This window comes from Enoplosus armatus, chromosome 6 (genome assembly GCF_043641665.1).
Source record: "Enoplosus armatus isolate fEnoArm2 chromosome 6, fEnoArm2.hap1, whole genome shotgun sequence".
Classification (NCBI taxonomy): domain Eukaryota; kingdom Metazoa; phylum Chordata; class Actinopteri; order Centrarchiformes; family Enoplosidae; genus Enoplosus; species Enoplosus armatus.
The window spans coordinates 17,973,185-18,101,237 of NC_092185.1; the positions used below are offsets into that span (position 1 = coordinate 17,973,185).

Below are 128,053 nucleotides of genomic sequence, written 5' to 3' on the forward strand. Positions count from 1 at the left end.
CAGACACACACAATAACAGCTGCTTTCCAGTCTGTCTTGAAAACATTGCACCAAAAAAGGACAGAGAGAAGGAGAACAAAAATAACTCTCTTCTCTCTGTACAGTAGTTCAGTCAGTGAGGCAAAGTGATGACTCAGGTCTATCTACCTAAACGGCTCGCTTGTAATGTTCAGATTTGGACTCCTCCGTTTCCTCGAACAGACAAGCGTACAAGAGGGGCCGGCGGTGAAACAGAGGCGTCCCTGAAAGGAGCCTGTTTCAAAAAAGGCAGAGTTCAGGCAGTGAGCGAGCTCCTACAGGTCTCTCTCACACACAGTGGATCTGCAGGTCGGTTCAGAATCCTAAAACCAGCAGGGGGCGCTATCCCTTAGGAGTTTTCTTGTTTTGGGCGTTCCACATGCCTCGTTTGGAGTGGTAGTAGTGAAAGAAGTTCCTTAAGCGTAGTCTCTCTACCTCCAAACCATTCTGCAGTACCCTAGAGGGGCAGGGAGAAACACTCAGTTAAAACTGGGTTATTTTCATAATGCTGGGTTATAGGGGAAGCAACATGTTTTTTTTTAATCTCTGAGAAAATATTGGGTTAACAACCATAGCAACTATTCTTGGGTCATGTTCAAAATACTGAAGAACAGTAACTGTGACTGCCTTCAATTGTCGGATAAAACTTATTTTTCTTCTTTTAAGTGTCAGCTCACCAAACACCTGGGTGGTATCTGAACACACATAGTTTTGGTTTTATTTGCTCAGGTTTTGAATTATCCATATTTCTGCCTCTACTCCAATACAATTGAGATGAATGACATTTTGTTGTCTTAAAGTATTGAAAAATTACATTAAAAAAATCACTTTCAATGTTATGAGTACCAGAAATGACATTATATACACCCACAGAAGAGGTGGATGTCTTAAAAACTGGACAAACTGAACCAAGACTATGTGCATGGCTTAATAGCTCAAGAGGTAAATGAGAAAATATGACTTTTTGTATATCAAGCCTTTAACAGCTTTGATAGCAGCAGCCTTTCTTGATGTTAGTAACAGAAGACATTTGAGAAGGACGGGAAGGCAACACACATTTATCATTCACTGTGCCGACTACCTCTGTTTTCCCTTCGTATGCTGTTTTTGTCCTGAGCACACTATCCACCTTCACAGGACATTTACCATACATGCTTGAGGTACAACAGTTACAACCCATGAAACAAATGTAACTATTGTATAATAACAGTAATGAATTGTAATATATAGGAGATGGCAATCACAATCTTATGAACTTCCGTTCAACATACTGCAATTTGGTAGAACACAACTACCATTACAAAGCATCTAACTTCAAAAGTTACCATAGAGTTGAGTTGACCTCTCCCTGACACAATCTCATCAAACATAGTATTCACCACAGATTTACTGTGTTGGCTTGTTGCTGGGTTACCTGTCCAGCAGTTCCCAGTCTTCTCCACCCCAGCGGTCTTTGAATTCCTCTGTGTTCATCCCTCCGATCTTATCAAAATCAGACTTATAGATTCCAAACAGGCCGAAGCCGTTTACCTCCCAGTAACCTGTGGAAAGAACAAAAAGGAAGTTAAGAGGAACTATTGGTCCCATTGCACGTCATTGAGTAAACAATGATTATGATGAAAGGAAAGTCTGCAGCCTTTATAGTACAAGTATGTGCTTCTGATGCACGTGTGTTTATTATGCATGTAAATTGAAAACATGAATTCAAAGTAGCTGTCTGCAACTGGGGAATGAGTTTGAGTGACATGTCAAACCGAAAACATGAAAACTATGTTAATACGTGAGTGTGATTATTCCTGTATGAGCATAGATGTGTGCCTGCATGTGTGTAATGTGTGTGTGTTTTTTTGTGTGTTACCGTCAGGCTCTTGTGGCGAACTGCCGCAGCTGAGTCTCATGACAATGGGAGCAAAAGCAAGGCGTCCCTCCACACAGTGCTTCCTGATGTTTTCCAAGATGTTGAGGGGGAAGTGGATGTGCAGATCACACAGGAAAACAATGCTGTGACTATCCTGCAAGAGGAAACACAAACAAACACACATGTACACATTTGTTACATCTAAACAATCTCTAAATCTTTCCCATGTCTGAGAAAAAGAAAAGTGTGTGTGTGAATGAGTATGTTTGATGATTCCGTGTATTGAGCTAGCGCAAATTTGTGTATATGTGAGTGGATGTTCACATACGCTTAATGCGGGATTTTACGATTAAAGAAAGTGGAGAAGACTGGGCTCAGCATCAGAGGCTTGTCTACGTTTCCAGAGCCCGCAGGTCATTCAGGCATGAGTGACGGCCCTGTCATCCCACCGTGACAGCACTGACACTCAACTGACGGATCGACGTCTGTCCAAATTTTCAGCCGCTTTGCAACGCCCCCCCCCCTTGGGTGGGTGTGCACGCGTGTGTGATAGAGAGACAGCCAGCTAAGGGCACATGCACACAAATAACCTGTGAAAGGCAATGGATGTGACAGCCATGGCATACACATGACAGAGGAAATGCAGCTAACTGTCTAAGCAATTCCCTGTCACCCACAGCTGGGCTCTGTGGGAGAGGACGAAGGGAAGCAGGAGGAGGCTCGGAGATAAGGGCGAGATCCACAGCCCGTGACAGACTGGCCTAGCAGTGATGTATTCATTATGCATGAGTGTTCTTTCTGTCTGTCCATCAGCCAGTAAAGGTCATGTGGTCAGCGTGAGTGGCTGACCTTCAGTGAGTGGCTTTTTCCTGCCAGCTCGCACATATTGCTGTCTTGCCTCTGTGTGTGTTTGTTTCTCTAACCTCAATAGTGTCCACTCCGATCTGCAGTCCTGCTGAGCGCTCAAAGTTCCCTTCTCTCCTCAGATACTCGTATCTGTCAAAACAAAAATATGCACACACATCAGTCAAATACTCTAAAACATTTCAAAATATATTCTAAGTCATATTACATGGCTGATTGTGTTACACACCTTGGCACACTGCTCTCTCTAAGCGCCTGCTCCACGTCCATGTCTTCACTCTCAAAGTCGACAATGATGATGCTGAAATTGTCGTCCTTTGTCTGGTGGTGAAGATTCTCCATGTCAGAGATAAACTGCTGTACCCAGCGAGCCTGGTTTTTCACTGAGGGACAGTAAGAACAAAGGGAAAAGCAGACAGCAAGTTAGGAAAACAAAACAAAAAAATCAAAGAAATGATTCTTCTAAACTTTTCCTTCCATGATGTATATTCGTTGCATGTGCTGAATTTTCTCTGGATGTCTGAATAATCTTTGTTTAACAATTGTTTCCGGGCAGATTATTCCATTTTGAAAGTTAACCGAAGTCCCTGACTGACCTGGCACCACAAAGTGCACCATGACATCTCTCCTCCACTGCAGCATAACCGGCTGGCAGAGCAGAGGCTTAGCATAGGCGGTGCTCCAGGGGGTCGCTCCGGGCCGGGCCAGGGACCTGGTGGAGGGAGGGGGCGGTGGGGTGGTGAGGCTGGACGTGGCAGCAGATGGGGCCGAAGCCGGTGCAGAGGCCGGCGCAGAGTCTGTGTTCTCGAGACTCTCTTCTCCTTGCCTGCTGCGGTGGAGCAGCAGGTAAATGTATTCCGACAGACGCACCACGCTGCGGCCTCGCTCCATCAGCTCCAGCTCCACCAGGTAGCGGTTCCCTCTCGCAGAGTCGCGCCGCTTCTCAACGTTGATGATTCGCAGCAGGGTGTAGATCCTGGTGCACAGACAGGAAAAAAAGCTTAAGAAACACGGGCAGGTTGGAACATGCTCTGAAATATAATATGAAAGAAAGGGAAAGGATGCAACTATAAAACACTTTTTCTTATATTATTCTGACAACTGGATTCATTGTTTGACTGCAGGCAGACCACTTCAGAAATGTGGCTACTCATTATCTCTGGCGCCAAGAAGTCTGCATGGTGTGATTTGCGAGGAAAATGAAAACAGAGAAAAAGTTAATGGCCAAGCTACTTTACACAAATAACATCAAGTAAGCACTGCTGAAGAAAATGGTAATCAGCACATAGAGGACTGCTAACATGGAGTCAAAGCACCAGGGCATGACCAATATGCTCTCAGTGAAATTACTTCTTGCTTTACATAATGGTTAGCACAAGAAACCACGTTTGAACTTACAAGGTTGCAGGGAAACATAAGCCCTCTTTTAGCCTCACATTATTCTCACTCCCTCCCCTTTATCCTTACCCTCCGTTCCGTTCGTTGAGTTTCTCCATGTATTGCGCCAGCACGTCCACCACCTCACTCTCTGCCAGCTGGAGGTTGCCAGACACGTTGCAGCGTAGGTCATTCCAGTCAGAGCGCAGCAGCTCAAAGTCCATCGGATTGACCGAGAAGGTCCTCTGCCAGTTGATGCTCTCCTCTGCCCAACCGGGCCGGGCCTCGACCTCCTCATAGCTGTAGTCCGACATCTCGCCCTCCTCTGGTTCTGGCTCGGGATCAGGGTCGGGGTCAGGATTAGAGCGGTTTGTATTCTGGTCCGGGTCAGGGTGCTGCTGGGACTCTGTGATCTCTGAGGTCCTGAGGTAAGAGGTGACCCGCGATTGACCTTGGAGCGTGTTTTCTGTGGAGTTTAACTTCAGCGGGGTAACTGAAGGGGGAGGGGGATCCTTATGATGGGACAGTGCGGTTAGCGGGTCCCCTTTGCTGGCTAGATCAGCAGTGACAGTAGTCTTTAAATCCCGATGCTCCCCTTTCCTCTTGCCTTTTGCCCCTGCTGCCCTGTTGGCAGACTTCTGCACACTTTCATTCTGTATGTTGATGCTTCCATTGAGAGGAGATGTCTTACCTTCTTTTGTGGGGGGATTGGGCCAGAGCTGAGGTGCACTAACAAGACTTCTACCTCCTGTTGTGCCTCCCCCAGCACGTCCTTTGGCACCCAGGTTGACCAGCCTTGTGGTCTTCCCAGTCTGGTATAGAAAGACCCCCGGGAACACCTCTCTAGGGTGGCGAGATGCCCTCTCCTCCCTCCTCTCTCGACGCTGCTCCCTCTCCCTCTCCCTGTCCTTCTCCCGCTCCTTGGCAGGTCGAGGCCTGGTGATATAGATCTTGTTCTCCTCCCTCTTCTCCTTCTTGTTTCCAGCAAGCTTGTTGTTGTCATGGAGGTTGTTGTTATGGGCAGAGTTGCTGAGGATCTGCTTGGCACGGCTGGCAAGGGCAGAGAGGGAGGACTTTTGGGGGAAAAGGAGTGAAGACTTGCTCAGTTTAGGCGGAGTCTCGGCTCCCTTCTCTCCTCCACCTACATCATCTGTACCTCCTCCTTTCCTGCCAGGGCCCAACTCTGCACGACCCGTGCGGATCCAAGACAGGGAGCGACCCCGGACCACATTGTCCATGTCAGGCTGAAGCACCCGGTGTTGGGTCTCTGTAAGCCCCTTCCTGGTGTCCTGTCTCATGTTTCCTCTTGTATGATCTCTTCCCCAGTCTCTGTCCAGATCCCTACCTACCTGCGCATCTCTGTGAGGAAAGTGTCTCCTTTCTCTGCGGTGTATGATACTGTTGACTGCTCCCTCCTCTTCATCAGGGTCCTCCTCCTCCTCTTCCCCTTCTCTGCCAGCTGGTGTGGGCCCAGGCTTTGAGTGCTGGTGGGGGGTGTGGCTTGTCTGGCTGGGATGAGAGGGCCTCTTGGGCGGCTGTGTGCCAACTATCTCTGCCTCGTCCTCTGTATCTATCACCTCCTCTTCCTCTAGGAAATCTGGAGACACGAAGGAGACCCAAAGTCGAAAGAGTGTGTGTACATGTGTGTATATATGTGTGACTGTGCATGCAGGCATGAGTGTGTGTTTAATCATCATTAGTTACCATCTGGGTTGGGGAAGAAGAACGGTCTGTCGTCTTCCTCTTCGTCCATCTTCATATATTTGTAGAAACCAAACCTGGCAGACACAACAAGAGGCAACGCACACACATAAACACACACAACCGCGTACATTAGCAGACTTTCAATGTGCCTTACAGCATAATAAACTTAATCGCTTGGTGAGAGGTTGCATCAATCACTGCCATCAAATTCACAGACACTTGAACAGTTACTCTGCATAATCAATGTACTCGCTCATATATACAAGACAGAGACAAATGTTCCCTTGGCTCTCTAAGAGATAAAAGCAATAATGTCCTTACTTCTCCAAGTAGATAGGGGACTCTCTGTAGAAACACTTGTTTTCTCGCTCCATGTGGGTGAGACGTGTGAAGTCATTGGGGTAAACGAAGGATAGATAGACCTGTAGAAAAGTTAAATGTCAATCAAGAAAACACTGATGAAGGAGTTTATTCTTATTTAGTAGTATTCTAATCAGGATTAGACTAACACCAGCATTTAATTAAAATCAGCCATTTATTATACTGCTGCGTTTTCTTGCGGTGCTGTTAAATCTAAAATGGATTTGTTTGAAATTTGTTTTCGTGGCTCATTTCCAGCTCATCGCTCGTCTCTGCAGCTGCTGCAGTAACTTGCATTGTCCTAAAGGGGGGAGCAGCGCTCAACACTACCTGTCACCTGCTTCCTTTATGTGCTTTGATACAAAGGGAGAGATGCAGTGGTAATTTTCAAACCAGCATGGACTTTTGTTCTCTGTACAGTTGATCTGAATATCACACTGACTCTGCAAGGGGCTACTTTTAAGCAAGTTGAAAGGCTACTGCAGTAATTGGATGCACTTCTGATGACCCCACAGGTTTAATTTTAGTAAGAACTCACACACATACTGACACACAAAAACATCATCACACATACTGAGCGGCAGGTCTTGTGATCCAGAGGGAAGATGACTTACAAATTGCAGGCCCTGGTATCTGGCGATGGGAAAATCTTTGACCACATAGGTTGGAGAGTAGAGACAGGCCGGAAGAATGTTTTCCAGTCGGGAGGGGTCGATCATAGGAGCTGAGGAGAGAGGAGAAAGAGAGATGGGGAGGTAAGTATTCGAGGTAAGGCACAAACAAATATGTATATAGGATTCTGGTTTCAACAAACATAAGAGTCAGAAAGCTGGGAGATGATCAGGTCAAAGGAAAACACACAAAAATGGAACACAGCCAGACAGCCAAAATGAATACAGCTAAACTGACAGCCAGAGAAACTGTGAGCCAGACAGCCAATCAGTCAAAAATGACAGGCCAGAACAGCAGTATGAGGACAGAAAAAGGGCTGAAATCATGACTGGCAGATTTACTGTTGTAGAAGGTGTCCCTGGGGTCCGGCTTCAGCATATCTGCTCCGTGCTGCATGATGCTGCCTCCCTCCAGACCCTGCAGCTGAGACTCCCCTTGGAGACGGATGTGACTGGCCAAGGTCTGGGGGACGTGGTCCACACTGTTCATCTTCAGATTGGACTCGTCTGAAAAATATAGAGAGGGAGGAAGAGATGATGTAGAAGAGGGAAAGAGGAAGATCTATTATTGCATTCAGTGGTTTGATTATCTTAATGATGTTCAAATTGATGTTAGCTGCTGGAAGGAAAACATAATTCACTTTGTTTGTGAAAAATGGGGAGAAGAAAAACAAAAAGAGAGGCAGAGAGGAAGGAAACAAAGGAGGAAGAAGAGGGGGAGAGCAGAAACAAAAGCTGAAGTGAGGGGGATCAGAAAAAAAGTTGAAAGAAAACAAAAACAGGGCAGAGCAGAGTCATAATTATACCAATCGATAGCAGGGACGGAGGAGAGAGCATGTGTGATTAATGACATGTCAGGAGCAAGGCCTGATGGGAGAAATGCTTCATAATTAACAGGGTGGTCAGCATCCTTCTTATCCTCCAGAGGGTGGAGTGTGCACATTCGGTGCGTGTGTGTGTGTGTTTGTGTGCACACGCTACACAGAGAAAGAGAAAGACAATAAGACATCTGTTGATCACATACCTGGTTAGCACAACAAACAAGCCTCGCCAAGATAAACTAATTATCCCTGTTACTGAAATCCTCAAAACAAGCAAAGAAAGAAAGAAAACAATGGAACTCTCCTTCTCTTTCTTTTGATTAATTTGTATCATATGGCTACCACTCATTGTTTTGTGCCAACTTTAATTTCCTGGTCTTTGCAGTAAATGTCAGTGCACTTTCATGTGTATTTTGACTGATTCTTAACTGTTTTAAAAAGTATTATCACACTAATAAAGAGACATATTTGGCCTGAACCCATGATCAATCCGCTGTAGTGAACTGCCCTGCAAACCGTTATATAATGCACCATGAACTATTATCCCAACACAAATGATCATTTCATTTGTAAAAATTCAATAATACACCGTCAAACTGTTTTTGGTCGGCAGGATTCCTGACCACTAAGATGGATGTTGAGAAAATCCGTTCAGATGAGATACTGCACTCTGGAAATACTTAATAACCACTTAAAAATCTGCAAGATAAGTCATTAATTATGAAGTGCTTACACAGATAGGAGAACAAATGCACACCAGTTTGGCTCAATTATTCCTGGTTTTCCAGAGAGTGTGAGCTAAAAAAGTTAGTTCAGGATCACTTATTGGGCTCTCTCATGTCAAAATATGTATGGATGTACAGCATTTGAACTATTTGACACTGCTTGATGAGCCACCCATCTCTTAGTGTCTGGCTACAACACAAGTTGAAAACAAGTTGTTGAGATCATGACATAAAGGGTGGAGTAGGGATGGATGGGTGGAGGGAGAAAGATGAGGAGATGGCAATGCTTGAATCCAGCAGGTGACCTCATACACCATACAAGGCCTCCTTCTTCTCTGTCATGGCTGGTCATAAACAAGAAGGCACACATACATCCCAAGCAACCGGCAGCTTTGCCAGAAATGACAACTCCACAAATCATTTTCTGTGCAGCTGGCATTTTCCCTTGTTAACGATACTGAATCCCTGTGACACGCTGCTATTCTTGGAGCTATAGAGGTTAGACATCTACTCAGGAGCTAACGCTCTCATCTCTGCTGCGAATGACACCTATTATTATGGCAGCTATTATATTCTGTATCTGCTCTTTGGCCCCACATAGAGAAGATATGGCATGCTCTTAAAGTGACAATCTACAGCTGCTCTAATAGAAAAAACATAAATATGAAATGAGGGAAAATGTTGATATTAAGCACTCATCAAGACCTAGAGAACAGATGCGAGTTTGTTTGAGGGACAAGAGAGAAGCACATCTTGGTACAAAAAAGGCTGATTCTGTGGCATTAAAGTACTGATCAATACCAGACTAGACTAATGAATTTGTTTTTTATAACATCATTTCCTCTTTCTGTTGGGCAAGCTTTCTGCTAAACAAAAAGACCAGAAACGGAAATAGAAATATGTTTCTATCATTAAAGAGTGTATCTTTGCCACAAACATCAGAAAATGTTAAAGTCTATTTTGAAATTCATCATGAAATGGGTTTTTTTCTCCAAGACAAGATGACAGAAAAACTTTCCATGCAATGTATCAGCAGGACAGAGTATCTCTTACCTGCATACAGGGAGATGTAGGCTGAGTCTATCACTTCATATTTCAGACCAGGGAGGAATGGACGCCACTGTGGGTGAAAGCAGAGAGGGAGAGAAAAGGGACTGAGTGAGAAAAGAAAACTAAATGCCAACACTTGGAAAGAAGAAGGTGGGCAGAAATCATCCATCACTGTTTGCAGGCTAAACTGTGACACTCCCTGTGTTATTGATCTCTGCGACATCACAGGATCGATCTGATGCTGGGTTTTTGTATAAACACTGTTAACCAGAGAGAATCAGGAGGAAACCGGAAAAAAAAGTGGTGAAGATGATCAGAGAACCATAAATGTGAGGCTGTAAGGGGTGAGGAAGGAAGGAGGGGTGAAAATCAGCAAACAAGAGGGAAAAAACCTAAGAAAATAGGCTGTGAGCAGAGCAAGAACAAAGCCGTAGGAAAAAGACGGTGACGAGAAGGTGTAAAAAGGAAGATCTAGCAATGACCTAAAAACAGAGAGAAGCATGGGGAGAGAAATAAAGAGAGATAGTGAGAATAAGAGAGAGAGAGAGAAGCTACAATTCTTTTAAATAGATTTCACAATTACCATGTCACTTCTGGTTACCCAGGATATAATCACAGGAGACAGGTCATTTTCCAACCCTCAGGTTGAGAATACAAATATAAACACCCTCCTCAGGCTCATGCAAATGCCTCCACATGTGTATGCACAACAAATATACACACACACATTTACTGTTTCATATTTAGTTGCGATCCGCATTTTGTCATTCATGTAGCGCTGACTGTAGCACCAATTGCTGATATGTAAGACCCCAATCCAGCATTTGTATATTATATCTACATTGTATGCTCCTCCCTCACATCCACGCTGACACATTAACACAGAAGCAAGTACACATATATAAGAAGAACAACAAACAAGGACACAGCGCGACATCATGCTGAGCAGCAGCAGGGAACAGCTCAGCAGGCCACCCAATGCTTCAGCATTGTGCCATTATTTCTGGGTGATTGTCGTCAAGGTCAAGACAGCAGACAGTCACTGCCGACTCAAGGAAGGACAAAACTAAAAAAAGTGGAGACCACATATGAGTTGTAACTTAAGAGGTTTAGTTTTACCCAACTAAAACAACACCAAAAACATATACTGAGGAAAAGTTAAACAAATGCAGCAATGTCACAACATCAGTGAAGATGTGCACAATTGATGTCGCAACTAAATATAACCAAACAAAAAGATAAAGGAAGCGACGGGAGACACAGAAACACTGGCTGATTGGCAGCAGGCTGTCGGGCCAGGTGAGCAGCATCTGCCTTTTTTCACAGCAGACATTTTGACTTGTCATAGTAGGAAAAGCTGGCTACGATACCAGGACCCTTATACTGGAGCAGCAAAACGGCATTCAGCCTTCAATAATTGTATTAGTTACACCTGTGCTTTCACACTGCATCAAAATGATGTCTGACGACCTTTGACTCCAGCCTCCAGCCTCCAGGCTCTCACAGAACGATGACACAAGTAGGGAAGCATTTCCACTGATCCTATGAGTCGTTACTCACAGCCGAAACACACTTCAAACCGCAAGTCAAAGTCTTCAACCATCACGAATTTTAACAACATTGTGCTTTGTGTGAAAGTTCACTCACTAGCTTTTTCTGGAGCTTTTATGCACTCGTCGCGTTCTTCTGGAACTTTTTATCACAACACACATTGGCATGGCTCTACGGCTGGTAGGTCAAAGCTGCGAGCGAGGCACGCTTTGACTTGTGGTTTGCATTGTGTTTCAGCTGTGTGTGTGCATGTAGTTAGAGGGTTAGCACAGGGCCCGTTCTTTTCAAGGCTCAATGGAGCTCAACACTCGGCTGCTATCACATTAGCTTTAACACACTAACACTTGAAATGCTGCACGCGCACCTGTGTGGCCTATTTTACAGCTTTGGGAGAATTTCTCCTGTTCATTGTCTGGCCCCATAGATCCTCTGATTAATTGCTCCAAGGGAGATGTTGACCTGGTGTGTATCTTGGTGTGTGTTTGCATGTGTACCTTATATGTACAAGTACACACACTATTTGTTGTGTGTGTCAATGTGGGTGTGTACGGGTGCGTCCTGTGTGAAATAATGTTGACAGGGAGCAGCAGGAAGAAGCGGAGGCCTGCTCGCTGGCCCCCCAAGCTCAACAGAGAGGAAAAGAAAATCAATATCTAAGAGGAAATAATAAAAAGTACCAATCAGTGAGCAAAATGGCAATGGGCAGCCAGAAGAGTTGTTTCATCCTGTTTCATCATGCCTGGACCATCCAGTGATATGTGAGGTTTTGATATTTGATTTTTTTTGTAATCCCCCAATGATTACGAGTTTATTGCTTCTGAAAGAGCTGACTGGTGGCTGCTGCTGTGTTCGTTTCCTTCAATTCAACTGGCTGCTCCAAAGCCTAAGGCACTATGGATATGAAGTTGTTTTGTTAGTGTGACACATAAGAGGTAGCGACATAATGAAACCATCTGACCTTTCCCAGTTTACGTAAAAATCAATTCAGATTTGAGGTCCAATAAGATTTACAGAAAGTAAACACTTCCATTTCGTGGTCTCACCTCGGGTCCTGAATTTTCTAGGGAATAAATAGAATCAGAAATACTTTATATTTAAAGTTTCCTTGAAGTTGTTGCCCATGCCCATTTGTTCAGTCAAGGACAGAGGTGTTCACTGCGTGCTTTCTATCTGTTTTCTCTCTCTTTCTCTGTGTCTTACTAATGCACACCTGACCTTAGGCCCAAATGGGTAGAGTGTTAAACAGAGAAAAGTCAGTGGCAGAGTGGACAGCAGAACAAGACAGATATTAACAAGCCTGACGACACCTGCCTGAGGGAAAAAGGCAAGAAAAGACCGGGACTACACCGTTGTTATTTACTTATTTCCACTTTATTTATACAGGGTAGCTTGGATGACATCTACAGTCACAATGATTTTTGGGAGCAGGAAAACCTTGACATGATATGATAGTCATTGAGGTCACTGCAATTACCACATTAGCCACTATCCAAATGTTGGGGACGATGCAAGATTGAAGGATATGGCAGGTGATTCAATATTTTTCTTACTGTAAAGAAATCTAGTGAAAAGACCAAAGCGTACAATTTATTTTTTGTGTCTTTTGTCAACTACTCAGAGTTATGATTCAGTCATGAAGAGAGAATAAAGAAGACAAAGACTGCAGCAAGTGGACTCTGCGGCGAGTGTACCCCAGTGTACCAAAGAGATCAAAATCTCCCAAATCCTGAAAAGGCTCTGGGGCTTCGAGTTGAGAGCCTTGTGGAGCTTGACACATGTGGCAATATTGTTGTAATCCTTCTCAAATACACAATATGACTGATCTCCTTGGATACAGTAGTTAGAAAGTTAATATTAAGTCCACTTAATACTGAGACAACTATTTCACAGCCAAGATACAAAACAATCACAAGACACAAATAGAGTGGAGGTCGTTACTGAGGTGAGGAAAAGTTAATAAGCCTTCTAAACTTTCCTTCACTCACCATTCAGTCTGTGATCACTCATGTTGAGTTTGAATGAAAGGTAGAACACAGGAGTGTGCTCTCGCCGATCTGTCTATGTGTGTCTGTTGCCAGAGAACTGTTGGGCCATAGAGATGGTGACTTCATTGAGAATGACATGCTGCTAACAAGCAAAGAATTATGTCCTGTAGCTGTGGTGCAAAAAAGGCAAAGTGACAGCTAACAAGCTAATGAGAGCACATATTAATAACCTCTGAGTGTTTGTCTCTTTGTATCCTGGCTTGGTTCGCTTTAAGGGAAAGTGGCACTTTTTATTCTATTGTCATTTACAGAGGAGTCCTTATACGTCTGCAGCAACAATTGTTATGACCAGTAGAGTATTTACATACGTGTTAAATATAGTCTGTGTAATCTGACTCAGAGCTTTTATTTCTGCTGTTTTGGTAACTAACTAACTCTGAATAACTAAAGGAATAGTTCGACATTATGGAAGATACGCTTATTTGCATCTTGCCGAAAGTTAGGTGAGAAGATTGATACCACTCTCATGTTTGTAAGGTACCTCCAGCAGCTGGTCAGCTTAGCTTAGCTTAGTATAAAGACTGGAAACAAGGGAAATGTTTTTTCTGGACAATCGAGGGAAAGCATTTTACTAGACATGCTTTTGTTTGATATAGCTGGGCATTAAAATCAGTGTTTGAGACCTGACTTTAAATAATGGTACATTTGTTTCTCAAGAATAGTGATAAAATATGTTAGATGACAAGTGAAGACAAGAAAAAGTTCCATTAACTGATGGGATGCAAGAAAAGTTATGACAGCTTTGGTGGGAACAGAAACAGAAAGAGTGAATTTTAACATTGAAATGGAAAGTCTGTTGCATGGACCCACTGACAGGCGCCTGGCAGCAGAGCATCAAGGAGAGACTCCTGACAGCCTCTGAACAGATACCTCCCCAACAGAGTGCAGAAGACACAAAAGCCTGCTGGTCTTTTGATGCGTTGCTGATTCTATTGTAGAATCTTCATACAATGAAAGTTGACAAGGATGCAAACAGCAAAGAAGAGTGGAAAAAGCACCTAGCCACAAAAGGCTAACCAAAAACTGCATTGTGGAAACAAGGGCATAAAGCTCCTGACTGATTATGCTCTTATTTCAATTGACAACTAAACAGAACTAAACACTTACATACAAGAGGATTAATGCCACTCTCCATTTCCTGTCACACTGACATGAAAACAGAGGCTTGTTTTTCACGTCATATCATGTCTTGCCTGGGGACTAAGGAATAATATTCAAAGAGAGATGAGGAGGTGGATACAGAGACGGGGTGTTTGATTTTCTATGTTGAATTATACATTAGCTAAAGTCTCTCAGACCAGACATTTCAAAAAGACAAATGAGCCCAATATCCATAGCAATTACTGCTGCGTCGTAGTCTGTGCGTCTACAGCAATGCCCTGCGTGCGCTGAGGGAAAACCGGTTAGTCACACTAACACTCTCACTAGATTCAAATCAAGTCAAACTTACATGACAGAATCTCCAAGCACAGCACACCTCTTAAAATCCCACGTGTTTGCTCTGCAGCCACATGAATAAAACTTACTTGCAGAGGTACTTTGGTCAACATGATGCTTAGTAGAAAAAGGATAACACAGTAATAACTAGCCAGACTGAATACAAATGGAGACAAAATAAAGACAAAATTTTTTTGGATGGTTTTGGATTAAATGAGCATGACAGCGCAGACCTCACTGAACATGTAAAATTGCTTTAATGTGATAGCACTAATGCAGCCAGTGGCAGATTAAGAAACATCCAATAATAAAATACATTAGCAGAAAGTAATCTGACATGTGCAACATGACCTGAATGTGCTAACACCAGTGTGCCGGCATGTTCTACCATTTGAAATCAAGTTGCTTGAAAACTTAAATAATGAAATCCAAAAGTGCCATGAACATGAAAACTGTACTAAACTGCAGTCTCTGTGACCCTACGGTCATTTCACACCAGAAATACGACAAATTGCTACATGCTCAAGGCTATTAAAATTGAATTAACCACTTAAGTCACAATTTCCAAATATTATACTTTCCCATACATAACAAGCAGTGTCTCTGCAAGATTCAGAGTCACAGAGAGGCACTTGGTAAGACAGGATTATACAGATAATGTAAGCATATGAAAGTTAACATGACAAGGACACAATGAGTGTGGGTGACGGGACACTGCATAGCTTTCTTTTTAATGTTAAAATGGTATGTCATGTGTTGGACGGTGCTCATTGGGAAGTGTCTGATCAAATCTGCATGTTGACAAGAGAAAACGCTGGCATGAAAGACAGAAAAATAGATAGGAACATCGGCTCTACGAAAGGCTTTAAATCCCTGTAGGCTCAAAATGCGAATGAGAATAACATGAATGAGAATATTTAGCTATATGATTAGAGCTTCTCGATTATGAGAAGCAATTCCCATTGAGAATTTATGTCCATGTCTTGCACTTTTCATCTTCCTCATAAAGAGAGAGCCTGGATGATCACCCTGCAATCATCACAGTCATACTGAGTGGCATTGATGTTGCCCTCTAGAGGATAAGAGGACAAAGAACGTGGCACTGAAAGCATCCCATGCCAATAAAGAGCGCTTGTGGGTGAGGTAAAGGTTAATGCTGGTGTTTTTGTTGTGTTTTTTTCCCCCCATACACTCATATATATGACCTCATCTAACAAAAAAATAACTGTGGTGGCCTGAGCTAGAAAAGACACAAAACTGAGTTCATCTGAATCTGGGATCTTAAAATTTCATCAAAATGAAAATATAAGTAATTTAAGGGAGGAGAAAAGCAGGTGTATGCATGCTAATGATAAAGGCTGAGGTAAATTAGACCAAAAAAAGACCATAAAAAGAAGTTCAAAGTTCAAAGAGTATTTGAAAAGGTCAAGCCACTGAAGGCCGAAAAGTGAATTGAGGCAAAAAATACGACTCCATATGTCTGAGAGCTGCTGAACTACAGTCAACCCTAAAAGGTTCTGAAGTGGTAAAGAAACTGAGAGAGGGCTGAATTATTTCCTAAGTAAAACGACACACACAATATACTTTAACAGCTGGCTCCAGGGCACACGGACCACTACTGATTTATATTGAGGAGGGACAGTGTGAGGCAGATGTAGAGAGGCCTCTGTGCGTATGGTTGTGTGAATACACCCCATGAGTCTGTGGGGTTGGGGTAGTTGGGTGTATGTGAGAGTGCGAGTGTGTGCATACATGGGTGTGTGTGTTAATTGGTGGGCAGTTTGAGGTTTGGCCTGGCAGGAGTGATAAAACAGGGCCATTAAAATCCCGCATTTAAAATCCCACACCCCTGGCTCTCCATAAACTTGCCATTACTAATTAAGGCGTGACTTTCTTCTCTTCTTTCTCTCACTCCCTCTTCCTCTCAATCACACCGTTTAATGGCCAGCACTTTCCTTCCCTCTGTCACATGGCTAGCAAGAGACATTTTCCATTAGGCCAGTGGAAAGGTCCTGTGTTTCACTGACAATGACATTTAAAAAACTTAATGAAACTACTGCTCACTAAGTCTTCTTTCATCTGATGCAATCCATTAAAAAAAAAAAGAGTCATCAGTCTAAAGAGAGTTTATTTGAAGTTAATTGAAGAAAAACACTGAGGTAGAGTGTAGTAATGGAAAGGCTCAGTCAGAATGCACGTTTAGTAGCTCGCATACTAATCCTAACGACTCAACAATCTCCTCATTCATTGGCCTGCTGTTCATACATACAAATACAGCTGTTTCCATCCCCTTGGGAAAGGCACAGTGTATTCCTAACCTGTCTCTTCCTGTCTCTAATGCTGATTATGTTCCACCTTCCTGCAGCCTAATTCCTTCACACGATGGAAAGGAAAGGGGCCAACACGGAGAGAACAAGGGATCTCTTTCTTATTTTCTTGCCAAAAGGTAACTCTCAGACTGCGCTTGTGTACGTATCTGATATTTACTCGCTCTCGTTTCTTTATAACAAGCGCTGCTAAACAAATACATTCCCAGAGGAACAGCCCACCTTTGACCATGCAATCACAGCTTGGCACAGAACACAGAAGAAAGAGCTGTGAATCCACGCTATCTGCTCTTTAACAAATGAGTGCCTGGGTTTCTGCGGATTTATGTGAGCCCTGGGCTTATGCTGTTGTGGGCCGGTCACGGTAAATCTGCTATTTTTGTCAAGGTGTGAAATGTATTCCGCTGTTAAATCACACACAGGGGCCTTACTAAGACAGCATAGCGTACACACACACACACACACACATTCCTGCACACAGTGTTGATTTGCTGCATGACTTTTATACGCTTCATTAAATTGTTTCTACTAGTACAAACCCACTTTGATGAGGATTGGCTGAGGGTTGGAGACAGAGAGAGAGACATGGATTTTCACATGACCTTGATTCACTGGTAGTCATAATCACATGAACAGTTTTCTGGATGACTCGCAAAGTCTGCTAGGAAGTTGATGATGAGGTAGAGAGAACAGAGATACTTCATATCAAGGCCTCCAGTGCACACCCTGTATATATCCTTCTTCACACTTCTGCCCCATTTCTTTCTCCCTTCTTACTCTGTCTCCTCTCCTTCTTTTCGGCAGCTGTGTCCATTCAGTCTTTGTCCTTAGATCAAGCCATTAAGCTCTGATTACCAATGCCATTTTAGTTTGAGGGCCATACATTTTAATTGCCAGTGCAATTTTTTTCTTCCATTTTGGAAAGGCCAATTCCCCGTGTGATGGTCAACACTAGCTTTCACTGTCCACTTGGAGGAGATGTAGACAGCTATGTGTGTAATACATATGGAGTCAAAACGAAGATAACCATGAGTTATAACACTGCAAGTGTCTGTATTCTTGTGGGTATGTTGCTACAGGTGCCAGATAGAAGATTAAATGATCCAGGAAGTCAGGTTTCAATAATGTATCCATTTTGCATCAGTTTTAAAGCTGTTCTAATTCATCTTTATCATTTTTAACATCATTTTTATATTAACAGTGGAACAAATTATTATGTACAATATGATAAGGGTCACTCGTAGTGTCAAATCCATCGAGTTCAACAGGGCACTTTATTATCTTTGTGGCCTGCAACTTGCAACTTGCTACTTACAGCTCACTTTCTCCACTCTCAACCCAGATTTCAGTCATAGCAGGCAGCCATTTTTAGTAAGAAAGCTCTGATTTAGCAGAGCCAGATCATTGGTGGAACCCAAAACAAAATTAAAAGGGGGATGATTTCGCCAGATATATGACTCAAAATGAATGCTGATGTTGCTTCTGTGTGTGTGTGTGTAAATAGGTTGTTTGTTAACACCTTCGCCATATGAATATAATATGGTTAATTAATATGTCAATGCTGTGTTTAAAGGTTGCTGGGCTGCCCCCAAGTGGCCACAAAATCAATCAATGCAGGTTTAAGGCTTCTCTAATGAACGTGTGTGCATGTGTGCAACTATTTTTCCAGGCTATCTTGTATGTTTCTCTGCAATGCGGTCGTCTCATTTAAATGAACGACGAGGGTGCGTTTTTGGTCAGCCACCAAACTGGCACCAGATTAAGCAGTAGGAGCCACCAGTCCAGCAAGGACATGATAACAGTGCATCCTCTCTGTTCTTATTGCATTATAGCTCATCCACTCAGTCTGTTTGTGCTATCCAGAGGCTCTCCAAATAACAACGAAGGTATTTGTTTGCCATCGAGATGTGGCTGTCACGGGCTGTAATTTATTAGTCACACTTGCACATCATCAGCAGAATATTCATAACACACCCACATCAACGACCCACAACATCCCACAGCAACAGTATAGTACTGGGGAGACCTGCCACGAACAGGACATTTCATAAAGCCTGTGTGAAAATACACACCAGTTGATTGTGCCAATCACACACACACCCACACACACACATAGGGGTCATGTGTGATCCTCCTGGCACCACAGAGTTCAGCATGGTGCTCCTCACATCACCCTGTCAACTCCTCTCTTAAAACTGGCATCTTTAAGCAGCTGATCTGAGCTGAACAACACTGGCTCGAGACACTCGAGACACTCGAGACACAGAGGAGAGTACAGCAGTGCTGGAAACTGTGGGCTAAGGTTAAGGAGTGGTGATGTGATGAATGGCTTTGTGGAAACAGGTTGGAAAAAAAGAAAACAAAAATATGACAGGACAGTTAAGTATATAAAGACCCAGGCAGAAGCTAACAAGAACGGATAGAAAGACAGAAATATAGGTAGAAGACAGTAGCCAGAGGCACTCAGGCAGAGCTTGCAGGGGATAAAGATAGACTGAGAAAGAAGTAAAAAATCATTAACCTTCAGGGTGCAAAAATGACACTGAAGTTTTGTGAAACTCCAGCAGTACTGCTGCTGCTCTGCTGATGATGATGGTCACCACGATGACGATAACCTGGGGCTTGTTAAGAGATTCATCCCATACACACAACAGTGATCTCTTTTTATCATCTGCCCTCCCACTCAACGTACAGGCTCACACGAGGCATGTGGGCTCTCCTTTGAAACTTCATCTCGAAATTACGCCCCACTCATCTCTGAGCTTTGCCTGAGGTGCAGAACACCACTACTGAGAGAGAAATGGTGCAGAGGAGAGTCGAAGCGAACGGGAGAGAAAAAAAAGAAACTTAGAGAAGAAGAAGAAGAAGAGTAAGTGTGGGAGAGAAAGCTGGAGGAGGAGAGTGATGACAGACGGAGGAATGGAAAGAGGATAGAAGAAAAATAGTTGAGAGACTTGAAATGAGTTGATGCTCTAAACCCTCTGGTAGGGAAAGCCAGTGCGACAACAAGGAGGGCCTTTATTGCATACAGTTGTGATCGGATGAGTCCATGGAAAAACGAGGAAAAATGCAAAGTCATGCACAGCAAAGGAGGGAAAGGAGATCTTTTCCACTTCAAACGCTTCCTTTCATTTCTTACCTCTTCAGCCACCACTCTGACACTGCTAATCACAGGGTACAAGTGAAGACTAAATGCTAAATGTCCTGCCAAAGGTGAAAGCTTTCTCAAGACACATGAAAGCATTGTCATATGCTAAGAGTCAGCGAGGTGAAGATAAATTAAATGACTGGGGGTGTAGACAGAGAAGCAGAATATTGGAAGTGAGCTCCCATGATTGCTAGGGTCCACTTACCCCAACCTCCACGTGGTCCGAGCCCTTGTCATCCTGCTTGTGGAGGATCTCAAAGTAGTATTGTCTGGATGAGATTAGGCTGAGGGGAGATGAAGGGAGAGAGAAAGACAGAGCTATTGTTAGATATTTGACACTGATGAAAAAAAGAATAAGCCACTGCAGCTCCTTTCACCTTAGGATCTTTCTCAGCGACCCAGCGCTTATGAACACATAATGACTGTTGATTGTGTGGAGGCCTACCAGAAATACAACTATAACGGGATTTACTGATACTGCAGTGGAGTAAGGTAAACAGCTTGACTTTAAAAAAAACATATGTCAATTGGACCAGAGCATAAACAGGTTAATCAGTCTTGAATATAACTCTGTGCTGCAGGCAAGATGGGAAAAGAGACGGCAGTGAGCCAGGATATCATCAGCCTTGGGTCCTGAATAAAACACTACTTCAGAGACATTGAGGAGGAAAATCGATGCTCCACATAAATCAACATTTTACATTTATAGGGCTCCAGTATTTCTCTGGAACTCCTGCTTAGACTGAGTAAAGGTCTGTATGTTATTCGCAGCACTGATGAAACACGCACACCAAGCGTCAATGCTTTATTCTTATCAAAAACACATCTCGGGTAATAGGCCAGCATCTGCTGCTGAATAAGAGACACCCGAGCACTGCTCCACACATCATTAGCTCTCAAAACACACACATACAGCCAAAGTTGAATACACACACGCATAGTGTTGAACAACGAATAAGATCACGTTTTTGCAAGGATACATGTACCGTGCACATCTACAGTGTACAAATGCACCATTTGTTAAAGCATGTGTCTTAAATGCATAGAAGAGCTATGCTTCTAAGGATAAAATGGTACTGTATGTTGGAAAACCTAATTCCTATATACATGATCATGTTCATTTTATTTGCCGCAGCCTGGTAATTTGTAAAACATTTGCTACTCTGAACTTTTGGAGTCACTTGGCTCCTCCATATTCATGTGCTCTGGTTCACTAAGATTTGTGATGGCTTGCTCTTTTTTGTGATCATCATTTTCTCTCTCTGTGATGGTCCCCTTTCTCTCCTCTCTCCTGTTTGTCCCCTGAAAAAAACACAAGTTCATCTTATTTTTGAGTCTGAGTTTGGAATTGAAAATAGCCCCACAAAAACAGGAGATAACAAGGATGAACTTGCATCCTTGTTCTAGCGAGCATGTTTGAGTTTAAAACAATTTCATCTTTTTGTCTATATAATGACAAAAAGTGACAGATGCCTATTATACAAGTTCCCAGAACTCAAGGTGACATCTTAAAGTTGTTTGTTTTGTCCAACGAACACAGCGGAACCTAAAGAGAAAAGCAGAGAAATTGTCACACTTGAGAGGACAGAGCTAGCAAAGGCTTTTAACATTTTTGCTCCATAAATGACCTGAACGGTTTTTAAAATTGTGACTGATTCATGTTTGTCAATCAACTAATTGCTTAATGGACTCATTATTTCAGCACTACCAGACATAAATGCCTGGTCTTCCATGATAAAGATTGCAGAGTTACAGACGTAGTGTAGACTTGCTTTGCAGTGTGTGTGTGTGTGTGTGTGTGTGTGTGTGTGTGTGTTTGTTCCTGATGTGGTTGTCCAATTTGAAAGGGAAGGACAAAGCCTGAAGGGGGACGGTCACGTGTTGCCCTGTGCACAAACGCCGCCGCATCATCCGGCTGCCCAGCGTTCTGTAACCAATAAATCATTGCAGGTGCAGGAGAGCAGTGACAGTGAGCTAAGGTCACTCTCTCATGAATAGGGAACATCTCTCTGCGCAGCTGCTGAAACGGCACTCGGCTAACTTAAGTGCCGCTTTCAGCTCCTGGCACCCTGCTTGCCCTTTCCCATGTGATTCAAGCGCAATCCATGAGCGAAAAGACTGAAAATATTATTTTGCATTCACATCAGACAAAACACAGTCGAAAGAGTTATTAGATTAGATCAGATGAAACTTTAATTAATATAATGAATATGCGGGGAAATGGAGTGATCAGAATCATCTCGACCCGAGAACTGAGGGCAAAAGTTTATCTACAGTGAAATATACTGTATGTATCCCCTGAAAATATTACTACCAGACAAAGTATAACTGGTTTGCAAAATTATTAGAGAACTGAATCTCACTTTCCAATTTCAAACAAATTAAATTTTAGGTTGACATGTCACATCTTTCTTTTAATCCTGACCTCAAAGTGATATTTTTAGGCGGCCTTAGTTTATTGAGTTCCTGTCCCTCAGCAGATGACGATAGATGGTTTTAAGGATACATTTCCTGACCCTTCATTAGATTGTCTATTTCAGCCCATAATCTGACTCCATCTAAGGGATAATCTAATGTCAGAGCTGAGAGGATGCAGTCTGCCGCCACAGTGTTTCAGAGTAAGGCAGATACACAACCGCAGACAAGGAGGACTACACACATCGCACAGATGTACACAGAAAACATTATGCATTTTCAACATACTATGGTCCATCAACTTTTGAGGATCTCTTTGTTCCAGACCCTGGCCACTCAATTCAAAAACACACTCAACACACTCAAAGAGCCTGAACTTCAGCAGTGACAGATTGGTAGCTCAGCCAATACAAACCTGTTTACCTGTTATAAGATGCCAGATAAGACAATGCACCCATGCACGCACACACACACACACACACACACACACACAGACACACCGCAGATAGCAGGCCTATCAACAGTAGCTGAGCAAGATGGAGACAAACAAAAGGATCATATGACACTGAGAAACAGAGATGGATAAACAGATGAAGAGAGCAGAACGTCAAGTCCTATTAACATACTTACATCCTTAGTTTGACTATTTCCTTTATATTTTCTCTTTGTATTTGAAGTCATTTTGTATGCCAATTCAGTAGTAATTTCAGCTTTGGTTCACGTAATTTCCAGAGGAGGTGAGACATTTATTGAGTCCTGTGGGTTTCAACGTCTACAGGAGTCTGCTGATACATATTTCTGTTTTAAAGATCTGCATCATTTCTTTGTGCCTGCATCTTTTTGTTTTCAATTTGGTGGGAACGAAGACAGATATTCTTTGAGAAAATAAAAGACTTCATTAATCATGATGGGTGCACATACAGATATGGTCGGAGACAATATAAGAAAGCTGTGAAGTGAATTTGACAAACAAAATGAGACTTTTATGGACTCTACTATGTCCAAAAGCATTATATTAAATGTAAAGACTGGATAAGGAGAGAGACAAACGAAGTAGAACAAAGTAGGAACAATAAAGGTGTTTTATACTTGCATGAGTCTATGTGTGTGTGTGTGTGCTCACTGGTCACACCAGTCTTTCTGTGATGGATGGCAAGGCGAGCTCCGGTTGAAAAAGATGAAGAGACAGAGAGACAGGCGGAAAGAAAGATGAAGGAGGAGCGATAAATAGCAAATGAACAGCAGAAACAGAGAGGGAATTATAAATGCTTTCTGTATCTTGAAAGGAAAAATACATTACAGCGAATATCACTCAGACGTGATTTCATACAGAACGCCAGAAGAAGAAAAAAAAACTCATGAAAGAGCAAGTGAAGGGCAAATGAGAGATGGAAAAGGAAAGAATAGCTATTAGCGCATGACTCAGAGGATGAGTAGAGGACACAAAACAAGAGTCTAATTGCCTGACTAATTGGAGTCTTTGTTTCCAGTTTCCCTTCATTGGGCTGAATGGATAGAGACAGACAAAGGAGCTTGACTGGGCTGGATGACACAAGACAGGAGCTAAACAATATTCAGGCAGTATCATCGCTGCCCAAAGTCTGCTGGATTTGAAGTATGAAATATTTATTTGGCATGAACATATAGCAAGGTTTTTTGTTTGTTTGTTTTTTCCCCCTGCTGAGAGACAAATTCCTTTCACAAAGCGTCTCAAAGAAAACGGCTGGACTGTGGGTTTGTCAAAAGAAATATACAAAAGTCTGGATGCACAACACCCTGAGGACCGGCAGACAGATTGACACACTCAGAATTCCTCAGAATTACCAACCTGGGTCGCGGCAAGCAGAGCTGAAGTGAAAAAGAGACAGTATACGTTCTGCCCTTGGTAAATACCAGCCCTCTTTCTCTCATTCTCCCTTCATCTCACCTATCTGCCCGCCGGCTACAGCAATTTCCTGATTCTACTTTTCCAGTATCTCCTCTCTTTTTCCAACTCAATTTCTCATTAATGCTATCTGACTGTCACCCCCTGTCCCTGTCTCTCTCTCTCTCTCTTTCTTGCCTGATTTCTCCCTCTCTAATACCCACAGGTGGCCTTTAAATAAAAGACAGTGCTCAGTGAGTGCTCTCCTCTCAACTACATTAATGATACCAGTGTTTAGAGCTGCCCCAAGGAGACGCACAAACTTCACTTTTCTCCCCCCTCTTCACTCCATTTCTCATGCATTCCTCTAATCCATCAGAGAGCTATCATGCTGCTCTTCCCTGCAGCCTCAATAAATCCTCTTTCTTCCATCCCCTCCCTTCACTTCGTCCCCCCTCCGCTCTCCTTCATCCCCTGCTCTTTCCCCGTCTCTTTCTCCCCCTCTTCTCCTGTATCTTGTCTGTTTCTTCTCTCCAACGCTTCTCTGGCCGCCTCTTCTCCCTCTATCTACCGCATCCAATTCCCCCATATGTAATTATCTAATATAGCATTATAGCATTACTATCGTCACTACTTTTTCTTCTCTACGCCTTCACTTCAGCCCTTTCTCACTTTGATTTTGTATTAACACTCCTTCTCCTCTCCTACTGGCCTGAATGCACGGACATGTGAAGAAAAGAAAAACTGAGATGCAGAGAAGCAGATGCTCTTTTCATTACAGAGAAGTGCAACTACAATTACTACACTACGTCAAGGTCAAACGATACTACATGTGCAAGCTGTACAAATACATTAGCAAGGAGGGAGAACATTTTCCTGTTGTCAACAAATCCCATTAAAAGACCAAAATCAACAATTCATTCATCCAGCTAACAAGCATCCAAAGCCTGATATAGCTTATTCTTCTGTGCCATAGAGCTCCAGTGTTGTCCAAAAACTATTAAAACGCATCAATGAGCCACAGACACTCGGTCCAAAGCCTATTCATTACTATGTTGAAGGACCAGAGTGTTTGAAGCTGTTTCGAACCGCCATACTACAAGGCAGGATGAACATGTGCGATAATCTTTTAAATACGGGGATAACGGCGCACACTCTCTTTCCTGGAAGGCATTTATGGTGTTGCACTCGGTTGCACACACCAAAAGCTTATTCTACGCACACCTGGCCAATCATAACGTGGGTGTGAATGTGGGATTGAAAGTTACAGAAATTGTCCGCCTTTCTTCTCTGCTCCATCTCTGCTCAGATCGAGTGCTTTGCACATAACGTGTCTGCATCTGTGCCCAACTATTTATCTCTTCTCACGATATCGCGATACATCCTGGATACTAACAAAGTCACTTTCCAAACAGCTTACATACCCGTCCCCCAGCTGCACAGAATATAATTTCTGTGTTTCCTCAGACGGGGCCGACCCTCCGTCATCATTACTGTCTCTAGTCACGTTTGGCCAGAAGCAGCCCTGTGTTACCGTTTGGTCGCACTCATGCATTACTGCCATTCAGATGTCCGCTACCACATTCTTTCACAGCTCGAGAGATGTGCATGAACACCCCAAAGACATTCTGATTAAACATAAGCCACTACACACATGAACACACACACACACACACACACACACTCAAACGTAGATTTGTGTCTCAGCAGGCTCCCATCACTCATAGAAACAGATGGTGGAGTGAAGGCCTGAGGGAGGAAAGTGGGACAGAGAAGTCATTGCAGCTCGCTGGCAAACAGCTTCATTCTAATTCAACTGCTACAGCGTATCAACCAATTACCTTGAGTGGAGAAAGGTTAGCATTAAGGTTGGTGTTCACACACAAACACAATCGGGGATATGTGTGCACACAAAGACAGAGAAGTACAGATTATTCGCTCACATGTATGTGAATATAGTATTCCTATGACACCATGAGCACTATATATAGCACTCGGAGTACTATACTTTCTTCTCTTGAGTCTCCGTGGCAGCTAATAGCCAGCAGTGCTTAAATGATTCAATTATAGATACTGAGAGATCCCATAGTGAAATAACTGGTCATTCTCCACTAAGTTTCCCTCATTGTTGCCGGGAAAAAGGCACAATTAACTCTCTCCTTCCAACTATTATCGGTCTTTGGGGGTTTTCTGTTAAGTCATGTGTGCAGAAAACGAATGGGAGCTTTCGCAGTGTGTTAAAGTCACAAGAGTGAAAGGGAATGAAAGATGATGAGAAAGAAGGAGACAGTTAATAGAAGAAATAAAGGCCTAAGAAGGCACGCACAAACACAAGCGCACTCACACAGAAAAACGAGGAACACACATCAACGCCCACGTGTCTGAGGAGGATTGGGCGTAAATGTCATTTCCAGCAGTTTGTGAACTGAGAGCTGCTCCTTCAAAATGCCAGCTGTGGTATCCCAGATAACCTTGAAATCCTCTTCTGCCTTTCGTCCTTGCACCACGCCACTTTCGAAGGTCAGCAGCAGCCATTTTTAATTTCAATCATTACACCGGAAGGTGAAAACCTGGACAGACCATAATATCATGTTTGGAAACTCATCTACAGAAGCAAATGCAGGTGAATGCTAGCAGAGACGTCGTTTAATTGACTTTCGCTGTTTGCCTCAGATTCAGTCAGCGCTCATTAGTGTCCAATATCTTTCAAATATTCCTTCTAATCTTCAAACTTACTGTCAATCACATCCCATGCTGAGCTGCTCAAAGAGTTTTGGAATACTTGACGTCAAGCAAGACGTCAGACCAGCTACAGTTCAGTTTATAGAATTTTAACAAATGTCAATCTCCCTGGTGTTGTCTATACAGCCCGAGGCTCCTGTAGCTGTGTCAGAAAGCAGAGATAGTGTTGACGGGGTTATCTGGGTTCCTCATCTGACTACTTCACTGTCACTCATCAAGCTGTTGTGACAGCACCTAGCAGGCACTGCCAAACTATCACTTCACAGGTGTGAGCCGTGGTGGAGACAAAGAGTTAGACAGACAAAAAGGGACACTTTCAAATTGACACAGGTATTATTCTAAAAGTTGATTGAATGTTTTAAGGCTTTATTTTGAATGTACAGAATTTCAAATCAATCAAAAGTGGCGATTCATTTTCGGTCAGTGATCTAATCAGTTATCACTAATCCCTGATTGTTTCTGCCCTTCTGTTTATTTTTACATACATGTATACAAGGAAGTCACTGGGGCTATGACATGTTGTTTTGATGGCTGTTACTACATTTAATCTGATGACATGTTTGTATAAATCCTCACAAGAGCAGAAAGAAAGAAGCTGATGGTTTGGGAGAGATAGACTGAGACAGCAAGAGGGAGAAAGAGTCTCCATCTTCAAATGTTATTCAGCAAACTTCAGAATTGGAATGCAGGCAAAACTGTTTCTTCCTCACACACTCACTAAATACTGTGAGTCATTTCCTCCAGGTGGTCATAGCCAGGTGTTGTGGATGGCTACCAGATCTCCCTAACAGGTGTACTGATCCAACTTTCCTGTCCATCCCATCTATTTAAATTGCCACCTAGGATGGACACCCACTGGTACTGATGAACGGACATTTGAATAAATGCATCATTTCTTTGAACAGCATGTGTCTCAGCGGCATGCTGTCTGCACTGCAGCATATGCACATTACATGAAGCCCTTACCCTCTCCTACCTCTTACCCTTTTACAGCTTCAAATTCCCTCCCCAAATGAAATAGCCATTATGGCAATAGACAGAGTGACATAGAGGGAGAAGGCCTTAAAAAGTGAGTGAGAGATAGAGAGAGGGGCTGATGGGAAAATTGTGGCATTGTGGCACCTGAAAGCTCTAGTTGCAGTCATCCATGATGCAGCGTAACCACAGAGGGACTGCCAACTGGAGGTCGTTTAGATTTTATATATATATATATATATATATATATTTGATATGTGTGTACAGTGGTTAAATTGGGCTAGGGGGCACATTTCTATGACATCAGGGAACGCACATTTTCAACAATGTATATATTTTTACACTTTTCTCTGTTTTAATAATTCAGACAATGACTAAAACATGTTTTCTTCGTAGCTGTAGAGAACAGAGGCCTAAATGAGGCGATATAAGCAATTGCGAACATCAGAACTTCTGTACTGAGTGTTTTGTCAGAGTGATTGATATCAGCTGATTGGTTCTGTGATTGATCTATGCTCTGGGCCTCACTGGTTCCTTAAATAGCTGAAGAAAAAGCTGTTTTTGGGTAGAGATTGTCTGGTCTCTAACCCTTTATACACAAGGTGATGCCACACAACAGGTGGGTGTGGACTAAAGTTTTCTCAGTGCTATACTATTCATATCTGTACGACCAATGTGTTTATGATTCAATTACAAGAGCACATAGATCTAGCCTCTTAATTTTACTAGATGGACACATTTAACTTTAAAATGATCCCAGACCCCCCTAGAGGGTCCAAGGTCCACAGTCTCACAAAATCAATGCGATTTATTATGTGGGGGAAACAATGCCCCCCACATAATAAATCCAAATTTAACTGTGTGTGTGTGTGTGTGTGTGTGTGTGTGTGTGTGTGTGTGAGAGAGAGAGAAGGTGTGATGGTGTGTGTGTGTGAGTGAGAGAGAGAGAGAGAGAAGGTGTGATGGTGTGTGTATGTATGTTTGCTGGTTTCAGTAGCCTTTGATTGCATCGTGTGGAGACCTGCAACGGTGTTTCAAGCGAACCCCTCAACAACAATATGTTTTATTCCCTGACAATATGATTCAACCCTGCAGCAGCCATTAGTTACTGTTCACTAACTTCGACTACAGTCGGCTGTACAGCTCCAATGAACCGAGACGTATAAATAACCGCAGTCCAAAGCGCGAAACACCCCCGCCCCCCCAAAAAACACAACAAAAAACAACCTTGCTGAAGTGGGAGTGTCTGTTGTGTTTCATTCTGCTCTTCTATGTTCAATTACATTTCTGAAGGGTGCTCTCTGTTTGGTTGTGTTCTTCTCTGCACCATTCAACTCACTTCTTTTATGCTGCATTTTATTTCAGCTCTGTCCCATTTCATCCTGTTTCAGGCCCAATATGATAATAACTAGGAACAGTAGCACATAAACTGTGAAAGCTGTTTTCAATTGCAGCTTTGTGGCAGAATGGAGTCTGCAAATAGGCTCAAATGGCCCTGAACTTACTCGCCAATAACAAATTGCACAAGAGGAGCTGTAGCCTCATGTGTAATGACTAATAATTCATACAGTGGCTTTCCATCTACAAAATTGAGTGTAATATTCCAGAAACACCTAATTAATTTTGTTCAATTATTTCTTTATTTTATCTGGCTTACAAATGTTTCAAATTACCAGGTGATAAAATCTGTCTAATGACTGATTATTATTGCTGTACACACACTCTGATGCATTTTTTTTTTCTAGAAAATGATAACTTGTTCTGTTCTGCACTACTAATTTACTCATTTCAATTCCATCCCATCTAATTTGAAGAATACCTTTTTATGAATGCATGGCGATTAATCCTGCCGCATATGCAATTTGCCACGCTCAGGAGCACATCAGCTTTGCTATAAACAGGTTGAGTGTAATGGTGTGTGAGGGAATGCGTGTCACACAGGGAAGGCAGAGGAAACATGTGGAAGATGACAAACAAACAGCCTTTGCTTTGGGTTGTTTCAATAAAGTCATCAGACGCAGAGAGGAATTTCGAATGTCACGGTATTTAACAAACACGTGCACGTTAATGCACAGAGGCATGTTATTTGCGTGTATGCAAAAACATGAATATGTCGTCTTACACATGCCCACGCACAGAAACATCAAACTAGATTTTACCTAATTATCTTAAGCTAGACTTTCACGCTGTCTTTGACACACTTCCCTAAAGCATGTGATAGGGTGTAGCTATAAAATAACAGATTTGACTTTAGTCATTAGCCCCTTCCACCCGTAAAAACCCTGCAATTCTTCCAACCGTTTCATCTCTGGCACATCGCATTTCATGACCTGACAGAGGAATCATGAATCACTTTACACATCAGGGTAGAAGATATTAAAAGACTCGGAGAGAAGGTACTGTGCAACAATTGGTGTGTGTGTATGTGTGTGTAAGGTGATAGATATCATTGTTGTGTCAGATCTCAGTGGGGTAGAGAGCACACAGCAAAGGCATGTTCTCTGCAACAGCTCTCATTGAGTGGGCAACGTTATTACTGACAGCAACTGTAGAAATCTATACTGTTTCTATGCAGACGCAAAATAAATGAATATACATAAAGCCACGGACAGACCCATTTACACAAACATACACACACACACACACACACACACACACACACACACACACACTCACACACACACACACACACACACACACACACAGTAACAGGTCACAAAACATGAAATGTCACACCCAAATTTCTTTGCCAAACAACCTTTTTAATGTTCTTGCTATAGTCTACCTCCATGCTTGGTTACTCTGTTGTTGTCTTGTTATTGTCAGAGAACGCAAGACGCTTGTCAGACAGGATGAGAAAATAGAAAAACTTTCCACCGCCTCCTCCTCCTCCTCCTCCTCCTCCTCTCTATCTTCTTCTTCTGCATCTTTTGTCATCTCTCTCTCTGCTCCCTTGTAGTGTGGTGTGCCTGCTGTGCTTACGAGGCCCAGTTAATCCTACGCACAGACAAACACAAACACTCGCCAACAGGTCCTGGCCTGCATTCAGCCCCTTATGGTATTAATGAATTTTCATTCATTATATAATGTGTGTGTGTGTGTGTGTGTGTGTGTGTGTGTGTGTGTGTGCCTATGTGTAAAGGAAGACAGATGCATGGCATTTAATGAGCACTGAAGATTGTCTTGTGGTTGTATGCGTCTTAATAATCCTCGTCACAATGATAAACAATGACACATAAACAGAAATGATGAGACCTTGACACATGATGAGTGAGGCAGTGAGTCAGACTGAATTTACAGCGATGTCAAATGAATGCTGTAATGTATGATATGCCATGAGACACATCCACTGCATGTGCTCCATCTCGTTTGTTTTTCATAGTTTGGACTTGCGGTCTGTCGTGCACGATGTGTGGCACCGCCATACTGACTTAACATGACCACATGACTGTCTTGCATGTGACATGACTGTGGATCATGTCACAGGAAATGCTTGCTGTACTTAATTCAAAATACTTCTGTAACGTTTCTGAGGTTAGAAACCCTTTGCTATTTTGTTGTTTAAATCTTGACCACTGTGTACTAAATGAGTATAGTTTGATAATAAAATTTTCATTTTAAAATATGCCTAATAAAGCAGTGAGTAAAACTCCACAATGAACATGTTCTGATGTTAGGATTTAATGCCTCATTTGAAGCAGTTATTTCTATTTAGCCTGATACCATGGAGTTGTGAGCACACATTCAAGGGTATTTTATTTAGTTTATTTTAGTTTAAACTCAAGGCTTGTGTAAAAAACCTGTCTGTGGGGTGCAAAGGATCAGGGCCTCTGATCTGTATGTGTGTCAGTACTTAAATCACTCTAATATTCCACAAATTGAGCACATATCGAAAGTTCACTCAGGACTATGAAGTCATTAGTGCCACAATCTGATCATCAGCTGATTTTTCAGAGGGTCAACTGCACACCTTCACTCACTGTCACCAAACAGAGAGGCCCATTCACACGCCTGCTCCACACATCTATTAATACTGCTGCTATCTGCTAATGCTGCTGTCACCACCGCATTGCAACCTCATTCATGAACAATTAAACCAGTAAACCATATCACTACTTCTATGATATATCATGCATTTGAATGCATATTTCATCATCTAGTATTTCATCCTGTGTACAAAGATAACACTGAACAGCGGTAGTATGCCTTGAGGGTTTTGCGTTTTCCCTGCCATGAGATGGCTTTTTGATTGGGTTGGGCAGTTGCTCAAAAGTATTGTTTATCGACTTGTATCATGATGATATGATCACATTTAGTTATCGTTCGACAAATGAATGATTTTGAAGAAGTTGCAGTTCAAACAGAATCAGTTTTTGAGGTTTTTCTTATATACATAGGAACAGTATGGTGTCATGTAATGCTTGGCAGTGGACAGTTCATGGTCTGCATGTGATTTTGTATTCATTTGTCATGTTATGATACACATCAATACTATATTTTAATCCTTATTAATATTAGCGTATTGATTCAAACCATATCACCAAGCCATACAAAGCTGCTTCGACTAGTTGTACTTGTCCTTTGAGTAAACCGTGATGAGAATGATCCACAGCTTTCAGCTTTTGAAAGAGGCATAACTGTAAAAACTCATTCAACATGAACAAAATACAGTTTTTCTTTTTCTTTATCGTGTGTGTTCATCATCCAACTTGCACCGCTTAGAAGCGCTAAAATATTCTGAACCTTCGCTACAAACATCATTGGCAGTGTGTGTGTGAATAATTTAAGGCAGCACTCTACAGCTTCATCCAATCAGGCAAATGCAGGAACCCAAAGGAATAGGGGCACTGTTCTCAGGATCTCTTCTCTTGCTGCACAATCATATCAACTTAACAATGGCTTTAGAAGCAAACTGGCTGCAGATCAGTGCTCATATTAAACGGTACTTTTATGCAAGCAGCTCGCAGCAATTAGAGAGAGAGAGATGTGTTGAATCTGAGAGGAGACGATAGGTTAATACTTTCTCATTTTACATTTAGAGAGAGAGGCCTTTCAACTGTTATGATCCTCCACACTCTGACACCCGATGAGAGCACTCTATATATGTTAATTCATATGCACATGAAAGTACACACATGCATGCATACACACCCTGCTTCCCAGTGTCCAGTGATTCCCTCTTGCATGTGAGCAGTAAAAGCTCTCTAAAGCTATTATGTTACAAAGAGCCTGTAGACCGACATGAATGGTCTCTGCGCAGAGCATGATGGGAACAGACCGCTACTTAGCAGGTAGAGACATTTCATCGATAACAGCCACAAGACCAGTCCTCAGAGAAGCTCCAGTGGTGGTGTATGTTTCTCAACCTCATTGCTAGATGTTAGCAGGGCTTTCTTCTGGTCTCTGTACTGGCTTGAGAGTGAAATAACTGTGCCATTAAGAAGTGTGTGTGGTTGTCACAGGTACTTACTGCACAGACTTGGAGGACTGGGACCTGAACTTGCTGAACTCGCCTGGAGCAGTCCACTCTGTACCCAGCTGCAACACACAAGACAGGAGACAGAGATCAGAGCAAGTGTGAGAGAAAGAGAGGGGGAGAGAGAGCAGGGGATAAGGAGAGCATAAGAAATGTTGAAGCACAGTTTGCAACTGAAGAGTATTTGTCTGAAAAATCCTTCTTAGAAATGTGTGAGACAAAAACACCAACTTTATGACTTTTAGGCACTGACCATGACTATTTTGAAAGGGTCCTGTCTGTAAATAAGTAGCACCTCAGCTCATTTTTAATTCACAAAATGGATTGGCTGCAAGATCCCGATCGCTTCCCTGGCACAGCAAATGAAGTGTAATTGAGAAAACAAGATAATATGCCCTGAAGCAACAGGGAGAGTCAATCAGGAGGCAAGTTGTGATATAGGCAAAGTGAGCAAACAGATGAGAGCTAATGACTATAAATAGACAGAAAATCAGAAAGCGCAAGTCTCTGCCAATACCGATTCTAAGAAGCCGGCTCATTGGGACCACTGGGGCCCCCGTTTCAGCCCCACGGTCGAATCAGTGCCCATTCATTTCTTCAGCAAGCCAACGTGACTAATTAGGGCCCCTGCTGCTGCTGATCCATAATGAAAGAATGGCTAAGATCACAGTGGGCATGCCTTTAATTGTTTTTGCTGGCCACACTTCTGGGTTTGAAACTGGTCAGAAAACATTGCGGGGCCGTGGTGCTAACAGATCACAAGTGTCTTTCAGCTTGTAAATAGCTGCTGCGCCTCATGCTGGATACCACAATGTTTTCACAGAGAGCAGCGCACACAGTGACACACACCTACAAGATAATGACACACACACACACACACACACACACACACACACACAAATGAAATGGCAATTATACAATGGCACCTCTGAACGTGTTCGCTGGCATGAGAAGAGAGCCGCTATGGGAAGAAAACCTCAAAAATCAACCAGGCCCCTGGCAGTTTTAAAGCCTCTGAGAGTCTCTGTGAAGCAGTTGGCTGGAGAGGAGGACACAATGTGTGCTACTGTGCCTTCAGTGTGAAGCCTACAGCATGCTGCTGCCGTAGTACATTTCCACACCAACAGCTTCCTCACATATCCCTCCTCCAGCACAGAAGAAGGAAGGCAGTAGACTTAGCTCAACTTTAGACTTTAAAAATCAAAACACTTCTTTCAAACCAATATACATTTAACTGTGTATTCACATTCGAAAAGTTGCAGCAAACTACTTTGTGTTGATATTTCAGTGATAGTTATTTGAAGTTGACACAGTTGAGAGCATGTTCACTCATAAATGATATCATGCTGACATGGTCTTGGGTTTTAAATTAGCACTGATGGTCCATGGGCAACTGTGTGAATCAGGCGGTCCACCGATTTAGCATTGCACCTCTATATTTTATATATTCCATATAGGATATTTGGGGGTGCTATGCTGGTAGCAGCTAATGTAGCCTCTAGCCGCTAGCTAGCCTCAAGCAGAGATGAGGAGTGGGCCACAGAGGCTTGGTCAGCTTACTTCTTTCTAACTCCAGACTTTTTTCACTTTCAAACTTGAAGTCTTCAGATCAAACCGACACTCACTTGAAGCAATTTATGAGACGTTGCACAGCTCGCTTATACAACTTTTTTTCACATATGCAGAAGAACTCCCCACCACCTATAAACAGACTGATGTGACCCAAAGGCTCGACTCACTGGAATATCAGTCACAGCGTCCAATCAGCTTCCAAACAACATGGGTGCAGTGGTCTCATTGCTACATCAGCACACAAACCTGCATTTGCTAACCTACCAAGTTAGTGGCTCAGCGTTGATGCTGCTATTCCAAAATACTGCCAAATTTGGCCTTTGGAGACCAGTCAGCTCAGTAAAACTATAATCAATCAAAACAATCTGCTTATTAATACACCAACACTGCGACTTGCTAATGCTGCACTTAATTATCTACTTCTTTCTTTTGTATTGTCTATGACTCTCTTGTTATGCTCGTTTGGAAGACAATACTTGTCTTTGACTACGCATGTGCGCAAGTTGACTTTAGCTAGTACTGTAACACTATGTTTTCTACATTAATAAATGAAAACTGTAACTCATTTAACTCCCTGACTGCTGTAAGTATTTCATTATGTTTTGTTCAGCTCATCCAGGCTTGTGACAGGGAAGACTGCAGAAAGTAGTGCAGTAGAATCTCATTTAAGCTCGTCTCTCCCTCAAAAGAAATATCATTAAAATAAAATCTGTGTCACTGCAAAGTGCTGTTGGTTTCTTAAGAGAAGCAGCCAACCTTCAGTGAAAGTTAAATAACTTTGACGAATCATAGCTGAATGGAGCAGGCACCTCAGCAGAACTCTAAAATCTTTCAAAGCAAAGGAAAGCAGACAAAAAAAAGAGCTGCAACTTAAAACTTTCCACTGAATATAAATGGGAGAAACGAGAAAATACTGCTGAAAATGTCTCTAGTTACTGTACTTCCATGTTTATATTTTCTCTGTGAGTGAATTGTTTTCTCCGGAAAGAGCTGTTGTTCAGATGGAAAAGAGAGTTATCACACAGCAGAGGCCGCACTGCAAAAATATTCATCTCAGCAAGTCATGCTATCTAGTGCTGGCTCTAAATACAATTTTCAAATAAGAAAACAGGGAGAAAACATGCTTATTTAAGTTGTTCCCAAAGCAAATGAAATTACAGTGGAAGTAAAGAGAGAGCGCTCAACTCATTTCAGAGTGAGCATGAAGCTAAATATCATGTTGAGATGGATATGAATTAAGACAATTATTCTTCTGACCGGTGAAATTCAAGAGGACTAAGACTTTCAACTTACATGGCGCCTAAACCAAGATTATATTGTCATGTAAAAAATAAAACTGGAATTAGAACTATTCGACATTTGTCTGTAATGTTGTCATAATTAGTGTACGAATTCTTGAGTTATGGTCTAAAATGTGTTTTGAAAGGTCACAGTGTCCTTTGACCTTTGACCACCAAATCAGTTGAATCAGTTCATCCTTGAGTCCAAGTGGACGTTTGTACCAAATTTGAAGAAATTCCCTTAAGATGTTCCTGAGATGTTGTATTCACGAGAATGAGACAAATGGACAGACAACCCAAAAACATCATGCCTCTGCGCCGGAGGGGTTTTTAAATATGCAGTCTAACACAAAGGAGAAAAACATTAGTGTCAAGAGAGCAAATCTCCTTCCACAATTAAAGGTTGCTTGTTTCTTTTCTTCCCCATCAGATGGTTAATCAGCTGAACGTGAACAAAGGCAGAATCAAAGACATTGTTACAAGGACCAGTAACGTGCAGTGCCTCAGTTTTCCCATGAAAGTGGCAGATGTTCTTCAAAGAATAGCAGCATAGACATGAGAAACACACACACACACACACACACACACACACACACGGTGTCCCACTGAACGATGAGTCATTGCTTATTGAGAGCAGCATCTCCTCACCAGAGTAGGCGGGAGGTAAATCAGAAGGCAAGCAGCCAGGGAGTCATGAGGGGCAACACACACACACACACACACACACACACACACACACACACACACACACACACACACACACACACACACACACACACACACAGAGACACACACGTCCCTCACTGACATATTGTCTTATTCGGCTTCTGCTTCAGAAGTCTCCTTAGAGAAATAAGGCAGGGAACTTGGGGACCAAATTTCTTAAACTTAAAGCAGACAAACAACCAAGACATATACCAACCTTGCTCTCGCGTAACCTCTCTCTGACTTCCTCTCTCCCACAGACACAAACACAAACACTGTGTCTCTGTGTGAACCTCACCCACATATGCAGGTACCTCGAGAAAACTAATTTCAGATGGCCACTGGCCCTGAAACACTGAAAAGTGAAACCAAAAAACGGGTCAAGAAATATAAGAAATATGAGTGTATAATGGAGCTATGGAGACTCCATATGAGAAGAGAGAAGTAATAGAGAAACAGCTGACCTGTGATATAACTTCAGAGTGCTGTTTTTCTTTCTCTTATTCTGTCTCACCTTCTATTCACCTATTCACATGATTTTCAAGAACGTGCATGAGGACACACAGGCATGTAGTGACAAAAAAAAGGCCTGCATTGTACATGGCTCCATAACACATTTGTTGAACAGACCCATTAATAATGTTTTTTGGCACACCCGTATTTTTCTTGCTGTAGCAAGTAAAAATGTCATCAGTGAGAAAAGTCTATTGGTCTAATTCACTTAATCAATCAAATGAAAGGGAAGAGGTCTATGTGCTGAAATCTAGCTGTAATTCCACAGTTCAACTTTTAAAAAAATAGTGAAAAATAAAAGATAATGGCCCATTTTTACACGCTGGAAGCTAGATCAGATGAAAAATATTTAGGGACTGAAACTATGAAATATACTGTACCCTTTCATGCATCACTCTGCTTCTCTCTCAACTGGAACAATCCCCATCACTAATCCGTCTGTTTGCAAACATGAACGACATGTCAGAACGTGTCATGATGGGAAAAGCACAGGTGTAACTAATAACATTAATTATGGCTGCATGCCATTTATGTGGCCCAGTTTTAGGGCCCTCTTATTGTGCATTCAGGCTGATGCACTTAAATGAAACAGAGTCATCATTGACGTCATTAGTTCCACCAAAAATAAAATGGCAAAATCAAGATGGTTCTTTTTTATTTATTTGAAAAGGCCAACTGTTTTTTTTTTTATAAAGAAAAAAGGTTGTCCACCAACTGACTCAGAGGCTCCGGAAAAACATACAGCGTGCCACACTTTGACCTCAGTACAGAACAGTAAAGAGTGGTGTCACTGGTCTAACTGCAATCAACTTGATGTGAAAAAAAGAAAAAGTGTCAACAACAGTCTTTGTTTTGATTGTGACCTCCGGGTGCACTTGTCTCATTAAGCAGGAGTATGGTGCCTTCCTGTGGGATCATGTTTACAGTGTTCATGAGAAAAGTCCATTTGAATGAAGTGCAGGGATTTAAACGAGTGTTTTTACCTCCTTCAAGGCAGTCACAGATTTTTCATTCATTGTAGTCTGGCACAAAATCATCCTGCAGATACTTCAAACTGGCTTGAGTCTCGTGATCCATCACAATTATCCTCATGTCTGTTTTTATTGTTGTCAAAGTTATATCATCGATGGGTGCTTATACAGATATTAGAGTAGTTTGAATTGAACATTCTGCACACACAAATGTAACTGCCACAAGAACAAAAGCAGACATAGACGTGCTGCTCGCTGTGATGGATTGCCTTTTTCAAAACAGGTTTAAAATTTTAATCTTGGGGGCATCCATTTTCTTCCCTGTTTGTTTTTTTAGGTCTTTCCAAGTGGATTACTGGGTGCATGGAGGTTGGAAATTTCAACTTGGAACCTCAACAAAGAATGAAGCTCATTATACGCGTGTCATGGTTTTCAATCCAACATGCTATTTACTATTTTTGGAAAGATGTGCTACCTGGCAATAAAGTATTTGAAAAATTCCGGAATAGGCAACAGCAGGCATTTTGACTTGTCATAGCATGAAAAGCACAGTTACTAATAACATTAATGATCGCTTCATTCTAAGTGCCCCAGTAAGCCATGACAGTGTGATGCAGCTAAATGGAATTCAGCTATCATTACTTCTATTATTTATAGCTGCTTTTCCTTCTTTGACACGTCAAAATGTCTTCTGTGAAACAGGCCTAAAGAAAACTGACCTTTTCCATTCATCCACTATGATGGCCGAGCAGTCAGTATGGGAAAGAGGGTGTTTTGATTTCAGATGGTGCGTCATTTTGGAACTAAACTCTTCACATATTCAGAAAAGATGTATGGATAACATTATCTCCTTATCATCTGCTGTACACAGTTTCGTGCCTTAATGTTCAGTACAGTTACGCTAAGTTGTGAAATAGTGTCTGTTACTAGTGACAAAGTCTTGTCTGTCTGAGAATGAGCAGCCACTGTTGCTGTCGAGTCTCATATTGATTACACCTCCCTGACCCAGTTTCCTGTGTGCTTCTGTCTCTGTGGGTTTGTCTTTTTTGTGTCTGCTTTCTGAACCACACATGATAAGTTTGACATACATCAATGCCCACATGTATCTACACAGACTACACACACTACACAGGTGCATGAACACACACACACACACACACACACACACACACACACACACACAAACTTTGTGCTACTCATAAGGCTCTCAGTATCAGACAAGCCCTGGTCTGGTTCTGTGGGAAGCTCTGCGGGGGCTGTCTGGACCTTCTGATTGAAGGAAAATCTCATTACAGATTAGCTGTGGGCAAAAATATGATTAATGCCAGGGCGGGACAATGGATGATCCTCACTCACATTAAGCACATACGCATAGATAAGGTCCCAGCAGGACTGAGGAGCGTGTTCTTATTAGAACCCCCCCCCATCACACTGACATCACGTGTAACGACATGAGAACCATTAAGGGTCCTCTGTAGGTAACGTGTGTGTTTTTGTGCATATGTGTGTGAGAAAGACAGAAATGAATCTCCCATAGATGACGTCATCTTTTCATTAAGACGTCCTGTGGGGAATCAGGAGATATAAGTCACAGCTGGTACATCATTTGAAAGCTAGCCATGAAATACTGACAGGGGTCTCCACGGAAACACCACAGAGACGCTTGAGCTCCCTGCTTCTCGTCCTATCACAGCTAAATGTCTCCTGGCAGCACATTCCGTACATAGCCAGTTCACTACCAAGGATGACGCCGCTGTGACCACTGACATACAGTTACAATCCTTTTTAATACTATGTGTATTTTTAGAGCAGTGAGTCAGGCCATGAATGGAGCAGGAATTACAGCCAGGCCATCAGTATGAGTAAAGATATATATATTATATATATTCAAGCCATCAGGCATTGACATACACTCTAATGACTTAAAAGTTTAATTCAAGTTATCACTTTTCTCAATATCCATTGTCCTGCCTTATGTATAGAGAGCCCACAGTAAATGTGCCAGTTTGTGTGTTTTATAATACTCCAACAGACAGATGGCTACAGTACAATGTGTTCACTTAATTATTGTAAATTAAATCTATTCATTTCAAAGATATAAATACCTGTAATTATCTCTTTTTTTTAACAGCTATGAGTTATTACAGCATAAAAACATGAGAAGAGACGTTTTAGAGCTCTTTAGAGCTAAAAGTCTTAAAAGCAGGTTTGGCAGTAAGCCTTCTTTTCAGATTAGCGAAGCACTGCATTACCTGCATTGGGCACAAAATTGGTGATGTGCATGGGCCGCAGTAAATACTGTATATGAAACACTAACTTATGAATGTTGTACAAAAATGTAAAGCATATTGTAGATCCTCTTTTAAAAGAAAACATTACTTGCAATAAGTGAAAATCTTTATTTTCTTGTTAGACTTTTTTTCCCTAAACATGCAGACAGATGGGTCACATAATGAGGGACGGAGCGGAGAGTTAGATTTTAATCTGTGAAAAACAATGTGTCTCTGTAGACAGGGGAGGCAGCGAGGCCTGTCTGTCAGCCAGTGGCAAAATGAATGATCCCTGGCCATAGCACTGCTCCCCTGCCATTACCTAGATGATATTTCTCCACTGCTAAATGTCACATCAATATTCGCTGCCAGCCAATTAATCTCAGCTCCCATGGAAGCTGGTGGCATCTCACATCCTGTTGGAATACAGATGGCTCCATAGCTGGACCTTTGCTCCTAACGCACATTTGCCCAGAGCACTCATATGGTGCAGTTCAAACACTGTGCAACCTCATGCATCCTTTCCTTCTTAAAATTTTAAGACGGTTTCACCGAGAAAACGTTATTAGTGATGGCAGGAGCAGCACAGTTTGACTTTTACTCGATTGCAGGGCAGAGGGTACTTCAAGGATAGATGCAAAAAGAAAACGATTTTTCACAGGATGTTCTGCAGGAGGATTTAAGTCTCCTGTATTTTGAGCTGTGTGTTGGGGGTGAGTGATACCCTGAGTATTAGGATGGTGACATGAGGTGAGCGGGTGATTACTAAAGACGAACAAGGTCAAACCGCTCAGTGTCCCTCCTGTTCCTCTAAGATGGAGGACTGGCAGAATAAAAGGCTCATGTTGTTGACTGGTCAAGACCTACTATTCACCATCACTCATGGTAACTGTCTCAGTCTAACAGCCTTTGACCCTTACAATCCCATTAATAACTACATTTCTAGAGGATACTTCTCCCATATCTAATCTGTCATTGTGTGCATTATTGTCTATGAAAGGAAGAGAATCCATTAGATGCCATTTAGAGCTATGAGTCCCCCTCAGCTTGAATATCATATCAGATAATAAAGTCACCATGTAGTCTAATGATAAGGGTTTAGCTTCCCTGCACACATTGTACTGTGGAAGTGCTTTCCCAGAGGTATATATTATACAAAATGGTTTTTGCTATTAAAGTCATGACATTGAGGAGTTTGAAACTATTTAGGCCCCAGGTGATTCAGTATCTTCCTGCAGTAAAAGCTTGTGCTAAGCAATATTAGTTAAAACAAAGGACTGTAGTCTTGGAAACATGCATTAAGTGAATTTGCTGAGAATCACTAAGCATAAATAATGCTGGGACCTTGTTGGTTTTTCAGTGGAGTGACTCAAAGTGCAGCACAGCTCAGTGCTTACCTGTCCCACATAGACCAGCAGTCTGGCGTTGAGAGGGCTCTCATCAGGACTCAGCCAGAACTCAGAGTTATCATCAGACGATACCGAGAACTGGAAATCACCTGGAGGGGAAAGACATGATCAAAGCGTGTGTTAGTGGAAGTAGATATGTATGATCCCAGATAAATATAATCAGTATAATCAGATGTAGCATGACCTCATGAAATAGATTCTTAGGTGTAAAAATGCACCTACAATTTGATGCCCAGACGGCCTCTGGCAGTAATGATCAGACATGACACATTTGGCCACAGTGATATCAAAAGTGCTACTGCAACTGAATTTCCAATCCATATGTAACAACTGTGTGCAGGGGAATTAACAAGCACGGATCTAAGGAGCATGGAAAGCAAACGAGCAGCCAGCAGACTTAGTGGATACTTGAGGGTTGTCATGAACAAGTTTTGTCTGACAAAACTATTAAGCATGCATGAAGCCACTTAGCTGATGCACGCCTAAGCTGTTGCCTGAGACACTTTATTTTTGTGTTGTGAAAAGTAACAAAAGTGCATATTAGTGTGACTTTGTGGTTGTTTGTCATTCTTTTAAAAACTGAGGTGACAAAATCCGGATGTGCTGATTGCGGCAAACTGTATTGTTCGGTACAAGTACATATTGTATTGTGTGTAGGGATTCTCCAATGAGACACATTTTAAACTACACACTAGATGTAAATGTTACCTGACTAAATCAGAATGATAAAGGAGCAGCTGCATTTTCGAGGATACACTAATGTCCTATTGGATAAGATGCAGGTCATGTGACATTGAGTAGTCTTAAGTTTTTATTGTCTGTAATCTGGAAAACCTCCAGGCATTTCTTTGCGGCTATCTCAGGTTATTTAACACTCAATAATAGCATCTTAAAGGTTGTGTCTGGCAGTGTGAGGTGAAGGACACTTGTTAGAGTGCTTGTCAGAGTCTTTGACCTTTGAGCCATCAGCTGGAGAGAGCCATACCACCAGCGAAAGCTACATAAGAGACTGAAATGAATGGTAATCTAATTAAGAACTTCATATTCTGCAATTTGTATAAGGGCACTTGGGCTTTTCAGTTCCCATAGCAACAGGGCTAAAGGTTAGGGCTATGAGGGTACTGCAATGAGATTTAGCTGTGCAATCTCTGGCATTCATCCCTAATAAAAATGTGAATATCCACTATATTAGTGGCTCTCAAGCGGTTGGATTAAGAGGGCTGTGGAAATTGTCTACTATTATAAAGGACACATGCTCCAAGGCCCTCAGCCTCAGAGGAGGGACTCGCTAACAAGATGAAATAGTTACCATCTCTGTAAGGGTGAAGGAAGCCAAATATTCTCAGGCCATAGTTCTTCCACTTCGGAGCCACTGCCAGCTTCCTCACAGTCGTTCTGGTCTGCAGTGAGAAACACAAATACATTCAGATCATAGATGCAGCAGCTGTTGTATCAACAAATTGAAGAAAAAGCTTCCATAGACACTCTTTATGCGAGTGAACCCTATCCCCCGATTGGCCATTTGCTAAACCAGCGATTGTTCAATCATAGCTTAGCAACTGTAACTAGGCACAGCAGGCTGGTCAAGCACTAGATTTCTACACTATGTTGTGCATGGAGCTCTAGTAAGAGTAAAAATAAAGTGTTCTTGAGAGTGGTATCTTTTTTTAAGCCTTTCCAAAACAAAAATGCAAGGGCCGAAGTGTAAGAAATGAATCAAACTGTGTTATGTAGTAATATAGTATTTCTCCCTTGTGTTAAAGCTGGCATTGGATGCTAATATATAAGACTGTACGCTGACGTTAGCGCTGCCTGCCAAAGTTTACACATCAGCAAACCCTGGATAGCGCTCTGTTCGCCAGATCACACATATAACATTAAAAGTGAAACACAGTGTTTATAAATACATACGATAAAGCATAAATCTAGCTACCCTCTGTCTTGCTTGTCCAAGTATGTAAGCTAAGCAGCCAAACACAGTTACGTTAGAGTGAAACACCAGTTTGATTTTACAATTTCCTTATCTTACGTGTAACAAAGCTAAAATAAGCGAAAATAACTTTTTATTTTCATTTCCACGTCTTCTATATTAATCATGGTGAGCATGCTGGGATGCTTTTGCCACAGTCTTTTAGCGTGACATCAAGTATGTAGTCAGTTAAGTGCATATCGCCAGTGAGAAATGAGAAGTCTGCTTCTGTCTGCCTCTGTCTGAAGTCAAGGAGCCATTGTTTCAAAAGTTACTAAAAATCTCTAGTGGTAAATCTGTCACTGTTAACATTGTAAACTGCATGTTTGCCATGCGAGAACGGAGAGCCTCACAGGTGTAGCAACAGTAACTAAAGGGGGCAGGGGATTTGCGAACGGTCAGTTTAATGTACCTTCAGTGTTAGTCTGTCTGCTCTGTAATACTCACATGAGGGTAGAGAGGGAAGTGCAGGTTCTTTCTGAGTTGGGCTACAGAGGAGCCACACCAGTCCTCAAACACATGCAGGTTGGCTTGGCCCTTATACTGCAGACACAAGACACAATCACACACAGAGAGCAAACAGGTTAATGCACGCAGTAACAACAGCATCACATTTGCTATTAAACAGACAGGTTATGCTTCAGTACTTCAGCTACTAGAGCTCCCATCCTGACTGCAAGATCGCCATTTGCACTGATATATAAAAACTGATATATTTTTGCTCTGGAATGTATGTCATATCTGATGCCGCTCCACCACGCAGGAGAAATGAATTGTTGGTGAAACATGGGAATGCAACGTGAAGTTTCAAATGTTCTCACTGTCCTGAATAAAAGAAGGTGACAGAGCGCTCGTCAGGAGTAATGGGGGGTGGGGGGGGGGGGGTGAACTGAGAATGTCTGGAGCAGTTTGTCAGAGCTCATCCCCTGCCCATAGTCTGACATTTGTCTGAATTACACAGGGAAATCACAGGACACAGCAAGGACAGATGGTGAAACCAGTCTGCCTTGGGGTCTAGTTTCCTCACACACACACACACACACACACACACACACACACACACACACACACACACACACACACACACACACACACACACACACACACACACACTGCTCTTATAGTAGAAGCAATGACTCTGCTGACTTGTGTGTCAAATCTACGCTGCTTTGGGTGTTTTGGGTCACATACAACGTAAAAAAACTATTACTATAATATTTCACATCTTTATACACAAATATAAACACCCACAACATACAAATTTAGGGTTCAGAAAGTGAGACACACACAAGGGGGGTGGTGTAATTTCCTCAACAAGTTGCTGATACACAACACTGCTGTTGCAACACCATTATCTTTAGTAGCTCCTGCAGTTTCTGCTTGTAGCAAAACACATCTGATGTTTACTTTACCTACACATCAATCACAAAGTGTGAGGACAAACAGTAGAGATTAGAGATTCAAACACGTGTGCAGATGCATAGTTACACATTTGCACACTATCTCTACTCATGTTCACACATGCACAACGCAGCTTAGTGTCAAGCCCCAGGAGGTTGTCTCAGGGATTTAATGACCTGCAAACTCTAACTCTTCATACTGGATGATCAACCAACTATACCAGCACACATTCACATACAGCACACACATATGCCACCCTTTAATGCGTGACAGCAGACCCAGCAGGCTGCCACTGTAATGCTGCCACAGATATTTAGAACATCACACAGAACTTGAGCAGAAAGCTGGCTCTCACCAAATGACTATGAAATGATGCAGTGGGGTTCCCCGGTTGGATCAAGGCAGAAGCTGGCTTCACTACTTTGGCCCCACTTCATTTGATGAAGGCAGCCTTTCTGTGAGTAGAGTGACTGCTAGTTGTATAGTCAACAAGTGTGAGTTGTGTAAATCAATCAATCAGGAGAGTGAGCGTAACCTCATGACAAAATATCCTGTTGTCCTTTCATCAGAGAGATTAGAGGGGGTGAGACAGGGAAGCCTTTCAGGGCAAACATCTCTCGGACGGCTACTCTGCATCCATGTCTACATTTGAAGGAGAAAGACGTCGATGGTGGGTTTCTTGCTCCTTCAGTATCACACAGGCTTTCTAACAGATGGCCTGACCCAAAGTGGTCCTTCTTATTTCTCTCTCTGTCTCTGTTCCGACTCTGTATGGTCAGCTACGTGCCCTGCACACTGACAGCCGTGCGGCAATTACAGCTCATGCATTAACCATGAGATATTTTTGTTGTGCAAACATGTCAGTCCAAAGCAGCGGGACTCCTGATTTTATTCCTTAGATTTTTATGTGCACGTATTTGATTCTTTTTTTCTTACTTTTCTCTTGCGAACAGACTGATGCAAATGTAAAACAGAAAGGGAAAGAGACAGGGATTTGCGGGGTTGACAGAATCAAATTAGAGAAAAGCGAGGAGTCAGAAAGATGAATGAGAATGTCTGATGTTTAAAAAGGGAGTGGCAGAGAGGGGGAGGCATAGTGAGGTTAGAGGGATTTAGCAGACGGGACTAGTCCCTGTGTAAATATGCCTTATGTAAAGCTTTTAATAGATTTCCTGTGGGTTTTAAAAGCAAACCTTTCTCGCCCTGGCCCCCTCCTCACCCCTCCACTTGTCAAATAGCAGTAAGAGGGCAGCTTTAAACGTCTCTAATTATTCACACACACATATTCCCTGTGTAGCCCTGGAAAGCCACAGGCTGTAAAGTCGGCTTTCTGTTGGGGGGGCGCTTGTGTCTAATTGGCTCTATTTAGTGGGTGACAGCGCTGCGAGAGGTCTGTCTGCGCTCTGGCCTTAACAGGATGTGGAAGGGGACAAGAAGGAAGTGATTTTTTTCTTCACCTCTCGCACTTAAAGTCACCCTGTTATCCCTTTGCTTCCCTCACTGCTAAACTGCCTTTGCCTTGCTCCTGTTATGTCATTTAGCTTTTTCCCTGCGAGTGCTGCCTCTGTCTCTCTCAAAGCCTTCAGTGCCACTATCCCTAATGTTGTCTACTCTTCCCTCTGACCTCTCTATTTCTGCCTCTCCACCCCTCCATCTCTGTCTGTGTGCTGCCAAATGCTGTCGATTTCTCTACTCTCCGTCTTAAGTTTCCCTGAGCTCAGCTGTCAGCTGTCAGTTCCCTGTGCTGTCTCTCACTATCTCGTTTGTTGTCTCCCTCACCGATTCCTCGTTTTGGAGCGTGGGATAAAGTGACGCTCACATTAACAGTTTGTACAGAGATGGTGACTTGTGTTTTTTGGGGGTTTCCTGGGTTGTGTGTGTATGTGTGTGTGTCATGTAGGGATGTGGTTGTGCTGTGGCAGCTTGTGTCTTTTTAAACAACAGCTTTTCTACTGCTTGTCAGCTCACACTCACATTCAGTAATTGGCTAAAGAAGAGACAGAATGACTGCGGCTGCGTCTCTTCCTTTCTTCCTTCCCTCTCATTTGTTGTCCTCTGTTCCTTAATCCAAAACCAGAGACACCCTTCTGTGCTATCCACCGTGGACTAGTAGTGTAATCCACAGACAGGAAGGTTCAGAAAGCATTGTTTCCTGTACTTTCACTCACTTTAACAAATTCACCACCAGCAAAACAGACTACAGGCACAGCTGCATGAAAAGAGCTCAAATCAAGCCAGCTGTCTGTCAATCATAATCATTCTGTCTGTTCTGCTAAATTAGCATAAATACGCAGCCATTAACTAGATTATTGACATTTCTGCTAATATCTGATAACCAATATTTTCTATGGTCATTTCAGCTGATCGATACAAACATCTCTATTTTTCATTTTACTGCAGTACAACCATGTGTCTTATATCCAGAAGTGGATGAATCAGTCCACTGCTCCCAATAGTCTGCAGTCACTCAAGAAGAAGAGCATAGAAAATATGTATATAGAAAATATGTCAAATAAATCATATTTTGGATTTTCTTTGGTTTCTTGGTTCTGGCTTTCCTTCCTACAGCAGGTGCACGCTGGAAAGCTTCCCTCTAAGACGCTGACTCTCACACTGGGAAAACCCATTTTCGTAAATATTAAAAGGGGGATGTCACCTCATCACAAAATGTCATGTAAACAGAATATTGTAGATTATGAAAACCAACAGATCATTTCCCAAACTATGCTGAATATATTGCACCAAAATATATCAAGAATCATTCTGATATCAGTGCCAATAACATCTATTTTTAAGCAATTACTGAGAATGCCAATAAAATGCCAATTATAATGTGCACCCATAACCACTCCAAGAAATCCTTAATGAATTAATTGTTTAGTAGATATCATAAAGAACAAAATATCATAAGATACTATCAAAAGAATCCCCCAGCTCACCTGTCAAAGTGTCCTTAAGCAAGACACCAAATCCCCACATTGTATGGTAGCTCAACCACCATCAATGTGTGTGGTGTGTGTATGTGTGTGTGTGTGTGTGTGTGTGTGTGTGTGTGTGTGTGTGTGTGTGTGTGTGTGTGTGTGTGTGTGTGTGTGTTCTGACTTAGGCTTGTTCTTTTGTCTGTTGTTGTCAGTCTCTCTTAGGTCAGAATCCCTTTGTCCTTCACCATCATCATCTTCATCTTCATCCACGTCTTCTTTACTCTCACCACACTCCAGAGGTAGTCCCAACAACTGTGCTATATATATAGTCTTAGGCTACCACAGTTTCAAAGCAACAGAGCACCTACAGCTCTGACTACCATGAGTAACTGAATAAGAGGGGAGGAGAGGGAGATAGGAGGAAGCAATTAATGCCATCTGTCAAGGCAAGAAAAGAGAATGGAAGTGACAGGTGCACAGGAAAAAAGCTGAGTAAGAGAGTAACTAATTGATAAAGACGTTTGAAATAAAAGAAGGTACAGTATACTGCTCAGCTTACGAGGCTGCTCTAAACAGCACTGTGACTGTCTTGCCTCTCTTCCTCAGACCACACACTTCCTCCACGTACGCACACAACTCTGTGAGCTTGTCTTAGCAGATCTGCGTCTCCACTGCTCTCCAATATCTCCTCTCTCTCACCCATCTGGTCGCACTATCAACCGGCGCACAAATCAGACATTTCTCTTTTCTTTTCTCTCCCTCTCTCCTCCGGGAGGCTGTCTCCTTTTCTCGAAATCTGGTTCAGCCTTCTGCGTTCCTGCTGGCAGCGAGGCACTGACAAATGGCCGCCCGGCGCACCCACTGACGAGCAGTCACACCAACTGACAATGTAAATCCCCTTTGGATGAGAAAAGTAAGACATGCTGTTCCTGGCAAAGGCACACTGGGGTATATACAACACTACTCAGCTCGCTCCCCCTGGGCATATAGGAGAGACGGCATTAAAGCTCACTATTGATACATCATAACACATACTGTACTGCAATTTTAATCATGTGAGTTATTCCCTCTGTGGCTTTGACAGGAATGTTATTGCTTAAACACATTTCATGAAATCTCTCCATCTACATCTGAACTTATAGAGGGAATTTAGATTTCTCCATGCCTATCTCATCTTTCTCTGCCCATTAGTAATTTAAGAAGAAAGTGGGATAAGTAGGTAGCTACAACGGGGAAAACTTTTTTTTTTTCTTTTAAAAGGTACAGAGGTTCGAAAGAAGAGATTATATGGAGAGAGATAATGAGAACTAATTTCACACAGAGGATAGCAGCAAAAACTGGAAGACAAGGTTCATATGATCTAGATTCCAGCCTCATCAGTTACTGTAATGAGGGTTTGTATAATCTGCCATCTGTCCTACAATTACATGTCTTCTGTCATGCTGGGGATATAACATGAGGGGGATGGATGTGGCTGATGAGCAGAAATTTTTTTTTTCCATCTCCTGCAAAAAGCTGTCCATCATTCACCCAACCGTAATGAGAGGCCGGTAACAGAAAATCCCATTTGTATCTCCTGTTTGTCTATTTGACTGTTTAGCATTTTGGGTGGACAGATAGAAGAAGAAAGCAAGACAGACTGAAGGAACAGTGAGAAGAGACAAATATCACGCTTCTCCTCCTGCGTCCTCCGCCAGTCTAGTCACTCGAAGGTGTTACTGCGGGATGACGGGACGGCCGGAGAGACAAGAGAAAGATCCAATTCCTCCTCCAGTCTTGTCACTGCATGTGTTTTTTGTGTGTGAGGAGCCAGCTGTGACGACTGTTCCCACCCGAGTCATGTGTCTGTGTTGTGCAACAATATCTCCCTCACTTCACTCTTGAGTGGCAAATGATAGGCTGCCCAAATCGGCAACAGCACATCTCCAGCTTTGTTTTGTTTTTTTACAGTACATGAGCCAGAAAACCAGACGTTTGAGTCAACATACTCAATCTATCCTCCCTTTTGGTTAAACACCTTCTGAGTATCTCACTGAACATGTATATATAATACACCTGTGATGACAATTTTATTCATGTTAAATCTGTGCTTTAATGTGGAACAGTAACAAGTTGTAAAAGTCCCTCTGATATCAAAGCCTACAATGAATGCAGTGTCTAATCCCTCTTACCATCACGTCCTTTCTGCTCCCGACTAAATAAAATTGTTCATTATGCTAAAATTCTCTCTGGATCCATGTCGGCTTTGCTGCAAATGGCCGTTTATCCCTTTATGCCTGGCTACTGCTTGACTCTTAAAAAAGTGGGCCAGCTCTCTCTCTGATCTCTCTCCCGTGTCAGCGTCCTTGACATGCCCGGTGTCCTTGACAGACAGGGGATGTCCACTCTAGAGCTGCATGTCCGCGCTAATCCACGGTCACCTCTGGATGAGTTCACCAGCTGGGAATCCTATTTAAGTCACTGGTGGTGGCTGAAAACAACCTGCTAGAACCAACACAGTTCAGAGTGACAGCACTTTATCAAAAAAAAAATCGAGATTTGCCTTTTACTCTCTTTTAATCTTTATCTCTCTGAGGGTGCACACTCAGTCGGGCATCCTTTCATTTTGCTTGTGCACAAAAGCTGAGTTTTTGAGCAGGGGGTGGGGGTGGGGTCCTTGTATGAATGCTTGTGGATGACGGTGTGACCTCTGCCAGTCTGTGACAGCTGGCATATGGCACCACTCTACCTCCACCAGCCCGAGTCTACGCCTCAGACCTCTTGGCTGCGCACCAGGAAAACAAGTTAGTGCTGGTAATTAGGACAGATAGCTAGTGAGGAAAGGAAGAGCTGCTGTGCTCAATGATTTCTGACAGACTTGGCTTGGGCTTGACATAGCCGAAGCCCAAGATAAGAGAAGAAGGGATTTTTGAGGATACAAGTTTCTGGAGATGTTTGAAATATTTGATAGAATCATGTTGGATTTACAAAATATTCACAGAAACTAGATGGCATGTTGCTTTATGAGTAGGCTGGAAATTAGTCAAAGAAATGGCATGTTGACTTCTACAAGGGAGCTTTGATGCTAGTCACCCTTAATGTGCTTTAAAATGTAGCTGGTGTGTATGTTGAAAAATGTATTTCCCTTTTGAGGCTTCTTCAATTTTCCAAACCAAACTGTAAATAAAAAATTAAGTTTGGTCAATGGAATCATGTACACGTCTTCTAAGTAAAAAGTATCCTATGGTTTTAATAGTTTTCACATACAAAATGATAAAACAGAAAGCACAGAAAAAACGGGATGTTCATATAAAGCGCCTAGCTGTGATCAGGCCATGAAATCCATTTACATTTGTGCAATTAGTCTACATGGTCCAAATTCAGATAGCCTGTCTGGCTGCGGTCCTAGCTTGGCTGTTTCATATCAATGTGACTTCTCATTTTCTAGGTAGCACCATTTTAAATTATGCCAAAAGCATCGTCCGCAATTAGATGCAGGCCCCGCAATATTCAGGCAACAGATGTTTCCAGGCCAGATGACATTAAAAAACAGATATCATCCACATGTGACAACTAACAAAGCCAAAATTACACATTTTCATGTCCAGCAATTTAATTGCCATTGCTTGTTGTGCTGAAAACAAAGGAAGAAAATATGGATAAGGATGTGGATTTATGAATGTTTTTTAGCGTTATTTTAACTTGATTTTGTGTATGATGTATTGTGTTGGCAAGGCAAAGGCAGGATAACTCAAGACCGTCTGACCCAGGAGAGTCTGCTGAAATAAAACAACAGCTATTGTACAGTAATATTATCAGACACATACTGTGTTCAGCACCCCTGCAACGCTGCCTTCTGCAGAGGACTACATGCAAAGTGCTTTGCGGAAGCAGCAAGAAAGCTGAGTAAAAGGCAGTGAATGATAAAGAAAAAGTACGGTATTGCTGCAGTCTAACTGATGTACTTGAAAACAACTTATGCAACAATTATTTCCTATTATCCATCTCATGCTGTGTGCACAAACTGTTAGATTCTCAGTTTGCCGAGGAACTACACACTGTGCACAGATAGTTAAACTTTACCGAGGTAGAGAACGACTAATAAATCATATTTTGCAGATTAGGCTTGCAGACACACACACACACACACACACAATCTTTTAATTAAACTTTGCTGAACAGGTTACAAATCTAGAGCCACTTTCCTTATCAGAAATCCACTGCTTAATTGCCCTGTCTGCTGCTCCCTTTGTTACAGCTAGTGCGTAAACCACATCAGTAAGTGAGCTGAAAAATGAGAATGAATCAAATCAACTTGTAATCTTCAGGTCATAGGTGCCTTTAAATGTAACCCACTAATGGTTTTGGATGAAATATCATCATCCTGGCACAATAATTTATCATCATAACCGTAAGGTACATTCTGTTCTCCTGATAATAGTACCAGAGAATGACTGGGTCTCTATTTCACCTCAAATATCAACTGAAAGAAAATGGGAGTAAGACATCTATGGCTAAATTATATTTCATAAAAAGCAAACCCTCAATTATCAAGCCAGTGGTGAAGGGCCATTAATAAAAGGTCAATCACTGATGAAACTTTGGTGCATGTATGCGTGTCCTTGCCAGGTTTAGCTGATGAGTCACACAAATAGCAAACTGCAACTGAAGGACCTCAACATAATAATCCTTATCTGTCTTAGAGATGGAAGAAAGGGGTTAAAAAGAAGATGACTGAGGGATAAGTGCAAGCCTGAAAAAGAGGAAACAAATAAAGGAGACAAAATAATTTGTATTACCTCTGGTTTCCAAGGCAATTTCTTGTGCCGCTGGCTGAGGAACTTCCGGATGTGGGAATGGTCTCTGCCATCACCCCCTCCTGTGATTGGCTCATCGTCCTTGAAAAAATACAGCAGAAAGATAGGACACACTTATTCCTCTTTAACTACAAAAAAAAGAGACGCTGATGAAAGGAAAAGACAAATGAATGGTGGGTTTAAATCTCAGTGGCTAAAGGCTAAAGCCATCCTTCCATCTTTGCATGAAAACCACCCGTCCATCACTGAGGTAACATGGCTCTACTCCATAAGCCACATAATTGATGTATGCGATAACGTAGCATCATTACGAAAACCACAGCCCTTTCTAATTCACAGAAGCATTGAGCAGTATATCCTGTGCATTACACACAGCTGAGAATACCATACACACACACACACACACACACACACATATACTGTATATTGTGAAAGAGCAGGCCAAGGAAACAGAGTTATTTCCCCAGGAGGCTACTATTAAGACCCTGTGGAATCTCCTCTTCACCATTCACTCCTAATCCAGCGTTTGACTCGCCAAAGCCCTAATCTACAACATACTCTAACCATCCACCCTGTCGGCCAAGATCTCCTCTCCAGGGAGCCTGAACTCTCCCCCTGATCTGGGATTTAGCCCGCTAGTCCGGCCAGAGCACTGCAGGGCTCTTTCTCTGTGGCCTGCTAAGAGGCATGTTAATGTTAATGCTGTGGTGTGACGGGCAGGACAGAGCAGAGAGGAGCGCAAGTTCTCGGCCCGCTATGGAGGAGATAAAAGGCTGCTGGGCTCGCAGAGTCGCAGAGCTGTTAAATGAGTGGCAAAGCATCCTCCATTTAGCAGGGATGTCAAAGAGAGACACACATCCGCAGAGACAAGCTGGAGAGGTTTTCAGCACCCCTGAAATGAGGGGCTTTTGTTGAGAAGTCACCAGTGTTTGGAAGAAAAAGAATCAGGGGAGGAAAAGGAATTTTTTAGAGTGGAAGAGGCAAAGAGACAGTGCTGTCGGATGCCAAGCCTTTGATTACTTTTTTAACTTCCAAGGGGGAGAGATGAAGGAGGGCAGGGACGGTAATGACGAAGAAATGTGACAACAGGCTCCCCTCCTGTCTGACACCAGAGGAGCGTAAAGTGCCTGATGTTCGTGCGTACCCAAAGATTCACAAACACACTCCAGCAGTAGCTTTGTTTGACACACACACACACACACACAAAATACTCATAGAATCACACATAGATCCAGTCAGTGAAGGACACAACATTCATATTGCATCAAATGAAGTCTCACATGAAATAAAGACTAAAGGTACCAGACAGGACTCGGTGGTCAGTAAAATACAAAGTGAAGACACATCATGAATTGTTTGAAAAAGCTGGGAAACTTGATTTCACCACCTGCAGCAAAACTATATTTTTTGACACAGTATGTTGAAAAGCGTAATGCGGCAACCTAAACGTTTTGACTTTTGTATACCTTCTACAGCAAATTTCTATTTATCATCATACAATTACAAATAAAGCCATGATAAAAATTGTACCTAATTATTAGCTCTTAATTCCACAATCTACTGTAATGCAGTAAGACTATTTCATTGACAATTTTTTTTACCTATGTTTAGAATACTGAATGCTAGTAAAGCTTGCACACGTTTATCTAAAGTAGAGTTCACCATCTTTATAAGAATAAAAATGAACTTTGAACCTCATCTTTGTAAAGTTGTAGTTCTGCAGCCATTTCTCTTTTTGGAATTAAAACCATCATCTTTATGTTTGATGTAGGGTTGGGCAATATGATGAAATGTGTCCACCGGTCGAGATCTGGCAATACCGTTTCCACTGCAGGGGCTGTCTCTGCTATCTATTCGGGCATCATCTTGCAATTCCATCGGCCTCGTAAAGTAACAGCTTACCACCTTCTCACATGACTTGAGAGCGACAGTTGGTGGCGGTAAGGCACCTCTAAGCTGGTTTGCCAACCGCAGCAGAAGAAGAGGGTGACAAGAAAACATGGAGGAGGAGAGTGAAGTTGTAAATACAGAGCATAAAGTACGGTATGGTTATTTTAAACCATTTCAAAATTGAATTTATAGTTACTGTAAGCTTTTGTGATACATACTGTTATCGTGATATAAAATTTCACCGTGATAGAAGGCCGTATCGCCCACCCCTAGTTTGAGGTGCTGCTTTTCTTATCATAAACACTGCCGAGCTTGGTGCTGCTATCACTTTTAAGAAAATTTAGACCTTGGCCTGTCTCTGCGACATTGTGTGCTCACTGTGAGCAAACCAGGAGCCAAGAGTTTTTTGTTCCTGCCTGTGACAGGCAGTTACCTTGCCAGCTAATCAGCTTTCACTGTTAGAACAGGTGGGATGACTGTCGAATGATTATCAAAGATTATCCATGTAGGTAAAGGATTCTGTGATCTGTGATTACTGATTGTAATTAAAAGAGACAGTGTTTAGAAATAATGCGTTGTCAACCCTAAAAGACCACACTCTAAATCGCTGCTCGGGTTTGGACTGTAATTCACACAGACACCACTTTCCTAAAGCGCTGTCTCAGCTCGATCCAACTCAAAGTCTGCTTATCGATGCAATACTAAAGGGTACAGTTAAACTCATTGACCTGAGGTTGCACTACATCCTTCATCAGCGGCGCCTCTTTTTCCTCTATAGCGCTTATCGACTTTACACTTTGGCAAGATGTCATTACTTGTAGCGTACAACAAATACTTGCAACATTTTTGCGTGACTCCTCACTTCAGAGTTACAATCCCTAACTTATAAGCAAATCTACGTTTTTCTGGCACTGAGCCCAGAACTGAGTTATCATGTTTCACTGATAATTAAAGTTGATGCTAAGGGGCCTGTCAGGTGGCCTTATGTATTAAACATTGCATCAAGGCAAAACAAGGAATATCAATCACACTGATGAGACTGCCTATTTATCATATGTTTACATTGCTACTTACCTTGTAGACTTTCACTCAAATAGAATGACAAATGGTCTATAACGATGTGTGCATTTGTCTGCTGCAGGAGCAGAGCCATCAGAGACAGTTTTTCCATGTATGAACACGCATGGCAGAGTTGTTGATCTCAAAAGGATTGATTGATGGATTAGCTGTCTGACTGATATCCATCCATCCCACCAGTCCAAAAACTCACCGTAGTGGTTGCTAGCCTCCCAGTTCTAGACTCCCCACGTTCACACATCAAATTGTGCATTCAAATGGATGACCTTGCTGATCCTAGCCCAGGGAAAGAGCTGGAACAAGTGTCCTAGAATACCAATGAGCTTAATTAATCTCCCTTATTAAACACAAACAGGCACTCATCCAAGGGGGGGGGGGCAGTGTGTGAGAGAAAGAGGGAGATAGAGCAGAGCAGAGATCTGGGGCTTGTTTCACAAATCTCTTCACCCCCCCAACCCACCCACCACGATAACCCCAGTGAATGAGCTCAGCTCCTACGGCTCCCAAAAGTCCACAAATCATAGTTTAATTTCCAGCGACCTGCAATATGAAAATTGATAACCAGTGTGGAATAATTACATTATTCTCAATTTTTCATTCATGTTAACTGCCACAGAGATATACAGTGTGTTAATTAGTCCCACCATAATAATAAAATACAAGCTTCCCATTTTTCATCCTATAGTGTCGCTGCATCAACAGTGGCTCCTGGTCACTGGCTGTTCATTGTTCGTATTAATATGTGCAGCTGGAGGCAAAGATACCTGGATGACATTTACTGTGGCAATGACTAATCACAATGATTCATCACCAACAAGAAAAGCTGGGATGAAAGCTGCTCTCGTCTGTGATGGGGATGTTTTTAAATTGTAGCATGATTTTGATACAGACAACACGTATTCAGATACATTGTGTATCAGACAATGTTGCATAACAATGTGATAGTATATCACTGTGGACCAGACATTTCTGATCTATGCGAAAAGATGGCACTGGCTGTGATGCATAAACTGAGAGATATAGCCAGATAAAAGAAAAGTGTGAAATGAAGGGAAGACACAGCAAGAGAGACAGAGAATGGAGACGTAAAAAATGGCAGACTGGAGACAGAGAATAAACAAAGTAACACATGAACGAGACAAATACAAAAGAGAGAAAAGGTGACCAATGGATCAATAAAGAGAATAAAAAAGCACGACTGAGAGAGGACCTTTGATAGGTAGTGCACAGTATGTTGTGCCAGTCTAGTCCTCAGAAATCCCTCTGGCACAGCGAATGTCTGAAGCGACTGCGGACTGCCAGAATCACTTTCCCACCTCTCTTTACTGAACAGACCAAACAGACCAGTGTCTGCTTGGTTTCAGAGCTGTACCACAAAGCTCTGTGAAGTATAGCATATTCACCAGCACTGTGGCTCTCTATGTGACTACAACTGAGAAGATGGATTTTCAGTTCTCAGGATACACTGAAAATTATAGACATATACATTTCTCTACCCCCCAAAAAAGTGCAGAAAAGTGGATATATATTGTAATAAATAATGCTTATCCAGTGCTGGGTTCATTCAAATCAAAACAAAAATTGCTACAAAGGCAAGTTCTCATGGTTTTCCATCGCCACTCACAGACACTCACATCAACCACTCCACATTATAAAAAAAACCCAATAATAGTCACAAAACACAGCACATGTTCCTCACCTTACCCAAGGTTAACTTCACAGTTGCACTCTGCACTGGAAAAAATGTAAGAATCGAATTCAAAAAGGAAAACATAGGTGAGTGATTCCTAATATTTTGGTGCTTTTACTGAATGGCCCTACCAGAGTCTTGTGTGAATTCAAAAGCGTGTTTATGCTTGTCCTCGGACACTATCGAGGGAGAAGGGGCACTACAAGGTGATTATTAGAAATGTGCACCTGGTCCTTCACTAACCATGAACACACTCACCATGGCAACACAAGCAACACACTTCTGTGTGAAATACCCCATGAACTGTGTGTCACTGTGTCCCTACATGGCATAGATGATAACATGTGCCCTGTGTTTTCCTCATGCTGTGCTGCCAGTTTAATCACTCCGGCATCGTTCTGTGTTTCAAAGTATATGTTATTTTCAGAAGCTGAAGGAAGAGACAGCGAGATGTGAAGAATGAGTCAGTCATTGGCCTTTGATCCTTACACAAAAGTGGATCTCTTTTGAGTAGTTAAAGGCAGAATGAGTAGGATTTGTCAGTTGCGATTTGTAAAAACAACATTCAAAGTTGGCCCCTCCCGCCTTCACACCCGGCACACTGTCACTGGCTGGAGGCTACACACCCACTCTAGTGGGTCATAAGTGATGATTGAGAGGGATTATTTTTGTATGAGTCTATACCTTGTTTTTTTTTTAGGAAAATCCAACTCATTTTGCCTATAAGTTATAGTTCTTCACAACAAAAGATCAGTGCCGTGTTTATATCGTGGTACTTGCTTTCAAATACAACAAGTTAACACAACCAGAGACGTGCCTGTGTTAATTTGAAATGGTCTCTATTGTTTTGGAAAGCAGGGAAAGCTGGCTGATGCAAGCCGGCCACTTTGATACATGTCTAACACTGGCACACCAGCAAACACTGCTGGAAACTGAAATTAAATTTTTGCCCATATGTTGATGTGGCTGCTCCGTGTGTTGGCTAATGAATAGGACTGTCCTGGGAACCACCTCACTGATCCTGGATCAGCACTGGAGAGGTTGAATAAATCTGCACCTTGATCTCGCAATCAGCCGTGCTAGTCTATTTCAGTAAGAACGCAGCTTCGGGAGCCCCGATACCTTTACATCCAAATCCCCATTCCTTTTCACAAAGTGGCTGGCGCTGCTGAATAGAAATCAGCCCAAGCACATTCAGTTAAACTATTGCAGAACAAATCCCAGCCAAGAGAAAGAAGGAGTGCAACTATTTTTGTCTCGCTGCTTGCATTATTCATGTAAGAAATTACATGCCGGTCAATGGAACAGTAGAAAGGCTGAGTGAGGAAGAGAGGGAGAAAAATGGAACATAAATAAGGGACGGCTGCAGTCGACAATAGGAGTGATAGAGTCAGTGGCTTCAATTCATTGGTTGGAAGATTAATGGTGCAGAGATGAGTACGGCAGGGAGACAATAAGACACAAAGGAGAAGAAGGGGGGGAGAGAGAGGGAGGGAAAGAAAAACTGCAGACTGTTGGTGGAGAAAAGGGGGAGGACGAGCAATTATTATCCTGCATGGGTACTCATAGAGCACTGATTTTAATGTGATGATAATGAGTATGTTTGTGCAGGAGTGTGTAGAAACATAAGGCCTGCTTGGATTGTATGTGTCCACCATGCGTTCCTACCAACATGTACATGCAGCACGTAATTGGGTATATGTACATCAGAGAGTGTGTAATTTATTGATTTAGATCCGGGACATAGGTGGTAAGACTTCTGTCATGGTGGAGTCTACATCAATACAGCAGTAAGTAAGGACAATGGCTGTGAGGAGCAGTGCAATCTCCCTCAGGAATGATAGTGGTCTGAAGAGCGTTGTCTGTGTTGCCACTAATGTCTCAGGCCCTCTAATTCAAAATCTAATGTAGACCCTCTCGTTAGAAATCAAAGTCTATTTTTTATCTAAATACATTTTACACAGAGAGCAAACATAATGCTTTATTTGATCAAGTAACTAACTGTGTAAACACTCAGGAGCAGCAATACTTGTATGGGATGTATGGAATTTCTTCTTGGTGAAAAAATAATTTCTGCTCTAATGCCTCACATGCAAAGTAGACATACAGTCAAATTCATTACTGGTGGCAGCAATGCATCAGAATTATACGGAAATATCTGTCCGACTCATTAAAGACAGGATTTTGCATTGAGTTGAGTTGTGGAGAGAGAGCAGGCAAAGCTTAAGCCCTCTTTTTGATGGCTTGTAATCTTTGCACTGTAATTAAAACTGTCTGAGAGGTGCTTCAGCACAGCCTTAGGAAAAATACTCTGTGGTAAGACCGCTAAAGGTGCCTTTTATCATTATGAATTCTATGTAAGTAGAGCTTGAACAAGATACAGGTCAGATTAGTGGGAGAGGAGAAATGGTTGGAAGGGGACAGAGAGCAGATGCAGAGAGAAAAGAGAGAAAGCCAGCATCTGAGCTGGAATCCAGCCTTATGCCATGATCTCTGTTTGTTGGAGGAGCTTTTCTATCACTGTAAGGGTTTGGAGGGAAAAAATAAATAAAGAGCAGAGGTCTGCCATCCATATTAGGCCAGGGTTTTCTGTCCAGGCTCATTACTACTGATGGGGTGTGACATGGGGCAGCTGGCTAACAGAACAGGCAAACAATCCACTGCCAATCATCCCCGACCTGCTTGGTGCTTAATCTGACCCAATCAACATCGAGCCGGCTGCAGAGAAAGTGAGGCGGTCTCAGACTGAGGTGGACACAAACCGACAAACAGGCCGGCCATGCTCTAACGAGAGAAGCATGCTCACAGTAATGGTGCACTAAGTTGTACGTAGCATTTCTGTTTTTCAACTGTTTTTCTCAGCCATAAGCAGGGAAAACGGAAAAAATGTTATTTTTCCCAAACTGCCATTTCAACACACAATCCTATCAGTACTGGCTACAGAGTGCTCAGAGTACAGCCGCACATTAAAAGGCACCTGGCTGCTTTTTTGGCAGAGCTGAGCACCTCCAAAGGTTTAAAAAGGCTTCAGTGTTTCAGAAAAGACCATATGACGTCAGTTGTGTTTTTATCGGGCAGATGCTGAACTAAAGGTTTCTCAGGCTGGTGCTTTCCGAAAAACAATAACAAGGATGGAGAGAAGCAACAAAGTCCGTACACAAAGATTGGTGAGAGTATAGGAGCTATATTAGGCCTGCAGTCAACATAAGGAGGCAGTGTAGGGTCAAATCCACCAATATTTTGGGAACATCTGTTAAGTGTTTGCTTATTTCGCACTACCGTTTCATCAGACTCTAAACATGCTAATTAACTCAATAACCAGCAGGATCAGATGCAATGTGGCAGAAGCTAATCTGAGGTTGCCTGCTTGTACGGATAAATGTGCACATTGGGTGAGCCTCAAGGAAAGTAATAGCCTCTGCAATTTTGCCACTTGTGCCACCTGCAGGCAATGGGTTTTAATATGACAGGGTTTTTTTCCTCTTTCCTATAGCTGTTTGAGTGTGTGTGTTTGAAGTTTTATTTGATATTCTGACAAGTAAGTATTAAAATGTCACATTAATATGTCTACATCTGAAGGTCTAAACTCATGCTGGTATTACTTTTCTTTCCTACACGTGATACGTGTACAGGTGACAAACCAATCCCCTGAGGTGCTTAGCATGTAAAAAATGTGATGAAGCTATTTATTTGTTCATTTTTTTTTAATCAAACTGTGTTTATCGTGCACGGCACCCAAAACCTCAGCACATCTGGTAGTAGGACATCAAAGCATAAATAGAAGACACTAAATTACTCCCTCCTCCCACCCTACACCAAACAGCTCCCTTGACCTAAAAGCAGGGATGTAATATGAGGAAACTCTCAGTCCACGCCACACACACACACACACACACACACACACACACACACACACACACACACACACATACACACACACAAAGAGTGAGAGAGAGCTCTCCATCACATATCTAGTTAGTGAGAGGAAACACATTAAAATGCAGAAGTGAATTATGAATGAAAGAAGGGACCATGTAAAGTTTAATAACAGGAGATACTAGGAAATGTTCTGGAGCCTTTAATCTGGAAGTGACCCTTAATAACCTCAACCACGATGAAAAATGAATATGAATTCACAGATGAGAATGAAATGGGCAGATTGACTCTGAAAGTGTGCTGGTGTGTGTATCAGTATGCCTTCTGTGTGTTCAGTGCACACATGTACATGCACACAGTTACACACTTCATTATAATAAAAGCTGGCTTAGGGGGAACTAGTTGGGGTCAATAAACTAACAGCAAGACCCCTCGGAGGTGGTCGTGTCTTCATTATCTGTGATCGTAAGTAAAGACAACACTGAAGAGGACCCCGTCTGTTATTATTACGTGCAGAGATTAGCTATGCCTACAATCAATACTTACATCTTCTTATCTTCACCCTTCTGAATAAATACACTGATGGCAACACTCTGATACAGGAGGTCTGCACTTTTATTTCCTGCTCTGAATATGTTAGGAAGAAGAAGAATAAGGGATAACACACAGAATATTAGTCATTCTTACAAAATAAGCCCTAACAAAGTGGCTCAGAAGTCTATTACTAAGATAATATGCACTGAGCTTATTAAAAGAACAAAGACTTTAACTGAACGAATGAATGTTTATTTCATTTTTATTAAGAAATACTGTACTAACTTCTTCTGTTCTCAGAGGCTATTCTTACATGTGGGAGAAGCATAGCAGCTAACAATGGCTAAGTTGTCCCATTAAACCAGGCCAGTGAGCCAGCATGCACAGTCACCAGTGCCCTTCACTTGCACAGCTGCATCTAAAATGGAGCCATTAGTTAAACCTGCGTTTGACAAGTCAAAATGTCTGCTGTGAGGAAGGTATATAGGCTAGCTAGATGTTAGCGGTGCCAGTGGTGTGGTTCTGCTATCAGTCTGGGGCACAGGGGGAAAGGGGACTGGCACTGTGCAGCACGTTGAGCTGTTGCCAACTGACAATTACCGCTTGTGGCTATTTATCTCCCCTGTAGTGAGCAACAAGCCAACAATGCGTTTACTGGAGTGAGAAAAGAAAACATCCACCAAGTAAAAGTCATAGTGAGTGTTCACTTTGTGTCTTCACAAGCTCTGTCATACCTGCATGTGTATTCTGTTTAGTGAATGAACCACTGTACTCGAACCTTGATGGTGAGCTCTGTCACATTAACCCGTCACACCAACCAAAAACTAAACTGAGGGCAGTTTGGGGAGCCCTGGTGGCCTAGGGGCCAATTCAAGTCCATTCCAGGACCTGTGTTGTAAGTCACTGCCAATCTCTCCATCTCCTCATCTTTACTGTCAACACCCTAATAAAAAGGCATAAAATGCACCAAACACATTTAAAAAAAAAAAAGCAAGGGCAGTTTGACTGCAAAGTGGCTTTATAACCTTTAAAACCTTGAAAAATAAGAATGATTTGTGAAATATGAATGAATATGAGTATTCAAAAAAGGCTGTGCAATCATAAATGCAGCCACCTGTTTAAGTGCACGCCACTACACAAGCTGTCAACATCTAGAACTTACAGCAAACAAGATATATTGGCCGTGTAATGTGTGTTGCAGCACGTTTCACATGCGGTGTCTGTGATATGTAGGTTGCCTGATGCCCGCCCGATTTCTGCAAGTGACATTTCTGCTGACCAGCACTCCCGAGCTCTCTGTCCTGCTTTAGTATTTTCTTCCCTCCATCCTTCTTCCTTGGGCAAGTTTCCAGCTCTTCTCTCTCTTCTTTTCTGCTGAGAAATACTGTTTAATTTAGCGTGATTTAGCTTTTTCTCCAAGTCCAGGGAGAGCAAAATGAAAAGCGTAATACAAAACCAGCCCCTCCCTGAGTATATGTATGAAGGACCACTTATTATGTAAGCTCTTTAAGTGCTCAGTTTGTCAAGCGCTGCATTTAAAGTCTCCTTAAAGACCTGGTACAACCCAAAGCTAACCAGGATTAATGGTAGCAGAGTAAGTAACTATCAATCAGAACAAATCCTATCCTCAGCTCTCCATCCTGGCTGAAGACTGAAAAAAATACATTGGGTAGCAAAAGCAAAACAAAGAGACAAAAATGAAAAAAAGTGCTTGATACCTTACGCGCACAAGAAAAAGTTCCCATTTAGAAAGCTAGAAAAAAACACAAAAGCTGTCATGAAAATAAGCATAAAGGTTCAAAAAAGGCCTCTATTTATTTGACTTTGCTTTGTTTTAGCACTTTTAATTTGGGAGGCTGGCCAGTGGGAGACAGGGGAACTTGGGGCCACACCAGACTCCATTTTACCTCACTTAAACAAACACAGGGATGAGACAGCAAAGCCTGTGGCACCAGGGAATTACTTTTACTGTTTTTTTTTTTGTTCGTTTTTTTTTTACCTTTTCATCCTTCCCCTATCCTTTCTTTTTGTTTCTTTTTAAAATTTGCTGTCACCCCTGGGCCCAGACAACATTTCATCTCTAATCTCAAAGAAGGCTACGCCTCGTCCAATGCTCATCCAATGCATGGATTTCACGCATGTACATACGTGTGTGTGTTTCAGATGACCGGCACCTTTAACCTTAGTGACGTAAGCCTTTTGCTCATGGAGCCCCTCTTTTTTCCTCACTTCTTGGAGCCTCTCTCTCCTCTGTAGTCCTGTGCAACTCAAACAGACAGGACAGACATGAGCAGCTTTGAGGAGGCGGCCCCCGGCTAATAAACTGTGTCAAAATGAATGTATCTCTGGCTCTTTCCTCCACAGCGCACTTCATCAACTGCACACCTGTTTGGAGATCTCACATCCACCTGTCTGGCCTCCGCTGTCTCCATCAAAACAAAATGTCTGCGCCTCACTGCCATTTTCTCCTCTCTTCCCTTCATTTGCCTCTATGTTGCTCCATGTTGTGACGTCATCTGCAAACATTCCTCATCCCCTTTGTCACCAAGACAACAAGACAGAGTAAGACAGAGTAATTAAAATTGCCTCTGCTGCTTCGTGTTTAATGTCCCTGTCAGCCCACTAAAGCCTTGGAGCCACTTCACAGCAACGTGCTGCCTCAATTTGGCCCAACAGCTCTTTCACACCAAGTCACGCTGCAAACTCAGGCCACATTTATGCAATTTTATTCATACAAGTACACAGCTAACCTGACAGAGGAAACTTATTGTAGGTAACGTTATTTTTTTTCACAGCAGTCATATGAAGTGGGCCAAGCCCTAAAAATAAGACAAACTTTCTACCATACCAAGAACGAAATGTCAAAATACTTTCTAGCACAACACTGACAGTGAGGACATTTTTTTCTTGTGGTATATGGTATTTCTAATAATGACAGTCTGGCTGGTCCCGACAGTGGATGGCTGCTATCTTTTATCTCATGCCAGCTTCACCTGTCAGGTTTCACAGAGGTTCGTTGTGTAAAACCGTGCATTATCTGCATACCAAAAGAAAAAACCCCACACTGCACAGAAAATGACAACAAGTGTTTGCTGATATAAATGGCACCTTTTATCACCTACGCCCTATTTTGACACTTGGATTTGCTTTTTTCTGTCTCACTTTCACATTTCATCATTCTGCCTCTAACCTCTCTGACATCGGCTCTATTTCAGCACCCACACAGCAAACTCACTACCAACTTGGTGGCATGGGTATTCAATGGCGCCGGCGCATTTTAGTGGAGATGGATGGCAGCGAGAAAAGAACAATGAATCTTCATCATAGTCCGTCGCTGTCTCTGTCTCTCGTCCATACACACCCACAGTCCCAAGCTGCTCCATTGTCTTCAGGCTCTGTTTGTGTATCTCAGACCTCATGCCCCGCTCTGTCCCTTTACCCATCCTCACTTGTGTTTTCTATCCATTCATCCATCCATCCGCCCGTCTGTCCGTCCACTCTCTGGACACCTGGAAGGAGGCGGAGAGGTAATTTATAGCTCATTCCAAGACACTGCATCCTCCTCTATTTACAGCACGCCCACATTGTTCTGGAGCCTCTATCGATATGAAGCAGGTGCGTGGGTCGTAATTTCATCTACCTGCAGGCGTCTTGTCAGATCAGACATGACATGTACTGTACCGACATATACCACCACCCGTAATACTGTATAAATTCTCTCCTGGAAGCCCACACACTGTATGACACCCCTCACTCCTACAGTACTCAACACAAAGATACAAGGTTTGTGATGTATTCGAGCATTTTTACTTTGTTAGAGACCAGTATGTGAAGAATTTGGCATTCGGTGTACTGTATTAATATCATTATATCGTCTGTGTGTAATTTATGTCCTGTCTTATATCAGTCTTCAGTATACTGACAGAAATTCCTAGAACACTCGGTTGTTACAGCAATAAAAGTATTGCATCTTGAACTTTTATTGCATTATCGCAGAGTTTCCTGTGCAGGAGGAGGACAATGATTGGCTGTGACACGGTGGTTGCTCGGGGTCAGCTCTTTCAATCTCATCATCTCTTCCACTGTTACCGTGTCCATCACATCTACGTCCAATTTTGTATCCACCAGTCTGTCAGATTCTCTCTCTCTCTGTGCCACGTATAGCCATAAAATTCTAAGAATAGTATAACGGGTCATTTAACATGTATATTATACAGCCCCTCTTTTATGGCTGGGGGTGAAATACAAATTGAAACAAACTTTCTGAAGCAAAAATACAGTTTTTCCACATGAAAAAGCCAAAGCTCACTGTTTTCAGATTTTTCATTCTACATTTCACACAGTAGTCACATAAAATGACCCAATCAAAGAACACATCAACAAACTATGTCTTCCTTCATATGTTTGTTTTGTGCTACAACCAGTGACTCCACAGTGAAGCTTGTGAGATGAAGAAAATTGAGGATTTTTCAAATGCAAATTAGTCGCTGTTTTTGTGCTTTTTACCACTGCATGCGTTCAGTGTGTGACGAGTGGACTTTTATCCGTCACTGTTGTAGCTTTTAATTATCATAGATGTTTGGCTTGCACATTGTTAGTCTTCATTAGCTGTTTGCCAACTTCCATTTTCTGCAAATAACACACAAACCTCTTCTGTAAATCAAGCACTTGTGGTTGCATTAATTACAGCAACAGAAAATCTTTCTTTCCTCTTGACCCTGAGAGCGACTTGCTGCATACAAACAGCTCTAAGTACTGACCACTGTGGGTTTGTCTTCACACTCCTGCAGGGATATGTGTGAGACAGAGTGAGGCCAGAGAAATGATCAATATTGCAATACATACATACATACATACAAAAAAGAGGTGCTCCCAGGAGGCAGAAATGCAGAGACAATTTCATGTGAAGAGAAGAGAAACAAAAATGACATTCATCAAGGCAACTGTTCAACTTTAGTTAGGTTTATCAAAGTGCAAATGACAGTAGGGAAAACAAAGAGTGCAAAACAGATGTGAGATGATGGAGACATGTCAAGCCCTGCAGGCTGTGGCTGTGTTTTGGATGATTCGAAAAATACTTCAGGGAGAACTTGGAACAGTTGCCAATATTTAGCCATCTGTTGAAGATTTGGTGATTCTCGTCTGTGTGGATTCAACCAGCTGGAGAAGTTTTAGAAAGTGTTTCTCCTCTTTGTCATCTTTCTCACTCACATCAAGGCAAAGTAGTTAGTCAGTTTTAATATATTAAGCAGCTGCTTGCTGGTTTGAAAGAGAAAGAGATGGCATCTATACTAAATTGGTCCTAAGTACTTGGCCAGTACTTCTGCCAGAAAAAAACAAACATCATCTATAATAATTACTCATAAATACAAGTGCACGACTTCCCCATAATGTATATATCTAGATGTAATGACAATATCTTTGAGACATTTTCTATTCAAGGTCAAGTTCAAAGTGTCAGTCCCTGTTAATTTAGTTCGGCAAACCTTTACTTCATGTACAGCGGCAGCAGAAGTAATTTTCTTCTGGTTTTTCAATTTTGACCAAGCACACACCAGAGACAATGGGACACTCATTCAAACTACATCATTGATTCACTGGTTGCAATTAACATTGTACTGCTCGTGTCCGGTCAGGCGCAAATTGAAAAAGCCAATAAAAATTGGTTTTCCCCCGCCAGCTGCCATCTCACAAGAGTCTGGAATGGCCGCTCCAGATCTATCCATGCCTCCCAGCCAGTGGCATCGACTCGCATGTCAATATACCTGCAAACTTCTACTTCAAGTGAGAAAAATCAAGGCAGCGGGTTGTTTAATGACAGAATAAATCCAGGAGGACACTTAAAGAAATTGATATCCTGACAATAACAACACAGCCACACAAAGCGTTTTAGCAGCTCGCTCTGTCCGCTACAGTAGCTAGATTAATAGACTGCTCGGTCGGCCTGTTTAGGCCATTACCCCAGGATGAGATACATGAAAAATAATCACCTTCTTTCCTTTATCTCAGCCCTTTCATAGTCACGGTCAATGTTTAATCTTGACTCAATTTATTTTCCTTCCTTGAAGCGCTCTTACGGCACACAAGTTGTCATAGCAGCACATAAAGTACACGATCATATCTGACGTGTATGGCATGATTGGAAAAGCTGGTAAATGAGGCCTGTCTCATTTACCACCTACTCACAAAGACTTTTAAAGGTCAAACTCGAACTGTGGTTTCTATGGTAATCACAGCAGTGTGATCTGTAACTGTCGAGTGCAGCAGGTTATATTGACTAAAACATTACAGCATTATGATTGTATCATTATACCAGTATCATTATGGACCAATGTAAAATGGAATTATAATGCAAATGCAAAGCTTACTACTTCTCTCATACCCATAGGGGGAGGTGAGATGAGGAGGAGGTTGAGCGGAAAGAGGAGGGTGAGTGAGGAAGAGTAGAAAAGGTTGTGGAAGCAGAGACACTAATGGAGTTGATATGAGAGGGTGAGGAGGAGGAGGAGGAGGAATGAAGAGCAGAGGATAAAGAGGAGGAGAGGGATGGGTGGGCTACTTTACATTATGCCTGCTCATGTCTGCACGCAGTCACCATAATCCATCACAGTAAACTGCTTAACAAGTCTAGACCTACTCCACATGAAAAGTGCCCTGAGATCACTTCTGTTGTGATTTGGTTCTGTATAAACAAATAATTGAATTAAACTTGAAGCATTCATTTGTAGTTTTGACCATTTTCTGTTTGTTACTTTTACCAAGTACATGCAATATTGCGGAGAAAGTGTATCACAATAGCCCAGCTGGTTCTCTTTTATAAGGGGGAGGAGATGAAGACTGGGAGAAGAAGAGGAGACAGAGGTGACAGAGAAGTGATGACGAGGCAGATAAAAGGGTTGAAGACAAGAAGAGAACAAGGTGGGCGACCATGGCTGGTGAGCCGGGCAAAGATACCGAGGAGATCAATCAACAGGCTCCAAGAGTCTGGCCTCTGCCCGGACAGCGTGGGGACAGCAGAGATCAATGAGGAGTAAGGCCCACGCGATGGTTCACCACAGGAGACAATACATTATAGACTGGAAACACACTCCTGCCGAACGAGGGGGGGGGGGGGGGGGGTGGAAGCAAGGAAGAGGGGAAAGAGGGGAAAAGAAAAAAAGAAAAATACAGAAAGCGCAAGACACAAATATAAAACTGAGTGACAACATAAACAGGGAAACGTTGACCTTGGGAGTCAAACGTATTGAGTTGTGTGAGAACAATCTGAATAGATTACTGCAGTGGGAGTGAAGGTCCATATAAATCAAAACACTGTTGTATCAGCGAGGTTTTACACCTACACGAATGTTAACCTGTAAAATTGTCATCAGTGTTATTTTATCAGCAGTACTTATCCTGTATGGAACATCAGTTAAATCCAGCGCATCTCTCTATACAGTGGTTAATGTTTTGAGGCCACTCTTAGATGAAAGAGTGTAGACTAAGAGAAAAAAAGAGAGACACATGAAAGCTGGCACCTATAGAAAACTCCCTAGAGAAAAGCTAAAAACTGAAGCAAAACACAAAATCCCCTCCAACTCTTCAGAGATATGGCACTCGCTCTAACTCTGGCAAAAAGAGAATACTGATGAAAGCGGGAAATGTCCCACGGGAATGCAAATGAATGTGCTCCTCCTCTTCCTTCGACCCACAGAAACACAGCATGCCCACACCAAGAGTTTTGTTTCCAATTCAATTACTCACATCACTCCTTCCATCCATCCTTCTATCCATCTATCTATCCATGGTGCTACTCTGCCAAGTCTTCCTTATCTGCCTCTCGTCAAGTAAATGCCTGAGCGGTGGGAGATTTGGCAGGAAAGATGAAGAGAGACTGAGAATGCTTTGCTTCTATTGTTCAGCGTTTTTTCAGTAAGGTTCTTATCCCTGCCGTGTTTTTATTGTTAACCCCTTTTTCTGAGTCTTTATGGAACAGAAGAAAAACGGAGGTGTGCGCGGTTTTTGTTTCCCTTTATCAAGAGGCAACAGGAGCAGCACCTGCTCGCTTAATCCGGCAGACACACAGGCATCTTCTGCACACCCTTCTACACTGATTATGCCCACTGCCGCGCCACTTTCAATGATCCAGCCTTCTAAAAGCACTTAAAACATGAAGCACTTGTCTTGCAGGGTTGATGCATTTTCCCGTCAAAGGCCTTTGACCATCAGGTCTTTCTGTTCTCAAGGATCCTTCTCCTCCAATGTATCTAACAATTAGCCTTGTGAAGTAAGCATTGAGTGATATACAAAGTGTCATAAAAAAGCCACCTGAGTATGAAAAGAAGGAAATATCTATTTCCTAACCACAGAGGAAGGATCAGACTGAAGTGGCAGGTAAGGATATACCTTTACCCTCAACTCCTCCCCCATGCACCGTGACGAAAATGACAGCCCTGAACAAATCTTAATCGATTTCAAGAGACGATTCACAATGTTCATTGTTCATCATTTTTCCCTGAATAATTCAGCAAGAATAAAATACAACTCAAAAATATTTTTAAAACACAATCTGCACATTGACTTCCCATGGCTTCTCGCCTTATAACCAGAGGTAATGTTTCGTCAACAAAGAATCTTTTTTTCTTCTCAGAGATGTGATCTTTACATGTAGATTCACTACAGAATAGCCAGAACCAGATAGCCATTTGGAGTCACGGCAGTTCCATAAACTGCAGCGGGTTCCTATATATTGTAACAGTTTACAGGACCGCTGTGACTCAAGATTGCTAATGTAGCTTGCTATCAGTTGCGTTTCTTTTTTGACTATAAAACGTTTTTGTGCAGGTTAAAATAACTCTCATAATGTAGATATTTTACACAGAGTGCAAAAACCAATTCAAATGAATAAAAAAAAAATCACCTAGTCCTATTGCCAACCCTGACCAAAGTTTTACAGACACTTCACTGATTATCATTTCGACATGATGAACCCTAACAAAGTATAATTTCTCTTTGCAGTTAGCATATGGGATTTGCAACCCTGAACTCATTGACTTTCCACACTTTTATCAGCAATCTACTTTGACCACACTCAGCAGGCATCCATCATATCAGTGTAATAGAAAGTACCCTGCAGAGAGAGAGAGAGAGAGAGAGAGAGGGATGGAGGTGAGAAAAAGAAACAGAGATATAGCCTAGTGTAATGTCTACTGACCCAATGACCTTCACCCAGCATGGCCCCAGCATGAAACTGACCGGCAACAACAAACAGCCTGCCGGTAACAGATTAGCACTGACCAGTGCTGGAACAGAGCCAGGTGGTAGGAACCAGAGCGAGTAAGGAAAGAGATCTTCAACAGTATGCCTAAAAGGACTGAGGGTGATCCCACTGTGTAATGCTTCTCCTACCTATCTGGGATATAGAGAATGGGAATAAAGCTAAATGCTCTTAAAAAGAAAAAGTGATAAATCGTTTAGGTTGGTATGTGGATGTAGGTATCTTAGCTGTCCGTTTTCAGAATATTTCTACAGTCTGTCTGCATGAGTGCTTGTGTGCATGTGCACAGTGCAGTATACTGCATGCGTGCACAGAGCTGTTGGTCTTGAGAAACAGCCTTCCACTCTGTTGGCATCTGGTCGTGGGTAGCAGAGTATGAAGACCGTGCAGACCTCAGTGCTGGAGCCCTGCCTGGGAGTTTATTGCAGGCCCACAGCTTGGATCTCTATCCTCCGTGAATCAACACCAGGCTGACAAATGCCTGAGAGGTGATAGTGTGAATGAGTGAAAGCACTGAAGCACCCGGAGGAAAAACAATTCTGGACTGAACCCTCAAATAGCCTCATATAACGGAGCTGTCAACACCCCCAAGCTTGAAAAATGACAGCTGTAACCATACAAACAATGCCTTCTTCCCTAGTTATCAGAGCCAAGCAGTTTGAAGTGAAATGATGTACATCCAGAGGAATAAATTAATGGTATATGGGATATGCCTTGCTGCATAAGGACCAGTACTTTAAAAGGTTTGAATGTTAAGATGCAAACACCAGATAAATCCGGAAGCCTTTGATTCGGTTTGATCCACGACTACAAAAATGAAATGACAAAATAGAAAATAATTTATTACAACTTGGGTCTCATTTTCACAGCTCCATCAGCTACGATGACACTGAAAGATCTAGGAACAAGGGAAAATGAGCAGTCAATCAGCCCAAATGTCAGTAGTAATCCCTCATTGCACAGCAAGACCGTGTGCGTGCAGAACTATGGCAGGTACGTTAGTTTAAAGCTGAACCATGAAATCAGTTAGTTTGGGTAATAAGAACTGCTACCTTATTGTTATTCTGTCTAGGCTATAATTGGTTCCTGTCTCTTTGTCATTCCCGTATAGCAAACCTCACGTCTCAGTTTATGTCTCTTAACTCTGCTACGACCGCTCAAGTTGTCATAAGTGCCTCAGGAGGAACTGACCCACCATTATCTAAAAGCTCTGAGTTCATATTTTACAGCTTACAGCTGGCTTACTTAGCAACAGGAGGAGTCCACCAATAATAGCTCTATTATCCCTCCATCTCCCATTCAGACTGTCAACCTGTAGCACTCGACAGACTCTCAGGACCAGGTTGGCTGTGGAGTCCTTGATTAAGGACGAAAATGTAATTAGACTCTTTTAGTAACACAGGTGACAACACACTTGAGAAAAGTGGCAGAAAACAAATGCAGCGTGAGCTCAGACATCCTGGGGTAGGGCAGTCAGGCTGATGTACCAAATGCCTCATGGGAGATCCATTTCCACTTGGCTGGCTGCAGATCCAATCAGACATGCGGCCACTGAGTCACCACCTGGACTCATCACCCTGAATCGCTCATCGACTATCCTTTTCAATCCGTGACAACATTTGAACTGCTAAATAAATGTAATGGGTACCTGGAAAAATGAGTCATGTGCCACTGATCTCCACGGTCAAATCTAAATGTCAAATTGAGCAATTACGTTACGACGCTAATCCCTATATTCGGGTCCATTTACAGATTACATGAAGCCTAATACCCGGCTAGTAGGCACACCATTGTGTCATCCCGGCAAAGTCTGTGGAGTGCAGTTGAGTGTGCGGAGTCTCGCTGATCAGCCATGTGTTTATTTACTAGTCAGTACATGCTCTCTGCTCCTCATCATTCTCAGGCAAGTCTCCCAGTGCCAGCACCAGCTCCGTCCCATCTCCCATAAACTATCGGCAAGGCCAGAGCGATGTAAGGCGGCCATATTTACAGCCCTGAAAGCAATTGGAGGTTAACAATGAGGCCTGGCTGCTGCGCTTTATGAGCCGCTGTAAAATTGCCACTATGATTAAAATCTCCGTCAGGTGAAAAGACAATGGTGCAGCCCTTTCTCTCAGAGCTTCCTGTGAAATATCTCCCCGCACTCGTCCTCCGTTGCTCTCCTCTCAGCTCCATGACCTCGTTTGCAGGCCTTTACCTTGGCTAACTGACCTTTTACAGCATACCATCTTATTAACGTCTGGGAAAGTGCACTGAGAGATGTCGGCCTGCCCTTTGTGTGTGTGCGAGTGTGTGCGATGGTGTATAATATAGTGAACTTTAGATACCAGTGCATGATAGATTTATTGACCTGAAAGTGAAATATTTCATCTTCTGTGATAATGACCAACAATTTCCCTATTGTGACTTCAGTGTTGATGCAATCGACACAGTGCTATGGGCCCTTACAGCATGAGTCCAACTGGTCAATCAACTCGACGCAGAAGATCGTAACATTTACTAGATGAGGATGGTTAATGTTATCAAAGTTAAGTTCAATTTCAGCAATGTGTGTTGTCAATACATCGAAATGTCACAATATCATCAATATTATGGTATCGTCACAAATGATATAATATGGTGCATTCCTAGTGTATGGTATTAGGGGTGTGCAATATCATATCGTTCAAATTTGTCATTTCACAATGTATTGTGACGTGTTGACGTGTTTCTGACATGACAACGTACAACAGCAACACACACACAGACGCTAACGGTGCAGTCAGTCACAGTCAGGCGGCTGTGATGTGGGAGGAAGGGGGAGGAAGGGGAGCAGACAGCTGCCAGTCAAACCGCAGCTGGACACACGTTTTATCCAATACAGTCTCCGCTGAGTTGAAGTTCAGTATTGATCAGCTGGACTCCATCATTACTGCAGGTCTCCTTACATCAGTGACTGATTGGAGAGTTATTTTAAAGGACAGAGGCAAAGCTCTGCCTCTTTCTGCTCCTGAATACACAAGTTGGCTGAATGGCTGCTGAAATTGATATATTACAATTATATCATTTTTAATCTACAGAAAAGTATGTATATTATACAATATGTCGTTATTGCATGAATACATTGCAATATTGTGATATTATTTTAAGGCCATATCGTCCAACCCTATATAATAAGGAACATGAAAGCACATATATCAAGCAGCACTGAGCCCGGACATGAACAAATACGAAAATAATAACACTAAAACAAGCACAATTAAAATATGTAATGACAATGAAGTTAAAATAAAACACCATAAAATATTAATACAAAGAGGAAACAGGAAAGTGATGCGATAATGGAAAGGGAAAACATTGTTAAGTGTAGGCCATCTTGTAAAAGGAGACACTTAAAAGCTGCAGGGGAGTCTGTCGATCCCACACTGAAGGGAGGGCTGTTCCAAAGCCGAGGGCCACAACCAAAAACGCACGCAAAACGTCACCTTTGATATATGGCATGCATGTGTCTGTCTCTCAATCGTTCATTTTTTTTTTCAATTTGCTCACTGTGCACGTCTGAATAACCATCTGTCTAACATCAGTGACGGACAAGCAAAATGCCCTTCGACACATTTGTTCCTTCATTTATCTTTCAATCCATGCTAATGAGTCCCAGTTTCATCAAATCTGCCTTTTCGTCCTCCAGCCTTTTTGTCTGCTGTGAAGCACCAACCCTCCTCTTTTGCCTTCATCGTTCTTCTCTCTCATCAGGTACGTGAGATGAAGGGGCGGACCCACGAAAGCAATCGGCCACTGACAGGAGAAGCAGGGTGGAGCACTAGAGCACAGAATCCACTATCTCATCCATATTAACAACGCGCACACAAACATACAAACACACACCAAATGGCATAAGGACAAAAACACACCCTGCTTTATATAACCTTAGACTGTCAGACAAAGTGGTAACCACCTGGAGGCTCCCCTGGAGGTGGCATGCACACAAACACACACAACTACACACACACACACACACACTTTGTGACAGTGTAAATCTATTGCAGGTTTCATCTTGAAAAGCAGGTGGCCTGAGAGATATTCCAAGTCTTTCAAAAAAAAAAATATAACACCCTAAGTCGGTTCCTGTAATTGCCAACCATGACACACTGTCAACTATTTAAGCTGCAATTCCAGTGATTTTCAGGCAAAGAAAGAAAGGTGCAGAGGCAAACATTTGCAGCCTTTCGCAGAGGCAGAGAGGAACGTAATTACTTCCTCTACAGAAGATGCTGCTCCTCATCTTCTCACTTCTCTTTACTTCTGATTTCCTCTTGTTTCCTCCCATCAACTCATGTCCTCCTGTCCTTTCCTCTGCTTCCCTCTAATGTGTTAAGATTAACACTCCCTGCGTCTTCTCTCCGCTGCCACCGCTTTCTCTATCCATCTGACAGCAAACAAGTTAGGTGCAGGACAAAAAGGCTTTTATCAGCAACCAGCACCCTCTTCTTCACCTTTACTCACGCCAAGGATGCCACTTTGCTCTGTCTACCACTTGCACTTTTAGAGAAGAAGCAGGAAACAGAAAGTGCGAGACAACAAAGAGATGAACAAGTAAAAAGAGTGAGACTTAATATGTGTTGCAGGTCTCATAAAAGTCCTCATTGAATTCATTTAAGCAGTGGTCGATGCACCAATATCTTTCTCCATCTGTGTGTGTGTGTGTGTGTGTGTGTGTGAGACAGTCCTTGTATCTCTTGTTCGTGCTGCTCAACTGCAATAAGGTCATTCCATTTTCTTTTAGGCTGTCTATTAATTTTGAGTACACACAGCCTTGGGGGCTTCTCTGTTTGTTTTCGTCCATGCCATTCTGATTTCATTGTCGGAAATTTCTGAAATGGCAGCTTTAGTGAGCTATTAGTGCAGCACAAAACACTAGAGGAGCTTAACAGAGGAGGCGAACAAGGGCCTCTGTCCCCCTGACCCATATTACAGCACATTAAACACACTAAATCATCCTCTCTCTCTCTCTCTCTCTGTCTTACTCTCTCTTAGACGCACACATACACGCACATCTGATGCTGAACTTATCTTTGGTTATCAGGCCTAGAAGCACGGACGGACTACATCTTTGACCTTTGGCACTGGCATTTTCTAAGTGAAGGAGCGTCCTCGCTGGAGCAGCATCACATCGACTAGAGGTGTCAATTATGTAGCTTTGGATTTCCTCGAGATGTTGGTGCTGAACGAACAGCAAAGTCTAGAGAGATGTGAAACATAGTACGCTATGTACGCACACGTGGAAGCGCACACGCACACACACACACACACACACACACACTCAGAGGTCAAGCATTGCTGGAACAAAGAGCTGATAAATGGGCATGTAAATTATAGATGAAGAGAGATACTGTTATAGAGCTGAGCAGAAAAGTCTTAAGGGTGTTGACATGCACACACACACACACACACACACACACACCATTGAAAGCACAGAACATAGTGCTTGTTACAAATAAAGCAGTGTTATAGATAACCATAAATGGAGCTAAGTCTTACACTGTCTGCTGATCGTAAATCCAACTAAGCACCTCCCGCAGCAGGCCAAGTCTATCTCCTATATTGTAATTGTGATGATTTAGAGCGTGTTTACCGTCCAAGTATGAACACAGTTCATCTAAGTGATCATTATTTGAAGTAAACCGAATCCATCACCCGTCGTTTAGGGAACAAATGACAAAGCGATGCCATTAAAATTCATAAAGAGCGTGCCATAAACTTTCTGACACATTTTAGTGACTTCAGCAGAATGCTTACAGTGCAGCCGCATATTTGAGCTTCAGTGCACGGGACTGACTCATCCTGAGAGCCGCTTTTCATTCGACTGTTACAGAGGAGAAGCCCTTACGCTATCAGGCAGGTTTAGAGTTTAGAGGGGGACCATTGAGAAAAAAAACTGCAGGCTTCCCTTCATGACTCTTATCTCTTCAAGCACATTTTCTAAAGCCTTCACTTAAATCGATTCTGAAGACGACTGCATTTTATGGAATAAGATATATCGTTCTTCTCTCAGATGGCGCCCTCAGCTAGTCGACAACCATACAGCGATATCGCAACAATTTGAGTTTTAACTTGAACAGTTTGGGTCTTAAACTCCTGCAGCCGCAGCTTGTGTGTGGGAAAGCACACACCGTATGTTTTGTATGGTATATAAGAGTGATGTTACACTGCCATACTGTCAGATTTGTCAATGATATGGTTACAACTGCACAGCTCAGAAATCAGTGTGACCACTGTTGTATGATACAGTGTGTCTGACAGAGAGACATACAATATTGATCAAAGTCACCTTTAGTTAGATATATACAATCAGTTCTTTATTAGGTTTTGTACCTTGATAGAAGCAAAAAACCTGACCAAAATAAAAGAAATATTTTTTATTCTATTTCTTTGAATAAACTGGTTCTCACCTCTCTAATTCATTGAAATTCATCCCACATACAGCAACTTCTCAGGGACTTCCTTTATAGCCCGGTGTAATGATCCTCTCCAGCAGGCAGAGAGGTAAAAGCTTTTTATTATCAAAATACCAATAACTAAAATCTGATACATCTCATTAATCTGTATCCGTCTACACCCCTTGCTCTGCACTGATTTTGGTATCAAACATACAACACACAGGCACATGTGCGTCAAACATTTAATTACTGCAGACTGTCAGACTTTGCGGCCTGATCCCTCCACCTCAGGTAGTCTTACAGATAGATGAGCCTCAAGCAAGATACCATTTCAAGGTAGACAGCCTGTCAACATGAGTGGCAAGTGCTGGTGTGGAAACCTGGTCAATTGAGGTTGAGGAAGGAGGGACTAATAATACATTGCCTGCCTCAAGGCCAAAAGATGAGCGGTGAATCTTTTTTAGAGAGTCTTTTTTACTTCAGCAGACAAACAACAGCTAGACACAATGTATGTAGGAAAAGAGAGATAAAGGAAGTACAGTGTTTTTAAGATGGGACACACCCAGAGAGTATTTTTGGTGGTTTTCAGTCTCCTTCATAATCATAATCGGTTCCAAAAATAAGCAGCTGTGTATAAATTCAACATTTCCTGACTGTAGAAGGCCCTTTACCCCCTTCCAAGCACAAATTAGCACGATATTTCTCTTTGTAATCCACTGTAGCAGATGTTCAGATCATACTATAAAGCGCTGATCTTGGGTGTAGATTTGGAGAACTGGGTTTGTCAAAGTAATTACATCACCATTCATGCTTCGCAGGCTGAGTTTCTTGGACACATCTTAATAATAATCTTCATTTGGACTGCTGGTTGGAAGCAACAGGAGCTCGCCATTGCAACACGCAGTTGGAGCTAATGTGCTCTGCAGGTCCTGCAGTATGTGGAGATTATCTTTGGGTCCAAAGTTGCTGTATTTAACCCTAAAATCCACCCACTGTCAGGGGGGGAAAGACTTAAAGTGTCAGATTGTCTCAGTGGTTTGTACCAAGTGTTAATCATCTCTGGCGGTGGTCCAAACTCTGTCTCATATTCTGCTGTTGGATATCACTCTGTCTAATTTCACATCTCTCAGAAGGAAAACTATCACAGGAATAAACGCTTGAGGAGGAGGATAGATTGCACGATGTCTTCACTATGTATTTTGAGCTGGAAACATGATTAAAATTCACTGCAGTGGGTGGGGTCACTAGGCTAAACTGTAGATGGCTTTTAATGAGCAAAAAGAAAAGTTTCAAAAACAATCAAATCTGATCGCAGATTCTTAAATGTTTCCCAACCTAAATTAGCACACATATACACCTTAACCTTCATCTAGTTTACATTTCACCGTCCCTCATCTCTTTTCCATTATGGAGAGAGGGGACTGTCATAGTGGAGCACTAATCAGCGGGTGTACATAGAAGAGACCAAAGTTTTTAATGATGATTAAGATTCAGACTGTGATTGTTGAAGCCCTGATTGAGCTCCTCCACACACACACACACACACACACACACACATACACACACACAAACCAACCTCATTGTTGCTTAGTCAGAAGGATGTGGGTGTGTTTAGGTTGTGACATCGCATTAATATTCGGTCTAGAGTGGTGAGACAGAAAAAAAAACAAAGACAGACTCACTGCAGCCTCGTCCTCCCTGCTGTCGCTGGTGTCCTCACTCTTGTGGTGGCCTGCTGAGGAGCGAGTGTCCCTCTTACGGCTGGTGTCCGTCCCCTCCGTCTGCCTCTCTCCATCTGGGCCAAGGTGAAAACATGGACACTGCTCAGGAAGCCAGCAAGCACCATAATCATCGCTATTGTCCCTGTCATCATCATCATCCTCATCTCCATTTTTAATCATCATCATCGATAGCATAATTATAATTAAGAATATCTTCATTACCATCATCATCGTGGTCAACAATAATTCCGAGCTATCACTGATTTTTCTTCCTACTGAGCCTCTCTACTGTAATCAAACCCAGATAAAAGTTTCTGGAGAAAAAGGAGATTAAGTGGGAAAAAAAATGTAATTGGAAAAGAGAAAAGAGACAAGAGAGGAGAATAAAAACCAGTCCGGAGGGGAAATGTGAAGTGGGGAGAGTGAAAATGGGGAAGAAGAAAAAAAAAAGGAAGAGATCGAGAAATGGAGAGACATGAAGAATAGCTTTTCTTGCTGCGAAGTGGAGCTGTTAGGATGCTGTCATGCCCCAGATGGATTATGGGAGTTTTGCTGCACAATGATGACAGTTGCCTTGGCCGGGAGAGAACAACCGGAATTTAAATCCACTCATTACCAGTGTGTGTGTGTGTGTGTGTGTGTGTGTGTGTGTGTGTGTGTGTGTGTGTGTGTGTGCGAGTGTGGGTGCGTGTGTGTGTGTGCGCGCGTGCAACCGTGTGTCCGTCAGAGAGCATATGGTCAAAATGGCCACCTCTCCGCACAGCCAGCGAAACACACACACATACGCACACACACACACGCCGTCATGGACAATCAAACCGGAGCACAATTCAATACAGAGCAGTAACAGGATATTCAACACTTTATGAGAGCCTGGTTATTTGGAGTTACAAGCAGCGAATGGATACTCATAAGGTTTCCTATAAGGGTTTTTACCTCTACGAGGAGTTCATATAAAAAGGGAATCCATACTCTATTCACTCCAATCTCTTTTTATTTGTATTGCACTGCTTTCGATCCCATTTGGCTGACATGGCTCACGAATGCACAACATTGCTGCAGCTCGGATGGGCTGCCATAAAAGGTGGCGCCTGTGCCATTGACTCCCAAATAAAAAGGTGGGGGGGGAGTGGGGGACTTTGTGGTGTCCCAAATGCATTACAGTGAAAGTGGTTCATTACTGTCCGCTGAGCAGGGGTGGCTGTAGTGTACGCACATGCGTATAGCCACACACAGAAGGGCATGCACACACACACACACACACACACAGGGGATGGATTGTGATTAAAAGACAGAATGGGGAGAACGGGGTGGCTATAAAACTTAATGAGAGCTAATGGTTTTCCAATATGTCCTCTTAACAATGAGTCTGAGTGGGCTGAATTAGATGGGGTGGGGTTTGGGGGAGGTAGTGTGTGTGTGTGTGGCAGGGTTGAGCTGCAGGGAGATTGATGCGGTCATGGAGAAGAGGAAAGACAGCGTACTTGGGCGTTCTCACTCATTCACATTTACCTCATTCACGTAAGGAGACAGAGAGGAGACAGTCGTAAAAAACAATCAAAAGTGGAAAACACACTAAATAAAATGTTGCAACAGTGAGCGTTTTTCTCTTGTACAACTTGTTCTGCGTCTCGTGAAAGTCTCCGGCAAATATAATCTGTGTTGATGATTTGTTTTCGTCATTTGTTTGGATATCATCTAGCCTGTCTCCCTCCATTCCCTTTGCAATTTCACCGATTCCAGACGACTGTAATAAAAATCTGCTTTGATCTGAAAAAAAATCATCTCCTTGCGCTGAATAAATGATAGAGAGGAGAAAACTGCCATGTTCACAATGCATTCCCTTCTAAACTGTGTTCCCATCTTTGTCTCTGATTGTGTGAGGGCGTATTGTGTTTATGTTGTATGTTTTCTCACTCTTGTCTGCTCAGACCAAAGTGCAATGGAAAGGTCACCTCAAACCAAAAAAAAAGGAACAAAAAAAAACACAATACCAGCCGTTGGACGTCGAGGAAGCTTTCAGTGAGTGTCTTTTTCCGTGTTCAGCAAAGGCCACGTGAGCCACAGGAACCGTGCTGTGAAGATTGTCAGCCAACTGCTCATGGACAGTCTAAGTACGGCCTCCGGGGTCTATCAAAGCTCCGCCAGATCAAAGAGCAAACACCAAAGAGTAGCCGTGCTCAACTTCGTCTCACTTCAAGCCTGACTTTCCTGCCATTGTTGAGCCAAAAATAGCAGGACACTTCATCTTCCAAGTTTTAATCTTGCTATGTAACTAAAACCTCTTTCAGTAAAAGTACCTACATTTAGGATCTACATTTAGAACCTTTTACTAAAAGAGCTTATAGTAGCGGCACGTGTCCCTTTGTGAAAATGTATCTGAATGGATGTTCTACTATTTAAATTTCATAAACATTACATGCACCTACACGTCAAAATACCACAAAAATATTAAACAAAAGGATATGATACTGTAATCAGAATATATAATCCCAATTTCCCCAATGGAAAATAAAATGCATTTCTTTATGCTTCGCGATTTATCTCTTCGCTTCACTTTGCTGTTTATTTTTGTTCTTCCACTGAGTAAACACTGCATGAGTCACAGCATGAGTCAACTGGCAGCACATCTCCCTTTAACCGTTTATCTGAGACTATTATGAGCAGGCAATGCACCAGGGAGCGAGGTCAGACTCCCCTTTGCCTCGCCTCATTTATGTAAAGTGATCATCTTAAATATGAATGAGCACACAGAACACAAAAAGCTCATATCGGTCCTACTTGTGACAGCAAACACTAAGCCTTCTGCTGAAAATAACCCACGTGTCCAAGGTAACATGGTTAAAATACCTCATACTTGTGACTAATATGGGCCTTATTGTATCTTGTACTCACGATGACCTCCACCTTTACATATGCACAATACACAAAAAGAAATATTCAAGCAGTATAGATTGTGACTGACAGCCAAATCCATCTGAGCTTTCTTTAACTCCTTCAATAAACAGAGAGAAGATTAGAGTTCGATGGAAAGACAATCACCTATGGAAACATCAGCCAGATGACAGAAAGCCGGCGACCAACATTAGCAGGCAAACTTCAACACAGAATTTGCTTTCAAATCATTTCTCTTCTTCTTCTTCTTCTCCAAGTCCCTCAAGCATTGTCTTTTGAAGTCTGAGGAGAATAATTTTTGACTGAACTTCTTTTCCTGACAAAATAAAGAGTTCTTAAGCACTAAAAGTAGGTGCACCTCTGCACCCTACGCAGAGCATACAAACAAATGGCCTTATCAAGTGAAGTGTAACGTGGAAATAACTGTCCGCTGCTATTTATATCATTATAGTTACATTAAAATCATTAGTGCCCCATTCGCAGAGAGTCCCTTTATATGGATAAATGTTTGAAAATTTGAAAAAGAACAATTCACTGCTAATATATTCTTCTAATAAATTCTTTAACAATCCCAAAAGGAGAAGATAATGAGAACTGCAAAGCACTTCTGGTTTGTGAGTGTGTGTGTGTATGTGTGTGTGTGTGTGTGTGTGTGTGTGTGTGTGTGTGTGTGTGTGGAACATTTGTAGAGAAAAGTTCTTTGCCAACATATCCCTTAGCATTGCTTAATACTCTTAAAAGATAAGTTGGTGCATGTGTGTGTGAGTGTGTGTCCTGACTGGATGTAAGCATGCATGTAGCGTGTAGACTGTCTGATAAAAAGCTGCGGTGCTGCAACAGGGACCGAGTTATGAATAATGTTCCCTGCTGGTGGGAAGCAGAGGTTTGATGAATCAATCAAATGGTACAGTGGTGGCGAATCAGCCATTCAAACCATGAGGTTGGTCCTTTTATCCTACACTGGGACTGCTATTCTCCTAAGTAACCAGCACGCTTTGCATTGAAAGACCAGGATGCACTAAAGGACAGGCATTTACACACACACACACACAAACGAGTTGACCATGATGCAGTAGCAGCCGCGAGGCGAGGTAAGTCTGACGCCCATGGCGAGCAGCAGTGAGTCAGTAGTCAGTCCCAGTCCCTGGACTGTGACTGGACTTCCTCAAGCTTCCATGCGGGCTCTAATGAAGTAATGAAGAGCAGACTGGCAGGTTAATGGAAGCCAATCGACTACGAGCTCCACCACCAGCAGGAGACCAGGCGGAATACTAATCGTTCAGGAGCCTCCTTCTCTTATGCTCTGCCTAATCTGTTCATGTCCCCCGGTCCTAAAACTGCAGCACTATTTTACCGTGCAGGTAAGATGGCGGAGAGCAACTTCTGTAACCTCCAGAGGACAGAGATAGTGACTGGTTTCTGGAGTGCTTTGTAGATTAAGTCTGTGACAGAGTATCTTAAAAAGCACAATAAACAGGAGTCTTATCCAAGGTTGATGTGGGTGTAATCTGTAGATAGAGACAAGGATTGGAGGAAACTTTCTCCAGCTTCCTCTACTTTCGAGAAATGAGTAATAAGTTCACCTTGCCTGGCTGCCCTTTTAAAACTAATGATATTCTAAACTCTGTAGCTTTCAGCAAACTGCAGCTGTCAGAGCTCTCATCCCCCCTGTACGTGGGCCAATTTATATGTATGTGAGTATTTCAGTGTGTTTGCACGTATATGCATACAATATATGCATATGTGAGTGCGCGTTGCGTCTCGGTGTCTCGTTTTATCTTTGAACAAGACTGACAGCAACTACTGGGTTTCACTGCAAGGCAGTGCTCCACTCTATGTTAAGTGATAGACAGAATGGTGATACAGCAGAATGCTAATCACAGAATCAAAGAAGTGAGTGCAGCGGGACCCACGAGGACGGCAACGAAGGGCAGTTAGAAGAGAAAAGCGGAAGAAAATTGAACATTATAGAGGAAATAAATAAAACTGAGGTGGTTAGGTAGGAGGAGTTTAGTTTGAGTACATGTGACAAAAGTCCAGTCTTGACAAATGAGACAATAATAATCTGTTTGGGAGCCGTCAGGATCTGTAATAGCCCCTCTGGTAAACAGGGGAAGAAGAGCACACAGTCAAACATGGCAGATCACAGTGGTTACAGAACTACGCCAACGGTCATTATCACAATTCATTTGCCAGCAATATCTCAAGAGTGGTTCCTACATGGTCTCCTTTGAAAAGGCACAGTCAGGCACAATTAATGTTCAACGTTAATGGAGGACTAGCAACAGAACAGGGAAAAAAAGCATTACGTTTATGCTTCATGGATACAGATACACATTACAATGTCCAAAAATCTATTCTTCTCTTCTTGTGATTAACATTCAATGTATATATTTCTTGGCAACTACCATAACTTAATCAATTAATAATGATTCCTCAATCATTTCAATCATTTGTGCCAATGTCATGATGGCTGATATTTGACAAAAAAAAACAAAAAAACAGGCAACTGCAGTCGACCTCTAATATATTTTAGGGGTGCTGGAAACTCTCTTTCTTTATTTTGATCCATGCTGGATAGCGCCTTTCACTACCAACAGATGTTTTAGCAATGGTTTCATACTACATTGGATTGAATCCCAGAGAGTGTGCGGGATAATGGAGCACACTGAGGTCATTGTCATTCCTGTGAACATTTTGAGATTATAAAGAGGCTGGCTGTGACACTATCCTTGCTGGAGGTAGCCATGTGACAAAGGGTTACCGGTCAGCAACAATGCTTTAGTCGACTCTGGCATTCAAATGAAGCTCCACATCTGGTATCATGGGGCCTAATTTGTGCAAGAAAATACTCCCACGCAGCTACCGCCAGCTTTGACACAAGGCAGGACTGATGGGAGACTAGGTGAAGTATTTGCACTGTTTGTTTGATCACTAAAGTTTGATGATCTTTTTTTTGTTAGCCGACAAAAGTGTGATACAGCATGGTCTTCCAAGTGAATTGAATTCAGACATGCCCTTCTGCAAAGCACTGTTGTACTGAGCTGTTGCATACTTGTGGCCCTCCTGTTAGCCACCTGCCCCTGACCTACCCTCCCTGGCAAGTGCTTAAGTGCAGCCACCTGTACTGTATCGTACTGCACGTTTTTTTTTTCTTTGTCACACTAAAACCCCAAGATTCCCGCGGTTTCTGAGACGCTGGAACAACAGCCATACTTCAGTCAAAGTTGTTTATGCACCAAAAATGTGGTTTTAACGGCAAATGAACCTTTTGACCTTGACCATGTCATACTGATTTGCTGTATGGAAGAGCTGGCTGTTCGCATCAGTGAGCAAGTTTAGCTAATAAAGTGCTGGATGTGAAACCGGTGATACAGAAAGGGTCAGTGGAAATGATGGATAGGCACTGAAAATGCAGAGAAACGATAAGCAAGAGTCAAACATAGACACAGGAAAGAAGGTTTGGAAGGACAAAAGGACAAAAAGACAAACAGACGTACAGGAAGAGTGGGCAAGCGCACAGCAACAGCATGCTTGGTGTAAATTATTAACGGGGTTGATCTCCTCCACCCAGTCAGTACACTGTGACTCCATCTCGGTGACGTAGGCTGCACTCCCGTTGAGCTTGCGCCAGCATCGTGGGAGAACGTTAAATACACCCCTCGCCTCCTCTCCCTTCAGTGGGGAACAAGATTAAAATTGCATAGGGCGCCGAAAACAAGAGGCTGCAGCTTTTAAGAACACAAGAGAAAGACGGGGAGATTAGGTAAGAGAGGCGCAGGGTGCAAGGGTGAAAAATAAAAGGGTACGGGGGCGGAGATTAAATTGGAAGTCAAGGGGGAGACTGGAACAGTGGTGGAGACTATAAGAGGAAGTGGAGTGGGATGCAAGGACAAGAGTCTGAGAGAGAGAAGTAAAGATGAGGGTGTAACCACGGACTGAGAGTCTTCCATTTTCCGGGTGCTCACATGCTCATTCAGTCACACATTACTCAGCCGGCCATTAACTGACTGACTTAGCCGCTCATTCATTCCCTCTCTATCTGCTCTCCACGATGCATTTTCAATATACTGAACTACTTTTTAACAAGTGCAGAGCTTATAAAGTTTTATAAGGCTCATGGCTTTTTGCTCTGCAATCAGGCATGATGTTATAAGACTGGGCTGACACAAGGCAATGGAGGATGTAAAACTGATGGGCCAGCATAGTTTCTTAATGACACTTTTCGGCCCAACGGCCAAGCTTTTGTGCACAAACGTACGCAGGGTGGCATGGCGGGGGGGCAGCATAAGTGTAGCAGGCTTCACCGGGGCTGTGCCGGCCAAATGGAGCTAGCTAATTATAGCAAATAAACTGCACTGATCTGTGCCATTAGCCAGTCAGTAATGAAGCGGAGTGGAGGGCTGCTGTGAAACTGATGAATAGGCCAGGCTCTGAGTGCTGCACTCCTCGGCCTTTAGCTCAGCTCTAACAACACACAGCCTTTCCGAGGAGAGCGGGAGTGCAGTAAGACAGGAGGCATAACAAGGCTTCGGAGATGAGATAAACGGAGACAAAGGGACTGTGACAGAGATGAGCAAGCGGAGGAGAGCGAGATAGCGAGAAGTTGATGGGAGAAAAGATAGAAAGCAGAGCGAGAGAGCATGTAGTAAGAGAGGAAGTGTGCTTGTAGGCCTGTGGGTGTGTAGGGCAGAGAGAAAGAGAGATTGCAGAGATGCTTAATGTGCTGTAATATGGGTCAGGGGCAAAGAGGTCCCGCTCTCTCTCTCTCTCACTCTCTCTCTCTCTTCTACCCTGTCCTCTCCTCTAAGCTTCTGTAATGTTTTGCACTCCACTAATAGCTCACTAAAGCTGCCACTTAGGAAAATTCAAATGACAAAAAACAAAATGCTTTGGATTGAGACAAACATAAAATCAGAGCCCCGAGGCCCGGTGCTCTCAAAGATTAATAGACAGCCTGAAAGAAAATGGAATGACCTTATTGCAGTGTCATGCTACAAACACACACACATGCAAAAGAAGATCACACACTGATACTTAGAGGATATTGTTTTGAATCAAATCTAATGAAGAGAATCAATTAAACATTCATATTTTCAGAGTAGATGAGTTTGGCAATTTGGGATCAGTGTGAGGTCTGCAGTGCGTGAAGAGCTCATGATCATAACATTTCAGAAGTGTGTGTACAAATATGAAAGATAACACTGGTCAACACCAAATTTATTGTTTAAGTTTTTTTAGCTGATTTAGGATAATTTTGATGTGCTGAATCCAAAAATCACATTGGTTTTGCTCAATCAGGTCAACTTTCTGAACTAAGCTACATATTTGTTTTTTGACGTTTTTGTTTACATTTTTCACGTCTTATGATGCAAAATTCTTTTATATTTCTTGCAATAAACGAATTCTGAAGATTTTGCATGTGCCAACTTATGACTAACTGTTTTTTTTATATTACAAGTGAATGAAATGGCTTCGACTAGAAGATCTTGCAAAAATAAGCCTGACGTATTCTGCTACATCTGCGGTGAATACACCATTGTTCCTAACAGGAATCTAGTCACAAGTTTCATAAAACGTGCTTACCATGCTTATTTTGGTATTAAACTTGGTGACCAGGATAAAGCTTGGGCGCCACACATGGTATGCAGGTCATGGAGTCATGGACAAGGATGGTGGCTGCTTCACTTACTTGTGCCATGACTCTGAAGAGAGACATCCCTGCTGCTGAGCATTCAAGGGCTTCGAAGAAACAGAAGTTCATGCCCTGAATTTTGCACAATGACGACGTAACGTTCAATTTACATGTACTTACCTTTATCAATGTCTATTATTCAATTTACAGAAATTGAAGTTTGTAACATTTAATTAATACATTCTGTTAGAAAACGATTTTTTTTCTCCTAAAACCTTTTTTGGATGAGAAATATTAACGAAAATCAACTGATAATGTCACAAAAATGTAATCAATCTAGTCAGAAGATTGGATTTTTCAAAATCAAATTAGCATAAAAACCTGACCTGATTGAGAAAAATGGATGTCATTTTTGGATTCAGCGGTGCAAAATGGTCCTAATTCAGTTGAAAAAACATAGACAACTTACAATTTTTTTTTTTTTGTAACCCAGTGTAATCTTTGGCCTTCCATTTATGCATACTTATCTCTACTTGTCATAGTGTGGAAATGTGAAGAGCGCCGTTGAGAAGCCAATAGATGTCGTCCACAATCAAAAAGGCTATGAATGCCAGGAAGTTGCTCTCCACTTGAAACTTGAAACACAAATATTATCTGCACTTGAGGTTTTTACACTCATATCATTTCATATCATTTCATATCATATCACTATTGGCAGCTAAGGAGAACCTCGGAGGTGATAGCCTAAAACCGTGCTAGTCCAAAATATGGCAAGCATGATATCAAATCACCATAGTGTGCAGTAAGTCTATTATTCTGCATCATTGATAACTTTTGCTTTCTGTTCTTGACTGAGCGTGGGATAGATCTTTATAGGGGCTAGTTAGCTGGTAACTCAGGACAACCAGTAAAAAGAAAAGCTGATATATATTGTCAATCTCCCATCCAGTTGGTATTTGGCCAAAGGCTGCGGAGCAAAACAGTCTGATCCCTCTGCAACCTGCCGGCACGCTCGCCCTGCTCACCTCTAAATGCTGCCTGTCTCTGCCCATCTCCTGCTGCTGCTTAGTGCCCAAGGCCTCTGTGAACTCCACTGGCTGTCTAGAGGACTATAAGGTCTGCTTTGGCCCTACTCCGGGTTGCCATAGAGACGAGAGTGCAAGAGGGAAAACATTTCCATCAAGTTCAATGACACAAGATATCGAGAAAACAAAGAGGCACAGAATGAAGCTAGAGATAGAAAAGAGGAAGTTATAGCAGACACACTCACGCGCACCCACCCACCCACGCACACACACACACACACACATACACACAACTGCTGTATGTGGTTTAAAACAATGCAAATAACATAAACTCTTTCAAGATGCCTTTATGTGTCTGTACATTATATGGGCATATTCTCACATAAATGTTAAAAGTGTCCAGAGTCTCCAAGGTGTTAATTATGCCCCTACGAGCAAGTGTACAGAGACACACACTGTAAGCACGCACACACACACACACACACACACACACACACACACCACTAAGCAATCCCCACAGTTGCCGGTGACACCCAGAGGCAGCTGCTCCAATCACAGTAGAGGAGATAAGGAGGCTACTCTGAGCTGCTGCAGAGCCACAACTGTCACAGCTGATGTGTCACTGGGGAAGGAATTAGAGTGAGCATGCAGGGGTTGCACGCTTCCTGAGCCCGCTCACTCATTAGCACACATTTGTAAACAAAGAAACAAAAGGCGGCGAGGGCCTTGGTGCTAGGCTAACGCGCTGTCACGATGTTAGCAAGAGTCAGAGCCGAAACAGAGCATCTAAATGAGGTGAGAGCGCTGGAGGAGACCTTTCTGTGATAATTCATCCATCTTCTGGGCTTCTGGCAGCCTAGCTGCTGCACTGGGAGACAATGAGAGAGGAGCCGGCTGGTGTCTGCACCAGGCCTTCATGCCAAAAAACTTACACCAGATAAACTTGAGAGTCGAGTCTCAGGCTTCCAGTCTCGTGGCGCCGAGGTACGTGAGCCAGAAATGACAGAGCAAAGCAACTTTCCTTGTGGAAGCAACGAGAAGAGGAGAGACAGAGGTGTCACAAAAAGGAAAGAGAGAGGAGAAAAATGGAGAGTTTAGCTATTCCTCACTAAAAGACAGAGACAAATAGTATTTCAGATACCGCAAGACACTTGAGACAGGACTGACCCCTAAATAACCTTACTCTGTTTAGCATCTCTCTCTCCCTTTTTGTCTCCCTCACAAACTCTCTCCTCGATTTTGCTTTCTTCTCTCACCACCTCATTCTTTTCTGTCTCGCCAGCACTTTCTCTACCAACACACCTTTAATCTTTTCTTCTATTTCTCTGCAGCCATCTGATGGGTCAGTGGCAATTAATACCCAAATGGTGTTTCCATGTAGAACCCTGGTGTGGTCATTATCCTCTACCAAGTATCTGATTATCATCGTCCCAAGGAGTCATTACTTTCCTGATAATATTGCCTGTGTGCTGAGAGAGAGAGAGAGAGAGAGAGAGAGAGAGAGAGAGAAGGATGCTGGAGGAGGGAAGACAGAAGCCGATAAAGGGGGGAAAAATGCAGCGGTAGTGGTGGTTACAATATGAGAATAAAAGATGAAAGAGGACAGGAGGTGGGAAAGGAGGACAGAGGAAGGGGGAACAAGGGGATGGAGGAAACTCAGAAGCAAAGGAAGAGGTTATGTGTTACATACAAGGGGGTGGGGGAGGAGAGGGAGGTGGGAGAGGAGGAGGAGGACAGAAACAATAATAGCCTTGTCTTATCACTGTACAGTGATAAATTCCCTTCTCGTCGGGGAGTCAGTGCCCCGGCTGGGACCAGGCCTGATGACAAACCACCTCCACCCTGCGCTGCGGCCCTGGCTATTTATGATCAGGCAACTTATACGAGCCAGCCAGGGGGCCAGCTGGGCCTCGTCTGGGGTCTGTGTTCGTCACTCCTGGGACCCAGTGACAACCTCAAATGGGGCCACTTTGTCAAGACCCATCTCCGACCTCCTCTGCCCTCCACCCTGACAGTTACTTCAGCACATCATTCGCTAGTTGCAGGTGATAACTCAGTATTATCAACACCTGTTCAACTGGCCACATGTGACAGCAGTCGACACAATTCAGTTTAAACTGATTGGAGGAATTCAATTACAGGATTCGTTGCCACCTGGACATTTCACAGCGCTTAAATAAAATAACAATGCACAGAAAGCTCATTACACAAGAATCTACTGAAGAGGGAACTGCCTAGTCAGCGTCTCTCTAATGAACAGTCCAATTACAGCAATACTTAGCACTTACTGACTGTTTGAGGTGCAAGATGCTAATTCAATATTGCTGCTATGGTGGAAAGTTTGAAACAAAAGTATGTGCTACTGTTCAGCTAAGTAGACAGAATTGCATAAAACCGAGCAAACAAATGCATGAGATTGTAATGCAATTCTGCTCCCACATCAGCCAGCCCCACCATCAGTTCACTCAATTATCCTGGTACAAAAATCCCTACAGCCTGCTGACCCTGAATCAGTCATGAAGGACAGAGAGCTCCAACAAGGAGAACACAGGGCTCGGCCGAGCAATTAATTCATGCAAGCTGCTGCAATTGCTCGCATTTTGTTTCTTGTGTCTGTTTACCCGTTTACATATTCCTGCTTGGCGTAAATTATTCATGGGTGTTCCTTTTCGTATCCTCCAGCGACAGCGGAGGCTGGTCACGCTGCAAATATGAAGGCGACAACAGAACCCATTGATCGGCATCTCTGACGAGGGTTTGGATGTGAAAAGGAAGGTGAGAGAGTACGTTCAGGGGTGAGACACATTAACCACAAAAGAAGGAAAGGAGGGGAAGTCCAGCTTTCTCGTGCAGAATTCTGCTGAAAAAGACCTTGAGATGCAGCAGAAAGCTCCACAAATGTAATGAGCAAGTGTGCCATTAAAAAAAAGCTTATCTCAATGTTTTTTTAATCAAAACTTGCAGTATTTTACTTCCTGGGTCTTTATGTTATAGCATATAACATAATACTCACTACGTCTCTGCAAACTGGACCAGACACAGCCACGAACCAAAACAAGCTGTAAACTAGTTATTTCCAGAACAGAAATCCCTCCTGTGCTTCATTTCAGACCGTCTACATGATTTCTCATTTTGTTTGAGTTCTTACTTGCACTATCCAGGTCACCTGCCACATCCCACCATAAACATCCAGCTCAGCTAGTAGCTCTGCAATGTAAATGAAAGACTATCAGGGGACTGGCGTTTTAATGCACACATTTGTTTAGTCCTCCAAATAAATGCTTGTAATAGTTGGGTAAAGAAGGAACTTAGTTGAATTGTCATTAAAAGTCAACTGACTCCGTTCATGGTGCCCCTGGTGTTCACCATGGGGTTACACAACACATTAAGACATGCACTTGGAAGTGATGAATATGCAAATGCTGGTGTTTACGATCACTCTATTTTGGATTCCGTTTGTGACTTACAGTTAGTTGCTTACTTGCTTTGTAAACTCTTTTCTCCACACACCCCCAAAAAACCCTATGATAAATCTAGCATACATCAGTTTCCTGATGTAAAACAAAAAAAAAAAAGAAAAAAACCTGTGTAATTTTAAGCACCAGAGGCAACAAACGAGATAAGACTGTCGGGTCAAAAAAAGCTAGAAGGAAATAAATAAAACTAACGCTGCATGTTGGTATGTAAGCTATCTGACAGCTCCGCTTCCATTTATAAGGGATCGTCAAGGGAGACAGAACTACTAGGGTGAGTGGAGGGTGCAACAAAATCCTTTTAATGTGCTTAATTGAACAGATGCCCAGCTTGCTCTGTGTTTGAGCAGAGAGAGGGCCCCAATCAATGCGGTTTTCCACTGATTTTCAGAGCCAGATCACAACGTGTCCAAGCACGATGTCAGAATATCTCAGTCTCTTTGGGGTCTCCCTGCTTCACTACATCCTTAATGAAAAACAAGCAGACACACCAGAGAATAGATTGTATATAACATTGTTTTGGTACGTGTGCAGACACGGCCACATCAAGTGTTTCATTGTTTCAACAGACTGAAACATCTCATCTTTTGAAGCCTTTATGTTGTGATATATAAATCTAGTTTCCTAATTTGGTATAAATGGAGGAAATACCTAAATCATCTCAGGGTTTATTTATCAAAGTGCTAAAAGTGAATTCTGGAGAGCTCAAGAGGTCTCTTGAGCAGCTTTTCAGGATTGTAATCGGCTGCGATAAAGAGAAAGAGGTCAGCATACACTGCCATATACATGTTTTGGAATGAATGTACAAAAAGTAATTGGTCATAAGGAACAATGTGTAGTCGGAAGCATATAATCAGGCATACTATTTGAAGCGGCTGCTTTCTTCTAAGCAGATTTGTTGCAAATGTGATGCTTTTTTCCCTTTTTTGATCTTTGCATGCATCTTCATTGTCAGCACTTGACATTGCCATAGTAAATTCCCCTTACAGGCTTTCTCTGATGTAGCTTGTCTTCCAGCAGCAGACTTTCCTTCATGCTTCAGTTTGTTTCATTTCCACTCCATGTAATTTCCTAGTATTTCACACTGATCAAACTTCTAAATATGTAAAGTGTATAGTTTGTGTACACACAAGGCCTAAGTAACCTTATGCAGTCCAACTTGGACCCGTATGTATGACCTCATAATATCACATTACCTATTTACCTGAAGTGCCTCCTTCTATTACCTTATTGCAGAGGGGGAGAGGAGAGGAGCTGTCGCAGTTTATTCATCTGTGACTGATAAGCAGCGTGTTATGACCCATATCTCAACTCTTGTCACTATGCAGCCATTCATGACCCACTGAGCCAAGCGACGCATACCTGATGGGAACCATTGTAAAACACAGAAATTACACAACACCGTACAAACAGCCATTTCTCATTCTGTTGAGCCTAAGGCAAAATTAATGGGTGCTAACAGCTAACAACCAGTGTTGGGCCGAGATATGAACCACGCTCCTCGTGGTATACCAGAGTCTGTGGACCCTAGCAGTCGTCTCCCTGAGAAACCAGTCATTCACCCGGTAGGAGGATTTAATGTTGAAAACCATCGCCTTGGGCAACCTGGTTGACCCGAGCATGAGCTGGAGGCAGAGAAGCACATTTCAATCTTTGTTACCCGCAGCAACATTCACCATATTCAGCTTTTGTCGGTGTACACACCTACTGTGGAGCCAAAACAAGTCCTCCCCCGAGTCGTGAGCTTGTATTAACCCGACAGAATCTCTCCATCCTCTTTCTGTCGATCGCTGTAGTGTTGTCTATCTGGTTCTGGCTGCACCTTTCTTCAATGCCTGAATGTTTTGCTTTAGTATCTTCTTTGCAACTCCCACTTCCTTAAAGCTAGTCAATATACTGTATCAACATAACATCAGATCATGTTGTGAGGCTGAATATTGCCTGGAATTTTGTTTATCATAACATCATGATATCTCTTATTTGCTGCACTGAAATAACTAACTGAAAATATTTCCTGAGCTTAGATATGATGACCTCTTTGATCATGGCATCAATAATAATAATAATGATTCTTTCATAAAAGTTTATTGTGTGAAATCCTGAAGATCCCAAAAATGTAATTCTGGGGATGTTAGAAGATCATTTTTGTCAACATCAATTATCTCTAATTGAAATACAAAATCAAAAACATGGACAAATATGGATACAAGACAACTTTGCCACATTTCTTTTTCCAATCAGTGGCATAAAGTGACAGGTAACACCATCTTGCAAGTAAGACTACCTATCATTCACTGATCTGACACGTTTTAATAGGCATTACACTGTCTTTAGAGCTCACCGCTATCCAATTAAGCTATCAGCCAATTTAAAGCAGGCTCCTGAAGAGCGGTCAGTGTTTGCCAAAAGGGTAGGAACCTGTTTAGTCTGTTCAGTTGCAGATCATCATAGAAAGATCGAGGAAGGCCATCACTGCTGAAGACAAAAGCCCATTCTGCTGAGTGTGGGCTCAGTGAAAGCGCACTTTCCGAAACAAGTTCTGCAAACACAGAAGAAATTCAATTGTCATGGCAGACAACACGACAGTGTGGGAAGCAGGAGGGTACGCACAGACGCAGCTTGTGTTGTTCTGCTGTCGTCGTCGCTAAACGCATCTACTATGCATGAGGAACAGTGGATCAGAGAGGGCACGGACCACACTACATGGTAGTGGTGTGTAGGTGGAGAAGAATGACAGGGACAGAAAGACATGTTGCACTTGTGCTGTATGTTTGTAAGTACACACACTTCTTCATACCAAATGATTTGCGCACAATTAAACTTGACAAATATATACTACAGAGGAAGGAGCAGTAAGAGAGATTGAGGCAGTGGGCAGGATAATACTGCGAGAGAAAGACGAACCCAGAGACAGACAGTGGGAGGCTAGAACAGAGATAAATGGTAAGAGACAGAGGAAGTAGGAAGAGGCTGAAGGAGTGAGACAGGATGAGAGAAGAGAGGACTGTGGCAAAAGTAATGAGATGAGAAAGAGGGTGACCTTAATCAGCCACTCTCTAGAATATACACGCACATGCAGCTGCATACACACACACACACACACACACACACATACATTTCCACACATACACAAAAATACCTACAAACCTGGAGGGTGTGTGTTTGCACAGCAGTACTCTCTGTTTCATTACAGGCCCATTTCCACCACCTAATACCCGGACAGGAGCTGGCGATAAGGAATGTACACACTCTGCTCTGTACACAACATCTCATTTGAGCAGAGGAAATTGGAAAGAAGAGGAGAAAGGAGGAGAGCGCAGAGAGGTGAGAAGGACAGCAGATGAGGGGTAAAAGGACTGGACGGAGGAGAGGAGGACAGCGGCGGCGAATGAATGTTTGCCAGAGCAGAGATAAGCCTGGTCCACCTCGCGCACAGGCAAAGGTGTGGGTATGAGATTGGGGGATGAGTGGAGGACGGAGGGATGAAGAGTGGTGTAGCTGAGGAGAAAGGGAAAAGGGAGAGAGGAAGAGCAGAGGTAGACAGAGGTAAAAGGGACATGCTGAGGGATGCAAAAGAGCAGCAGAGCTAATTTTCCTCCACTTCTTTTTGATATTTCTTGGCAGCAGAATAAAAAAGTGTGGCATTGGGAAGACTTCACAGCAAAAAGAAAGAGGGTTTGATGGAGAAGGCAATCACGTAGGGGTAAGAAGGAAACAGAAGAGACATAGAAGGAAAGGGATGCAACACCAGCTGCAGCAAAACTACTTAAGGCTGAACTGAGGGTCAAAGGAAACAAAAACAAGCAGCAATGAGGCATACAAAGGGGCAAAAATGCCCATGATGCTCATTGCTCAGGACAACAGGCCAGCAGCGCTCACACTTCAGCCTGTATCGAGGGTCACAAGAAAACACTGGAAGGGGGGGGCCAATATTACTCACAACGCAAAACCAAATGACTCTGGGCTGTGTCAGGGGATATGAGTAACACCAAACGCCAGCCAGGAGCAGGAGCAACGTCTATGCTAACAGATCACAGAAATAGGGAGAGAGGGGCTAAAAATCCTACTCGCCACAGCATCTCTAGCCATAAGGAACTCGGCCAAATTTGTATTCATCCGTGCAAACGGGGGCAAACAACCGAGGAGGAGAGCAAACACACACATGCACACACTGCAGGGTCCTCGCTCTGGGCATGCAAACACACATCAATGATACAGCAGGACTGAGTAAAACAAACACAGGGCACACACAACAGACAAAAGAGTCACATTTGTGCGCCGCTTTGGATAAAATTCTTCTTTCAATTCATCAAATCCTTGCTAGTAAAGTTTGTAGGCCTGGAATATAAGCTTAATCTTCTGGTGCTTTCACTGCAAAAAACTGTAAACATGAAACGTGAAACACATTTTGTTTAAATTGCATGGTCTAGATGAATGAATTCCGGCACTAAATCTAGAATGTATGCACACAAACAAATCCCATTTCCATCCTTAGCAGCCTCCGCCCATCTGTTCCCGCTCGGTGAAGCATCCATCACAGGGCCTAACGGTGGACCGATACTGTCAAACGCTCTGAATGAATGGAGCACCTACTCACCACCCCTTGCCATGCTAGCGCTTGACACCAGAAACCAGGTCAACTCTTCAGAAGATGGAGAGGGCTGCTGATCATGCCCGCTCACTCACAGAGACACGTGCAAAGAAAATGACTAACACAAACACAGACGCACATACAGTCCACCTGTGTATTCATTTATAACCCACAGCATGGCAGAGATGAATAGAGGGCAGGGGATAATTGCTAAATCTAAAATCAAATGCTGAGGGAAAGTGATTTCTCCCGGTAATTTTCTGTTCATGCACGACTGACCGTTTGGTGAGGCTCCCACCCTCCTACATTTCCTTCACTGTAAAAACGAGAGGTGGGGGGAGATAACATCTTACTGAAATGCCCTTAGACAATCAGGGAGAGATGATGCACTATTATTATCAGAGAGCTCTACGACATGATTACTGGCTGAGCCAGCCAATTACATTGAAGCCATGATTGCCAAGATTAGTTGATTCCCTCTGTGTTTTCTCAGCCAGCTGAAAAGACAAACAACTGGCCGGATGCTCTCAGCCAATTGAAATGGTTGATTAGAGAGACAAAGGGAAAGACGGGAGTGCAGTGAAATCCTAGATCAAATCATCATGTCTGTTTCATCAAAAACACAGGGGGAGACAAAGGCAGATACACTGGTCTCCTGTGTAACTTCAGGGACTACTGGGAGACATCAGCTCAGCTCACTGTTCATGGTGCATTTAGGCACTATTAGACAGCAAGAGAAAGAGGCGGCTTTTTGTCCACGCACATTAGGCAGACCTCAAAGTAATCACCATGTAACTTAGACCAGACAGACCAGACCGACAGTCTAGAAGGAAAGAAAAGAATCCCTAAATGTCACATATAAATGTAAATTTACACTCACAAACACACACTCTGATGCTAATTTGAAATGAAGCGAAGATGCAGACAGCATGTAGGACACGGCTGGCTGGCTGGCAGACAGACAATCTCAGGGAAACCGTGTTCCTATTCACAAACACACACAAAAGGGGCTTTGGAGAGAGCCCTCGGAGGTTAGGTCTAATCCCGCTACAACTCTCACGATGCCACTCAAACCTATTATTCAATCATAAAAAGCACAGGCGATCTCCATAAACTCACGCAGAAGTGTACAGGGGTCAGTGTCGCATGCTTGTTACTGTGTGGGCATTAGTGCGATACGAGCACACCGCTGGTTATGTGGGGTCGTGCTCAAGGTGTAATTTATTATCTTCATGGTGTCAGACACTTTGCATGTTTAGAGTGTTTCAGCATCTGTCAGCTCATGGCTTTGGTTTGACAACCTGCAGCAGGCAGCTAAAACATACTGCTCTGTACTTAAACAGCAGACAGACAGATAGACATACAGACAAAGTTAACGACGAGTAAGTGGAATATTTAGCAGCTTAATAGCCAGATATTTCCCTCAGGAGTAGGTGGAGAGATAAGCAGAGCTAAAAGGAGAGTGAATATTGGCTTGTTTCACCTGCCCCAAGTGGCCAAAGAATCATATAATGCAGGTTAAAGGGTTTTAAAAGTTTTAAAAATTAACTTGTGTTGTTTGAATTGGCTGCATTTAAAAATGTAATCTTGTCAAGGACAGTATATTTTTGTCCCTGCTATTCCAATCCATCCCTTCCAAATACTTCTCAAACTCATTAATGACTTTCAGAGTATCAATGCCTTTGCTTTGTTTTTTTCAATTGTAACTGCAAACACAACCAACTACCAACAAATGTAAATTCAAACAACTCAGCAAAAAAGTCTGTAATGATCGAGGCACCAAAGGAGGTCCTACACCCAAGACTGTAGCTAAAGCTACTGAACAGATAGTAAGAACATTGTCACAAGTAAAGACTCTTGTTTACAGACAGGTATAAATCAACAACATCTGTATTAAAACACACATTTAGCGAGTGTAAAGGCAAAAGAGCACAGCTTTACTCTGAATGCAGAGGTCGCAATAGGAGCTTTGGAAGAAGCTTGAGTATTCTTCTCATTGTTTTGGCACTCTCACTCTCACTTGTTGTGAGCTTCTAGAAAACAACCTGAAAACAGTGTTTGGACTGTGGACAGAATACTTTTAACACCTGAATGGTGTCTTCAAGTTTATCCATATTAGGTCGGACATGGCCTGAGAGATTGGTTTGGAGAAAGCGAGTAAGAATAGATGGCTCTGGGGCGTCTCTCTCCTCTCAGCAAAGTACAAAGGGCGGATTCAGCCCTCATGACAATAAGTTTGTGAAGCAGTGTATTTGATAAAGGTTGAGACAAAAGAGAAAAAGGGAGACAGATTCAAGCCCCTGAGGCCTCAAGTCTAGACTTAAGACCCAGCACCTCCGTAATCATATTATCAGTGTTTCATTGTGTGGCTGTGTGTTTTGGTCCCAGCAGTTCAGATTTAAGAGTAGTCCCTGCGTCTGTAGCCACCTCCCTGCAGCTCCAGCTTGGAGTCAAGGGCGCCTCCGGTTCTCACATTAGAGCTGGACTACTGCTTCACTGCTTTCCTTTCAAGATTACAAGACAGTCACTAGGTCCAGAGCCTCTCTGATTCCCTGCCTCCCTGCCACCCTGGGTCAGGGTTAAGTAATTGGCTTGGCACGGACTGCTCACCTATAGAGAGCTGTAAGGGGACACTAAATGGGCAACAGTTTAACATACTGTAGTGTCACGGTGATTCTTAGCATCTCAGCATATTTTAAGTAAATGCACTTATGGGGTAATTGGTGGATATGCGTAAGAAAAATAGATCTGGGAGATCTACCTCTTAAAAGATCACGCATTTTTCTGCATCAGGCGAATTGGCCGAGTGTGTCTCTGGTGGGCAGGATTTCATTAAACGCCTGGCTCCCATCTGAATTGCTGTTCTTCTGAGTTCAAAGCCATCGATTTGCACACCACCTCCGCAGGAAACGCAGAAAGAAAAAAAAGTGCCACATGCAGAAACAAGTCCCCATTGATTCCCCCGACGGCATGAAAGAAACCTTGGCACATAGAATGTGACACAAGGACAGTTAGCTCCTTCCTCTCATGATAGGGGTTACTAATCAACTTGACAAGCCAGCAGAGCAGCAGCAGAATCACACGACACAGATTTCTCGTCATGTGTGTGCAAAAGGCTGAAGCTGCCCCAGTGCTGGAATTTTACAGACTTTACTTCATCCTGTATCTACCCTGCATTTAGCAGATTATCACATAATTCTTGAGAGAGGTCCAGCAGGGCACCAGCAAAGCAATACATGCATAAAAAGATGGATTTAAAGTCTATAAAAGTATTAAAACCAAGAGTGGGGACATGTAAGCCTGGCATGCAGGAGAGCCGGAATTGATTGATTTCCTATCTGTGATCTAAGTATAGTCACCATCAACAGGAGGACCACCCTGCTGAGGCGCCCATGAGCATGGCAACTCCAGAGCTGCAGCTCTAGTCCGGAAGAAAAAAAAAGAGCAAACTTCCCTACAAGGATGAATATAAAGAAACACTCTCTGCTTCTGCTGCCATAGCCTTTGTTCCCATTGGATCATTAACCTACATCAGGCTCCACATTAAACATCAGCTGGTCAATTTGTCACCCTAGATCAGTCCAACCCCCCCACGGCGCGCTAGTCAATGAGCCAGCGTGCTAATAAACGCATACTGGGACAGGCAGACATATTGACTGGTCAGTGATTGCCTGCAATGCAGCATGATTATCAAACAGATTCCAGAGAGAGAAGCAACGACTAACTCACTTGAACTGAACAATATTCATTTTAAACAACAGAAAAATAGTGATCAGCGCTCCTTGCCTTTCAGGTTCTACAGCTTCTCTTTCAACCTTTTAATTTATGCATTTATTAAAGCCCACGGCAATGTTATGACTTCTATCGAATCACAGTAAAAATGTCATATCTTCGGCAAGAAAGAAAACCATGGGCGGTGAAAAAGCTATGAGGACACTGTCATTGTCTCATCGCGCTACCCGTGGTCCTCGGTTACATCATCCGAGTTTCCTTCCTCTGGCCATGATGTGTTTCTGTGCCACCCAATGTGAGGGGGGGCGGCTAGGGGCCACAGAGGGCAAACCCAGCAGGGAAATCAGAGCTCTCTCTCTTTGTGTGATTCAATATCACGCTTGTGTACCCATGAATGGACGCCAAGACATTTGAGTTCAGAGCCAAGGAACGAGCCACGGACACGTAAGGCTTTAGTGTGGACCAGACGGGTTGGGGAGAGTTGTGGCGCTTACAAACACACATATGTTCACACACACACACATAGTTTATATACTCATGAGAAAGAGAAATACTACAGGGAATTATGAGGTACAGTCACACACAAACAAACATGTTCTTGGACAGAATTCCAGTAAGAATCAGGCTGATTTTAGAAATAATTAAATGAGTGTAAACAAAACCAACAATGTGGCAGGCGTGTAAAGAATTAAGAGGACTGTCTGTGCCATTAACACTGGTTGAAAAACCTTTTTTATATCCAGAAAGTTAAACCAGTCACTTCAGAACTCTAAAAAGTGCAGATAAGAGACCTGCAATAGTCACCTGAAGAAGAATTTTTTTTTTAAACCTGCAGTTTATTCTACATTCAGAGCAGTCTGCTGTACTAAACCTCTAACCCCTCTGCTCACACTCACTGACAGTCCACACGTCAGTGCACATATCCCTCTGTGCTTCTGCTGCTCTCGGCTTGGCAAACGGGTAGGAAAGGGGAATTGTGAATTATGAAATTGGATTATGAGTTCGGGAATTCACTGAGCCCCATATTGTCTGTCAGATGCTCCAGAGAATATCAGGAGGCGAGAATATATTATTTTGGAAAAAAAAAAAAAAACGAAATAGGACAGAAAGTGAATTCGCACACTGGTAAAGTATAGTAAGTGAGCACTTCATGGGGTAAAGAAAGAGATTTTTGTACAAACAAAGAATAGGTTCTTAGCAACGGTTGCCTAGCAGAGCTCACAAAAGACTACTAAAAGAAATAACTGAATGAAGAGCAGGTATATTTATACTTATATTGCTAGAGGAGTGTGGAGTTTTTCTACTTCATGCTGTGCTGCCACTGTTTTCCCTTTCCGTTTCTATTAAAAAAAAAAGAGTCCAGCAGTCTCACAGACTCATTGAATACAGCCACAGGCTTTCAAAAAGAAACTTGCTTGTGAATATTTGTCAAGAATATGAGTGCGCCGTGACTGGGCGCATTGTTTTGTATGTGAACAGCCTGCTACCCTGGTTAATTGGTAGTAAAAAGCAATAGCAAAGCATAATGAGAGAATCCCCCTCTTTAGTTTGCCGCTTGCATTGTTGTCGTCACTGATGTTCTTTGTGTCCTTTGATGTGTACCCAAGTAACCAGACAAAGAAAGTGTGCAGACAGGCGTGCAAAAAAAAATTCAGTCATTAAAAGACACTTCTTTTAACCCCAGAAACAAAAACACACGTACCCACATGCACACACAGCAGTCTAATTAATTAAAGTCTTGAGGGGGGTACAAACATGTCCTGACATCTTAACTCCCAGATGGCTGTAAGAGAAATGTTAGTCACCACATTATTGCACGTGTGCGCGTCCAAACAGCACTGTGGGCTACGTGTGTCTGCCTGGCCCTGAAGTCCTCCGATACCCCAATCAGCCTAACTCTCAATTAGTGAACCAGAGACATTTAAAGAGGAAACACCGCAGGGAATGCTGGCAGAGACAGAACGGCAGAGAGAGGACATTTTAAAAGGAAAGCGCCGGAGGGCCGGGGAGGGAACATGTTCAGAAAACTCGCTGATGGCACATTTTTTACAAGTTTTTAAGACTTAATGTGTTGACCAACACACAATATGTTGCATGTCACGTTTCTACTATCCTTCTCCAATACAATAAATAAAATGTGTGTTTTAACGTACAGAGATTGAAAGAAAATCAACCTGTAAACTTTTTAGATTGTGAATACTAAACTTGTCAAACTGTCAAAATAAAAGCTATGTGGGATTTACTTTGCACCTGTGGGTCTATTTTGTTGTTTGAATGTATACTTAACTTTTCCCTCCCTCTCTCTCTCTCTCTCTCTCTCTCAGAGAGAACTAAACAGAGTGACAAGAAAATCATACAGGAAAAAAATCCATCATCGCAGAGGAGAAGAAGTCACCGATGTCACCACACACAGGTTGTCTTTGTGGTCAGTAATGCAGTGTAACCACAGCTCTTATTGCTGTCACTTTTGTCATCTGGAAAAATGTAACCACTGTGGTTGGTTTCACCAGGATATTAAAGGTTTTATAAAAAATCTCTGTAGGGAGGGGGAAGCAGGAAGGATAAAGAATAGCGAGATTTTTCTGGGGTCTGGGACAGATTGTCAGACAATTCAGGTTTAAATCCAGATTATTGCTTTCACATTCTCTAGAGGGGAAATATTACATCGAGGCTGAGTACTTGCTGTCACTCCAAAGCCTTTGTTGTCAACTGCGGGGCAACAGTGTAGGACAGGTGGAGACTACTGCAGCTTCCCAGAGCTGTTAAAGATTCAGGGAGAGTGGCAGGTTTAATAGGCTTGAGCTCTGATTGTTAATCGGTCACCGGCGGGTCCTAGTCCGAGCCTTAATCAGCTATAAAAACACTTCGAGTGGAAAAGAGAGACTCAGGTGTTCTGTCTCTGACGCTGACCTGCTCTACGCTCTCTCTCCTTGTCACTCTCCTGGTACGGTGTGTTCACTCTCTGTCAACTCCCCAAATGACACACTACGCTATCGCTATACAGCACAGACAACCTCCTTCTCTTCAGGTTGTGGAATGTCATTTTGTGCAACATAGGAAATCACTACCTGAAGTATCATTATGTGCGACAGGTTGACACAAAAGGCAATCCCACAAAATGACTCCCAGAAAGCAGTGGACATCACAAACTGACATGTTTCCTTTAACGAGTGAGCTTTGCAAGTTTACATGTTGGACTAAGTGAACGTTTCACCCCGACAATTGACTCCCTGCTCTGTATTCTGGTGCGGTTTTATAGCTCCCAGGCTTAGAGACATATTTCTTCAAACAGAGAGCAGCAGGAGGTATCTGCCTTTCTGTTCCTTCTCTAGTACTGGGCTTGACGGGGAAAAACATTGGCACAGGAATGCTAGCTTTCCAGGAAAGATGCAACTCTAACGCTGTATTTACAAAGGTAAAACCAATTAGGCAGGTGTGAAGAGCAACTTTTTAGAAGGATGAGTTGAATTGTATAGTATCTATCTATCTATCTATCTATGCAGTTTGACCGTGATTTAAGGGTGTTTAAAGGAAGATTATTACATTATTAGACAGTTTAGTCCTACAGATCTTCATGTTATTCTTGTTACCAAACTGTTAAACTTTGGCGCCCATAATATATAATTTCCAACAATTGGAATTCCGTCAGGGAGATTAGTGAGATGTAGTTTTGGCAATGGAGCTACCCCTTGTTTAACGTTTTGGATTATGGGTGGGACGTCTAAATCTCAGCGGGGAGAGGTTGTGTTCGGCTCTGACCTGAATAAAGCGCTAAAGTTGCTGAGGGCTGCAGGCTCGTCTGAGCTAACAGGATGAGGTTGCGAGGCCAGACTCCCAGAGATGCTCAGTCAAGTACAAACAACCACATAGTGTTTGTGGACGGGGAGCGGAGCGATGATGGCCATTTTTAGCTTGACTTTTAAACTAATGTCCACTTCTGGGAGGGTGCTGCTACTGCTATGTGGGGGTGTAAGGGTACAGTCTTTTGTGTGTGTGTGTGTGTATATGTGCAACTGTGTGTGTGTGTGTGTGTGTGTGTGTGTGAGTGTGTCTGTCCATAGGGATGTGGTGTCAAACTCAGCTGACTCACATGTAGCTGTGTGAGTCAACCTGCTGACAGGAAAATGTAGCGGTAGAACGCTGATATAGGCTTCAGGTAGTTTCACTGTCATTTATATAATGGCTGGAGGAAGCAACACTTGCACACACACACTGCATCTATATGCATGCACACAGACCTCATCTATATGGCACTGCACTTGATTTCAGCACTCTGTATCCGACACACCTTTTCTTGCATGCTCAGCAGGTTTTCTGCACCGGTGTTCGCACATCCCCACTACCTGTGTCTGACAACATTAACACTGATATAAAAAGCTCCTCTTTACGGCAGAGAAACAACTGTATTCTCTGAGAAAAGCAATATAACTCTGTGTGATGTGGCTTAACAAGACTGCAGGTTTTTAAAATATGCACAGTCCACATTAAGCCCTTTTTAAAAGTGATTCTCTCGTGGCAACAGGAGTCTGATGATATTCTCGTTCCTCTACTTGTCATGTCTCCTGCACCTATTTTCCTCGCAGCTGGAACTCAGGGGGCAAATCTGAAAGCTTCCAGAGTCAAGTTCCCTACAGCTTAAATAGGAGGCATGCAAGAAACATTCTGCCCACGAATGCGTGGCTGTGTGTGTGTGTGCGTGTGTGTGTGTGTGTGTGTGCGTGTGTGTGTGTGTGTGCATGTACCCCACAGGTGCGGACTCCCACAACCCCGGAAGGAATGGAATCTAGGCAGCAAAATAGGAATCCCTTGTAGCATATGAATGAGCAGAGAGTGCTTGAATGAGGGGAACGGAGGGCATGCGTGTGTGTGTGTGTGTGTGTGTGTGTGTGTGTGTGTGTGTGTGTGTGTGTGTGTGTGTGTGTGTGTGTGTGTGTGAGTGTGTGTGGATACCAGCAGGGATAAAATCCAACCCAGGGGGACAGCAGCCTGCAGCAGGACACAGGTGCTACATTATACAGACACATCACACACAGGCAGTGTTCTCACTGTAGCTCAGACAGTGATAGGTGGTGGTGGGTAAGAGTGACAGAGAGAGAGAGCTGCCTGTCTCGGCACATTGAATTGATGGAAGGATACCACCTGCAGAAAGGCCAAACCACACTCCTGTAACTCTAAACAGATGAGTGGGAAACATACATGGTGGTAAACAGAAAGAGACACACAGACTATGACTCAAGATAAAAAAACAACTATTGAAAATCTATCATTTATTATAGCACAGCAATGTCAAATTACCTTAACTACTGTTGATTGTGCTGTTGGCATGTTGCCACATACTGTTCACACATTGTTTTAGTCTTGCAGTAAGGAAAGAGCACATAACTGAGGGAGTTCTGGCACTAGGTTAGCCACTGAAATCCTGCAAGAACACAAATTCTCACGTGTGACTGCACAAAAGAAACTTTTCTGACCCGACTGATATACTGATAGTCTTGGTACTTTATTTGCTGGGTGAGGTTTTGTGTTATTTTTAAAGAACTTTTAAGGTCACAGTCACAAGAGATCAGACATCACATACAAACAAAAACTGCTCCAAACTATTGCGCCGAGTTCACCGGTACGATGATCAGCCACAACATCCATATGAAAGACACAGCCGGCAGTTGTAATGTGAGCATATCCCTCCATACAGGCTCCTTTGCAGAGCTATTTATTCCTTGAATTGATCCAAATCATTTTCTCAAATTTAGGATAACGCTAGTCACAAACTATTACTGAAGGTACTGTATGCAGCAAGTAGCACGTAAATGCACTAAACAGATATAGCTAGCTACAAGACATTCCTCTCTTAGCATACTAATGGGAGAAAGTTTAACAAATAAATACATGTTTGCTGGTCCCTTGCATGCCACTCTGCACCACAGGTGTCATCCACTATTTAGGATAGAGAAAGAAAACAATCTTCAGGGTGCCACGTGTTGACAGAACATGTTTGCTTCCATCCCAATTCAAACATGTTGCATTCATCAATTTACATTAGATCTCACTTTTTTCTTCTGCTCATTGCATCCAATCATAATGTGTCATCCTCCTTTCACACGCCAACTCATATTCCACTAAAAAACTTCATTTCCCTTTCTTTTCTGTCTACAGTAAATTGAACATAACACAGCACACCTTTCTGAACACCAGCATCAGTCCATCTAAACAAAAAGAGCAATGGCATTGAGAGTCTGTCCTGTGCTATTCAATCAGGTAAACACAACTTTGAAGTTCCATTAACTTAACCCAGCTGACGGTGGCCTTCACCTGCACGCTGAATGAGTGTGTCTGATAGGGGGTAATAAGCAGAATCCACTTCAGCCTGTGACGACTCCATTTGTACAGGCAGAGCTCAGGCTTTACAGCAAGGACTTTTTGTTGATTAGATGATTTTTTTTTTTTCAGAGCACCAGCAAGCATTAAGGGCACTCGAAAGAAAAACAAATTACTCCTCTTTGCGTCCACATCCTGTATGTGTGTGCGAGAGTGTGCATTTCATCCTACAAATGTGTGGGCTGAAAGCAGATTAGTGTGAAGAGGCAATATAATCAGCGTTCCTACGATTCTAAGCAGAAATGAGAGTGAGATGGGGAGAAGACAAGGTCTACTCCGTGTTATCACGCTGCACTGACCCTGTTTGCAGAAGGGCAAAACCACACTATCACTTTCTCATCACTAACTTCAGCTTTTATAAGTGGCTAGGTAGGAAACACTGTTGTAAACAAAAAGTAATCTATTTTCCTCCTTCATTTACCCTCAGGCACACTCTCACACACACATAAAAAAGTCAGGCGTATGAAGCTGCAAAACTGCAAAAATTTAAACAGGATAGATATCTCCATATGCTGGGAATTCAATTTTAAAAAGACACTTTCAGTGCAGCTGTCACTGAAACTGACTTTGTAAGAGGTGTTGACGCTCTTTGAGCCCACAACATACCGTCAGCAGTACTTTTAACAAAGAAAAAACTCTGATAAGGGCATTTGTGCATTTGTGACAAGCTGCTGTAACAATGAACATTAACTTGGCAAGCAGAATTAACAGTTGATGTAATGGATAATTAATTTGGCACTTTAAATCATGAAAAATAAGTGAGTTACATGGGCACGCTTTGTCGTCTCAGTGATTAGGCTTGATTCTATCTAATTGAAAACAACAGAGAGGTTTTGAGATAGCAGGAGTGGAGACCTGTTATCGCAAATGTAGCTGCAAAGTGGTTTATTGGGGAATGGCAGTTAATGTGGGACGCTGCAGTCCACAATGTGGTCTGAGGGACGCAAAAAGTAGTCCTGCTTTGCTGCCAAGTACACAAAGAAACTACAAAAGGGAAAAATCATGAACACTGATCAGGACAAGCATACAATCACAGTATGCTGGATTGAACATATTTTCATTTCAATATGTAATTCCCTACATGCACAAAGCAGCTGACATTAGATGAAGAGGTTGAAGGTGAAGGTTTGTCTTGCTCCAGGACTTTTTAGTGTAACAGGTCACTGTTAATGGACATGTTGTTCTTCTCCATGTGGGATGGTGCACAGTATCTATAGATAACACTTTAGTCATCATTTTATTCCATTATATTTCCTGTTATGTGTCAGAAGATGTTTTGTCACAAAACTTAAATAACATGTGAGTAAACTCCTATCAGATGGGCTAGCATGACTTCACACAAAAATTAAATTAGAAGTATCTTGCTGATAAAGCAGCAACATGCCGTCTGCAGTATCACAGCCTTTTAGATTTGTTTGCTGTTGTTTTTATTGTACTTTTGATGCCTTAAGATGTGTATATCTTTATTCTGTAATTATTGTGTTTTAATGTAAATTTGATGCATCCAGCACTTCATTTTTCCATGCATATTTCCATTTATGAAGAGAAGAGAGCCAGCTAACAAGCCTTTTAATTGTACAGAGCTGACTGCATTATTTTTCATGCACAACAATAAAACTTTAACTTCAGGTCAGTATGAGCAGCATGCCAACTCATCCCACAAACAAGAACACAAACATAAACCTGGAATAAATTAGGAATGCATATCTCTATCTTAGTTTCTTCCTATGTACATACATGTGGTATGTGGTAAGTGTATATTTATGTATACATACATGTAAACAGACCTATCTATCAACTTGCCCAACCCACTTTAAATGCAGCACATTACAAATCTTGATCTATCCTCCATCGCTCAATATATGCAAGTCCATGGACGTTCTCTCTCTATTCTCTGTACTCTGAAACAAGATCAGATGGTCGGGAAAAGTGCTAGAACGATGTATTATGCCCATCGGCTCATTGTCAGTCTTCCTATCCTCCCCAGTGATCTAAAAACACCTCTTTTCCAGCATCAGGGCGGGTAGCAGCAGCATGTTTGACAGAGAGATAATAGAGTTGAATCGTCTTGCTTTGCTGAGGAAGGTGAATCTCCATGTCAAATGCAGCCAGATGAAAAAGCCTGCATTTGTCCCACATCTCATTTGCAGATGTAAAAATGGATGTAAAAAAAACAAGAGGGTGGGATAAATGTCATTTCACAGAGGAGAGGAGGCTGAGAAACAAAAATAAAACAAAGATGAGAAACCAAGCAGGAGGGAAATGGAAGAAAAGAGGGTGGAGGAGGAGGTAGAAGAAGGTGTGGTGACATTAGACGTACAATGCCCTCTCTGTCCAACGGGCTTTTAATAATGTCCTTTCTGTGCAATCATGTTAACGACACCATGTAGCGACGTGCACTTAGAAGGGAATCCAAAACTCAAGACATCAACAGCAGCTACAGGTAGTGCACATAGGTTTTCTTGCCCTCCCATCCTCTATTTTCAGATTAGCTTTTAGTGTCATGGTTAATTTTTTCCGTTGCTGATGTTGTTGATCGCAAATGAAACTCCTGCTCACCGGAGGCGGTAGCATCCTTTCATTTTAGTTTATAATGTGCACAACAGACAGCAGCCTTGGCAGCAGCCATCACCGTGTTAGATTGGGAACACTGCCTGACATACTGTACATGAGACAAAGCCAGCAGCGGCAAAGAGATGGAGTGCTGAGAGTGATAAGTGATTTTCTGATTGCTGATTTGATGGGAAAGATATGAACTGGCCCACACCCAGACAGGTAATTGGTAGAGGTTGATCCTGAGGGTGAGAGAAGTGGCCTTTCCAGGACATCCTGCCAAGGTGGAGAGATAGTTTGGGCAGTTAAAGATTTTGTTGTAGTACCCAAAGCACAGCCAAACAGTGAAGTGGGAGGAAACTTTGGGATGTGGAAACACTGTAAAATATTCAAGGAGTATATCTTTAGTGACAAATACTCCTATTCTTTGGATTGTGTGGATTCTATTCTTTGTTATTCAAAGTTTTAGTGCTGATGATTTCCCAAAAAGATGTTGTAGTTTTAGTTATCTAAATGTGTTTCCCCCCCCACCGCATTTTAATTGTGCTAAAATACATAATCCATTAGAGCAAACAACATGGTTTTATTCTTGTCAAAGGTGTGTTTAGACACAGTTAACACGGTGACGCATCTATAATTAGTGCACTGCGTTACCACAAAACACTAATGTAACCTAAGCAGATGTGATGGTCACTGTGATGGATTCCTATTTCAAGCAAGCACTTGTTAATCTCATTAGTTTTCATACCATACAAAATAAATATTCTCTCTCTCCTTTGCTCACTTTGTTTACATGAAAACTTGGCAGCTTGCTTTATAACCTTCTTTTAGCCTGCAACTTTTCCCCACATTAATTTCCAAACATTAAAACTAAGCTCTCTTAACAATAAAAAGTTGTCAGTAAAAGATGCAGGGGAAAAAAAAGCAAGTTTTGAAAAACATGATCTTGCAACGTAAAACTCAATAACCACTTTCACTAATAAAAACAACAACTGGTGATTTTCTATCAACTGTGTTAGTGTGATTGAGACTATAGGACAAAAGTGATAAACAAGAACTTGAGTATGGCACAGTGAATAGCAAAGCAGGGTGTTTAATTACAGTGAATATAAATAAGTCAAATGAATGAAGAGATGTTAAAATTCAGTGCACACTGGCAGGGCTGCGCTCAAAGCAAGTATGCACAGTTGTACAAACACAAACACAGCTCCAGAGTAAACTGGAAACTTCCCCTCTTCTCTTGAATATCTTTCCTCATGACTGGCCACAACAGAAAAAAAAGGGAACAGTGTTTGACAGCCCTCGGAGGGCGACGCCACACTCCGTCACAAAGCAGCTCACATGGTAATCAAGCCAGCGAGCAGGCCTTTGAGACGCAAAACAAAAGAACGACAAAGTGCAGCCCTTGTCCTTTCTCTTGCTCTCTTCTCCCGCCTCCTCTGACACTCCTACGCCTCGTGCAGAAAAATAAGATAAAGATGGAGACAGTCAGACGTAAAAGATAACTTGGATGATAGGTGAGATGGAACGAGAGGAGATGGAGTGGGATAAAAAAAATGCTGCAATGATACAAGATAAAAGAAAAGAAGTCAAGAAGGGAATATAAATATATAACATTCAGCTCAACTAAGCAAAATGCAAAATCGCTACATGAGTTTCTCATTGGGATGCTGTCAGCAGGGGAGACCCGTCAGACCTGCTGTGGAGCAGTGGGGAACCTTATCACCACCGCTATCACATTCTTGGTGTTTTTATCCTTTTAGATATATATATATCCAGATATAAAGCGCAAGATTTTGTTATATCTAAATGGCAGCCAGACATGTTAGTGAAAGCCCTTAATTGTCAAACGCCAAGAAAACCTAAAACTTTCCCCCTCACTGCTCAACTCTACACGGCAAGCTTTTATAAATGGAGATGAATTCCTATCCCACCTCCACAAATGTGTAAATATTCATAAGTGAGCAATGAAAAATAAGAATGTGCATGATTGTGATTTCAAAAGAAAACAAGGGTGAAAGGGAATACGAGAGAAAACTACAGAGAGAGATGCACACAGGGACGGGCATGTTACGGTCAATTTACTCTCTTATATCAAGTGTTTTATGACTTTTCAACAGAGCTATAAATAATACACAACACAAAGCTGATTACAATGCAACCAACATCCCTGTCTCCAAAACTGCAGCCTCTTCTGTCCACAAGTCCCTCTACCCTCTGATCCTTTCTCTGTCTTTGTTGCGAGCCCAGCCCACAGCCTCGAGGAGAGGTGACCTTTTCCATTAACCGCCACTACAGAAAGCTCATTCTGAGCAGCAGGCAGCCCACAAGACACACACTCTTTGATGATTGATTGAAATCCTGCAAGGTCTGGATCGCTTACAGTAAGGCAACACCACAGCTGATACAGCCCAGCGCCGCATAGAAACCCTATGAAAGAAAATCCTCCTGCAGAGGTGGTGGGGGGGGGGGGGGGGTAAAGAGCGGAACCTGGAGCCTGAGCGTGGGGGAAACTGGCAAATCCCATCATGACAAGGATCATGATCGTCTACAGCCGATACTCCCACCTGACATCTGTCTCTCTGGCGCTCCCTCTTGTCTCTCTCGCTCTCTGGCTGTTTCTAATTTCTTAAAACTCGCTCTCCGCTTTCTGATTCACACTCCCCTCCTCTGTGTCTCCCAGCAGTGTCCTAGTAAATTGTCCAAATTGTGTGGGTTTTTATGAGTCTCTACTGAGGAAATTGGTCTTAATTAAATCTTGATGGCATTGTTTAACAGTGTGACTGTTGCATTATTAGACACCCCTGCTGTATAAGGTGGCTACACCTGAATGGCTTTCCACGGTGAACCTCGTCTGATGTGTACACACATTCAACTAGGAGCCAATAGATTACACTGGTTGTGCACCGTAAAGGGCTGGGTTTATTGGAAGTCACAGCCGCATCCTCTCCTGATGCATCCTGCTGCATGTCCCACCTGTTGCGTGAGAAGGGTGTCCTTCTTCTGCCCTGTTCCTCCTCCCCCAAATGCTCGTCCCCCCCATTCGCAGCAAGCGTGCCAGCGGGCAGACAGTGCCATCATTCAGCTGCTTCCTCTTCTGCTCGGCTAAACACTGGGGCTAAAGTGCAGACGGTAGCGAGATCGGGGAGGCACACACTCACAGACACATGCAATAACACACTCGGGGGGGGGGGGGGGAACAAACTACATCACACATACACGTTTCCCTCTCTTTTACACTAAATCTCTCTGTTTCCCTCACTGACGCTCACATACACACAAACAAATCTCCTGCGGCAAAGCCGTGGCAGTGGGCCAGAACTCTCATCTGCATGGGGAAGAGCTGGTACCTTGATGGTGGCTTGTTAGGCAGGCCAACACAAATTTCATTAACCCCGAGGTTAACACACTCTGGACTTGTGTTTCTGCAACGCTTTTTCTCCCCTTCCAACCCCTTCATCTCCCAGTCTTATATCCACATCTGTTAATCTTGAATGCCACACTTACAGGTTGTGAAAAGCACGGTGGGTATGTGAATGTAACACATCCTGAGTGTGGAATATTTTAGCCGTCTATCCAGCAGATTTGCTTTAGCATGAGCAAGAAAACAGAAAATCCGAAATGGCCAAAGAGTGCTACTGAGGGATGGGATTACATGAACATATTTTCACAAATGCACATGTGCATGAGGAAGAGCCAGTGCTCAAATGTGACAACATGTACAATGAAATATAAGCACATGCATAGGCACACAAGAAGAGCGCGAGGTTTTATTTCCCCCTCTTAATCCTTCTGTTGTCTCTCCACCTCCACCAGGCAGGTCCTACGGCATCTAGGCACATTGAGGATGCAGTGCGAGTTGTCATGGGGACATTGTTCATCCTCGCTGTGGAATTACCCCGAGAGAGAGATTTACTGGGTTGGTCAGATAAGCTGTGGGGCAAGATTCATGGTTGAGCTTCTGACATCGCAACTCCCCAGACACGGGCCAACAATGGACTGACTGCCACATGCTTTTATGACACGGCCCTTTAAATGAAATAAGACATCAACGATAGCCGCAAATGAAATGACTGTTTCATATATAACACAGTTTCTCTGTATTGGCATTGTTATATCTACAGAGAGAGAGATTATAAGATTTTCAATTTGATGATCCCAGCATTGAAAACATCCAGGTTTCTGCAGCAATAACTTCCACCTGGAAATCAAATTATGAGCTTATACAATATCAGACATATTTCTGTTAAGCCAGCCAACAGTATGGCTCTAAAGAATATAAATCATCACATTAGTACAGCTACAATTTCATAATTCAGAATTTCTCCTGATGAGAACCTTTTTTTCCATTTTAATTTGATTAACAGAGCTCTTGCGCAGTGATACAAAAGGCCCAGCAATCCTAAAGGCAAGCAATCTTTAAAAAGCTGCACCGCCCAGCTGGGTTCACAAGTGTCCCCGGTTTAACATGCCCAAACCACTTTGTTGATACGGACTTGCAGACTGCACCCACGCTGGGCCTCGGTGGCCCTATAAACGCGGCTAAATTCATTCTCTGTCAGAAACATACGCAAGACATACAACACGACTGCACCGGAAATTGCTTTTTACTAAGCACGTAGGTTGTTTATGTCTCTCTGATCCGTTCTTCCTTCTTCCATTAACAACTGTTCCATTTCATCAAAGGTGTAAGTGGGCACCGAGAAGCTGCACATGTTCACAAATCTGAAAAAGGAAATTGACGATATTCATTGTTGCGTGAATAAATGATGAACATGAAAAGGTGCTGTGTATGTGTTAAAGCGCTTACCCACACCAAGGTGGTGTCTGTTGCCACTTTGCCAGCAGAGTGGTTCTGGTCGAGGTAAAACTGACCGACCGTGAGAACCACAAGATCTAAAATTAGGGGAAGTGACATCGGAGGGCATGGTTACCATGACAGCGAGCCAGCCTGAGGGTGTTGCTGCTGCAATACAACAACGAGCCGAATCCGACTTGATAGTGAACTGCAACTATATCCAAGTGTTCAAATGTGAACGTGTGTGTGTGGTCCTTTAAGTCTGTTTTTACCTTTTCTCTCTAGAGATATTAACACAATACAATGACAATTCATCCACAAGTGGCGTCTGTTTTATTTTTAGTCCCTCAGTGGATATTCAACGCACTCAAGCTTCCTCAAAACCTGTGAATGCTTCGGTCTTGATAAAATAAGCCACAAAACATCCCACCAGCCCAGCACGCTCGTCTCCCATATGTTGTCTCCATGGGCAACCAAGCAGCCAATCTGTCGAGGCCCCCGAGACTTCCCCTCTCAGACTTCCTCCTTATCCCTTCAGAGTGGTGATGATATGAAGTGTATGTGCGCATTATGTGCTATTTGACAAACATATAGGCAACATATTTGCGTGTTTGTGTGGGGGTGGTTGAGTGTATACATATGTGTGTGCCTCCACATGTGTAATCATAGTTAATCAATAGAGGCCTGTATGCAGCAGCCAGCCTCCTCCTCCTCCTCCTCCTCCTCAGTGGACCTGTTGATGCTGGAAGACAGGGGGGCTGTTGTACAACTGGGTGGTCGCATAAATGTGGCACTCATCTAATATGCACTGCAGCGCTGCCTGCCAACACACTTCCTCATTGAAATTCTGATTAAATAAGGCCAATCTGGCCAGTCTGCAATCTGAAAACTATTTAATTATACCTTTTTGGCTTTCCCCATCATCGTAGTTGCAACAGCCACCTCTGCTTTTAAGAAAAAAAAATATGAATACCCTAAGAAAAGACCACACATTCACACAAAGCCCTGTTGGTATTGCTCATTGTGCTGTAATTATATTTCTTTGACTGGCCTATTCATAAACAAAGTTCATGCCGGATATGGAAATGATACATACATACACAAAGCAAATCAAGATTGAAGTGAGGAAAAGCTCCTGACCTACAGTTTTCTCTTCAAGCAGAGATGCTTCATTGGAAGTAACTTCAACTTTTAAGAGTTTTGGAAAAATCTGCAATTCTGTGGCCAGAATAGTCAAGTTCCTCACTTCTCGAGCCACTGATCATGTGTGCCATCATCTCCCTGATATTGGATCCTTCTCTCCTGTCTCCCTCTCCACTTTCTATAAAAGCACAAAAAAAGTGTGAGTGGACTGCCCATCACCATTCAATCACTAGTCTATCACACAGCTCCATCCTGTACTGAATAATTTAGTGGCAGAAAATGATGGTCCATTTCAATACGGCTGTGGCTGGCTTGGTGCTCTGAATGATGACAATTCTGAATCAAAATAACACCTCTTTGTAATTGATTTCTCTGCCTACCAACCACAGTGTGATATTAATGACCACTCATATGACTTCTGAGAAACGATGTGTCAGTCAACCTATTCAATTAAGTAACATGTTAATCATACAGTTTCCATTATTTAGACGAGGTGAAAGAAATGTCATGGCTCATTCAGACCCAGATAAAACATAGGATGTTAATGTCAGGAGGCAGGTTAAAACACAAACATTCCTATCTGAAGCTTGGTTAAGGCAATCAACACCCGCCGTAAGTGCTTTCCTTTCACTGCCGCACCCAGATTCTTGTCAGCCAGTCCACAGAGGTCAACCAGACACTTTCCATTACCATTCCATGACTGGATTCCCATATTCCTGTGTCTCTAACAGGATGCACACAAGGAGGCAAATACACATTACTGCCAACAGCAAAGGGCAGTAACAGCTGGTGAGTGTAATGCACCAAAAAGGTAGCGATGCCCCATTGAGAGGGGAAGTCAAAGGGCGCCAACTCGTGTGAACAAAGCAAGTTTCAAAGCATTCAAAAAAGAATAATTTTCAAATGTTTTATGAAGTAGAAAATGCATTCCACGTGTCTGTTAAGGATACACACGATGTGTTTCAGTGAGAAACAAAAACCGTGTTTGTTTGCCATGAAGACACCACAGGGTACCATTAAGAGGGCCTCTTCTCAAAGTTTTCGGCCTCTGCTCCCTCATTACGTTGACCCAGTCAACCAACACATGATCACACGGAGGTGAGTAAACTGCACTTTGAAACACTCGACAGACTGCGGATAAAATCAACTGCTGTAAACCGTCTCCGACACGCTTCTCAAATCATTACTCACAATTAGAGAGACGCTGCCTCAATGGGGGACTGTATGCCAAGATGTTTACATTTCTCATAAGTCTGCTGGTCATGTGCCAAAAAGATATCATCTAGCAGATGAAATACTTGTAGCAATCTGTCTGATACGTGTGCTCAAGGAAGATAAATCTAATTCTCCCCAAAATAGGGACAAGGGGAATGGAAATTTGACAAATTATCATTTCATATTCAAATAAAAGGAGGACTTAGGCCAAAAATTAAATGACATTACTTCCACCAGCTCCACCTCTGTGGTAAGAATCAATGAAGATCCTTGTGCGGTGAGAAAAGTGCCAGCCTGATATGAATATTTACACACTCCATGGAGCCCCCATTTTCAGTAATGGCTACGTCTCACTTAGAAACCCTTGGTGCGAGAGGGGACATGTTATTCATAAGAGGTTAAGTGAGTTGACCTGCTCAGATGCCTGCTAAACGGACGACAGTCAATTAGACACACAGATCAACACAGCACCAAATAACAGCTTCCTTCCTCATCAGACGGCCGCAGCAGACGAGTCACAAAGGCAGACTATTAGTGAAATTATTAAAATGAGGCACACAGTAATATCGAAAATATAAGCATGCGTCAGACTGTGATTTCAGAGAATGAGAGGGATTGCCATGCTCTTGGGCCAGCTCACACAAAATGAGCAGCAACACAGCAGCGACGGCAAAATCACAAAGGCTAAAGAATGCACAATGCAGTGATATGTCGGCTTATATAGGAGAGTGACCATTCATTACATCAGCTTCATCGTCTGTATGTGTGGATACAATATCACATATAGAATGTAGTATCCACACAATATAGTACAAAGCGACACAACAGCCCTGCAGTAAATGTGGCCTATAAGAGGCTTATAATGTACATTTTGTTTTGTTTACCTTCTTTGAGAGAGGTCTGCCAAATACATCCATGGTAGAATAATGCCCGTAAATCATAAATGTAGAATTCACTGCAGGGATACTGTGTGTTGGTTTGCACACTTAACCTAAATCTCCTGACACAAACTCACAACTCACTTAGCTGCAGAGATTGGCAGCCTTCAGCCATCAGTCGGATTCATACGGAGACCCTAAAGTCCTGAAGGGTGATTATCTTGTGGGAACAAGTTATTATCTTGTGCAATAAGACAAGCTTGTTCTCTCCGTTACATGGTGGCTGTGTGTATCTGAAGTCATTAGAGACACATATGAATTTATAGTAAATTATCGTGGACTTCAGGGCCTCCATAGATTCGGGACTCATCATCATCAGAAAACTAAATCTGGTCTGTCGCTGAGAAAACCCCACAGATGAGATCAGAGACAATGAAATGATCCCTGTGTGTCAGTGCATCGTGTGTGTGTGTGTGTGTGTGTGTGTGTGTGCGTGCGTGCGTGGTATACACTCTTCAAGGACATCACAATCATTGGGTATCACTTTACACAGACAGCTGCAGGAGATAGACTACACCATCATCCCATGTTAAATCTGTAGTAGGTGATGGTTCGTTACATTGTCCAACACCTTTTACCAGTAGTTTGTTTTTTCATTAACAGCTGTTATTTGCACTGTGGATGGATGCAAATCAAGCCTTGGTAATAAGATGCATCACAGCAGCAGGTGGAGATCTGCCTCCCTTGTACTGCCCAACCCCTGATGTTTTTTCCAAGTCTGACTGGCATGCCTGTGACCTCCAAGGCCGCCTTCATGAACGGCCCTTTGATTATTAATGTTGAAGGCGGAGGTCTGGCTTTTGACCTGGCCCGACACCACGGTGCTTTTTACTTAGCCTGGAGAAGGAAACTATTGTTAATTTATGAGACACGCTCAGAGCATATCGGGTCCTACCCAGGGGAGGACAATCAGTATGTCACAGTCAGTAGGGCAGTTGTTCCAGGGACACATTAGTCATAAATCAACTCAACTAACAATATTTATAGAGACTTTATGTGTTTACACTGACTTTATAAGTCCTTATATCTGTCTACTGCAGTGGCCTTATCATGCTTTATAGCATTATTATCCCTCTTTATGTCACCTTAATATTCCTATAACATCCCTGCAGGAGCTCACTGTGCTCAGTGGTGACTTTACAGTGACGTTACACTAGTTTATAGTGTTATATCCTGAGGTATCACTACAGTGTTCATAAAGGGGCAGTTAAATGTCCCTTTAAATGTCTTTAGGGACTGCTAGTTAATATCCATCATGGGTAAAAGACAAGACTCCTTTTACAAAACTTGGGAGTGCGGTTCATAAGTGATAGAGAAGGTTTCTGTCACTCTACCTTTGCCGTAGTTGAAGTGCAGTTTGATGGTCTTGCCCTGGTTGATGTGCAGGTATGTGAACCACACGGCGGAGGTGAGCAGCACCAGCAGCAGCAGGAGCTTGAACTGCTTCCGGATTTTCTTCACGGGGAAGCGCAGCATCCTGGCTCAAACATCCTCCGGTAGCCGCCCGGTAGATAGTCAAAACGGGTCCGGAAGGTTGTCGCTCGGTCGCTGCTGCGTTTTTGTTTCTGGCTGTCCGCGGCTCTACGCTGAAGGGGGGGCTTCCTCTCCCGGTCACAGCGGCGGCATGTGACCAGTAAACGGGGAGCGTTAACTAGGCTACAGCCTTAAAGCGCGTCTCATTCCCGCGGATCCACGGGCTGACGGCGGCGCCAAACTCGTCTTATCCTCAGATCTGGGTCCGAACACCTCTGTGGAAGTCATTGCTTATGAATCCAACCCGGTTTGCCCCCCTTTCCCCGATGAATAGCGTGGCTTGTAAGCAGGCTTCCCTGCTGGAGTTTCCAGGCGGCTGCAGGCAGCAGGGAAAAGGCTGCAGATCAAAAGCCGCTAAGTTCAGCTAAGAGTGTGACGGAGGGAACAAAATAGCAGTCCGGCGATAATCTACACAAATCCCCTGTAGCTCAAGCCTTTGCTGACACCGCGACGCTGATTATTTTATCGGCTACTTAAGGATCATCCCCGGCCATGGGTTTAGCGCAAAGTACCAAAGAGCAAAAAGAAGAAATTTAGTTTCCATGTGGAGAGGTGGTCAGACAGAGCATCTCCACAGAGCTGCAACAACACTTCCTCACAGACGGACAGGTTTCCTGCAGAACAGACGAGGTGATTTGAATCTTTCCAAATTGGTGTAAATTAAAAGGGCCTTCAGTGAAATATGACCGAAGCCTAATAAACCTTTCGGCGGAATGGCCAGTGTGGAAGTAACCTGATCAGGGAAAGGTTAAGGTGGCAGTCAACCGAAATGTCACAGCCCCCCTGCGCTCCATCTATTGTTAAACACAGCTGAAACTGAGACTCCGGCTTCCAATGGAGGGCAGCGGATTCAGATGGAGCGCGTTTTTTATTGAGGTCCCGGGAGAGGAGGGGCGATCAGCTGTCATACTCGGGTTGGTTTGAAGCCCCGCGACGAGTAAATATCAAACCGATGCAGATTAAAAACTGTGATCGCTCCATGGCGGCGTAACAAGAGAGGGTTGGTAGAGATACTCAGATGCGACTGTCCGGCTTGAGGTCCAGGGAACAGATGTCCATGTGCTCCGGTTGGTCCGTTGTCTCACGGCAGGTGCATTTTTTTTTTTTTTACCCAATTCTCCCAAAGTACCTGCGATGTCCGAGTCCACTGCGCGCGCGAGAAAGATCACAAGCAGATAAGCTCACCCGGATCAAACTAATAAACACTGATATGTGGCGCTAGCGGCGATGCACTGCCTTGTGTTGTTATTCTGTCAGGAGCTTTTTTCCCTTTAAAACGCCGCAATAGCATCGTCCAACCCGCTTGTCGCCGCGCGCGGGCAGAAAAAGCAGCTGAGCTCCAGGGAAGGTGTCGCGGAGAGACCAGCAACAAGCAGCACGAGCGACATAACCAGGAGAAAACATGGTTTTGTTTTGCTACAATGAAACACGTCAGGGTTTCTCCTTTCACCGCACAGCTCAGTACGCCCATCAATTGAGCGTTTTAACGGTGCAGAGCAACCTAACCTGGGCGGACGGGCGATGACAAGTCTGGCATCCAATTACAGCCCTGCAAAGGGCTCAGAGGAGGCGGGATGACAAGGTTTGCTCTCACCGTTTGCTTGGTACCCGTGTGATCCATCATCCAATAGCCGAACGCACAGCCAGAAACTTGTAAGCGTACCTATTCTGCCCTTTTCCCCTGAATGCAAGGCCCCGTGATAATCTGATAAACGATGATTTGTCGTTTTTCAGATAATGAAGAAATAAATCAAGACATGAATACGCTAATATAGCAGCGTTGTAGTTGATCGAAATTCCATCTGTGCACAGAAATACTCGTTTTGTGTCAGAGTTTGGCTTGTTCATCTGAACAATTACTTCTTTAAAAAAATGTACGCCTATTTCTTAATTCATTTCTCCCAGGAACAAACATTCCTCATACCAGCCCTCTATACAGACCGTTAGATTCCTCAACTGGAGCGCATCCCCTCCGAAATCACCATGCATTTAATATTTATATTTCTTTGACATAAACTAAAATAGATGCCTTTTAGATGCATGTCTTATTTAAGTCAGAGGTAGCGGAAAGTCCATATAGGTTTTGAAAATTTCAACTTCAGCCTGATATTTATATAGATTTTTATATATCTATTATTTTAATTTGGCTAAAATAACACTCCCTAAATTGACTTTGAGGTTCGTTACACAGCTCGTTACAAAGTAATTACACATAATGTAGCCTGTGTGTGTGTGTGTGTGTGTGTGTGTGTGTGGACGCACACTGCAGACGCACTCAGGATACGCGCTTGACTGCCGCCCTCTGGTCAAAGATAAAAGAGCAATAACTACATTGAGTGAGGCAAGAGAGTCTCTGGTCTTCACTAACCTTATGGTTGGTTGTGTTCAAACTGAGAGAGAGACAAAATCCAAATGGAGAAGAAGTTTATATGTCTTTATATTCCATCTCGCCATCCACAAAACGAATGTACAGACTCGTTGTCATATTCATTCACTGATTGATTTAGTTGGCATTAAAACATTTTAACTTGTCATAGCAGGAAAAGCACAGGTGGAAATAATAAACTACCTAATATTTAATCATTAGGTGTAAATGTGCTCAGGCAAGTGACTGAGCATGCGCAGTACCTGGACCCTGGAAGTGACACACCTAACTGAAGCACAGCCATCAGTGATGAGTCAACATCTCTGCTATAATTAGGGCCTATATTTAAAGCTTTTTGGAGGGACTGAAAATATCTGAATAGAGATATTTAAAGACTCCAAACTCCTACACACACACAGGTGTTTTCATTTATTCAGGCTAATCAGACCTCCGCTCAGGAGCTATGCTGGGGACTATGATGTCATCAAACTCGATATACTAATAGGATAATAGCTGTTTCACAAATTCATGCTACTTACTTTTCTCAGCAGGTTTTGAGTATGTAGTGTGCTCACACTAAACAAGAGAATGTATACTAAAAAAGTGCAGAGTTATTTTTATGCGTAGTAAAAAAGAATATTTTGAGTGTACTATTCTCCCACAATATAATACACAAAATAAATGATTACAGCTGGATGGTGGTGACACAACTACATTTTGAAAAACCTTTTGCTGTCTCTATGTTAAGTTTAATTGGGTTTCTGAAGTCGCAGTTTGATTAATGTGTGAATTATTGTATCATTTTCTGTTAGTATAAAATGGTTAAGTATGTTTTTGTATTTGTTGTTTGCTAATTGAAAAACAAACATTATGCTACAGAGATTGGTCCATACTGTATACAGTTAGACACTGAGAATAATAAGGTATAAATTGTCCCACCCTGACAGGTGACATCAAGCCTAACAAGAGATTGAGGGAGCTGTCAGTCATGCAGGCTGTACACACCCACACAGTCCTGAGTGAGAAGATGTCTCATCAGGCAGATTAAGTGAAAACACCTGGGGGGGTGAGTCATGTGTATGTGTGTGTGTGTGTGTGTGGGCTTTGATATAAAATACAATCACAATGTGTGTATTAAGTAAAAGGAGCCTTTCACATAAACCTCTAAAGAACGAGTCTTCTTGTTAATGTGTCATTCGCTTTAGGTTGACAGAATGCATCAGACATGTGGTTTATCCGCATACAAGTACTCAATACAAGTCCAATCATCCAGCTGCAGCTATCATAAGCTGTTGATGCCATTATGAATCCAGATAAAGGATCAAATGGCATGAAACCTGTGCTATAAGAATATGACCTCAATTTAGTTTGTCCCAGCTGTGCCTTCCTGAAGCGGCCGGACCGTAAACCATAATCCTCTGTCTCCGTGGATTAATAATGTAATCTTCAAAGCAAACAATGAGTGTAAATGAAATGCGTAGGTATTCATCTGGGCCTTGCTGAAATGAGTACTTAGCGAATGACCTCAGCTGAACATCATTCACACTGAAACAAAAACTTTGTGGTATTCACCTTGCTTGGGCTGTTGCAGGGAAAACTGAAGGTATTTCATCACACTGGGTTTGAAAGTCATCCAAAGTGTGTAATCAAATAGTTTCATGTACAGTTTTCTCTCTCTCTCTCTCTCTATCATGGGCCTTTTGAGGTCCCGATTCCTTTCCTCTTTATGTTTGATCATCTGACTTGTTTTTGTCAGACTGCAGATAAAAACAAGTCTATTTTCTACTCAGTCAATGCACCTGATATTCTGTCTGTCTGCTCCTCTGTTTTCAGTTTCATCCAAGGACAGGCAAGCATCCAATGCGCAGCAAGGGACCCGCACACTTTTAACTCACATTAAAGGCGGACAGAAAGTTTCACACGCATATGGTTGCCTTTATTGGTGAGTAGCACAAGGAGAAGGTGTAAATTGGCTAAGAGAAAGGTTTTATAAGATCTGAAATGCTTTCACATTAAGGTACACATGTCTCTCTCAGTTTAAAATTGAACTTGTGCTGCCCTCTCTTTCATGCCTGCAGAAACATTTGGCACCTTGGTCCCACCCTCCAGGGATCTCCACACTTGGATGAATCCAGGAGGAGGCGGTGTGCAGTGGAATGATATGGACAGAGAGGGTGTTCAAGGTGGGGACTGATAAAGGTAGAGGAGCTGCCATCTCCTGGGGTATTACAGAGATCAAGCCCACAGGGTGGAGTGAATTCCCAGCCGGCTGTGACAGGTGTCAATGTGTGGCACTGGAGTTATGATACCACAGCTGAGGGGACTCAGTATGCAGGGAGCACCGTCTCAGAGCGTGATGGTGTTTGGCCTCTTTATTGAGGCTGCCATGGCTTTAGTCAGCCATTCATCTGATCCAAGACCTGCAGCTTTTTAAAATTTCTCCTTTTACTCACGACTAATTGTCTACCTCTGCCTGGCTGTTTGACTGTGTGTCCCTCAGCCTTCATCTTCTTCCGTCTCTCACAAACATCCCTCCTCGCCCTCCTCCGGCCTTCCTTTTCTTCACAGCTCACAGCCTTTGATGAGAGGTCTGAGCTAAAATGTCACAGAGATTAAGGGTGTTTTGCCTCCTGCAACCCACCGGATCAGTCCTGCCCACCCTCTGTGCCTGAGCTTCCTTCTCCCCGAACAGGTGTGGAGTGGCATATCTTCCTGCTCCGCTGTGCCATGTTGAATTTCCTTCAGGGGAAATAACATTCCTCCATGTTTACAGATGAGTAAGACCCATAATAGACACTCCTTGTGTAGTAGACTGTCCATTGTTAATTTTCACCTTTTTGTTTTTATTATTTCCATCGCAACCTTTATTGTCATATTCTACGTACTGAGCAGAAGGAAGGGAGGGAGGGTGGGTGGTTAAAGAGTATTTCTTTTTGTTTCCTTTGTGTGTGTGTGTGTGTGTTTATCCATATTGGATACTATCTGTTGTATTCTCTGGCTTTGTTTTTCTTAAATGAAAATGTAGACTGCATTCTCTAACCCTACATTTTGAAATCCTTCTTTTATAAAACATACTGAAAAACTAAAAAACAGATGAGTAAGGAGATGGGGAGAGGTGAAGTGAAGGGATGAGGAGAAATGAGGTGAAGAAGAAAGATAAATTGAGGGGAGAGTGGATCAGGGGGGAGGAGGTGATACATGAGGGAAGAAATGGGAAAATGTGTTTTGTACAATGGGAATATTTGTCTGTATTAGCTTGGTACAGTAGTCCATACTGAGTATTCCTCACCAGCAAATGCAGGCAAACAGACATTTGCAGTACAAATACAAAGTCATGGTGATTATGCAAAGTCACAGTTTCATAAGTTCTAAGTTTGAGAAGTTGACTTTAATCATTTCTACATTCAGCCCCCGCCCAGCATCCCACACACACATAGCAAAGACAGACACATGCACTTATCTGCAGCTGTTTCCTCCATATACAGTTAGACAGATTTGAAAATGAGATGTCTCCAGAGATGTGCAGTTCAGACGGAGCACTTAACATCACATAGCTACAGCTGCTGCCATATTAAACAGCATTCTGCAGTGTTTTCTCTGACATCACCCTCTCGTACTCCCTGGGCCACTTTAACCTTTGCCCTGCAGATCTGCACCTACTGGAATTTGTCCACAAAAATCTTGTTGGTGGTGTTGTTGTGTGTTGCTGTAATGAATTACACAGTAAGCAACATTCTCATCTGAACAGGTGACGTGTCTAAACACAGCAACAGTAAAAATAGCTCTGCTGCCAGTGTTATATTAACCACATAAAATTGTGGCTTATTCAGTTTTCTTATTAAGTGTTAGTTCTAAGGGTCCTGCACAATATTAAAAGACATCAAAGGTATGCTTTTTGTTGACAATCACACAGCACAGATTGTATTCGTCATGAAGCCACTTAAGAAGTGACTATTGTAGCGTTAGAGGGTCTTTCATCAACAGCGAATATCCATGCTTGGCCTCGTTCTAAGATTCAACGCTGACAGGAAAAAAAACAGCAGTTGCACAAAATAAAATTCAACCAACTCATTCATTATGTGTTGTGAGTATGAATGCGCTGAGAGAAATCTAGGTCATTTCTCCATCATTAGTATGCCAGCCAGGTGTAGCGCAAAGAGGATTAGAGGGAAGTAATGCCAATGGGGGCTCTCTAAGTCTATTTCTCCGTCTTTCTCTCTCTCTCGCTCTCTTTCTCTCTCCAACCAAACAATCACACCTAAGTGCTCCCCGCTGTCACCTCAAAGAGCATATCCATGACAAGTAGTCCAGACTTGTAATAAAACATTCATGCATTACCCGTCTCCAATGATGAGCGTGTTTCAAGCCCATTAAACAAGGAATATTTCCTAAATTTGGATCTTGACATTATGTGAGATCATAAAAGCCAGGGTCAGCACGTTTAGTCAACAGGTCTCTCCCCTGGAGCTGCTCCACCCAAAGAACATTGTTTTTGCGGTGGACTAGTAGTGTGGAAAAGCTGGAATAGCTCCTAAGGAAGTTGGTGAGAGCAAGGAAGAATTCAAGACTACAGCTCAATATACTATATCAGTTTATCAGTTATCTATCTAGCACCTGTTGGCTAATGATATGCCAATTGTATGTGAATATTATTGTCAATGTGTTAAATAATAAAATAACATATTTTGGGGGAATTCCACATTGGTGGTTAAAACTCAGTAGCTACAGTAGCTATGTTTTTGAGGTAACAATGCTATCCTGTAACAGTTTAGCAGGATGCATCACTTTCCCTGAGGGGACAATGTACCTAGGTGACATGTAGAGTAATATGCAGGAATACAAACTAAATGAGGAGCAATTGTTAACTATTGGCTGTGTGCCATTCATAGTTAATAAACAACGATTCAAAAGTGGTTGGTATGTCAATTCACAGCAATCAGTTCTTAAGTAACTAATGTATAGTTCTTGAGTCAGAGTTACTTGTTAGTTATTTATTGTTTGACAGTTATTTCCTGGTTTCTTACTTGCTCCTTCGTAATTATTCATGATTCTGTGAACTTTATGCCAAAAAGTGTTACCAAACCAAAAACATGAAACATAGTGTACTCACAACTTGTGAGCACTTACAACAGGGGACTGGGTTATGAAGTTTACACTGTTCTTCTGTTCTTACTGTATGTACAGAGTAAGTATAGTAAGTACTCTGTAAGTATTGAGTAAGTACTGAATAAGTACTGAGTAAGTATTGAGTAAGTACTAGTAAATTGCAGGCTGTATTATATAGTGTTACCAAAATTATATGCATTTAATCTATGCAACAATTTAACTGCAATACATTATTATGTTAATATGTACGTATCTTCCTCTTCCACCACCACGTTCTCATCATTGCTGACAAATAGTTATATTAAATATTATGTCTGAAAATACATGATTATTTCTCTATAAGTCTATGTACAAGTGATAATAAGTTTCATGGCTGATTCATCATGTGTTAGGGGGGTCATCCTGTTGATGCTTTATCTTGACAACCACAACCTAGTTCACTGCTTAACAAGGGCACTGAAGAGGCAAGTACACACAAGGTCACAGGCCAACAGATAATAATAATAATAATAATAATAATAATAATAATAATAATATAATACTGTATGCCATTTATTTATTATTGTTTTAAACTGTTGCATTTTTACTGAAGACTGAAGACGCAGAAGTCGATGTGCATCAGAGGCAGAACCTGCTAAAATCTCTCCATCACCACATGCTCTTTGGAGAACGTTAATGTTCTAAAATACTAGCCTGAGACAGCCCTCAGTGGGTGCTCAAACTAACTGACCTGTGGGAAATATTAGCATGGTGGACTGGTCCAGCCCAGTACAGCCTGGCCCCAGCAAACCCAGGACAGATCAGTGCCTTATTTGTCCAGAGACAGGACACAGCAGGTGTTTCAACTGAGTGCTCCAGCCTTGGCTCATCCACCAAGAAAAGGAACCAAGAAAGCAGTGAAGGACCGCTGAGAGGGGAGCAGTGTGTGGATTAAGAAAATCATCAAGAGGAGACATTTGGACTGGAAGCAGTTGAACCAGA

General features: G+C 42.6%; 1 protein-coding gene across 1 annotated transcript; it reads right to left on the bottom strand.

Moving 5' to 3' along the window:
* Positions 1–360: 360 nt before the first annotated feature.
* b4galnt4a (beta-1,4-N-acetyl-galactosaminyl transferase 4a) lies at positions 361–119,544 on the bottom strand. The gene is made up of 20 exons (XM_070907764.1): positions 119,403–119,544; positions 79,657–79,769; positions 53,218–53,316; positions 44,565–44,660; positions 43,458–43,548; positions 42,137–42,237; positions 33,423–33,490; positions 20,162–20,240; positions 9,452–9,518; positions 7,195–7,359; positions 6,796–6,905; positions 6,143–6,243; positions 5,822–5,895; positions 4,208–5,714; positions 3,337–3,716; positions 2,970–3,123; positions 2,800–2,872; positions 1,877–2,030; positions 1,433–1,559; positions 361–475 (listed from the first exon to the last, which is right to left on the bottom strand). The coding sequence occupies exons 1-20, from the start codon at positions 119,542–119,544 to the stop codon at positions 361–363; spliced, it is 3,816 nt and encodes a 1,271-aa protein (XP_070763865.1).
* Positions 119,545–128,053: the final 8,509 nt, after the last annotated feature.

Bases quoted from the DNA above. Each gene is read 5' to 3' on its own strand.
- b4galnt4a (XM_070907764.1), bottom strand. From the start codon at position 119,544: ATGCTGCGCTTCCCCGTGAAGAAAATCCGGAAGCAGTTCAAGCTCCTG. The intron at 6,906-7,194 runs GTAAATCTGCCA...CTCTCTCCTCAG, and splicing joins CAGGGACACCTTCTACAACA to CTCCTATGATCGACCCCTCC. The intron at 2,873-2,969 runs GTGTGTAACACA...TTGTTTTGACAG, and splicing joins AGAGAGAGCAGTGTGCCAAG to ATACGAGTATCTGAGGAGAG.